We start from the raw sequence: 141,170 nt of genomic DNA, 5'->3' as shown, positions 1-141,170 counted from the left end.
GAGTCTTTCATAATCCAGAATGAGTGTTGAAATTCTGAAGGACAAAATAACTCTCAGTTATGGGTGCACAGCCTCGGTTTGGTGAAGTGGTATCTTTGGTTATCCCCATGCAACCTGAGCACCAATGTGAAACTGAGAAAAGAATTGGGGGGGGGAGGGAGAAGCAAGAGTGCATTACGAGAGTGACTCTGCAACAGAAAACTGCTTAATAATTCTGCTGATAAAGTGTGAGCCAGAGAAGAATTCATTTCCCTCTCCCAGAGCTCGGCTGGGGTGACAGGAGTTTAAAGAAGCGCAGCTCTTTCATAAGGGTAAGCAGGTATGTCCTTCAGTGCAGACAGACAACGGAAGTTTGAAAACACTAAAGTCACCCGGAGCTTTGCCACTGACTTTTGGGGGAGGCAGAATTTCACCCTGGGAGAAGATCTGCTGAGTAAGATACTGCCACTTGCACACGATTTCTCTTCAGAGTCAAATCACCTTTCAAGCGCATTTTTACTGCTTTTATTTGCTTGCTTCCACATGTCCAATTCAAAACTACTTCCTATCCACTTTTTCATTCTCCATATGTTCTTTTTTCCTAAAGGGGGAATTGGGCCTCAGAAAATAACAGCACACAATCATGTTATTGTTTGTAAAAGCATCAGTTTTCAACACTCTAAAATTATTACACATTTAATATTAAAAGCTGAAGAAATTAAATATGCATAATTTGTGTCTGAATGAACAAATTATTATTGAAAATAATGCTTGAAGAAGAAAACCAAAGATTTTCAGACATAACATGAATTTTAACTTGATTTTACAAAACCAATCAGGGTTTTAGTTTATGCATCATTCTGTTCCCTGCAATAATATGCTGTCTGTGCAATCAGGGATGATAAATGGTATATAATTGTAAACTTGATATTGGTTTTCAATATTGAATTCATCATTCTGTCCTCTTAACACATATTAAATACTTTAAAGAATTTATCTATTTGTTTGATTTATCTGTGATTTTTTTCCAATATGTAAAATTTATTAGTTTTCTAGTTTTTGAGAAACTAAGAGTAGACAACATCATTAATAATACTGAATAATAGCATTGGCCTCATTTATGCATGGCTCCCTTCTACCGACAGAAAGTGTCTAAATCAAATACAAACATACTAGTTGTAGGCAGCGTAGAAAATACAGTCTTAACTAGAGCCAGTTCTGCATATGTTTTGACTTCCCTGATCTATCCAAATAATGATGGCAAGAGTTTACTCTCATTTAGAAAGGTAACTCCTGCATTCATAGGACTTGCATTTCACTTTATGTCAGAATTGCTGACTAAGCTACCAAGTTTGGAGAAGTACAATACCTCAATCCAAAGGGTGAAAAAGCTTAGATATCCTTCAGAGTTTGGGTCCACTCCAGAGCATTAATTTACCTTTTTCCATATCATGGACCCATTCTCCCAAATATGAAGGTGCACTCAAATTGTCCCAGTACTCTTAATGAACAGGTAATGAAAAAAAAAAAAAAAAAAGAAAATATTAATCCTGCATAACACTACCAAAGTATACAGAAGCTATTAATCTAATTCAAATAGACACTAAGCATATAGGGCCTAATTCAATCGTGTCAATTGGTTTTTCCATTAACACAGCTTTTAATTCTGCTCCCCATACACAATATAAAGGGCGCTCAAAATGACTTAAGAACTGGCCGGTGACTAGGGGTTTTGTGTAAATCTTATCCTATGTGAGGTCAAATTCTGCTCTTAACCATGTGTGTATGACCATCATTCGTAGTAACCGCTATTTTTCTTAAGCAAGGCATCTGCACTGGACCGGGGCATGAAATTATTCTTTGTTTAGTATGATGTAAATTTAAAAATAAAAAAAAAAGGATTTGGTATGGCTGAAGAAAATAATTATGCAATGATGCAAATAGAAGAAATAGCATTCATTCAACTGAACTATGGCTGATTACTTCAGGGACAAATTTGGTCTAGTAACAAAAATTACAAAAGAAAGTCAGTTGTACGCAGCTATTACTCCTTTTATTATAAAGGAACTGGATAAAAGACCAGTCTGTCACAAAATTTACGAGCGGAATTCCCTGCTGCAGGATATCTGTGACAGCTTTGTCGTATAACAAGAACAACTATTTTGATGAATCAAAATAGCCTAAGCAGTTAAAATAGCTTAGGTATATTACAGTCTCCGAGCTTCATAGCATAAATGGTTTGCTATCCGGAGCAAAGAAAAACTCTTTCAGTGTGTAATTCTATACGAAGCATATCAGGATCCCCAAGTACATGCTGGCAACGAGAATGACATTCTGCCTTTATCTGAATCCCTGGTAAGTACTAGAGAAGGGTATCAAAATAGATTGACAATCACTTTACAACACCTACATTCTTATTAATGTTAATGAGAGTTATGCATATGAACTGAAAAGCAGAGAGGACCACAATGAAAAAAAAATATTAAAAGCAGCATATATAATGCATAATTAATAATAATGTCATATAGGTCAACAGCAACTATTGCTTTTCTAGTGAAAAGTCCTATGTGGAAAGCCTCGAAGACTAGATTTTTTTTTTTCTATCAAGAAAACACATACTGTAACTGAAGCAAGAAACCCATTGCTTCCAACCACATCTTTACCTTCTGTTTTTGAGACTTAAAGGGCAATTTATGCGTCAGGCTCCTGGGTGTCTACAGGACGTTCCTCTTAGTCCTGGCTGAGGCAGAGTCAAGGGTATGGGAGGAATGTAACTGATCCCCAACGTGACCCCACCAAACAGGCATCTACAGGTTTGCAACTGGGTTAAAAACTGCATAGCCTATTAGCAACCTCTTGAGTTCGTCCAATCATTCAGAGAGCCATTATTTAAAGACTATACACCTACATTTCCTTAAACTGAGGTTGGACCAAATTGGAAACCTGCTGGCACTGATGTAAAGCAGTAACACTGCAAGAGGTCGTCTTTGAAGAAATATAGTGATATTAAGCACCAGAATTTCTCCTTCACTGAAACCCAAAGGCTAGAACAGCCATAAGTAAGCACAGACGAAAAAAGGAGCATAGAATCAGCAGCTGAAGAAGAATGCTGATTCACTTAATCTGCCTACACCAATACAGCGAGGTCCCTCAAAGTTCTGCTCCTTCACACAGAAACCCAAGCGACTGCTCTCCCTCAGGAAATTCCCTTCTGGAGAAAGCTGACCAGAATTCCAAGTGATAGCAAACCAGATAGTAAAGTTAAAAGAGACTGAAGCAGATAGAAATTCATGTGGTTGGCACTCTGAAACAAGTCCATACGATATGTTCATTTATACCTTATTTACAAGTGCTTCTAAATACGCTGGGGCAAACATATCATTAAGCTTAGCCAGTTGCCTTCAAACAGTTGTCTCCAGATAGACATACTATTAAGGACAGAACTTAAATCTATATGAAATGTACTGTTACAGAAATTGGCATTATTTGGACACACTGTGGAACGCACATTGCTCTGTTATGTTTCTATCAAAAGAAATTTTGAGTTCACTGGTCTTGTATTCGGTGAGGAATGGGTTTTATTACAGAAAGAAGAGACAAGCTGAAAGAAGCTGTGAATTTATCTTTATGATAGATTTCTGCATGAATTTTTACCCGGAAGTTTCAGGAACTAGTTGAATGTGAACACTGAATATAAACATTCTCTTAACTGTATCCCTTTTCTATGATCATATTTATTTTTATCCATTATAGTTTATTTGCATAAAGGTAGCACCCAGAGTTCTTAATCAAGACCAGGACTTCATTTGATTCCCATATAGTCACAGTAACATACAACCTCAAAAAAATAGTACAAACAAGAGTGAAGGCAAAATGGAAGAAAAGTAACTGCCTACAGTTGCAATGACAAAGCAGGAAATAAAACCTGGGAGTTCTGATTCCTACTCCAAACTCTGCCAATGGGACTTGTGTATCTCAGTGCTGTGGTCTGCTATCTTCACCTTCAATGGGCTCAGCATGGGACTTTTGGAAAGAAGATAATCTGAATTTTTATCTGCTCTTGGATTTTTTCGTCACTGCCTTTATTCATCATTGCAGAGATGGGCAGCCTCCAGAGGTAGTCCATTCTGCATAAGACCTTATCCTGTTACAGTGAGATCTAAAGAGACACCTTCAGATTGATTGTAATGACTTTTGGACTGGACCACAGATTATTTTATGCCTCACTTTCCTACCTGCAAAAGTGGAAATAGCATTCCATGTGCTGATTAATATTAACTTCTGCACAGAACCTAGGTCTGTACTGCATAGGCTACACATATGAAAATGATAATGGACATTTTCAAATTTTGGAATTTCAAGTGCTCATTGACATTTTAAATGTAAAAAGAAAACAAGCAAATCCTAACAAAAATTCCCACAGTTCCAGTTCAGTTTTTAAAGAAAATCTAAAAAACTTGGCTGCAAATATTTCTTTTCATTTTTCATGCAGCTCAATAGGCATTCATAGAATTTAAAAAGTCAGGATCTGCCAGAAATTTATTCACAAAACGACAGCATGCCGCAATGCATTTATTTCTCTGTTTTGCCACTTTACAAGGGAAAAAAAATGTATTTCTAAGATATTTTTGGTAATGTATGACTAAGTAGCAAAATTAAAAGTAGGAAATTAATAACTACATGGCATTTCAATCCCATCAACTCTAATCAACATAAATCCATTCTAATTAAAACCTGCAAATCCTAAAGATACCAAAGAGATAGCCCTCTATTATAGGGAGATGGCAACAACAGGCACATTACATACAAATGGAAAGCATGGAAATCTCTGAAAGAGGCAAAGATGAAGCAGTACTAAAAGTATTCCTATATTTTTAGAATACCATTAGCCCCAGTAATCCCTAATTGGCAAAAACAAACATAAATTTTGTCCTTTAAAACTTAAAAAGCACTTTTACAAGCTAAATGAAGGATCTGAAGGAAGTGTACAACTTCACAGGCTGAAAAAGGTTACTAAGTTTATCACAATCATCAAACCAGAAATAGTACAGTGATGCAAAGCATGTTCTGATCAGCATGATGAATAACACACATCAGTTTAAGTGAAAATAATAGAAATTACATAATTGCACCAGAGCCTTTGTTTCAAAGTCAAAACATCTTAAGTCTGGAGTCTGTCTTTAGACTTGATTAAAAGCCCATGAACATTAACAAGAATCTTCGTGCTGACTCCCTCCCTTCAATCAATTCAGGAAGCTTCTCATTTCTCCTATATTCCATTTCAATCCTCCACTTACAATTGGCATCAGCGTTCCAGTACATAACTATGGATGTCAAATCTACCTGGTTCTGGTAAACTTTTCATGTTATACCGAGATCAATACTTCCCCTCTCTTACTCCTGCACTGTCAGGTAAAGAAAGGCATCCAAACTGAGCTTGGATGTATATTATTTGTACACATCTACAGCAGCAAATACTGATACTTTGGTGTTTTTAGGGGGAGAACGCACCTTCACCCAGCTCTAAATTCGCTCTTTAAAAAAAGGCTTCTTTTGTCTATTGGTGGTTTTTATCCACAACCAGCAGAGATTAAACAAATGCATTTGCTTGGCAGGCAGTGGTTGTCACCCTGCCAATTAGCTCAACAGGAAGCAAACGACCTGCTGACCTTCCTGGGCAAGCAGGCTCTCTGAGGCAAGCAAATGAGACTGTAGTAAGGGCTGTAGCTCAGGCAGTTGTTATTATCATATATCATCACAAACTTATTCTACCATTGCCCTGGAATTATGGCAAGAGTACAGAACCGCAGAAGTATAAAGCTGGAGGGAACCAAAGCCATCATTATGTCTAGTGGCTTCCAAACTGTAATCTGTGAAATCACAGCGAGCGTTGCCTTTTTTTTCCAACAAACACTGATACTAAGAGGGTCGGGTAGTCTGTAGAGAAGTCCTGAGAGCTGACAATGCTTTGCTAGACTAGAAAGCCTGGGAGTCACTCATGTGATTACTGCAGCAAGGAGCAAGTTACACCTAGACTACTCCTAACAGACATTTATTTAATTTGTTCTTACAAACTTCTAGTGAATGATATTCCACAATCTCTTTATGCAAACCGTGTTATACTTTAATACAATGATGATGTTCAAGAACATTTAATGTTAGTTGTAGTTTCCTTTTCAAAACTGCAAATTGTTGGGTTGGGGTTTTTTTTTTCCTTTTAAGGAAGTAGAAGAAAAATGGAACATCACATATATAAATGCTTGGACAGCATAATATTTAGAAAAGCAAGAAAATAAGATCGATCATTCTTCTTCATCCTAGCCTATTGTGATGTCCACTGGTACTAAATTAGTAAAATAACTACTCCCTCTACATTTTCCATGTGAAGCAACAGTTACAGTTAGGCTTTGCTTTAATATGGCACACTCTGGAAGCAGGATCTGGAAGAGCAAGAGGACTTTGGTGAATAATGAGGAAGGCAGCTTTAGTAAGGTTCCTCAGCTATGAACACGCAAACTCTTCAGGTGAAACTTTCATCGAAGTCTCCCCTGTATGTCATACCATTGGATCAAATAAACAGGAGAAGCTGAAAAGTAGACTGGGATAACAATGTGTTGGGACACAGAAAGATGCTTTAATAGATAAAAAGCTACAGTCTCTTTTAGAAAGGATTTTTCCACTTTGTATTCCTATTGTCTGAAATCAGGCCTGAATAGAAGAAGCTAACTTGATAAAATATAGGCAAAAAAAAAAAGCATCTAAGAAAATAATGGAAATGCTGTTATGGACTTTTGTGAGTATAAATAGTTTCAGAAATTAAACTGTCAAGCCCAGCATCTGAAACGCTGTAGAAATAAAGTCATTTTAATGGTCAGCCCGCTGCAACCACATAAACATTCTCTAGCTCCTTTCACAGCCTAGCATCTTGTAAATTTTTTTTTTTTAATCTGACTTATGGGGAGACATTAGTTGAAGACTCAAGGAGACAGAATCTAAGAGAAGCAGAAATGGATCAAAGGAAGATAAGGAACAGAAATCAACGGGAGATATTAAACTCCAAAAATGAAACTGAAGGAACAGGACATACCAGAAGGAAAAAAAAAAAAAAAAAAAAAAAGGAGGGGTGGCAAGATAAACTGGAAAATAACACACTGAACTCAATTTTAAGCAAAAATATTAGATTGAAATAATCCGACGTCCCTCCTTCTTCTTATATGCTTCTAAAGCATGTAAACTGTCATATCTGAAAAAGCGTTCACGTCACCTGACTCTAAATACAGAACTGTTCTGCCACAGAATTGGGTCTGCTCTTTTGCCTTCAGTTTGCATTAGCATAAAAACTTTCTCTTACCTGCAGCCACACTCGCTACTCCAACACATGGGACACCTCCTCACACCGGAGCTTTCCATTTCCTCAGTAGCACACATTGCATACTGGAATGTGGAATCAGGACTAGAGAAAGAGTGGAAAAAAGATCTAAACTAAGCATCAATATGAAAAATACAAAAGATCAGGCAGTCTCTCACTAGGTTAATAATGGTATTTGATGGGCATTCTCATGTCCTTCATGTCCCCAGAAAGTTCCACATCATTTCAGCTGCCACATAAAGTAGCTCCATTTCTAGAGCTAAACACAAAGTTTTCTGAATAGGATGCGTTGAAACGCTGTCTTATGACTGATGTATTTATAATATCTTCGGCAACCTGTGGCAGCCTCTTTACACCAGGAGAGCCAAATGATTCTGTTTGGACCATGCATAGCAGCAGCCACTTTTTTCCCTGTGACCTGCAAAGGGAGGACATGCAATGTGTGCGGCAATCTCTTTACATTGCCAGTTCTGCAGGTCTGGACTGAACTCTGGGTGGGAAGAAGGAAGATCATTATAGAGTGGGCAGTGCTGTACCTGAAAGAGTATTTGTGTCACCCATTTCTAAGCACAAAAGTCTTTCTCCTTGTTCACTAGAACAAAGCTAGGTCAGCCTACCTCCTTAACTTTAGATATCTACCTGAAGTCTTGAAGTTAAGTGATGTATCTTATAATAGCCATGGATTTTCCCTTTGGAGGTCATGGGGACAGCCAGAGGTGACAGACTGCCTGATTGTGCAACGCATACTGGTCTCCCCAGGGAAACCCTGTATCCTCGTCCAGACTATTTAACAGAAGAGTAAGCTACTGGTCCAAGGTTTAATTTCTTCCTCTGATACTATTTTTTGTATGTCGCTTTTTCTTAACTTTTTATTAGCCCATTTGATTATTTCCTCATTGTAATGGCAGCTCAATCTCTTTCAGAAACTTATAAAACATTATGTTACCTGCCTAATATCTTCATAAACCAGAATGAAATCTACTATTTACAGTCAAGGGTGATGAACCAAGAGAATGGATCTTTGGCTCAAATCCTGGCTGAGCCACTCAGTTGGCATGTGACCCCAGGCAAATAATTTGATCTTCCCTGCTTTAGTTCCAGCAGCTATAAATTTGGCTAAGACCTTTCTGAAAAGCACTAGCCTTTGACCTCAGCTTGCATGAGTAAATGCATCTCCAAAACCTCAGACTGAATGATGCAGCAAATTCTTTTTCAGTTATCTACTCCTAGAAACCATGTGGTTGCACACATAACTTTAAGTCTCCAGCATAATAGGGAATTATGACACATAAACGTTGCACTATTTAACTATAACACAAAGCTCATAGCCCATATTTTAACACTTTTTCTTCATTCAGAAATTACAGTAAGCAAAGAGTACTACTGTAGGCTCACATGCAAAGGCTATTGCAACTTGCTTTATTTTTTAAAAACAAAATAAAAAGAGCAACTACTTATTCTTTACCACTGGGCTTCAGATCAATTTTGTTTCTATATGTATATCGACCTGTAATGAAAATAATCCCCAAATGCCATGCACGAAAACAAAACCGCAAAAACATCTTTTCTCAATTTCATTTTAAGTCCATCCCTCCAGAAAGTTCTAGGAGGTAGCTTAACATATAATAATAGAGTAGCTAGGACTGCTTAGTCTTGAGAAGAGAAAGCTTAGGGGGGAATTTATCAGTGTGTATATACTCCCTCTGATGGGAGGCAGTAGAGACGACAGACCCAGACTCTTCTCAGTGGTGCCCAGTGACAGGATGAAAAGCAACGGGCAGAAACTGAAAAACAGGAAATTCCACTTAAAACTAAGAAAAAACTCTTTTATCATGAGGGTGGTCAGGCATGAAGAGGTTTCCAAGAGAGGTTGTGGAGCCGCCATCCTTGGAAATATCCAGAACCGAACTGGACATGGTCCTAGTTAACCTGCTCAATGCAGAGGGTCTAGAGACCTCCTGAGGCCCGTCCCACCCTCAACTATTCCATGATTCAGCTCACAGAGGGCCAGGCAACATAGTGAAGAGGACACTGGTATGCATCAAGCTGCAGAATCTGACACCTTAGCCACAGTTATCACCCCATCACATTGCTAACTATGACTCAGATGTGATCAGAGGAGGTGTCATACCATTTTGTGAAATATTAACAAGTAGTGCTTTGGCAGTTGTATCAAATGCTTGGGACTTAGAGGAGAGTTGCAGGTCATCTTTCTTTGACTTCAGTTAGACTTTGTGGATGAAAGCAGTGGAGAGAAAAGAACCTTATCTATATATATTCTGCTCCCATGAAAGCAAACAAAGAAAAAAAGTGCAACTTAGCATGTAGGAGCTCGGCATGAGTAGAAAATAATCAGCAGTTACTGCTATTTGCTGTCACTGTTGATGATCTAGATTCTTCCCGTCACTAGGTAGGTATTTTTGCTAAACAGGGAGTTCCAGAGGGACTACTGGAGTCCCTGAGGCTAGTATGAGCAAGGCCACTGGAAGCAATGTCTCAGCTTTTAGCAAGGGATGATGATCTGAGTTTCTTCAACTCCACCACATTTAAACTCAGGAGTTAGTAGTACCACAACAAATAAGCTTTTAACCAATTTGAAAAAGGAGCAGCCACGTGGTGAACACACTCTCACATAGCATCACTCTAACAGAACCATTTTTGCAATATCAAGAACAAATTTTGCATAATGACTGCAATATGAAGTCATAACAAAACTATCTAACATTTGTGATGAAAGCCTTAAGGACAATGACAAAGGCACCTATATCAATAAGACATTCAGCGGCAGCGTATACCCAGTAGAGTTGGGTAAATACTGCAATCCATTTCCCTTGGATATTCATTTGAATTTTTAAATGGATTTCTTTTGACTGTTCACATCCCTTTTGTGCTCACTTTCCATGAATAGCAAAAGAGCTTTAATAAGGGGAATAATAATGAAAAACACATTTTAATCTTGAACATTTGCCAAATGAAAACCTCAAATTGCACAATCAATGGTTAGCAGTACATATGTCATTTTATGACTTTTACACTAAATTCAAAATATTCACTGTTGGTCAGTTTTCACACACTTGCAGTAAGGAAACACAAATAATATCATTACATACAGAACTCAGCAGCATAGGTTAAAGTATTACTATATACAATTAAGTATACCTGGATTATTTGCTGGCTAAGACTTAGTTCTTGACAATAATTATGACAAAAGAATGTATTTTGAAATTTTGCATTTTTTTTTCTTTTTAAACAATTTTTTCTAAAAAATAGAGTAAACTGTTATTTACCCAGCCCTGCTAGGCAATATGATTTGCCAGAGGATAGAACAGTTATGGGTATAAAATCTTTCCTCACAGCCTTTTAGTGAGAAAAATATAAAGCACCTAAGATGCACAGCTCCAGACCAGAAATACAGTATAATATAGTTTCCTTTAGTTTCAATATACATCTCCGAGCTCTTAAGGAAAACCTTTTGTATCTCATTTGTAGAGCAAATCACAACAGCAGAGTTCCCCACAGGTCAACCCCATTTAATTTCTTATGATAGAAGCCTAAGAGGAAATTAAGCAGTTTTACCCAGAAACTTCTCCCTGTGATTCTGAAAAAGGTAAAAAAAGTCACCCTTGCAATTCTGTTTTCTATTTACTGTGGCATATAAATAAATAAACCTTGGAGCATTATATTGTGCAGCACTGACCCCAAACTTGAGCTAGATATACTACAGGGAGCAATCCCAATTTGGTAGTGGGTGGAAAAGGTGCCCTGTTAGGTCTTTCCATCTCTAACTGCCATTATCCTTTGAACCCATACAGGAGCTACTCCAGAGGCCGAGGCACCACGGAGCATCATTTCAATGTAAAGGCTCCAACCAAATCAAACGCATTTTGATGACAAAAAGATTGGTATGGTGGACTCCTCCTTTGATCTCTCTAAATTGTTTTCATAATTTCTAGTGTAATGAACATAAACATATCTTATGAAAGCAGAAATACTGGAATCCACCAAATTATTACCATCTGCAAATAAACCTAAAATTTCTTAATCAGCTAAAGCTTAACATTCTGATGATGTTAGTAGAAAGGCTCTTTTCCTTTAAATAATATTTGAACTCTCTCATCAGTAAATATAGTAAAAAACCTGGAATAAACAAAGTAAAGGTACAGAAAATAAGTGAAACAAAATAGTATACAACTTTGCAACTCAGTGATGTAGTAAACTTTTGAACCACATCCAAGGAGGAAAAGGGTGGTGGGAGGGAAATCAAATGCATACCACAGTAAAAATCAGGTATTGTGATAAATAAATTGCTTTTATGCTTCCAATAATTGTAAACATCATGTAGTTTCATATTTCTGCCACGCTTGAAGAGATCTGCAAGCTTCTTTTTTTTTTTTTTTTATTACAGAACAACATCAGTTTCTAGTTTATTTTGGAGAAAAAATTTGTCTAGTTATGTTATAAGCAACTCAGAGCAGTTTGTTCACAGAAGCTGAAAGGTTGAATTTTAGCCTATTAGACAACGGTAATGGAAGCAAAAGTTACCATTTCAACCCAAAATCAATTAAATAGTGTCTCCCAGTGGTAATAACTGGTATTGCAAGCTTAAAAGTAGTAAGATGGGACTAACTGAAATCCAGGGAGAAAATCAGAAGCCTAACAATGCACGAATACAAAATCATTTTCTTTTCAATAAAATAAAAAGAACATTATCATGTTCTTTGTAATGCTATATAAAATAATTTTAAAGGATAAATGGGATAATCCAGGTAATTATAGGCCTGTCAGTCAAAGTGCAATCCCAAGCAAAATAACAGAAAGTCTAATTAATATGGGATTTGACAAAAATAATTAAAGGAGGCTGATATCATTAATGCCAGTTGACACAGGATTACAGAAAATAGACCATAGACCTTGTTAAAATAACTTGATAACTATCTTTGATAAGACTATAGGTTTGTTGAGTAATTAAAAGCAATATTGCCACTACAATAAGAATTCTGCTAGGAATTTAAAGCTTTTGGAAAACTAGCTGTTTGTCAGCATATACACAGCTTTTTTGAAAGCTGCAAATCAGCATGGCATATACTAAATTGACTAAGAAAAGTTTAACTGCTAGGTCTTGTAATTAAATGTTATTTTCAGATTTCCTACTAGGGTCATTGTGGAGATATCTTTTGCATATTTTTGTGACTGGCACACCAGGCAGAGGACAGACTATGACCTAAATCACTTCATAAACTGGGTCCCAGCAAATAACATATATAGATATAAATGAAGTTAAAGTTTAAGCTTCAAGCAACAAAGCATGTAAGCCATGCTTATATATCAGGGATCCTGGCTAGGAAGTACTGACTCTTAAGAATATTTGAAAATAGTGATAGATGAATAACTGAACCTGAGCCCTCAGCACAATGCTAATATGAAGGAAAAAAAAAAAAAGTCTAAGATGCATATACAGAGAAGTAGAAAGATTTTTACATAGTATGTGTTTCAGTCCATGGTGCAGTTTTGAATTCTAGTATACACAGCACAATAAGGATTTTAAGCAATGGCATTTTCTTCAGAAATAAAACACAAAAAGATTGAAGAGTTGCAAAACACAAAAAACAAAGAGTTGGACCTGTTTAAGTTATCAAAGAAAAAGCAAAAGAGGTCACAAGGTGACAGCATAAAAGCAGAAGAGGAAAACAAATTTGACAGGAGAGAGCTTTCCAGTTCTACAAATACATCATGAAGCCAAAACCAAGTTAGCAAATTCAGACTAGAAATGAAGTCAATCTTTTCCAACAAAAACCATAATTAACCTTTGTACAACTCTTTTAATTAGAAAGAGATTTCCAACTGGGAATATTGCTGATAAACAGAATAATGTAAAAGCATGTGCTACATCAGTTAAACTGAGCCCCATTGGCAAGCTGACCATTCTGACCTAATGGAATAAAATTCCCAGACCTTCAGCTACGCCATCACCACGTTTCGTCACTCCTGCTAACAAATGCAGGGAGTTTTTTACATGCTTTCTCACAAACGAAGGCAAAGAATTCTACTTCAGAAATGCAGCTACATGCAACGGAGCCACAGATACTGATCTTGATTTTACATTCTTTCATTCAGAAAATACAAGCCGCTTCCCTTATCAGCTGCTTATCTCTGCTGCATGGTAGGAAGGGGACTAAATATCTAAAATTTAGACACTAAGTATTGGCATCCAGAGCAGAACTGGGTGAGAACTATGCGTTATACTTTTTTATGAGTGCAAGGAATGGCATATTAACCCTGAGAGCATTCTAGATGTGGGTACTATTTTTACAATATTTGGCTTTTACTGAGCCAGCAATCCAGGAGAAGGAACCTCCAAGAGAAAAGACAGAATTATTCAGTTTTGTATGAGTTAGAAGCAGATGCTGAACTGCCAGTTGCTTCAAAATAGCTTTAAGAATAGAAGAACCAACTTCAAAGATATGCCTTAAGATAATCAAATCTTCCATCCTCTACCTCAGTGATGGAGTTCTTGGAGAAAGAAAAAAAAAAGGGGGGGCCTTTTTCAAATGGAAAGATAGAATTTCTATTGATTCCACAACTGCGTGGATCCCAGACTAATATTCTGTCTCTTGTTTGTGTTACTCCATCTTTGTTTCTTCAGACAGCCTGTATCAAACCGCATAGCTTACATAACCTCATCTTTAGGCTGCCTACTGCCGAGTTGTTTATAAGCACAGTAGCCGATCAGAAGATAATTATCAGAAGACAAATTTCTATTTATTTTTCTGTCACCATCTTAAACTTGACTAATGAAGCCCAATTTAGCTATATAGCCCGCCTCACAACAGGAGGGAGGAGGGTATAATAACAGGCTTTACCAACGCAAGGAAGAAATCCCTTTGCAAGAAGAAAACGCAGTAGTTGCTTTGCCAGGGTGGCTGTATCAAAGATGTATCTGTGTGGTGCCAACTGACAAATACTGGTAAGCAGGTGAGCATTAAATGGTCAACAACATATCGCGCCTATATGCGAATACCTGCTTTTGCCTTGTACACATTCCATTTCCACATATAATGCCTAATAACCTACATAATAAACTTTCCCTTCTGCGTTCAAAATGAGTTTCTGAGGTCATACTGTTTTCAGGCATTTGTCAGATGAGGCAGGCTTCAAGCTTGGGCAACTTGAGCCAAAAGCTGGTATTCTCCAATGACCCAAAACATTTCTTTGCCAAAATATTGAGCAACCTCTATCAAAAGGTACTGCATTGAAATTCGGTACTGCATCTCCTGACACGTTTTTCCAAGCAGGGAGACCTCCTGAGAGGCTCACTCTTCCCAACATAGGCAAGAACAAACATGTAACTGAACTTTAAAGATACTTCTCTCACTCATTTAAAATAAAAGCTTCTCTAGCACTCACTGGCATTATCCAACGGAGCACTGTATGAAGTAAGGAATACTCTGTGAACAGAATATCTGTACTGCTTGCTTTCTGTTCCACCATGTTTTGTTTCTCAAGCACTTAATGAAGGAAAACTGCACAAAGAAATGTATGTCACATCATTCTGCAGCTGCACTGCACTCCGCCTTCATTCTTCAGCATTTAATGAGATCTTCTGATACTTAGAACATTTTTGCAGCTTTTATTTTAAAACAATTAAAGATGCTCTTGTTATCCTGTTAGTTTTGGCTCTCCCTGCACAAACTTCTTGCCACGTATAAAGCCAATTATGAGACAAGCATGAAAGTTTGTCTCTGATCTCATTGGGACAAACTCAGTTGTTATATAAAGTGTAAACAGTTCTCTTTGGCTTTAGGGTCTCAGCCTTTGACTTGCACTCATATGAGGGTGCCCTCCAAGAGAGGAAGGAAGGGAGGGAGGGAGGAAACTGAGAATTTAAAAATTTTTCTGACTAGGATATCAGAAGTAAGTATGCAGCTACTCAACAGTATCAGCAATTCATGAACTTAGCCCAAAGGTCTTACAATTCTCTCTGTGAAACAGTGAGCAAACAAGAGCAGTGCTCTCAGTCACTTTTATTTAATTAACCTTCATTTTACTGCAGTCATTGAATGACAGAGTAAGCACACTGGTCTGTGGTCTTCACTGTGTCAGCAACCAGCATCCGCTACGTTTCAGACTGAATTAAATATCTTGTCTGCCAAATGTTGCACTTCCCTTCCCCTTTCTATCACCACTGGTTATTTCATCTTTGTTCCTACTGAACAAGAGCTCCATCATTTTGGTCTCCATTTCCCCCTTCCTCTCACATCCTGCTTACATAATATGTCTAAAACCATCTTGACTACCAAAACCAAGTCTATACTTCGGTCGTCTCTCACTAAGTTATAACACCTCCTCCTCCTCATATGTTTGAGAACTTGGCTTCTGCAAATCAGTTCCTTACAGATGGTACTTCCATTTACTGGCACCAATTGGTTACTTAGAAGTATTAGTCATTGGAGATACAGATTTTGTAAAACATGTGAAAAATAAGAAAGTAGAATAAACAGGAACATACAGTGACATACTGCCTTGGCTCCTTCCCAGTCTTTTTTCCTCATAAAGACAAATACTAGATAGTTTGCACCAAGTATTTATGTTCAAGTGAGGTTATGATGTAGGCAATTAATTAATATTGAGAAAGTATTCATCCTTTTTTAATAGTCAAAATAACCATCCCCCAAATGCCATACTAACAGCATTGCAGCCTCATTTACAGAGCACTGACTCAGATCCAGAAACAACGCATTGGACTCATCACCTTCCACTGCTTTTCTGTTTGATCTTGAGCAAGACTTAACCTTTCAGTGCCTTTATCTTCCCCTCCATAAATGTGAAGAACAATATTGGTACCTACTGCAAATTAGCTGACATTAGGGCTTGCCTGCACTCCTCACACACCCTAGCCCCGTTTCCCACCTCGACTCACTGAGTGCTGGCAGGTGATTACACAAAACCAGATGATCTGACGAACAGACCTGGGATTTCTCCTGGAAGATGCCATGGAAGACCATGGAGGTTGACACACATGCATTTATGCAGGACTACAGCTTAGCACAGCAAGACAGCCTTGTTCTGTTCTTGTTCTTCCCTGGACCCTTTTCAATCCTCTAGTGCCTCCAACACCAAACCCCACATCACTGCCCTTGTAATAGGAAGCCTAAAAACAAACAGAAAAGCCCCGCATGTATCTTCACCATGACCACCCAACCTAACGCCACTGCAGCCTAACAGACTCTAACGGGTTCTTCTCATTTGCCTTCCACGGCCACCCCAGCTGTTTTTTCAGCACTTTCTCCACTGTACCCCAAACCTCTCGGTTTTCCCTCACTGAAAGGGAACGTGTTCTCTCTGCTCACCCAGCCGCACAAGCTAGGGCTCTCCCAGGGCTCAGAACCTGCCGATGGCCGGCCTCCCCCTCAGCCCCCACATGGCCCCATCTCCCTCAGAGCCTCCCCTCAGCTGCGGCCCCGGGTCCCTCAGCTCGCTCCCGCCTGTCCCAGAGCTGTGGCCCCAGCTCCCTCAGAGCCTCCCCTCAGCTGCGGTCCCCGTTCCCTCAGCTCGCTCCCGCCTGTCCCTCAGAGCCGCCCCTCAGCTCGCTCCCGCCTGTCCCTCAGAGCCGCCCCAGCTCCCTCAGAGTCTCCCCTCAGCTGCCGCCCGGGTTCCCTCAGCTCCCTCCCGCCTGTCCCTCAGAGCCGCCCCTCAGCTCGCTCCCGCCTGTCCCTCAGAGCCCCCCCTCAGCTCGCTCCCGCCCGTCCCTCAGCTGCCGCCCCAGCTCCCTCAGAGCCCCCCCTCAGCTGCCGCCCCGGCTCCCTCAGAGCCCCCCCTCAGCTGCCGCCCCGGCTCCCTCAGAGCCCCCCCTCAGCTGCCGCCCCGGCTCCCTCAGAGCCCCCCCTCAGCTGCCGCCCCGGCTCCCTCAGAGCCCCCCTCAGCTGCCCGCCCCGGCTCCCTCAGAGCCCCCCTCAGCTGCCCGCCCCGGCTCCCTCAGAGCTCCCTCAGCTGCCCGCCCCGGCTCCCTCAGAGCTCCCTCAGCTGCCGCCCCGGCTCCCTCAGAGTCCCCCTCCGCTGCCGCCCCGGCTCCCTCAGAGCCCCCCTCCGCTGCCCGCCCCGGCTCCCTCAGAGCTCCCTCAGCTGCCCGCCCCGGCTCCCTCAGAGTCCCCCTCCGCTGCCGCCCCGGCTCCCTCAGAGCCCCCCCTCCGCTGCCGCCCCGGCTCCCTCAGAGTCCCCCTCCGCTGCCGCCCCGGCTCCCTCAGAGCCCCCCCTCCGCTGCCGCCCCGGTTCCCTCAGAGTCTCCCCTCAGCTGCGGTCCCCGGTCCCCTCAGCTCCCTCCTGCCTGCCGCTCAGCTGCGGTCCCCGTTCCCTCAGCTCCCTCCCGCCTGTCCCCCAGAGCCGCCCCTCAGCTGCTGCCCTGGGTCCCTCAGCTCGCTCCCGCCTGTCCCTCAGCTGCCGCCCCGGTTCCCTCAGAGCCTCCCCTCCGCTGCCGCCCTGGTTCCCTCAGAGCCCCCCTCCGCTGCCGCCCCGGCTCCCTCAGAGCCCCCCTCAGCTGCCCGCCCCGGCTCCCTCAGAGCCCCCCCTCCGCTGCCCGCCCCGGCTCCCTCAGAGCCCCCCTCCGCTGCCCGCCCCGGCTCCCTCAGAGCCCCCCTCAGCTGCCCGCCCCGGCCCCTCGCCACGAGCCCGCTCTTTTCCCGCCCCTCCCCCGAGGCCCTGCCCCGTACGGCTGCACCGCCCCGCGCAGGCGCCCTGGGCCTGGCCGAGGGGCCGCGCGTCCCCGCCGTCGCCATGCTGCGCACGGAGAAGGTGCTGCAGCTGCGGGGGCAGCAGGGCCGCTCGGTGCGCGTCGTGCGGGAGCACTACCTGCGCCCCGACGTGCCGTGCCGCAGCGGCCTGTGCCGGGCCGCCTGCCCTCGCGGTGAGGGGGCTGCCGGCGGGAGCTGCGGGTCGGGGCTCCTGGGGGGAAGCGGCGGGGGGCGAGCCGGAGCGGAGGGCGGCTTGCCCCCGGGGGCGGCTGTGCCTCGGCCGGCGTAGGCCAGAGCTGGGCGCAGAGGGTGATCCGCGGGCGGGGGGCACCCGCGGGGCCGCGGCGGGCGGGGGGTGCCGGGGCGGGGAGGCCCGGCAGCGGGACGGGCGGTGACTGAGGGCAGCGGCGGCGGGAGGGAGCTGGGGAGCGGCGGGGGCCGCCGTGGGGTGCGGCCGGCGGAGGCTCGGCCCGGAGCCCGGCGCTGAACCGCCCCGTAGGAAGTCGTGGAAAAATCAAACGGCACCGAATCAAGGATAGAGCAAAAGCAGCCCTCCAAGCAACATCTTTCAGAAATAAACGAGGCGTTAAGAGAAAAAGGAATTGCGAAGTTGATTGTTGATTTAACGGTGGACGGTTTACAGGCAGTGAGAAAAGGCTAAAGGATAATGCAAGTTCCGTACTTCCCTTTTTTAAAAGATCTTTCAAAATGCATTACTTTCTGCAGGGTGGCGTTTAGATCATGAATTAAATTCTGTACGTACCTGTTACGTATCCTTACGGCGGGGCCAAGCCGCTACCTTGGAGCGATTGTAATTCTGCATCAGCAGTCATTCCTGTCAGGTACCTAGGTGTCGTCGCCGGTGTTAGATCTGGCCATGTCAGACAAGGGGGGGCTGCCAGCCTCTAGGATCTCCAGATTGGTTGTTGGCTTTGCCTCCTCTGCTGCTATCATGTGCATCGCAGATCATCGTGTGACCTTTGGTTGATATTTCAGGGGGGTTTGTTGTTAAACAGCACAATTTATGAGGTGCAAGAAACTCACTGGCAACTAACATAATAGCCAGCCTATTTAAATCGACCAAATTATTTGCTTACCTAAAAGAAAAGGTTCAGAATTTTAACTCTTTTTTTTTTTTTTTTTTTTTTTTTTTTTTCCCTTCTGAACAAACTGTAACTGATACAGACGCCACTTTTGGTTTCGGTGCCTGTTGCAGTTGAGGGCAGAAGGTAGTGTGGTATGTTACTGCTGTCTAGGATGTCAGGAGTAGTGATAGTTACTGCTCCCTAACGGATTGCGTTTGACTATGAATTCCTTAAGGATAAGTTACAGGCACATACCAGAAAAAAAGTCTTCCCTCTCCTGCCGTGCCTAACTTCCCCTCTTCTGGACTTAAATATACTGTAGAGGAGTGTCAGAATATGTCCCTTTGTAATTATGCTATGTAACTCAGAGGTGAGGTGAACATTTGTTTTCATTCCTGACTCTACACAGTGTGCTGAGCAAACTTATTTCATGCACTGTGAGAGAGACTGCCTGCATAAATCACATCTACAGATACTTGTAATGGTATGCTGTGCCTACTTAGAAGTTATTCTCATCTAGATGTATAAGTTAGGCAAGAATAGCTTAATATGGGCAGATCACATAAAGCTTCAAGTGACATTTCACTTTTAATGCTCTTCTGAATTACTAATAAATATTAGCTTTCTTGTATGCATTCTGCCATCATCCATTATGTGCCTTCAGTGTAAGATGTAGCCGTGTTACTGTACGCAGAATTGTGCTTACTGGATTCACACTTGTGGTGATCAGTTAATAGACAGATTGTCCCGTGTCAGCTTCTAAGAAATACATGAAAATAACCTGACTTGTCAAGATCTATATACTTTTATTATATATAATTTGCCCACACTACAGTAAATTCAGCAGTTCAGTATTTATAATATCATAAGGGATAAACAGGCATTGAGAGAAGATACAGTGGAGATCCCCCCCGCCTGAAAGTTTATTGGGTAATCTTTGAAATATCTAAAGCAATTAAACTCATTAATTTTGAGGTACATTTTAAGATGTCATCTGTGATGGGTTGGTTGTGGTATTTTGATCGTGTATTCCTAAGGGATTACAGCGATGATGGTTAATAGTTTAGATTGAAGACCATCTTCTCTTTGCAGTAGCGTTGCTCTTCTCCACGTGTACCCTTATCTGTATTCTTTTATGTAAAGATATAGAAAAAGAGCCTGCTGGAAATGGATAGTGTTGAACAGAATCTGTGGAAGCAGTGTAACAGAAGTACCCATAATTCTACACCCTTTGAAAATTCCATGAAAAGATTTTCTGTGGTAGATGTGTAGTCTCTTTTTTTCCATATGGAAGTAGGGAAAAAAGGACTGTTACCTGCACTCTTGAAGTTACATCCTTTTCATAATGAAAGTGGATCTTTTTCAGTCATTCAGGTAGAATTGGCACTAAATTTTGTCATCGGTGGATGTAAAAGGGTGCTGTCGCAAATTTTAGAGATTGTGCCACAGAATTGTACCATAATAGTCATAATTTTGTTTATCAGAAAAAGAGATTTATATACCTTTGAAGATACACAACTCTAATTTCCTGACATCTGGAAGTATTTTAAAGAAACCAGTATTGCAACTGAAAGTTTAAACTTTTAAACTCTGAATTATGTTTTAGATGGCAAATTGTTGTCAGACGATGTTACGCATTACGTTGTCCCTGACTGCAAGGTTGTTCAAGATTACCTTGAGATTCTCGAGTTTCCGGAGCTGAAAGGTATTATTTTCATGCAAACAGCGTGTCAAGCTGTGCAACATCAAAAAGGACGCAGGTACTTATCCTATAACAACTTATTTTTAATTTAGATTGAAGTAAAAATACTAACTTTGTAAAATGTATATCTAAGCACAGTACCCCAAAGTTAGCAAATGTCCTATGCTTAATTTGTTTTTAGGTCTTTCAGGTGTCCTATTGTAATTTTACAGAAGGGAAAGAACTGTGATCCTTTGTGATCCATGGACGTCAGTGCCTGTCGTAGTTTGCACTTGATAGGAGCGATATTAAACCTGTAGTATTATTAACTGATCAGATGGCTTGTGACAGGAGACTTTACAGTAACGATGTATCATGTGCCACAAGTAGATTATGGACATGGTTTTGGTTTGCTGTATTAAAGTCTGAGCACTTGTCTTTGGGGAGCAATTAATACTATTATGTGGTACGTACCTTACCAGACATTAACCTATATATTGCCATAGCAGGTAAGAGTGCCATTTGCTATCAAGGTCTTCCTGTATTTCTAAAGCACAAATGCCTTTGAAGAACTAGCTCTTGTCCCAGAAGTGACAAAATAAGTTCCTGAACACTGATGTTTTGTGGGGCTCACTGCAAAACAAGTATGTTTAAAAATCAGATGCATTCGTAATGGAAATTAGAAAAGCTTGCTTACAGATGATGTTTTAGGTTTTATCATCAATGGTGTAATTTAATGAATGCATTTCTTTGTGCATGACAGTACTTTTCCTTGAGTTTTTCAGCTGTATTTTCATCTGGAGTTAAAATAGCATTATCAAAAGAAAGCACAAGACTATGTTTATCTTTTTCATATTCCAGACAGTACAACAAGTTACGAAATCTAGTAAAGGATGCCCGTCATGACTGTATTGTGTTTGCTAATGAATTCCACCAGCATTCTTATTTGCCAAGACAGAAGGGAGAATCCATGGAGAAATGGCAGACCAGGTTTGTTTTAACTTACATAGTACCACACTGGACAGCATCGTGACATTGTATTTAGGAATATTAGCATGCATTGGGTATGTAAGAGTTCATACTCTTGCTCTGCTTGGCTCTGGAACAGTTCATAATAACTCAAAGTCTAGATTATCCTTTTGTGATTAAGAAAGTGTCAACATTGTTTTCTTAGGAAAATGGACAAAATGTACTCAATTAAATGCTAAAAAAAGCTGAATAATTTTAAAATTACACAGCCATTTTAAAGAATGCTTTAGCATAATAAATATATCATGCACACCTTATTGGACTGTTAGATGTAGTGTTTGATTGCCTACAAACACCGTAGCATTGGAGTCCTGGCAAGTTCCAACTTGCTTTTTGCAAAGTTTCACTCAGAGGAGCGATGTTATGTTGCAGCTAGGGCACAAGTAGATGTATTGGGGAGGAAACCTTTTGTTTTCCTCTGTTCTCTTGGTGTTTATGTGTGGCACATAAAAATTTTTGCAGATACCAGGTTTATGTAGCTTGGTGTATAGATCTCAAAAGTATGCGTGTTAAACCAAAATCTCGTTTCTATGAAGGCCTGCAAATGTCTTGCAAGTAGCAGATGAGCTATGCCAGAAATCTTATTTCAAACTTTGCTCTTCTAGGAGTATTTACAATGCAGCAGTCTGGTATCATAATCACTGCTTGGGTCAGATGCCAGTTGTTATGGTAACAGAAGACGAAGACGCTATCAGGCAGTATGGAAATGAAACAGAAGGAGTGTTTGTGATTTCCTTCAAGGTAACGTGCCAGAAAAATAGAAGGTTTCCTTTATGCTGCATCAAAATGATGAAGCAAGTACATTAAAGCCCTATGTATAGTGCAAATCATTTCAGACTTTATGTTTAAGAAAACTATGACACTAACTCATGTCTTCATTTATCAAAGAAAGCAAAGATGTCAGTCATGGGAATGTCATAAAAAATGGTGGCAGTGAGCAAACCAGAGGACTGAAAAGAAAAACAGCAGCTCTAAAGCTAGAGGTCATCTTTCTTATGAGGCCTTTTCATTGTTTTCCTTGTTTTTAAGGAATTTGGCATTGATGAAGAATGATCAGTCACCTCAGCCAGCTGTCTAAATCTGTACTGCAAGCAGTCCATAAACAGCTGTAGCCTAAATATCCATCAGCATTATTCTGCCAGTTTACACTAGCCTTGACTACTTAGGATACAGTGATGAATAAGAAGATAATTCATTCTTCATTTAGTTGTTGATCTCAGATACCGCTTGTATTCAGCGGGATACATGGATGGGCTGTTTATGTTTAGCTGTGAAAGGGTGTTGAGTAAAAACAGGACCAAACAGATGTACCTTAAAGCTGTAGAAAAATGAAGATGCTGGGTTTTTTTAATTGCTACGAGGCAATGGAAAGTGGCCCAAATGTAGCGTACAAAATCATATAAAAAGTGTAAAAATGATAGTGGGTTGTCAGTTTGATTTTTCTGCTGTGGCACTTTACAAGAAGTAAGTAGCCTGGATAGGGTATATTGGTAGTAAGTTTGTGAATCTCCAGTCTAGGATGCTATTTTAAGAGTCATGCCTCCTTTGTTGTATTTAGCAAATGAGTCAGGTTGAATCTGGAACAAATCTGTGGTGTTTAGAGCAGACACATCGTGACCGCTTGGAAGTGCTGTTTGAATATAGCGTATGAGACATTATGGGCTTTCCAAACGCATTATTAAAAGAACAGAGACCTCTAAAGTTTGTTTATATATGTGCATACAGAATTACTTGGATAACTTTTGGCCTGACTTAAAGGCTGCCCATGAACTCTTTGAGTCTATACTTCAAGCTCGGCGTGAACGGGAGAGTGAAAGCCAAGAAAACAATGGAAAAGAATATCCTGAGCACTTACCTATGGAAATATTGGAGGCTGGGATCAAATCTGGAAGATATATACAGGTAATTTGCTATATAGAGAGCATACACAGAACAATGCAGTCTTGTGCTTGGCCCTTTAGTTGCCTGAATTAGACTGATTAGATGAAGAAATATTGCTATAGTGGGAAGAAGGAAAGAAAGCAAAAAAGCAAGAGTAAGAGGATGGAAGGGATTAAGAGTCTCAAAATATTTTCCCTACTTCATCTTGTGAACACGTGGGGTTTTTTTTTCTCTTGGAGAAGTTAAAAAGAGAATTTGTTATTGAGGATCTTAAATTTGCTGTGGATTTTTCTTCAGGTTGTTATGTGCAATACCTGTAAATTGAGAAACCAGGTGTGATATGAAGCAGCTAGATCTCATTCTTAAATATAAATAATGCTGCACAAGGGCAGCATTTCTTACTTCATTTGCACAGAGATCTCTCAGTCAGTGAAATTAATTTACAGTTTTATGGCTGTTCAGGGCCTTAGTATGGATTGTTGGTGGAGAAGTGTCCTTCTGATAAAAATCATTTAAAGAATTAGAGGTAGTAATTTGTTCCTTTCTTGACAATTTCAGCAGCGAGGCGAGAACAGAATATGAACAGAAAGACTGAGGTTTTTCTTTCTTGTAGGAATAGCTCCAGATTCCATATTAGGGCAGACAGCAAAAGTAATCTTACGCTGCCTATGCTTTGAATAAAAGGACCTTTACCTTTATCTTAGAATTAAATTGAGCATTTAAAAGAACTTACCGTTCTTTTCCAGAAGTGAGTACTTAAAGTTCTGCATTGTACATTCTCCCCCTATAGAGAGAACAGTTGTGTTCAAAATAACCTATGTATCAATACAAACTACTGATTTATGTAAAAATAATTGTAAAACCTAAAATTTTATACTTTAACGTTGGCTATTTAGAGGTGTGAATGTTTCATTCTGTTTATCGGTTTGTTATTTTCTTTTAGGGTATGCTGAATGTCAATAAGCATAGAGCACAACTGGAAGCTTTTGTTCGACTTCAGGGATTTGGCAGCAAAGAAGCAGGTGAAAAGACAATGAGAGGATTTACTCAATGCCTTTTTGACACTGTCTGCGCTTTTTACATGAAGCCGTGTGTGTGTGTAGCTGTTCAGCTATTAAAAAAGGTGGAAGCTAAGGTACTCCAGTGCTTGGGTTATTTTCGTGGGCCAGAAAGGAGGCTGAAGATTAACCCCGAGGGTGGGCCTCATGAGAGAGCAATACCCTTTATGTCCTCCTTCCTCCTTCTTGGTACCTTTGGCCGTGTTTTGGACTCTTGTCCTACTAACAGGTTTCCCTAGACCTTTTCTGAAGTTGAATACTGATGCAAATTGTTATCTCTGTGCTTTGCTGTAACTTCATATAACCACTCATTTGACTGAAATAAGTGTTTGCATGGATGCTGGCAGGATTAGGAAGCTGGTCATTGTGAACGTAGTAGGAAAAATGCCGTTTGGATCAGATTGGAACACCAATATTGTCTTTCTGGTATGAGTTAGTAATAAATACCTTTGAAGGAACAGCCCATTATCCTTGGACAGATATATTGTCCCAGCTTTCAAGTATACTTTCAAATAATAAATACTTTTAAATGTTCCTGTGACAGACCCTGCAGTCAAACCAGTGTTCAATATACTGACCATTTTTTAAAAACATGTTTTATTCTGGACCCTGCCCAGAATCCTGTGGCAGTGGTTTCCACAATTTAACTGTGTTCTGTGTTTTTAAAGGGGCTGCCTAAGAACAATGAACTCGTCCTAGCCTATGCTGCTTTTTATCCAAGAGTTCACTTACAGAATTGCTTAATATCTCCTTTAAAAAAAAAAAAAGAGGAAAAGGTTTTAATTTTCTTGCAATATTAATTACTTGCCAGTAGTCCTTTTTGGAAGAAATCATATTGCAAATGTCATTTTCTGTTATTTCAGTAGAATGCTGCCAAAAGTGGAGTAATTTGAATTTTTTAGCAGTTTATAGTTCTATTTATTTTTATTTTACATTCAGAACTTCAAAGTGACATCCTTATTTATGGGGCCAGAGCTCGAAATCGCGCAATCCACGGTGATGTGGTAGCTGTTGAGTTACTACCTCTGCATGAATGGAAAGGAAGGACTGCTGCCCTTTGTGAAAATGAGACTGAGGATAAAGCACCTGCAGACCCCACTGGTGACCCTATGCCCACAGGTAAAGTAGATAGCGTGATACAACGTTTTGTTAAGACTACCTCACTTCCTTGGCCCAAGCTGTGTTGTACTCTTCATTATATAGTCCCTTCCCTCGGTATCTTTGATTCTCACATTTTATGCATCATAGTAAATTTGAAGTGATTATCCCAAATTAAAGCATTCTAACATACCCAACAAGAAGACCACTAGATTCCTTCTATATGTGACCCCCCCCTTTTTTTTCTTTCATTTCATTCTCAGAAATAACTGAATTACTGTAGTTATCATCCTAAAATACTGAGTTTCAATACTTTGCTACCCAAATGCATGCTGTCACTCTTCACAGCTCTACAAGAGACAAACTGCCATTCTAATACAGACCAATTTACCAGAGTGTGCACTCAAGTCCTCCACTGTCACTGTTGATTATACAGAAAGATAACGGCATCCTTTTAATTCCTTCATGATAAATGATGTTGAAGATGAAAAAAATTTTTGTTAGGTGAAGAAGTATCCAGCTCCCATTACAATGTGACACACCTATGTACCATGGGAACTTAGAGTCTTACTTGAAAATATTCCTCTGCAGGTATAGCTACATCTTAAAAGTTTGCTGAGGTCAGAGTTAAAAAGTTTTAGGAGGTTAATTCTCTTCCTGTAAGAAAATGCTGTTTGATTTTGATCTTTGCTATTAAAAACTTCCTGTATTTACTAGAATTGGCCACATTTCAGTAGTAGTGGGAATCTCTCTGAATAATTTATGTACTGTATCAATTGAAATCTATACAATGAGTTAGTCTCCACATAAGTAAAAGCTCGTTAAAATCTGGCTGTGCCAACATTAATTTATGAGAAATTTGTATTGTTGTCTGCATACCATATGTTGTTAGCAATTGTAATACAGATTTGTGGAAACATTAGTTCATATTACAAAGCAATGAATTTTCTATACCTCCTACATACTTGCTTTCATGTTCCTGTTTAACTCTTTAATGTGCAGCCAACAATGTTCCTTATTAAAAGGTAAAGTTGTTGGAATCATTCAAAAGAACTGGAGGGATTATGTGGTCACTTTCCCCTGTAAAGAAGAGAGCCAGTCCCAGGGCAGAAATGCTCAGAAGATCCTTGTTACGCCTTGGGACTACCGAATTCCCAAAATCCGGATCAGTACCCAGCAAGCTGAAGCATTACAGGTAATTTGACAGAAGTGTTTCTCTATTCTGTGTTCCTACAAAATTGTGCAGGTGTTATATGCTCTAATGATGTTTTCCTTGGCAAAAACACGGGTAAAAGCATTAATAAAGTTAAGTCTGTGAGAGTAGTTCCATTTCTGCCTTGAAGGAATGTGTTCAATTCCTGTCAAAGCCGCATCAGCTTCAGGTAATAAAGCTTATTTGAGTTCTGAATTTGGGCCACAGTCCAGGTACCCTGAGCATATATATACTACTTGCTTTGTTTTTTTCTGATAAATGAAAGGTCATAGTAGGGGTATAAACTGTAATAGCCCTTGTGGCTTTACTGGATCTATGACTATATATAACTTTGATGAAAGTAATACGGAGAGCTTTTCAACAAATTGATAATGAATTATTATGATTAGCCTGCCACTGCGGGAGACAGAAGAAACATGGGTTTGTTCATTCCTAGCTGCTTTTACCTTGTAATATTAAGTACTTCTTCACAGCCAAGAAGTAAATTCCAATTGTGTCTTTACTGGTATAAGAATATTTGCGTACATCTTGGTTTTACTTTTATTTTTTATACCTTAAGATAGAGATTCTCCACACGACAACCCCAAGTGGGTCTTTGCTCAGGAAAGAAATGTAATTCTCAGTATCTCTTTGTATGCTTCTCATTGTCGGTTTCTTTTTCCTTTCTATAAAGTTTTCAGAGTTGCTGGTCTCTTTGGATAGCATTGTTTGCCCCTGAAGGAGTATTTATATTGATTGCTTGTCAGGAGCAGAATTGCTGTTCTAACAGAATTGTCTTGCTGCAGGAGTACAGAGTTGTCGTGCGTATTGATTCTTGGGAATCAACTTCTGTATATCCAAATGGACACTTTGTGAGAGTTCTAGGAAGAATTGGAGATCTTGAGGGGGAAATTGCAGCTATTCTGGTGGAGAACAGCATCTGTGTTGCGCCTTTCTCAGAAATCCAGGTTAGTCTTTGTGATGAGATACATTGTTTTCTGTTGATTTCCAGGGTCTCGTTTCTGAAAGAGGGGGACCCTCTTACAGCTGAATGTCTTAGTTGCCAACAGGTTTTTGAAAGCTGAAAACCCTTTATAGGTTATTTTTCTGGAATGACTTTTGGATCAGTGGTTCTGTAGATACTATGAATTTTCAAGTCAAGAGTGATTTTAAGACAATATGTTTGCTATGAGAAGATTACAAACTCTTTGAGGCAATTTGAGGTAGACCTTTAAGATATTACTGTCCTTAATATGTGTTTATGGTACTGATCCTAAAGGCCCAGACCTACTGAAATCATTGTCTTGCATCCTTTTGTCTTCAATCAGGAGAGGAACCAGCTCTCATAGATAAGTATTTTGATTATACCTACAATTAATTGAAAGAAAAGAATGTAAAAAGCCAATATACACTGTTGATGTTTGCCAGAGCTACAATATCACCACAGTAATATCAGTTGTTAATAACATGCGTAGCGTTCTTTTCAATTCTGTTTCATACTTTCTGTGAAGTAAATGTAGTAGACTGACTTGGAAAGTGCAAGGAAAGAATTTGTCTAGGATGAAAAAGTACACAAAAAATTAATGGAGTAGAAAAGGAAAAGCTAATTAAATCTAATTTGTTGGCTTCTTTTTGTAGAAAAGATATAATTGTATGTTCATTCATAATGTTTTTATACAGATGAGTGAAATGCCCGTGAGTTCTTCAAAGAATCCATGGAAAGTGAATCCAGAGGAGGAAAAAAAACGTCTGGACTTGAGAGATACACACTTGATATTCAGCATTGACCCAAAAGGCTGCGAGGATGTGGACGACGCACTCTCCGTTAGAAGTCTGCCTAATGGGAATCTAGAGTTAGGTGTCCACATTGCAGATGTAACCCATTTTGTGGCAGCAAACTCTTACACTGATGTTGAGGCCAGAGCAAGGTAAATATTTTCTAAAAATTAGAAAATCTATGGAGCTTAGAAGTTTGTGATGCTACCCTAAGGAAACATTGAGAAACACTGAAAGGAAGGAAACATTCTTTCTTCTTTTGTGTCATGGGAACAGCTTATTAAAACTAACATATAACTAATGGTATTCTGCTTTTATTTGGATAAAATAGGTCTGCTGGGGGAGAAACTGTTTTCTGACCTACTGCTTCACCCTTCTACCATGAAATTGCTCTTTTCCACAAAGTTATGATTGAAGTTTATCTTTCCCTAATCACTGGTGTTTGCTTTTTAGTCTACTTTAACATTTGTGATTCAAAGTACTTACAGACCACTTGTTTGCATTCCAAGGGGGATGAATCTTCACACACAACATAGAACACCCAGAAAATGGAATTAAGTCTTACATGAATTTAATTCCAGAGGTATTTGGCAGGCTTATGTTTTAATAGTCAATCCTGTGTTTCAATATGCCAAATATTCCATTCTTTTTTTTTCTTTTATTGCCACTGTTTTGAACTTTTACTGCTGAATCACTTTTTTAAACGTATTCTTTGTAGATGCCAAGAAATGTAAACTGTGTAGCCAGCAGAGATGTTTGTTATAGCCATTAAATGACCTCTGCTTAGTTGAGCATATTTTGTACAGCCCTAGCTCCAGCCTTAATGGCAATTGAAGACACCGAGGAAGGCAAAATTAGGCTTGTGCTATACAAATAGTTATTTAAATAATTTATATATATAAAAATAGTGCATGGGTGTGTATTCTGTAAGAATACTCTTTAAAAATCATGCTATGTGTCTTGTTTTGCTGAAGCTATGCTTATACTGCAAACTGCTTGGGAGATACACACCAGTGAGTCCTTGTGAGAAGAACAGTAAATGTATTTTATTCCTCAGGGCAACAACTTATTACTTAGCAGATCGTCGTTATGACATGCTGCCCTCCGTCTTGAGTGCGGACGTATGCTCTCTTCTTAGTGGAGTTGATAGGTAAGATTTTGTGTAGTAACTGCTTATGCACTTGCTCTTTGAATTATTTGTTACTATTTGTAAGTGAAGTAGTAGGGAGTCACAAAAAGCTGAAATGCAGTATTATACTATCTCGTCCTCCAGTAATGTTTTCCATACCCTTAGCAATTTGCTTTGTATTTAAACAGCAACCTAAAGGTGAAGGCATCTTTGTTCTCACTTGCTTTCTCACATGGGTTTCGGTCCCATGGAATGGCCACGTATTTTACTATTGTCCTATTCCTCAAACGTGCCACTAATAGGATTAGTTGGCTGGCTGGCATGTGGGTATGCAGGGTGTAGGTATGTTCATTGTGGATGCATCTGACTAATAAAATAAAAATGAATAAAAATAACTATTGCAGTGTAGCTGTGCTTTAAAATAGATGTGGCCTTCTGTCTTAGGGGTACTCTGCCTCAACAGATGCTTCATAGTTGGTCCTCATTTATTAAGTTGTGATACACAAGACTGAAAGGCAAGTGCATGAATTAGTGGCTTTGCTGAGCACTGGTTTGTTTCATGAAGTAAAGGATGTTTTCAGTAAAAAAAACCACAAACAAACAATGAAACCTGTAAACTTTAACAGTTGGATGTGCTTGAAATGATAGTTTAAGTCGACCAGAACTATTTATAGAATTGTGATCTTATCTTTTAAGGTATGCTGTAAGTGTCTTGTGGGAACTAGAAAAAGAATCGTACGAAATGCTGCGAGTCTGCTACAACAAAACCATCATTCGCTCTGCATACAAGCTGGTTTACGAAGCAGCACAGGCTTTATTAGATGGAGACACAAGTGTTGTTGGTGATATCCCGGAGCTGAAAAACCTGGATGAAAGAACTAGACAGAAGCAGCTGGATGAACTGGTTTGGGCAATATCAAAACTCGCAGATATAGCACGACACGTCAGAGCTAAGCGGGACAGCTGTGGTGCCCTGGAACTAGAAGGGATAGAAATCCGAGTGCAACTGGATGATAAAAATAATATCCATGATCTCATCCCCAAGCAGCCACTGGAGGTGCATGAGACTGTAGCGGAATGTATGATTCTTGCCAACCACTGGGTGGCAAAAAAGATTTCAGAAAATTTTCCTCATCAGGCTTTGTTGCGTCAACACCCTCCACCACGACAGGAATTTTTTACTGAACTTCGAGAATGTGCCAGCGCCAAAGGTTTCACAATAGACACACGGTATCTTTTATTACTTACCTTAAGCGCTTTAGTTAAAGTTAAGCAATTAACTATTTAGCTATGTTATCGGCACAAAGCATTACAGTTCTCAGTGTCGATGCTAGTAGACACTGTATAGCAGTTCTTAAAAAAAAAAAGTTTACCATAACCTTTCTGTAAGCAGGAGATGATGTTCTAAAGAAGAGAGGCTGCCTGCATTCTGCTGGCTGGACTGAAAATGGCAGTATCTGAATAATTTTAGACGTATCCAAAAAGAATTTGTTCAGTTGGTAGGTAGTGGTTAAGCTCTGTAATAGCCTTGTTTGCACCGTATTTCCTGTAATAGTAATGTAAGAGAGTACTAGTTTAAATCAAGTTAATTCTGTGCAATATAGTCATTTTAAATGACTCAGAATAATTCAGAATTACTTTGTCAAGATACTATGAGAAGGCTGTGAGCTTCATCACATCGGGAGGCACCATTTCTAGACATCACAGGGTGTGAAGGCATGAGTCGTGCCTCCTTTTATTTGGATGTCACCTTGTCCCGCTTGTGCTCTCCTGTACAGAACCGGTTTTGGACCAGCTCGCTGTCTTTTCTGTACTGCATAGAAGTGGGGTTTGCTCCAGTCCTTCTTGGTTCTCCAGGTTGCAAAGACAGGCCTGCTGGTGAAAACTGCCATTTTTTCTAAACATTTTTCTAGAGAAGAGCTGTTACTAAACTGTGTTGGAAGTTTTAATATCATTCTACTTGTCGTTCATATTTTTGTATTAATAACGATTAATAAATTATGTGCTTTTGTATGCTCTTTTTAACTTTAGGCTACTATGATCAGGGATAGCATAATTTTCTTCAGAATCAACACTTTTTTGCCAGGTCTAACAAAGCATTGGCTGAGTCTCTGGATAAAGCAAATGACCCGTCGGATCCAATTGTAAATACACTGTTGCGATCTATGGCCACTCACGCGATGTCTAACGCGTTGTACTTCTCAACTGGCTCTTGTCCTGAGGAAGAGTTTCACCATTATGGTATCTTGTCGCTTTATTCTTTACGCTATTCCCATTATTATTTCTGACCTGTTGGGGGGGAGGCAGCTGATGGCTTTGATTGCTTATCACCGCTTCCTTTTATTTGTAGGACTGGCCTTAGAGAAGTACACTCATTTCACGTCTCCAATTAGAAGATACGCTGATATTGTTGTCCACAGACTCTTGATGGCAGCGACTCTACAGGAAACTAAAGGAGATGTTAAGGATTGTGTATTGAGTAATAAGGATCTTGAGGAATTGTGCAGACACATTAATAACAGAAACCGGGTAAGGTGGCCATCATGTGTGTCTCCGTACGTTTGTATGCTGCCCAACGGAATGGGATACCAGCCCTGACTACGGCTTTTGGGTACTATGACATAGTATCACTTCATTTTATTTATAATGCTTTGGGGTTTTTTACTTAAATACCAGTTTTCTTCTGAGAGTGGTAGTAAAAGTGACTTCATACTTCACCTGTACTACATATAGGATTTCCTTTTAGATGTAAGTTTTCTAGGGGACAGGTAATGGGAAGAAGAAACTATAAAAATCAAAGTTGAACAAGCTCATTGAAATACTTATTTAGGTTGTTTTGTCTTCTCTTTTTATGGGGGGTGCTTGCAGGCAGCCCAGCGTGCTCAGAAACAGTCTACTGAACTCTTCCAGTGCATGTACTTCAAAGACAAAACCCCAGAAACTGATGAGCGCTGCATAGCAGATGGTGTTATTTACTCAATTCGAACAAATGGCGTGCTTGTTTTTGTACCAAGGTGAGTTGATTAGAGCTTGGACTGAGCTTAAGAATAAGACTTCAGTGTTACTAGAATGCCGTGAGGGCACCTCTGGTCCTTGAGAAGGGAAGCGTTTATAGCGTGGCCTGGTGTTTACCGATGACTGCGTTTTAGATTTTTGTTCTAAATCAGCAGCAGTGCTTTTCTACGCATTGACTCTGAACAGGAGTTCCTATGAGGACATGGTAAGACTGTGCTGCACAGTATGGATTCATTTCAGAATATTAAAAGCAGCTGCTAGGGCAAAACAATGTCTGGAATATTTTTTCCCCCTTTTTTTTTTTTAACCACAGAAAGCAATTAGTTACTTAAAGAAAGGGCAGTTTTAAATTTCCAAATCCCAAAACCATGCATTCCTCTGTGCTCTTTTCCTTTGCTACAGACTGCAGTTTCTGCAGGCTGGGAGCACATTGTGAACAGCTACTCCTCGTAGGCAGCAGGGAAGCACGGAAGGATGTTTACACAATGCTGTTTATAGCAGTTGGGCTTTTGTAAGTGCCTGTATCTCAGCTCTGCCTCTGATTTATCCGAGTAGAAAGCAACTCTGCATGAAGCTAACTTTTTAACTTCTGAGCTTTTAAATCTGTATGTCAAAGTATACTAAATGTGTTCTGCTTATGTTGTAAATCAACTAGTGAGTGACATAAGAAGGCGCTAGTTGCCATAGAACTGGGGAGCAGTGCCCCTCCTAAGACTTGGCCAGCAATTCAAGCTGGGGGGAAGAGAGCTACCTTTCCTCTCCCTTACTGGCTCTGGACATTTTGGATTAGTTACTGAGCTTCATGTTTGTGCATTACTGGTAGCAACACTATCTACCTGGCTAGCTAACAGGTACAAGAAACATAGGCATAAGAACTCTCCTTAAAAAAAAAAACAAAAAAACCCAAAAAAAAAACCAACAAAAAAAACCCAAAACACCCAAACAAAACCCAGAAAACATTCTGCAGGCCTGTTAGGTCAAGCAAACCATTACATGAATAGCCTGGACTTCCATGAACACAGCCAGGGGCTGCTTGATCCTGAGACTGAGCTCAGAAACCAGCTCGAGGTAGGCCTGTTGTCTCCAGCGTTCCAGATGGCTTGGCTTGGCTGCGTGGCTGAGGAGCCAGAACCCGCCCAACCAAGAAAGGCTCCTTCCAGAGAAGCCGGTACAAATCCGCTGCTGGTCTTTAACTTCTTTTTAACAGAACTGTTTCCTCACCGTGCCATCTGGAATAACTTGTAATGCTGCTCTCCTTCCATTATCCGGCCATTCCAGGCTCCACCCAACACGTAAGATAATGGATCACTGACTATTTTACTTTTGCTTCGCTGCTTTTGAAATACTTCAGTCACTGTCTTCCTGCTGTTTTCGTAGACTCTAGGGGTTTCTTTGACAACACACGTCGGTGTCCCCGAAGCAGGATTATCAGGCTACAAGTGTTTGCCCCTTTATGTTGCTTTTATATAATCCTAGCAAGCCACCTGTCGGTTTCAAAATTAAGAGAACTGATCAGGGTGAATGTTGTTAGAACAGCTTCTGTCTGCTCATCTGCTTTTTTTTATAGATACGGAATCAAAGGTGCTGCATATATGAAAAACAAAGAAGGTTTAGTCATCTCTTGTCAAGGTGATAGGAGCTGTGAGTGGAAACCCGGATCACTTCATCGCTTTCAGAATAAAATTACTTCCACTACAACTACTGGCGAATCAGTTACATTAAGCCTTTTCGATCATATTACAGTGAGTATTTAATCTGAAGGAAGTAAAGGGAAACAGCACCATCAGAAATAAAATAATATGTATATTGCTTTTAAGGTGAAAATACTCGTGCAGACGTCCCGCTGCCATGCTGACACGATCAAGCTTGAAATAATCAGGAACGCACCGTACCAGACTTCAGACACAGAGGTTCCCCAGAAGAATTTTCATGTGGTGAAATCCGACTTGGTAAAAGAAGTCAGTCAGTCTGCAGAAGCAGCCCAGCGTGCCCAAGAAAAAGCAAGAGTTGAAGTAATTGATGCAGACTATCAGGAGTACTGCCAGACCAAGGGAGCAAGCTTGTACCAGCTGCTGGAGGAGATCAGGGACTTGGCACTATTGGATGTTTCAGCTGACATTAGAACTTGAACTGTGACCTAGCAACATCTGCTTGCTGATGTTCTGCTCCTGTTCGCTTTGTATGATTAAGGGTTTTTTTAAAAAGCAGTCTATTTAAATATTCAAGAGTCCTTTTAATAAGTAATGAAATGTCTATTTTAAATAAGAATTATTTTTATCTGGTTATGAACATGTATGAGTTTTTAAAAGATTTTATACATGATAAATCTCATCTTCCAGACTAAAGACAGTGTGGTGAATTCTTTTAACTATCATTCAAAAAGTTACTTTCCCATGTTGTCTGTAAATTAAGCTCTTAAAACCTAAGCACTTCCTACAGCTGTCGGCTATCTTCCACTATAGCTACAAGGATATAAAAAGCCAACTCCTTCACACTAATCCTGCACAGACACTCTTTGTGCAGCTGAGGGATTTCAATAAACATCTGGCATAAAGTAACACCTGTTGCCATGAACTTACTTCATCTGCTGTAAGTGCTGCTCTTGTCTTAATTCAGTTTCTAGAAAGTCAGTTTCTATTACGAACAACTGTCTACCCTGTGCTCAGTGATTCTTGTTCATTCCACAAAAGGAAAAGCTATTGTGCAAGAAAGAAAAACAAGACTGTAAGAAGAGGATGAAACGGCGCTTCCAGCCAGAGAGCAGAATCAGCCAAAGGAAGGTAACTGATTTGGTCAAAGGCAAAGCATGTTCCCCTACGGGGATGTACTTGTCTGTGAAGAGCTGTCTGATAGCACAAGGGATGTGGAAGTTTGGAGGGCCTGTAGTTTAACAGCCTCATACAACAGCTTCAGGTTTGACTTCTGAAATTTAATAGCTTCCATTTTATAAGACAAGATACAGGTACTTGATCAGCAAAGTTAAAAAAATCCAGGACACCTGTTCAGACATAGCTCTATCTGCTATTATGTGTACCCTCTATTTAAAAAAAACCCACCCAAACAACAACTTTAATAGGAGCTTCACCTGTCAATAGCCCAGTTAACTCAGTTTGATACAATCAATTGTAAACAAAATTCCAGGTAGGTCAAAAACCTCATTAGCATTTCCTAAAGAATGCTGGGGGAGGTGGAAAAGATGTCTCAAATGCAGATGAAGGACTTTGTTCTGCTTTCCGGTGTACGGATTTGCTCATCTGCAGTTTCAAGAGGAGTTCTGTCCAACTATACAGAAGTCATGGTGAAGCCTTCCATGAAGCTTCTGGAGTCAGAGTGCAGAGAGCCAGCAACCTTTCAGTAGAATGAGAATTAAGAAAGTCATTCAAACTATGGGGAACAGTTACTGCTTTTCGCCAGCCTGTTCCCATTCTATATCTCCATCTTCAGCTTCTGTAACAGCAGCCTTGGTTGCAGTAGCTTGAGTGTCGTCAATGAGGTCAGCGGGATCCTGAGCAACGGGGCTATTAAACTCCTCTTCTGAGTAACTAGCAGGGAGCTCTGTTGAAAAATAAAACCAGAACAATTTCCTACCATGAGAAAACACTGTTGCTGTGTGTCTGTCACCAGAATCACAGCCTGCAGGAAAGCCAACTCCAGAGAGCAAGCTGAGTTTCATTTCATCAAAGGCAAAGCTATCACAACTTGGCATGACAACTAGGGAGAGTAGTTCTGACTTAGCTTTGGAGGAGTCTAACTACAGGAACACAGTTTAACTTTGAGAGTTGCACATTTTGCTACTTTGTAGAAAAGCAATCACTACCACTTCCTTTAAGTGACTCAGCAGCTCAGTTGTACAAGCTTCTCAGGCTACCGACCTTAACATTAAGCACTGAAGTTACAGAGTTGATTACCGTTGTGTTGCAACTGGCTGTTACGCTGCATCTTTGCTTGCCTACGTTCCAAGGCCAGCTGCCTGTTCTTCTGGATACGCTGTTGTTGCTCTTCCGTGAGAGTTGTACCAGAGAGAGAATTGACTTCTACGTTTTCAGAGCAGGGACGTACATCTTCAGCAGCTGTAGCCAGTCCGTTGCTTTCCCCTCCGCCATCTGCTTAAAAATGAGGGGGTGCGAGCGGGAAGAGGGGTAGAAATCGACACTTTGAACCCAGAGATATCTACTGCTAAATATCTGTCAAGAGAACATTTTAAAAGCATTTCTATGTTCTACATTTTACAGTTGTATTGACAGCTGAAGATCATTCTGTAATTTAGTTTTAATGGGCAACTTTCTGCCTAGATCTACATACCTGCTATTCAAAGTATACAACAAATGCTTATCAGAGATCCCAAACACACAACGATAATAAATACCTGAACTTAGAGGCAGAGCTCTCTGTACTAAGTTAGCAATCATGAGCTCTGCTTGAAGGTTAAAAAGAGACAGTAAATTCAGGCAATCGTTACTGGAAGGCCAGATAATTTTCTTTCCACCCCTACTAATACGACGCTGTCCTTTGGGAAGCGGCAGGACTAGTCAAGGGAATGGGACGGGTTTGAACATAGGCATTGAACAGTCAGTTTTGAATTCAGTGTGCTACTATTATGGCATATTAACTCCTTTGCCAATGTTAACACATGCAAAACAGAGGCAGTCACACTCTTAGACAAACTTCACCCACCAACAGAGCAGCAGAGCACTCTTTCAAGAGTGCCTAAGGCCAAGTATGCTTGTGCCTCTGCACCACTTTAAGCCTGTGAACAGAGAAGTTAGCTGACAACAAGGTTTTGGTTTTTAATACAATACTCTAGCTACAGTTTTTATTTCAAAACTGTAAGATACCTACTCAAGTTTTTCAACTGGAGACTGACCAGTTGTAGTAGTACACTCGCTAACACGGTTCAAGAACAGATCAGCACCACATTTAAATACAGATGTAGAACAGATCAGCACCGCATTTAAATACAAATGTATGGAACCATCGCACAGAAAAATCTGATAACTCTACAGACACTGTCGGCAGGAACCATTTGCTTTACTGTTTGTGGCTGCTTATGGCTGCATTCCATTTCTAGCAAATGCAGCCAGCAGTGAAGACAGCCACACATCACTAACTGCCCAAAGGTTGTCGCCACAGGGGAGGCAAGGTTTTACCACAGGTTAGCTCATCCACCAGAACACCTTTCCCAAGCACTGGCTTGTCTGGAGGCCGAGGTTCACGTGAAGACAAACTGGACAAGGGGTAGATCATTGTTTCAAGAGAGACTCACAGTCAAAGGGTGAACACCTGCACAGGACCTTAGGAACATCTACGACATCCTCTCATTTCTGCTAATGAAGTTTCTTTCAAACTACCAGGTCAATTCTACTCCCTCTTTTTATTAACAAACAAACAAGTTTACTTCTAGTCTATCTAAAACCATCATCTGATTGGAAGAGACTCTTGAATTATCTACTTGTTAAGCAGCTGGATTTTTATATTGGAAGAAGAAATGCTCAATAGTAGCTACATGCCAAGAGTGACAAACAGACATAACAGTGCCCACAAGCATTAGTAAGTACTTTCCCTATAAAGGACACTACACCCTGACTGCACTGTGACAGCCTGTAGTATAAACAGTATAATAAGTCTTTGATTTCTGCATTAGTAAGATGCAAGAGCCTTTCAGACTGCCCGCTCATAAGAGTACGATACAAACCACTATGTTCACTTAGTAACTGCACTTTTGGGGTTTTTTTGGAAGAACATTTCTAACAGTGCTGGTATAATACCCATTTTCCATTTCCTTTCAGTGTACCACGCACTTACATTTATTTTTTTATACACACACACATATATATATGTAGCATTTGAGTCCAAGTACCAGTTCAGTTTTGTAATAGTAAGTCTCACAGAAGCTTGGTTTTAAAACAGAGGACCACTCAACGACTGCTTCTACATTAGAAAAACATATCATGATCATTAATTTCTGGTCAGTAGGAGGGGAAGTAAAGTAATTTTAACCACCGAACTACTGAACAAACAGCATAATGAGCATACCTTCATTACTTGTGAAGTCTTCATGTAAAATAGGAAGATCAAGTCTAATCCGCTTTAGGCAGGTCTGCAAAGTAGAGATTAAAAAACTGATATTTCACCTGTAACAAAATCTTTTGTGCAACATTGCTATGTTTTTAATACTACTCCCCATTTCTCTTTACACTTTATTACTCTGAAAAAAACACTCCTCTCGCTACACGTCTGTTTGACCCACAACTTCTAACACTGTGGATTGTTTTCCTAGTCCTTCATGTATCACCTAGCCAGATGAAGCAGCATTCTTCGTAAGTCTTCTTTTGCAGGTTCAAACATTAAAAACCCAACCCAACAAAACCCCCAAAACCAACCAGTTCCAGCACTCTTTAGCAAATTACTTTGCTTAAAGATGTCCTGAAGAAGTTGAAGCCAATTCTCTGAAGTACTAATTCAAATAAAGAAAGGTTATATCTAAATGTAAATTTAAATACTTCAGATACTGGAAAAAGCTTTTTTTTAAAAAGAGAGAAATTAATTTAAATAGCATTACACTCCTTAGCAGCACGCACAACTTAAGTCTTCTTTTGTTGCATAGCTGCTCTCCTAAACCTACCTCTTACACTATTGAGTACTGCATGAAAAGAAACCAACAGGAACAATACGTACCTGAACTTCCTTTTTATTTCCCAAAGACTCGACTCTGTCAATAAAATCCTCAAACTGCAATTTTGGAAACAGTCTATGAGCCCAGTGTTCCATGTGTCGTATGAGTGTCTTCAGGTCTTCTGCCTAGAGCATAAAACAAGATATCCAGCTAGTAAAAGTTGACGAAGTCAACAGAGGGAAACATCAGAGTCATATTTCTGAAAATATTAGCATCTGCAGCTTAAAAGTCTCTTGAAAATTTAAGTAATATGAATGCGTGGGTAGCCATTCCTCCCACAATCAAGTCTGTAAGTGCAATTTCAAGCTATCAGAAGAACAGTGATCTGAGTTCAGGAAAAGCATTTGCATATACTGTAAAACATCTGACAGGCTTCTGAGAAGTTGCCCTTAAGCAACCTAGGTCTGAACCCAGACTAAAAAAACCAAAAAACCAGTTCATAGAGGCACAGCTGGCATTGATTTTGGTTTGTTTTGACACACGGAAAAACATACATCTAAATAACCTTATCTAGTCAAGATTTTTGCTCAGATCAGTGGTATTGCCTAGTTCTTCAGTTCCAACTGCCTCCAGTAGTAAAGAGAAAATTTATACCATGAATGTTCTGCATAAACCAGAGATGCACAGGTATCCTTGCAGGCGTGCCAATAGGCTAATGATATTTAAAGAAAAATGAGCTTTGTATGTTTAAGTGTATCCAAAACAATGAGACAGTTTGTAGAGAAAATACTGCTTTCTCTTTGCTTAAGTGGTATGCCACACTTTTTTCAATAGTAAAAACTCTGGGATTGTACTGGGTTTGCGTGGCAAGGTTTTGGTAGCGGGGGGGCTACAGGGGTGGCTTCTGTGAGGAGCTGCTAGAAGCTTCCCCCATGTCTGACAGAGCCAACGCCAGCCGGCTCCAAGATGGACCCACCGCTGGCCAAGGCCAAGCCCATCAGCGACAGTGGTAGTGCCTCTGGGATAATGTATTTAAGAAGGGGAAAAAAAAAAAGTACAAAAACCACAGGGACACAAACTGCAGCTGGAGCGAGGAGTGAAAGTATGCGAGAGGTACGACTCTGCAGACACCAAGGCCAGTGCAGAAGGAGGGCAGGAGGTGCTCCAGGCGCGGAGCAGAGATTCCCCTGCACCCCTGGTGCAGCCCATGGCGAGGCAGCTGTGCCCCTGCACCCATGGAGGCCCACGGGGGAGCAGAGATCCACCTGCACCCAGGGAGGAGCCCACACCGGAGCAGGGGGATGTGCCTGGAGGGGGCTGTGACCCCGGGGGAAGCCCGCGCTGGAGCAGGCTCCTGGCAGGAGCTGTGGCCCCGTGGGGAGAGGAGCCCAGGCTGGAGCAGGTTTGCTGGCAGGGCTGGGGACCCCGCGGGGGACCCACGCTGGAGCAGGCTGCTCCTGAGGGGCTGCACCCCGTGGAGGGGACCCACGCTGGAGCAGTTGGGGAAGAGCTGCAGCCCGTGGGAAGGAGCCACACTGGAGCAGTTCCTGGAGGACTGTCTGCCATGGGAGGGACCCCACGCTGGAGCAGGGGAAGAGTGTGAGGAGTCCTCCCCTGAGGAGGAAGGAGCGGCAGAGACGACACGTGATGAACTGCACCGCTCAGGGGGAGGAGGGAGAGAAAATTGGGAATGAAGTTGAGCCCAGGAAGAAGGGAGGGGTGGAGGGAAGGTGTTTTAAGATTTAGTTTTTTATTTCTCATTATCCTACTCTGATTTGACTGGTAATAAATTAAACTGATTTTCCCCAAGTCAAGCCTGTTTTGCCTGTGACAGTAATTGCTGAGTGATCTCAGCTGGCTAATCAGAGTGTAGTATCAATTCTCCCCATATCAGATGGGCAGCAATCTTTCAAGCCTAGATTAACCTCCCAGGAAACAAAACAAAAGCTCACTATGTCTTACCTCATGCCCCTTACCCTTGAACTTTACATTGTCAAACATGTGTCTCAGGGCTGGAAGTCCTCTTTCTGAAATTAATCTGTTAATACGAAATAGGTGAAGTTATTTGAAACCCATGCTTTCTTTTTCTAATGAAAAACAAACAATAAAAAAACCCACAAACCACACAACCAACCTCACATTCCTTCAAATAGCCTACAGCTACAGAGCTCTATTTGAAACATGTACAGAATTAGAAATTGTTAAGAAGATGCACAAAATAAGACAAGTAGACAAAATAGGTCTGTAAGACCAAAGACTTGTTTGGAAAAATTACCCTACATATATTCCTAGTCCAAGGAGCTTTTTTATTTTCATTACATGGCAAGTCAGTTCTTGTATCGATATATGCCAAGTAAAACCAGTTAGATGCATGACCAGAGCATCCACCCGTCGTATCACTAACTTCATCAGTATATTTAAAACAGAAGAAACTGAAAGCTCAGATTCTTTCCATTGGTTATAAAGAACTTACACCAGTTCTACCGATAACAGCAAAGAAAATATTAAAATCCTTTTATACAGTTTATCCAGCTTGTACATAAGTCAGGTGTAAGCGTACTTTAAGTAGTACCTTACAGTCACCGGTATATTGAGGTTTTACTTTGAAGCACGCTTTTATTAAAGCAAGTCTACAGTACTATGTCTGAAGCAAAATAAAGAATATTCAGCTGGAAGAGTCCTATGTATGAATAATAAATATATCTTAAATTATTAGTCATGTACTAAGTCCCAAAGAGACTTCAAGAAAGTTAGGCTAGTAATAACATCACACAGGTAAGCAAGGAGTAAGAAGTTTGAGATAAAGTGCCTCTTGCACGCTATCATCTCCAAAACTCTTGCTCTTTGACTTGGCTATGAACAAGCAGGGATCACAGTAACCTTAAATCATTCCACCACAGCCATACACCAAATTCATCACAGAAAGAAATATTCTGTAAAAAAATTACCTCTGGGCATCTAGCTTAGGTGTTGGTCTTTTAACTGCTTTGCGTGTAGCCACAGCAGAATCCTTTGTTTGTGACTGCTGGTTTCCATCTAGTTCCAATAAAGAAAATAACATACTTTAAGTATAAATGCAGTTGACATCAACTAGAATTGCATCATGTACATTTTAAGGTTCTCCAAACAAAAATCTGCATGCTTCACCTTGCTTCTCCCACAAAACAGCTTGGAAATAAATCCGTCCCTTCAACTGTTCTAGCAAAGTAGGTTCCTTGAAAGGGAAATTTCCTAATTTTAGAACTTTTATATTGTATTTCTGATGAGAAATGTATTGAGAGTAGATGCTCCTTCTAAAAGTAAAGAAACTCAAATTATCAATCATTTATTATTTTTTGATAAATCAGTATTATTTGATTTTAAAATATTTGATAGGTGTGTCCCAAAATGTCCACTGATAGATCTGAAAGACAGACCTAAACCACCAGCATCACCTTCAAAAAACAGAGAAAGAGGTGATGTGCGACCACAATCAACGTGCCTTTTAAGAACCAAAGTCCATATACTTTTTGATTAGGGCCAGTATATATTTTTTGACTGCAACAGACAAGGCACCGCTGCCCACCTCATCTCAGAGCTAGCAATTAGTTATCACACCGATTTCTTGGTTTACTTGTTGTTACTTTGAACATCAGGAATTCAGAAGTTGTCCTCGATATGTGTATCAAGGAATTAAGTATATCCAAAATCCTATTTTCTAGTGAACAGACAGAACAGGGATCAATGAAGACATCTGTTTAACACCATAGGCAAATATGAGTAAAGTAAACAATAGCTAAAATAAAATCTTTATACTTTCTATTAGCTTTTTCACTACACAGTAAGATCTTTTCAAATACAAATAATTAAATTTTACTGTCCTGAAGCATCTTGGATTTTTCCCAGGTCACATGCTCTACAAAATCTACCAACATCTCCCTGGAATACTACATTCAACACTCTTACCGCTTCTGAAATCCAAGTCATAAAGGGTAACTACAGATCACCACTGTATAATGATCTTTGCCAACGTTTTGTCAGAAGAGCTTGGATTTTATACAGGTTCCTTTGTGTGCACGTTTTCATGGAATCTACAAAAATAAACTTCTCCCACAAGCTCGGAAGCACAGAATCAGTAACAATGTAAATTTGCGAATTGCTTTCTCATCTACACAAGACTCTTTTTACGCAGGAAACTCAAGGTTGTGAAGTACATCACCAATAATATTGATTTCACAGCACTTCATTGTCTATGCTGCAAAATGGGATCTTCAGGGGTCACAGGTATTCACCTCTGTTAGCTTGAGCCCATTCAACATCATCTCTTCCTGGCGAGGCAGGAGGTGGAAGAGGTGGGAACGTTTCATCTTCTGTATTCTCATAATCAGGAAGATCAAACAAGTTGTTCTCTAAAGGATCTATCATTGCCACAGATAACTTTTTTCCCCTCCTGCAGGAAATACCAAATGCATTTAAGGAGACGCAGCGAGAAGAAAAGGCTGCCATGAAAGCAGCTAAACATCAGTTGCACACAACGTCTAGAGCTGTTCCAGAAAAGGATTTGCCGAGCAGAAAGAACAGCATCATACAAATTAAGCAGCGCATCCCACACGGACGGGTGACACAACCCAGCCCCACCAGGCCGAGCAAAGCACGGGCTGGTCATGCTTCAACTCATCCGAGCGGCCTGGCAGTGGCAGGTGCGGCTCACCGCAACACCGCACAAATGGATTTCCACCCAAAGCGCTTGCACGCAGCTCTGTGCCACTCACCTCCTTGCGTGGCAAAGACAAGGGGCGTTGGGCGATAATTGCTGATTTACGGCTTACCCACCTAGAAACGCCGTCTGGAGGAGGAGTCCCCTTTTCCGGCTCCTTGAGCAAAGCTAGTTCCAGAGGCTTTAGCACAACCGGGTTTGGGGTGACCCGCTCTCACCACGGCTGCGTTCCCAAGACCTCAGGAACAGCTCTTTTTTAAGGAAAAGCTGTCTCCCGGACGGTTTTAGTAACGAGAGGACGCCCCGGGCAGCTCCGTCCCCACTGACCTTCGGAGGCGAGCTCCCCGCCCCCGGGCTGCGAGACTCCCGGAGCCGGAGGCTGAGGCAGCCGGGAGCGGGCCGTGCAGGAGCCCCCGAGGCTCGCCAGGGCCAGGCCTCCAGAGCCACGGCCCGCCGGGCGCCACGGAGGCCCCGCTCCCCTCACACGGCCGCGGCAGCCGAGGCGTGCAGGCGCTGCGGGGCGGGGGGGAGCCCCTCACACCGGCGGGGAGCGGGGCGAAGAGGGGCCCCTCGCCCGCCTTCTCAGGGCGGATGGGGCCGCGCCGCCTCCACCCGCTGCCCCGGCGAGCGGCGTCCGGCGGGCGGGCGAGCGGCAGCGGCGGGCTGGCGAGCCGCGCGCGGGGCAAGTGCCGCGAGAAGCGGGGCTCTCGCGAGCTGCCGGGCCCACCCGCCGCGGCTCCGTGCCAGGGCGCATGCGCGGCAGGGCGGTGGCGGCGCTTTTGGCGCCAAAAGGGCGTGGGCGGGCGCGGCGGCTGAGGCGGTGGCGGCTGAGGGGGCGGGGCTGAGGGGGCGGGGCTGAGGGGCGGGGCTGAGGGGGCGGTGGCTGAGGGGATGGCGGCTGAGGGGGCGGTGGCTGAGGCTGAGGCTGAGGCTGAGGCTGAGGGGGCGGTGGCTGAGGGGGCGGTGGCTGAGGCGATGGCGGCTGAGGGGGCGGTGGCTGAGGGGGCGGTGGCTGAGGCGGCGGCGGCTGAGGCGATGGCGGCTGAGAGGGCGGTGGCTGAGGCGATGGCGGCTGAGGCGGCGGCGGCTGAGGCTGAGGCGGGCTTCGCCGCGCCCCGGGGGCTGTGCCGAGTGTCGGCGTCGCCTCGTCGAGCAGAAGCTGCTGGGGACGAGGGTTTTACTCGAAGCATCTCAGGTGGCTGGGCCCCGCCATGCACCAGCCCCAGAAATGGGGTTTAAAGCAGCGTATCTGGAGCCCTCCCCGCTTTCCTGCCTCTGAGGAAGGCGCTTGCAGGATGGGTGCCGATCCCAGGCTCTTCTCCGTGCGGATGCCAGCTAGAGCCTTCTGGCAGTTCAAAACGGAGCGATTTGCAGTTGTCTAGGCTGTAATAAATACACCGAGCCCTGTGAGATTTGGCAGCCGTGTGTGTAAATGCCATTTAAGGACTTGAACTGCAGGCCGCAGAAGTGGGAGAAGCTCCGCGCTACGGTGCCCAGTGCTGTTGCATCCCAAAAATTCCGTTTTTGTATTTTTACAGGTCAGTCCGTAGACGTATATCTGACTTAAAGTACAGGCTCTTCATTTAAGCAAAATGAGAGAAATTAATGTCAAATATGAATACATTAAATGAATTGGGTTTCCCTTATTTCTCTATAAATTCGAATGTAATATAAAATGTTTCTGGTAATTTAATGTATTCCTTCTAATACAACAATCAACTGCAGTTATTTTCCAGTTAAGAAAAAATAAATGCATTATCCTTTAGTCAAAATGACTTTAACAGTTAATGTTCAAAACGTGTATTCCCAAATGCAGCAGCATCATCTTTTATAGTCAAGAGTATATTCAGTATAGGGAGAACGCATAAATGGATTTGTTAGCCCTGAATCCATTTATCTTAACTTTTTAGATATGGCCAGTTTCTTCAATTGACCGAGGCACATGAAGTATGAAAATAAACACAAAGATTTACTAATAATTATAGATCAAGTGCTGCTAATTTCCAGCTCAAAACACTGTAAAGACTTGTGTCCTATAAAATTACTGAAAATCAAATGTCTATATGATGAGCTCTTTGCATTGAAAATAATAGTCACTATGTTAAAAAATCTTTACAAAATGAATTTGGGTGTAGCCTGAATAGCTGATTCATAACTATTAGTGTAATACATCTTTTCACTTAAATGTTTTCTTTAACATCTAATGTTTTTTTGTCAGTGAAGTAATTGCATTTTAAATATTTAGCTAATGTCAACCTAACTTACTAGAGAGCTCAAGCTTTCAAAATTCCCTTAAGTTCCTGTATATTTTCTGCAAAATCAACCAGTAAGTAGAAAAGAAATAATGTTCTCTGAGAGCAAAGGCAGGAAGAAGGTAGTATTAATTTACATGGCTGGCCAGTCTCCATATACCCACGTCAACCGGTCTGCATGAGCAGAGCTCTGTCCTGTGTTTTGTCTTTGCCAGAACAGGTAGATAACAGAAACGAAAAAAAGTCCTGGAAAGGTATAAAAAACACTATACAAAGATTAAAGCAGAAGATCACTTACAATCTCTGCAGAGGACAGTGTTATAAAACCTACTATATTTATGCAACTTTGTTTAATCAATATTTTTGAAGAGTGTTTAATTAGAGACTAGACTTGATGACCGAGGTGGTTCTTCCCAGTCCTATATTCCTAATTAAATGAAAAGCATATGCTGGCAGGCATTGATTATTGTTTTTTCCTCAGGAAATGAATAACCAGCCACATGCTGATAAAATAATAAGTCAGGAAAAAAAAAACCGACGTAGTTTGCCTGTATTCTAGAAAACACTTCTGGTTTCTAGTTTAGCTGAAATGGAGATACTGCTTGTTTGTTTCTGTATTGAATAGTGTCATTTCATTAGAAAAACGGCAGCAAATTAGCACCTTATTTTATATTTCAGTCTCAATTCCTGTTTTATGTTACACATAATATATGGCAAAGAAAATCTGTAAAATGGATAATTGGCTACTTCTACATTTGAAGGGGTTTACTCCTATGGGAGTTACACTTGTTCTGCAAAATCCCTCTAAGTATAACGTTGGCAAAGCTGTTCATGCAGTAAACCCTAGGCAAAACTGGTACCATTGCAGCTGTGTTAGTGGGAGATCACATCTTAGGGATTTAGCAAATTTCAGCAATTTGTGATTTATACCCTGCTAATCTAATCTAAATTTTACATTATACAGTCATCTTAAACGTTAATTCCTAAGCTTTTAGTATATTACTAAATAGTTAAGCTTGTGACCTGATCCACAGTGTTCTTTTCAATCTCTGCTTGCAGAAAACAAGATGTGCAAGAAAGCTTGTGATTTCTGGCTGTTGGAAAGTCAGTTTGTTTGTCAGCCCCCTTCTAATAGTTTTTGATCCTGTTGGCCAATTTCAATCAAATTTGAATCAGGCTTTTTAAATTCCACTGCTTATGGTACTAATTAGTTCCTTAAATTGCTCTGTTAAACACTAAATAGATTAAGAAGTATTAAATGTTACAAATAAAATTTTGTGTGCACGTGTTTTGGCAGGAAAATATGCAGCTTTGTGTGGCAATCGAATTTTAAAAGTTGGGCTAATTTAGTGACGCAAATAATGTATCTAGTAATCACATTTTCCTTTTCATGCAAGAAACTAGATAAAATTCGCGTTTCCATGAGGGAAAAAAGTGGTAATGAAGACAAGCCTCTTTGATCCATTTCTTTTTACAGTGACATATTTCAGTTCTATTTTTCCAAGCAGTAGTGGAATCAATAAATCAGAAGAACACCCTGCCCAGAAGCCTTTTATAGCGATTACACTGCCTTGTATTTTTTTCTTTATCTTCCCCTCCGTGATTCATCTTCAGAAACAACTGTTCGTAAAGGAAAACGCAGTTCCTTCCACCGAGAACGTTCAAATTCCCAAAACACATGTTTTGTTTTAGCTGGGGAAATACGCTTCATTTTCAGTTGCAAATACACTGAAGTTAAATCTGTTTGTTTTACAGAAGTGCAAACCAACCTACAACAATCTTGAAACATTTTAGATGTGCTATATAATCATATAAAAGAAAACTGGTCATTCAGTATGCCTATATAGATCAGTGTGACAGCCACTATAAAAAAACAACAACAAACAACCCCAAATAAGGTGTCTTACGAAGCTGTGAGCAAAGCCCAGAGGCCACCCAGCTCTTGGGTCTCTCCAAGGTTCCAGGGGTGCGGTAATTCATAGAATCATAGAATCATAGAATGCTTTGGGTTGGAAGGGACCTTGAGAGATCATCGAGCCCAACCCCCCTGCAGTGAGCAGGGATTGAACTCGGCGATGGCAGCAGCAGTTACACAGAAATGATTCCTGCGGTGACACCAATCCATACACCCGAGACTTTGTTTCTATATTCAGTCAATTCAAAATACCTTCGTTTTCGTGCTATAGGTCGAAGGGACTTTAAAACTGATGAGTTCAAAGATTCCACGTGTTTGCAGTGCAAGTATGAAGCGCTCCAGAGGAGGGAGCCGTCTCTTAATAGCTGCAGTTGAGTGGAGGGAGCATGTCTTCGAAGGGAGAGCCTGTGAAAATGTTGAAGGCTAACTCTGAAACTCAGCTAACATCGTATCAGGCCAAGGTGTTTTTGTGAGCTGGCAAGTAGAGGACGCTTCACCCTAATCAGCAGAACAAACATTCGGTATGCTTTAACCAAGGACATCCCGGAGCAACTACACCGCGAAGGAGAACTGAGAAACTGGTAAAAGGGAACATCCTGCCGCAGAAGGCGCCGAAAAACTGGACGATTGCTGAAGCACGGTAACTGGGGGAGGGGTAAAAGTGGCAGGGAGAGATTGAGACCACCGACTCGATTTAGGAGCACAGGGATTTGCCCCCCCCCCCCCGCCCATAAGGAGCATGCGTGCTAATTTACATAGCAAGCGAGGCTAATCAGAATATAGTTGACCAATAGCAGATAGGATGGTAATTACTAACCAATCATCGTAAAAAGGCCAATTACTAACTGTGTCAGTTTTGTATATAAATAAGGCGCAGAAAGTCTGGTTTGGTGTGCTAGCTTTGTGGAATTACCACCTAGCACCCACCTCTGCACAGAAATGAAATAAAATCGGTCTCTCGACTCAATGTGTGGATTGGATTATTGCACATCGGGTCACGAACTCCCTTTGTGAGACAACAGCTTTGGTGACCCAGATGGGCCCCTCATTGCCTCGCCCAGTTCGACTCGCCGCTCCGGCCAAGGAGCAGGGGAACTGCGTGGATTCCAGCACGCACCGACCATTTGATCAGGGGCTCCAGTGGTTCTTGCTCTACAGCTGGGTGGTGAGCACCATGACGGTGCAACGCTGCAGAGATACCGATGTAAAAGAGCAGGGGCAATCGGTGAGTAGGAAATCTCTTTATCTGTTTCTGTATCTGTTTCTGGAATTGCTCTGCGTAAGTCGCTCCTGTGAGAGGACCGCAGCAGGAGCTTAGTCTCCACACGTAGAAGTGGAGGAAAGAAAAAGGGTAAAATATTCTTGTCCTAAGGCTAAGTGTGTGAAGTTCTGGTTCTGTAAAAATTTTCTGGAATTAAATATGGGTCTGGTATCCTCTACACCCCCTTGCTCTCCTTTGGGATGCATCCTGAAAAATTGGAATAAATTTGGAGGGGATCCCCTAACTAAAGAGAAGTGAAAAAAGTATTGTAAACAATGGTGGCCAATGTATAAGTTAGAGGATGAAGAAAAGTGGCCCCAGAATGGGTCATTGAATTATAATACCATTTTACAACTTATGTTATTTTGTCACCAGCTGGATAAATGGGATGAGGTGCCTTATGTTGATTTGTTCTTTACATTGTGAGATGATCATGCTACTAGAAGGAAGTGCAAGTTAAATGAAGGGGCGGGTAGTATCCTCGTGTTAGCAGAGAGTATTCGGGGAAAAAAGATGGAAGGGAAAGTGTGCTGGATGTGAAATTGGTAGAGGATGTCACGGGCGGGATGAGGAGGAGGAAGATGTACAGTTGGTGGCAAAATTGAAAAATGAAAGAGCTGAATCTGGGAATGAGGGTGTTCGAGAATCAGGTTTTAGTCCTGTTACAGATAGACCCAGGTCACACCAGCCAGCAATACAAGTCCCTTTGAGGCGAGCAGTAGGTCCAGATGGTTCACCAGTGTTTGTACATGTGCCCTTTTCGACATCAGATCTGTTGAACTGGAAGGAGTCTGTAGGCTCACATAGAGAAAACCCTGAAAAGATGTATAGATTAGGGCAAACAATTATGTTGAATCATAATCCTACATGGGGAGATGTTCAGATGTTATTGAATACTCTCTTTACCCCTGAAGAAAAGTGGTTGGTATTGGAAAAAGCACATGAAAAAAATGAAAGAATGCTAGAGACGACCCTGAGAGGTATATGCCAAAACGAGAGCCGGACTGGGATCCCAGCACCAGGGGAGGAAGAGCTATGATTAAGCAGTATCGACACAATTCATTTTGCATGGCATTTGGTATGGGGTCCCTAAACAAAAGACTTTTTCAAAACTTTATGGACTAAAGCAAGAAAGTGATGAAAATCCCTCAGCATTTTATGAACGGTTATGTGAAACAGCTAGGACATGGACGGATTTGAATCCTGAGGAAGATAGCAATAGGATGATGTTTGATATATTATTTACTGGGCAGTCAGCACCTGATAGTTGAAAGAAGTTGCAGAAGGTAGATAGTGTAGAAGATACAACAATTGCACAGTTAATCAGTATTGTATATAAGGTATATAATAACAGAGAAGTGGAAAAGTGTCCTGGTTTCGGCTGGGATAGAGTTAATTTTCTTCCTAGCAGCAGGCATAGTGCTGCGTTTTGGATTTAGTAGGAGAAGAATGTTGATAACATGCTGATGTTTTTAGTTGTTGCTGAGTACTGCTTATGCCAGTCAAGGACTTTTTCAGCTTCCCATGCTCTGCCAGGCGCACAAGAAACTGGGAGGGGGCACAGCCAGAATAGTTGATCCAAACTGACCAAAGGGCTATTCCATACCATATGACGTCATGCTCAGTATAGAAACTGGGGGGGGGTGGCCGGGGAGCAGCGATCGCTGCTCGGGAACTGTCTGGGTATCGGTCGGCGGGTGGTGAGCAATTGCATTGTGCATCACTTGCTTCGTGTATCATTATTATTATTATCATTATTATACTGTTACTATTAGCATTACTATTTTACTTTATTTCAATTATTAAACTGTTCTTATCTCAACCCAGGAGTGTTTCTCACTCTTACTCCTCCGATTCTCTCTCCCATCCCATCGGGGTAGGGGGAGTGAGCGAGCGGCTGCGTGGTACTTAGTTGCTGGCTGGGGCTAAACCACGACAAAAAGAAAGATAAACAGAGAAAAGCAAAAGGACAGGAGACTGCAAGGGAGTTTGTTAGCGGCAGCAATATTGAGTGCATCTCAGAAAGGAGGAGGGAGTTATCGAGAAGTGGCAAGAAGGGGGAGAGGTCGAGGATGTGTGCCCTGATCTCTGCATAGTGGTCATGAATTTCTGTATATGCCAGAATGCCCCCTTCCTCTCCTGGGGTGAGACATGTTGTGTAATTTAAGAGCACAGTTAACTTTCTCTGAACATTCTATTCAGCTGCATCTATCAAAAGAAACAGCATGGAAGGCTCAGTTGTGCTTATTGACTGAGAAGGGATTGAAAGAAGTGGAAATGCCAGAAGAGATCCTGGACGCTGTGATACCCCTGGGCTGGGCCACTAAGAAACCCGGATGAACCAAAAATGCTACACCGGTAAAAACTGAACTGAAACCAAGAACGTAACTGGTACGAAAGAAACAATGACCTATTAAATTAGAAGCCAGAACTGGGCTGGAACCTTTGATAAATACATTTATTCAGTACAGACTATTGCGAGAATGTCAGTCTGAATATAATACTCCAATCCTACCTGTATACAAAGTCAAACCAGGATTGCGCTAAAATCTTTAATTGTAGTAGTTCAGACCCAGAGGTGCCAAGGGTGTATCCGGTTGCTATGGCTTTAAGGTTAGGATGCATATGTAGGAATTATACTACCCCCTTGAATGATACTTGGTTGCGCTTGACTAATAATATTTGGAGCAACCTTGATTGTACTCAGATGACTGTTCCGGCCTTAGGATTCACAGTGTGGATAAGCAGTGAGGGGGAATATGTAACTCATCTTCCCCTCTTGGGAGAAAACAAGTACTGGAGTACTGGACCTTAGGGCTTTTGACTCTATGTCCCTTATGGAGAAAGTCCCCATTAAGTGGAACATTTGGGGGAAAAATAAAAAGATCAGCAGAAGACAATTGGCAACATCCAAGTACCGGAACTACAGTAGCATGGATATTTGGATCCATATTCACTCCTCAGATCGCTTCACTCCAAAATAGATTAGCCATTCATAATTTAACCTTACAGATTGAGACGTTAGCTAATGCAACACAGACTGGACTGTCAGATTTAAACTTCCAGTTACAAACCACCTCTAAAACAGCATTGCAAAATAGACTGGCTTTAGATTTCTTATTATTGCACAAACATGGAGTATGTGGATATCCGAATCTTTTAAACGATAGCTGTTGTGTCCATATCCCAAATGTAACTAAAGATTTGGACCAGCAACTAAATGATATTAAAAAAGTAGCAAAAGCAAGTAGGAAACTAAGAGCAGGGTTAGAAGGAGGCTGGTTAAACAAAATCCTGAATGGACTGGGATTCTCATTAATCAGATGGTTGGAGAGTTTTTCAAAGTATAATTTTTGTAGTAATAATACTGATCATTATTTGTATTGCTGATAATCGTTTAAAGAGAATACTGTTATGGTCAACTAAGGGACATTACATTATGTTAGCACGGGTACCTAGACGTAGGAAGCTCTTAGAAAGCCTCATAGTCTCAAAGGGGGGAATTGTTGAAGGCTAACTCTGAAACTCAGCTAACATCGTATCAGGCCAAGGTGTTTTTGTGAGCTGGCAAGTAGAGGACGCTTCACCCTAATCAGCAGAACAAACATTCGGTATGCTTTAACCAAGGACATCCCGGAGCAACTACACCGCGAAGGAGAACTGAGAAACTGATAAAAGGGAACATCCTGCCGCAGAAGGCGCCGAAAAACTGGACGATTGCTGAAGCACGGTAACTGGGGGAGGGGTAAAAGTGGCAGGGAGAGATTGAGACCACCGACTCGATTTAGGAGCACAGGGATTTGCCCCCCCGCCCCCCATAAGGAGCATGCGTGCTAATTTACATAGCAAGCGAGGCTAATTAGAATATAGTTGACCAATAGCAGATAGGATGGTAATTACTAACCAATCATCGTAAAAAGGCCAATTACTAACTGTGTCAGTTTTGTGTATAAATAAGGCGCAGAAAGTCTGGTTTGGTGTGCTAGCTTTGTGGAATTACCACCTAGCACCCACCTCTGCACAGAAATGAAATAAAATCGGTCTCTCGACTCAATGTGTGGATTGGATTATTGCACATCGGGTCACGAACTCCCTTTGTGAGACAACAAAAATAATAATTTAATCATTTCTACTTTAGACATGGGTAAGGTATTAGGAATGATATAGCATTTTTGCATAATATATAGGGAATTTTGTTCATAATTTCAGTTTCTATAAAAGCATTAATGACTACTTGATTAAAAGTATTGTTTTACTTTTGCAAACCACAGAAAACTAAAACACATGGAATTCAGAGTGGTTCTTTATACAAAGTATTTACAATATAATTTTTGTTACGGAATTTACTCTGCACTGTCAGCTGAGTCAACCAGTGCGTTAAACGCTTCTTTATTGCTGTGTTTCAAAAATACTGCATACCAAACCTCTGTTTTCAGTAGATATGTCCAGTCATTCGTTTGTGTAGGCTTTTTTTCTGATGGAGAAAACCAAACAATGTACAAGCAGAAAAATAATTCAAACTCTATATGAAAGTTCACAATTCACAAATAAAATTCTTCTTTGTTCAGTCCAAATATTTAAAAGAAAGTAAAAACTTCCTTGCGATAATCTTTTCAGAGAAAAAGAGGCCATACTTTGCCACATAGTAGAATAACTATAGTTGCATAACTTGTGTGGGCAATTACAGCATAGCGCAACGGCAATTATACGGGGTATATATAGTAATTGTGCATCCTATACTTGTCTAATATTCACATGTTCTCTGCAAAAGAGTTCAGCGTTCAGACAGAGGAGTCCTTGCGTTTCCCCACACACGGCTGTCTAAAGAGAACAACCACCTCAGCTGCAACCCAATGTCTTTTTCAGAAGAAAAGTCTGATTTTAGCATGGAAAGACTTGGTACTTCATGAGTTACTGTAAATGCTAGTCATTCAATTTTACTATAGCGCCTTCATCCTGTGGCAAAAAAGAAAGGTTAACATATAATTAAAAATTCTCAAATAACTATATAAATCCCCATTTCTTATATTTTAATTTGTGGCTGAATCAACTCATTGGAGTATAAAACCTGTCCACAGTTGTAAAGACGTTATTAAGTGATGCATTCATATGTCTGCACTGTATATGAAAAAGACCATATCGCTTCAACAGTTTGGGAATCTCAGCAAAAAAATGTGTTTTATGGAATGAGTGGTGAAGAGTATGTGACTGAGAACAGCTTCACAAGATGGAGGTCACTGCCTTTGCACTGAAACCACGGGCGCCGTGTTTGTCACAGGCACCGAATGCAGCAGGAGCTGGCGAGCAGTTCCCACTCCGCGCCTGGAGACACAAACGCCCTTCTGAAGCTACGGCTGGAGCAGCTGCCTGGCAAGGAAGAAAGGCATTTCTAGGCATTGATCTTTTTCTGCTCTCAGGCAAAAGACATAAAGCACAGAAGCGGAAGACCAGTTACAGTGGTCAGTGCTGGAACTGCCAAAGAAACGGATTTTTCACTCTCCCGCCCAGTATGAAGCCACTAACCGCCACCTTAGCACCTAGTCATTCCCCACTACTCTGGTTCTTGGCTCACGTGTGTCTGTGAGAGATTTCATTTACCACTTAAGCAAATTTATGAGTAACTGTAGAGTCTTTTCTTCTAGATGTGTCACATTTCTTGACAGAGCGCTGTACGGTACAAAAACTTACAGTAGCGATGGAAAGGATTCTTGTGTCAGAAAGCAGAAGAGATCTGCAGGCCCTTCTTAATGGATAGCTTCTCAGGGTACAGGCCTTAAAAGAGTGTTCATCTTACTTCTGCTGGATTCAGACCGTGAGAAATTCATCTCCCAAAGAAGCACAAACTTCACCAAACTTGTTTACAGCATCTCAGCAGTAGAGGCAGGATTGTATTGTCACTCTGTTCAGAAAAGTCAAATCCATGTAACTCCTTTTATTTCCCAAATCTTACCATATGATTAGCATAGGGATGTCCCAGTTTTCAGCACTGCACATGTGTAATACCCAGATTGGCTTTGTTGATCCAAACAGGGCCGTCGGGAGTACTCTAACATTCCATTTCCCCCCCTAAGATCTACAACTAAATAACAGGAATCTTTAAATCTGCATGTTCCCTCTTGGAAAGAGAACTGGTGTGGAGGAACAACTGCTACCGGCTGAAGAGACAGGATATATATTGCTGTTAAAGCAGCGTTGCCTGCCCCAGAAGAGACCACCGTCGGACCAGAGGGAGGACGTTCCGGTTGTACGTACCGAAGGGCGCCGCGCGCCGCTGGCCCGTGAGCCAGCCCCGGCTGTGACAGGCTGTAAGGGTTTCGGGCTGGCCGACCAGCGCCGTTCCAGCCGCCCAGGTCCAGCGCAGGACATGGCCGTCCCGCCTGTTGGCCACCGCTTCTCCAGCGGGGTCCCTCCGCTCCCACCGCCCTTGATGGCGAGGTGCAGGCGTCCTCTGGTACTGCGTGGCAGGCTGATTTTTCTAAAAATATCAGCGCTTTATAGACATGCGGAGGCAAGTGGGTGTTAAAGTGAGGCAGCGATCAGTTTAAATCCCAATGCGGCAGCTTTTTTCAGCAGCAAGGTGGGTTTTGGTCTCTGAAATTTTAACCTTATATTGGCGTTGGTGTTTTTCTCCCCAGAATTACCCGCATAAAAGAGGCGCTGTTCTTTCCATGGCGTGGGGCCACAGCCTTGCTCTCTGATAGTTCAGGACCTGCATGTTCAGGGCTTCTATGGCTAACCTTAAAACTGTTAAAGAAGCCGTGGGTTCGTAAAGTACCATCCCCATATACCACACCGATTTTTAAATTTATTTTATAAATCCTACTTAGCCATATGTTCTTGCTTTTGTATGCCAAGACACGACAGCTGCCGGAAACCAAAATTCTCTTGGTTATATTTTCAGGTTCACTAAAATAACGTAATTGCAAAAACCTAGAGAGCCCCGAAATCGTCGTGATGCGAGTCAGAACTTCACAGAAACGTGCACGCATAAATCCATCACCGCATTAACGACCGGCTCCGGCCGCCGCTCCCAGCTGCAGCAGCGTTTTAGCAGCAGCAGCGCGGGCGTTGCATGTTCGCACCCGTTTCACTATTTCTGTTTCACAGTCTTGGAACTGCAACCCTCAGTGTCCATTTTTAATTCCGGCGTTTACTCCGGGCAGAATTCCGCAGCCGTTAGCAGCCCAGCTGAGGCTCCCGTTTGCATCACGAATCCGGCGGCTTCCCCAGCGGGCTACGGCAGGGCTGCGCGCGGCGCTGCGCGGACTGCTGCGCGGACTGAACGCGGCCGCACCGCGCGCTCCTCTCGGCGGGCAGCGCCGCGTACCCTCCTTGCGAGCAGCTCTCATGACTCCCTGAGGGAATTCCCAAAAAGAAACCCCAAACCAACCCCAAAAAACTTTAAGTCATGAAGCTCAGGGGCCGAGCGGCGCCGGTACGCGGGGACACCCCCCCCCCCACCGCGGGTGAGGGCAGAGCGCAGTGCGGGCACGGCTTCGGCGCGGCTTCACCTCCCGCAGCGCGCATGCGCCTGCCCACCGCGCTTGCGCGCTGGGCGGGCCGGGGCGGTGGGCGCATGCGCAGTCCCGCAGAAGGGCACATTTTGAGCCCGGGCAGTTCCCCCCCCCGCCCCCCGTCGGGAGCTGCCGGGAGGGAGCTCGGCGCTGCTCCGCCGGGGGAGGCCGGCGCTGGGCGGGAGGGGCGGCGCGGCGCGGCGCGGCTGGGGTCTGGCGGCGGCGCAGGCACCTGCCTGCTGAGGAGCCTGCCCGCGGCGGCACCGGCGGCGAGGGGAGCCCCCGACTCGGCTCCGCCGCAGGAAGTCCCTCGAACCTGGCCGAAGCGGGGCCGGGGCTCCTCCGTCCCTTACCCTCCGCGCCGTCTGGGGGCCGAGATGCCGAAGAAGAAGCCCGGGCCGATCCAGCTCAACCCCGCTCCGGATGGCTCCGCCGTCAACGGGACCAGCTCTGCAGAGTGAGTGCAGCCGGCCGGCGGTGGCCGGGGCTCCGGCGGGGCTGCCCGCGCCCTGCGGCCGCCGGCCCGCGTCCCTGAGGGGCCGGGCGCGGCCGCCCTCCCCTCCCCTGCCCTCCCCTCCCCTCCCCTCCCGCCGCCCGCTCTGCTGCGGGCCGGCCCCGCCGCGCGGAACGGCGAGCGCGCGGAGCCCGGGCGGTGCGGGGGCACCCGCGCTGCTGCCGTCGGTCCTCCTGCCTTACACCGGCCCGGCCTGCTTTCCAGAAAAATCAGAATTATTGATTCCTGGGGCGGGGGGGGGGGGGCATGTCCCCTCGCGGTAGCTGCTAGGAGTCCTCTCAGCGGAGCAAGGGGATGGTGTCTTCGGCAATAAATTAACTTCTGTCAGACATGAAAGGTAAATAAGCCGGGGAAAAAAAAATAGAGGAAAACTTGTATAACTGTCTTCTCGTAGTCCGTCATGCTGTCTGCTGAATTTTTAGATTATATAATTAGCAAGTGCCGAATTACACATTTCCAGTAGCGTATTTGATAAATGTGGCTGTGGGAGAAATCATATTGAACATCCCGGTGGTGTAGAAAAGGCGTTTTGTTTTTCCTGCTCCTTGGCTTGAAGCCAAACTCACGCTAGTTTCAGCAAATCTGGTTTTTTCGGTAATGAGCGTGTAACGCTAGGCATGTCAGCGAGCGCCTTTCGAGAAAACGCTTCCGAGCTCTCCTGTGCGCCGCGCAAACATTACACTGTATAAATGCGCGGAAGGTAGGTCTAAGCTAATCAGGGGTACGCTTGGGGGAGGAATAAAAAAAAAAAAACAACCAACCAACACTGGATTACGTGTTGCCAGTGAAGCCTGTGCTGAGCTTACGGCTCTGGGTGGGCATGGTGGCTTCAGTTACACAGATGCAGTGCCAGCACCCTAAAGTAACGAAGCGTTATAAAAGGCTTTTCTTTGAGGCTACCAGCTCTGTCTTCACTGCTTAAGTTTTAGATTAAGGTGATGGACTAGCTCGGAACTGAGCCTCGAAACAAAGCTGCATCTTGGAAGAGCAGATTCCTGCCCCTGTATGGTCAGTTCGGTCTTCTCTCGGATATGTAAACCGAGCTCCGATATGCTTGTGGACCTCCCTGACCGAGGGTGCGCGAGGCAGAATCGCAGGGAGACGTACGAGTCTCGGGCTTTAAAGCCTTCTGCATGTATCGTTGTTGCCACATTTTCAGACAGGCTCAGATCTCATTTAACCACCCAAACATCTCAGGGGAAAAAAAAAAATCAGCATCTAACAGCTCCAGCTGTGACACTTCTAGCAAACTCTTTTGATGATTAACTGAGACATGAGCTGTTTAAAAACTATTCTTTGGCAGGAGTTACTGATTGCATCTAAGCATTATGATCTGGATGTTATGCAGTTTTTGTTCTGGACTGATGGGGGAAAATATTATTTTTATATTTGCCTGTATAGCACTTTCCAGTTGATTTTCTTCAAGGTAGTTGGGGATATGCTGATTTAGTTTTCAGGGATCCCTATTGCATATTAGTCTTGTTTTATAGAATAAATCTGCGATACCTATCCCTTGCTGGTTTTAGTACCTGAAGTTAATCACCAAACATGCAATATATTGAATATTGTATTTCTCCACTCAAGAAATGCCATTAATTTTATATTGCTTTTACATGTCTGATACTCATTTACTTGTTGGAAACCTTTGGAGACTTATGGGAGTGTTGACTGATGAACCATCCTGCTTCATTTTCTGGTTTGTGTGTTGGGATGTGTGTCTCCTAGACTTCTACTCTGTTAGATGTAAGACCTTATATCCAGCTTTTGCCAGGCTTAGAGATGTGTCAAGTATTTTTAAAAGTAGTAGCTTAGTGAAAGTAAATCCAGCAACCTGTTGTCCTGTAAACAGCCAGAATTAATTAATGGTGGAAATATCCCCTCATCCTGCTAATATTAAATATTCATTGTGAAAGATTTCAAATAGCAAAGAATAGTTGCATCACCATTTGGAAATATTTTTGGAATTAAACTGAAAACGGGGTGGTTTTTTTTTCCTTAATCTGTAAGATTGTTTCTTTTTTTTTCCTTTCCTGCTCTGTTCCCCACCCCTTTGGTTACTGCTTGAAATCAGTAGAGGTGTTTGTCAGCCTGTATACTTGTCAAACATTTCAAGTATGCTATGCATCTGTGGACTACCATATTAACACTTTCTAAAGCTCTGTCCTGGTATAATGGAATTTTGGCCGTGTGAGTCTCCAGTTACTCATTTGCTTCCACCATATAGAAACCTGTAGCTTGGCAAATGATCTTGGATGCTTCCCTGTTTGTTTTCAGAGAAGAGAACCTCTCAAGAGAAGGAATGAAAAGAGCTGAAATTACTTAGCTAAGTAAAATGAAGAGTCAGAGCGAGGTGGTATGGTTGCTGTCTGTAAATGCATGAAGGACCTAAACATCCAGCCGAAAGGAAGTTATTTATGGCGCAAAGGCAACGTTGGCACAAAAGCAAACGGATATAGATTGGCCGTCAGTAGTCGTACGCTGGAATTCAGAAGCTTTCTAGCCGTCAGAGGTGGAAGGTTCTGTAACATTCTGACGGGTATTTGACCCCCAGGATCTCTTGCTAGTTTTAAAATACTGAAGCTTCGTAATTTTAGGAATGAGTACATATGATACTTTGACTTCCTGGCAGAAAGGAAGGGGAAAGGGAGGAAATGAAGAAAGGAGAAGGGACTGGATGATTCAGGATGTCCTGCTTTCCATTCCTGTCTTGTCATCTGTCTTAATCCTTATTTGGTGATAGCAACTCATTGACTGGAGTAAGAAAAAGCTTACAGTGTGAGGTGTCTGGCTTTAAGAAGTAGGCATATGAGGCCTGATTCTCACTTACATTACTTTTTTTTTTTTTTTTTTTTTTGTACCCTGGCAAGGTACAAAAGGTACTGTAAAGGAGAATTAGGGTACTCGCAATTTAAGTATAAGTATACTGAATATTTTAATGAAAATTTCACAATGTTTTTCTCTGACAGCAGTTTTTGTTATTTGTAGCTCATTCCTTGCAGCGACTACTTTATTTGTACAGGATGTTGTGGTTCTCTCTGGGGCCTTCTAAATCCCTAGCTACCCTGCTGGACAATAGAGACAACTTCATAAAAGATTTTCTTACGCTGTGAGCTTCACTTCTGTTTTTGACACTTCCTGCTGAGAAGCAGTTACCCAGAGAGAGCTGAACCTGCGCTGCTGTTCTTGAGCTCCGTGTTGCTTCAGATCATCAGGATGAAACCAAGATGACATTGGCCAGCTGCAGGTTTAATTTCATTCTGGACAGTTGTACCTGTGCAGAGATTTTCCAGAGAAAACAGGGAAAAAGACCCCAAAGAAACGGACCTGAAAGACAATTAGTGAAAGGAGTACTTCTCTCTTGACTGAACGTGCAGGGATAGTTTACAGTCTTAATGGCCAAAAGAAAGAAGAACAAAATCTCCTCTTTCTGTTCCTTTCAAACTTCCGACTCCCTGTCCCTTTGAATATCTGACAGCTGTTACTCAATTTCTAGGTTTCTCTAAATGCAAGCTAGACCCAGAACATGCAGTAGAAGCTCTGCAAAGCAGCAGGAGGGTAGGTTTCAAGATAATGCCACTTTTGTATTACAGTAAGATTTCTGTTCACATGAAAAGAAAGTTACTTCATGTCATTCTTTAATTACATCTTTACAAAAAAAAGTAAGTGGAGGGAAAGGTCATATTTATAATGAGTAAGTTAATTTTCTATAAAATGCCGGTGAAGACAAGGTACAACTGGGTTTTAGCTTGCTGTAGGTAGTCCACTAAATGCCAGATAAGGCACGTATGGTGGCATGCGCAGACCATGCTGAAACACACGTTCCACTGACTTGTCTCAAATAGGATTTTATATTGAGGTACGTATCTTAGGTGTCTGCGTTGGTTGGTTGGTTTTCCCTGGCTGAAAACACAACATTAAACACACACCTACCTGTTCTCACATGGTAGAACAGGATAGGGGCACCTTATTGTTCCTCAGCTTTGGTCTCTGCTAATTTCTTTGACACATTAAGCCTTACTGTGGCTCATCACTGAACACCTGAACAGCTGATGCTATTAATACCTCAGGGGCATGCCAAATTCTTACTGATTTTTAACTGCTTTGGCTTCTTAGAATTGATATTTAATGAGATCCAAATAGATGCTTGATCATTTTTTAAAATTCAAACCAAATATCTGAACATGACTAAGTTACTTAAAGGGCTTTTGGCTGAAATGGTGCAAAATGCAGGAGTTTTATAGTTACAACCTTGTACTATACATTTTTAAAAAATCAGGGTTCTTTTTAATTCATCAAAACCTATTGTCTGTAAGTTAGACTGCATAATGAGTTTTGAAGTGTTCCACTAATCTCAGGAAAGTGCATTAAAATTTATGAGCTAAAATGCCCATGTCCAGAAGTATACATATAGGGGAAAAAAAAAAAAAATTAAACCTGTGCCTTGTGATTCTAAATTGTGTTTAATGAGATAGAATGTCTTGGCATATAATGTAGACTATATTCACAGCCTATTTTAAAAGTGCTTACTTGAGAAAGTGAAATAGTCAGTACAATATATTTTGTCATAGAGCACAGCAATCCAATGAGCCACCAAATGAGCATCGTAATTATTTTTTTAGTTCATTTGTTTGTCGTGAAAGAGGTTACTGCTGCAGTTAAGAATGTGTATTAATGTTTGTCACTGCTTAAAACTTCTAATTACAGAAGAGTCACTTTATGATTACTTTTCCTTCCAGATTACTTTCCAGTTGCATTTGGATGTCTGCAAAGCAACTGCTCTAAAGCCTTACTTTTTACCTTGACTGAGTAAATAAAGACAGCTTCCCTGTCTCCGGTATTATAACTCGAACCTTCCAGAAGTGCCTGGGTCTTCGATTGAATACAAAAATGAAAGCAAATTTTTTTGAGTGCCGCTGCCCTTTTTTGTATTGTATAAGCATTCACGTTGAAAAGGTGGTTGGGATTGAAATGTCTTTTTTTCTTTCATCTGTTTAAAGAATTCCAAAAGATACAAACTGCGTATGTGTGTTAGCAACAACTGGTATCTCCCAAATGGAGCCGAAGCTGTGATCCCTGCTCTGGGAAGAGAGGGCCAAGCAAATCTCAGATGTGACATAGCAAGGTATCATGTGAGGTAGAATGAGCAGCATAGGATTGTATTCTTGGTGAGGAGGACTAAGGACAGTATGAAAGAACACTTCTGTTTTGCGTTTAATTAGATAAAAACATAAAGGAAAGAGTAGAACGTGGAATTTGCGTCTTCCTTAATATACTGTAGAGAACTAGGTCTTTGAGAGGAGTTGAAGATACTGTCTATAGGTCTTTGCCACCTTAGGAACTGTATTTCTTTAAAGGACGTGGCCTGAAAGAAAGTCCAAGGACACCTGTGAGTGAAAGCAGGTCATCAGGCATGGGGCCGTGGTTAGTGGTGGTGCTTACACCCATGATGAGCAGTTCTGGGTTTTCTCTTTTTTTTTTTAAGTCTTAACTATAGCACATCTGTGCCTTAGAACTGTTCAAACCAAAGAGTAATTTCATACAAATGGATGACTGGCAAAATCCAGTCATAGGTTAAGAACTGCAGTATTAATTAGTCAGCTTTTTCTTGTTGCTTCTTGCTGTTTATTCTGTTTAAATTGCATTTAAGGTCATGTGTTTAAGGAGGCCCTCGAACAGCTGGCATGACCTCCGAGTACAGCTGCCTGTATTTGATAGTCAAAGAAGAATTTGGGAATTATGCAAAACTGGTTTGAACTTTATTTTGCAAATTGTAATACAAATTGAATAGTTGCTTACTATTGCATCTCGCAACTTTCATGTTTTTCAGTATCTTTCTGAAGGGAACTTCACTTTGGGCTTTGTAGGAGTAGAAAGGCAGATTGTCTCCTGTCATCTGTAGTGTGGGGTTTTTTTTGTTTTGAGTTGTTTTGTCTTTTAGTTTGCATTGTGCAATGGCCATGCATGAGGGGAGCAGCAGAACCAGTGGGCTGTTCCCCAGTAGACCATGTTCCAAGAGGATTTGTCCTCCATGGAGTAATTTTTTTTTGTCAGTTCTCTTGGCTGTGTCTTTAGATGAAATGGAAGGAAGATTTTCAGAGTTGTTAATGCTTGCTGGGTCACTTCTGCCTCTGTTCTGGGGTGACTTTTTTTTTCTTTGTTTTCAAAACCAAAAAGTCTCTGAGGAGGGGCAGCCCCTCTATGGAATTCCTTTGACTTCAGAGGAGCTTTGTGCGTGTGTGTAGTGTTCTGGAAGATTAGGTCCTGGAATTTTATGACTGTTCTGTCTGGATTGCAGTTGCATTCAATGTGTACATGAAATTACTGCAAACTTGTAAATATTTTTAAGAAAAAAATTTCAGAAACTTTTTTTTTGTCTCTTGCTAATGAAGGATTAACCATGCTTACAAATACGTGTGGTATGAGAGAATGCATTTTAGGCAGGCGATAATAAATGCTAGATAATTCCAAGAAGACTGTGAGCCTTTTGTTATTCACCAAAATCTTCCAAATTTAGATTAAAACGTACTCACTCGTAGCATTCTCTTTAAATGTGTATGAGCTTGTGCATAGTCCGTTGAATTAGAAATAGCTTTTTAATAGTGCTTAAGAAGCTAATAGAACACATGATCTGTTAGAATAGCGGAAAGTAAGAGCCTGCACCACCTTACTAACATTTTATATTATTTCTGGATGCATGTGCTGCTAACATTTACAGCTAAGTAAGCGTACCTAACTAGTACAGAAGCTAACGAGTGGCAAATTGACCTGTGCTGTTCTTACTTGATAGGCAGCTTTTAGTTTACAATTATGGATGTAGGAAAGACTTGAAGATGCTTAATACTGAGGTAACAGTAAATACCAAGTCTTGTTATGTACTTACACTTATGTTTAAGCGCAGTGACAGTAATGGAATCATCCTTTAGTTATTATGATGTTGTATTTGTTCAAAAAACATAGATCTGTTTAGGAGAGTTAAATAAAAACTGGGTGTCAAAATGAATGTTGCTGCATTCAATGAGATGAAGGTGAGGAAAGTGCAGGCTGTACATATGGATATATGGATCCAGGCACTTACCCTTTTCTGTCCCTTAGAGCACCAATTCTGTAGATGCTTACAGAGGGGTGATTTCACATTTAAGCATGCGCAAGATCCTGATCCTGCTGAAGTCCTCTCCTCTCTTTGCTGTGCCCGTGTCTTCCTGATGCTTTTCTTGTATGAACTCTTACAGCGAGTCAGATGTGCATGCCGATGGGACTGAGAACTTACCCACCAAAGCAGCCCAGTTTTCAGAGGGCTGTCCTCTTCTGCTTGCAGCAGCATTGGTGTAGCCACATGGTGAACTTAATCGGGGAAATAATCTGGCTGAAAATTTGCAGGTTTGTTTTTTTAGTTAATTTTTAAATGGGTCTGTTACCTGAATTGGTTACTTAGGAATGAATGGCTAAGGGCAGAATGAGGCAGAGCCACCTCCTTTGGCAGGAGCCCAGGCTTTGCAGGATTAAGTGGCAGTACTCTCAGAGCCTGAGAGATGCTGTTAAGAGATGATGAAATTCAGTAATTACAACAATTTGAGTAGCACATCTTTTAATTGAATAGTCTCAGGTCTGTGTCTCAAGAGGAACAGATTGCCTCTGAGACCTTCTGCTATTATCTAGTAGGCTTTTTAGAAGAAGGCTTTTTTTAAAAAAAAAATTGAAAGGGACTAGGTCAACCCAATATTTAGTTGAATTATTGATTTGGCATAACTACAGTGCTACTGATGTTAATCTGGGCAAACGGTCTTTGCTCTAGCACTGGCTTAAAAAAAAAGTGAAAATTGTGGAGAATTTACATGAGGCAGGAAATACATCAGCTGGTTATTTGGCTATTGACTATTTCAAGGTGTACAGGAGAAACATTCTGAAATGAACTGGGGAAGGGATTTTCTGTTATGTGTGGTAAACCTAGATGTTCCCTTTAAATTATAAAGTTCTAAATTTTCCAGTAGAAAAACTTGCCCCACTCCCCCCACCTTCTTGCCTGTGTTACCCTTTTTACAGCTGCATTTGTTCTCCCATCATTGCCCTGGGGATTGACTGGGCTTTATAAAGTGTACAGATTCTGCTGCCAAAACACAAAAATGTCTCTTTGAGGAAGCAGTGTTAGTTGGCAACATCAGTTTCCAGCTTGCTGAATTTTTGGGGAGTGGGTTCTTTCTTCCAAAGATTTTTTTTTTTAAAGGAAGCAATGGAATTTTTTGTTTTCCTGAAGACTTACTAATGTGTTGCTAGAAATTAGCAATTGGATGATTTCTGATTTGATATATGCTCAATATTACTTAGACAAAATCTTGATTATACTTTGGAACGGAAGTGCAAGGCTTTCTGCCAGTTAGTGCCCACAGGAATTGAACAACTGGGAAAGACTAATTCACTGCTCAGTATCTCTTTGCAAACATCTGTTGAGAAGCCGCTGTCATCCTGAGCCTTGTCTGAACAAGGGGAGAGCGAATTCCAGCAGAACTTCTACCTACTGACAGCGGAGGACATGGTCCATCGTCTCACAGGCATCCAGCAGAAGGAAGTACGCGGTGGTGTCCGTGACTGGGTGACACATGCAAAAGGAATAAGAATGGAAGCAGATGATTTTACTTTACAGTCCGAGAACTAGGACAGAGATATTCCAGCAGTGTGTGATTCTTTGGATGAACCAAGTATATCTCCTTAAAAATCTACTTACGGGTTTTTAAAACAAACCGTTGAAACTTCCTGGCGACTCTTCTTTCTTTCAGCATTTTTTACAACTCAGCATTGTTCTGTGCTTTTCTAGAACTTTTTTCAATGTGGTGGGAAGATGAGTCAGCAGACTTAATGTAGCAAATATAACAATCGCAGAATGCATTTTTTGGGGAAAAAATATTCTGTCTGGATATAGATATGTGTGTTTATATGTGAATATTTCTATATGTATTGGTAGGGTCTATACATATTTTAAGTAAAAATTACTAATTTCTTCCACTAAATGGCTGTACAGGCAAATGTTCTGTGCTTTGCAATCTGGCCATTTCAAATATAGGCAAAAATCTAAACCTTCCGTCCGTAGCTTTCTCTGAACCCAGTTATGGGGGAGTTTGTTTTTTATGTTTTCATCTGCACATTCTGGCAATTTTCTTTCCCCATCCCTGATGCCTTAACTGCAGCTTCTGGTGAAGTTTGTGCTTCTGTGCTCCTCGCTCAGCTCTTGCACAGAAAGCATCTCAACTCTAATCCTGGCTTTTTCATGGGTCTTGTAAACCAATACCGTAACTGCATCTTTTTTATTATTGTAGTGTATCTCAAAGGCTGTGTATCTACCGCATAAGGGAGTCGTGAAGATACTGTTACCAGTACTATAGCACATATTTATCCCTTGTTTTTATCACTAAATTTAACTCGGAGTTCAGAGACATAAAACAATGGAAAAGCAGGGCTTGTATAACAAGCTGACCTGTGTCAGCTGATGATCAGAATTTTATGACTTCTATTTATCCTCTCTGTGTTTTAAATATCTGATAAATAAGTTCCTTCGTCTGTCCATAAGGCAGTGTTGATTGCCCTGTGGTTCTTGTGCTGGTGCGTAGTGCTGGCTAGGAAAAATCAGTGGTAGGTGTGCAGACATTTGTGAAAGGGAGATCGAGAACTTAAGTTTTTTTGGTTCTGGAGAGTCATCTCTTGAATTTCTTAATTTGAGATGGCAAAGTTCCTTTGCGGCAAGCTTTGAATTCAACCAGTAAGTCCTGAGGAAGCCTTTTAATTGCGGGGGGGGCAGGGACCCAAACCCCGAACAAACCACCCGTTGCGTTGTTCAGCCACAGAACCGAAATATGTGCGAGGGGGCCTGGGCCGCGCTGGCAGCTGCCCCCCGGCTGAAGGGCTGCGAGGCCAGGCGGCGGCTGGGAGCAGCTGCACAAAAACCCCCGCAGAAGAGGCACCCAGGGCATGAATCTGCTCTCTGTGCCGCTGCTCGCCTCTGTGGCTTTGTCTCTGCGGTGAACTCGATCTTCAACTCGGACATGGTCCCTGGCACGTTTCGGCTTCTTTAAGAAAAAATAGTCTGAAATGTTTAATGGGATGGTGGTTAGGCTAAAGCAAAAGAGGGAGGAAGCTTACAGCAAAGATTCCTGCCCGACAGCTCAGCCTGTGAGGAGCTTTTGAAGTTAAGTTGGCCCACTGGTGGAGACTCGGCAGGAGACTTGCAGTTGTATTGCATATTTTCGTGTTCGACACACATGCCTTTCAGCTTTCGAAAAATGAGAATTCTTACATTGAACTAGTGTAGCAGGATACTTTTTTGGACAGAACGGTACCTTTCTAATAGTTTTGTTTTACATACCTTTTACTAAGAAATAGATTTTAATCAAATTGTCTGCCGCCTCTTCTTACTTGGCAATTTTTTTCTGGCAGTTATTAAACCTGAAAATATGCCTTGCCATGTCTGTTGCACCATGAAAGTGGAACGGTATTTTCAGATGTTAAAATTCATGCTAGAAATGAGCAGGTGTATGGGGCAATCATACATCACACCTGAAGGTCAGGGTGATTTATGAAGAACCTCTACCATGTTGCAAGAATTGAAAATAAGCAGGAATTGAAAACTAGTGTATTTTCCCAAAACAAGACTCCTTTGCACTTATAGCAAGTTTGGATCTTTTTGAGTTGTTGTTGTTTTAACTGGAAGTTTTATGAGGCTGCACTGGGGTTAGCCCAGACATAGAGCTACCTGTGCAATAAGCTATGAGACTACTGTAATTACTTTTATCTTCCATGTTATTCTGCGAACTGTTCTTGGTTAAAGGAAAAGTTAAATAAAAATTTGTCTTATTGCCCGGGTTTGGCACAGTCATGTGAAATAGTAGTCTGTCTTTTCAAAACTGCAGAATGTCTTCATGTTCCTAGGACTTTATTTCAGCTCCCTGATTGAGGTTGTTCATGGAAATTATGTAGTGAACTGCCTACTTTGTTCTCTAAATTGACAGTTGTGTAGGATTGGGGAAAGCATTACTGTCACCGTTCTGGAAAACAACCCCCAAGCCTGTATCCTCATGTGGCAGTGGATCTGAAAGTGAATGCACTTCTTTATGCTTTCACTCATACTAATTGTTCAGCTTGCAAAACTGATAGTAATAACTTTGAACAACTATTTGACAAATTACTGTTAAAGACTCTGTCAGCCTTTTTTCTCCTCTACCACATTTTTTGTCTTCTCTCTCTAAAGTAGACTGCAGGGTTGAGTACAGCTTTAATGTAGCCTTTAGAGTTGAGCATATGATTAACTTATCACTAATGTGAATTAAAAAGAAAAATTCTCAAGGATTTGGAGTATTATTAGTATGAATTAAGAATAAGGATTTATTTTCTGGTTTTGTTATGACATTATGTACTGGCAGGCTAAAGGCAGCATTTCTCTGCTCGTTACTGGTTCAAGGAGAGCAAGTATGCCCTAAAACATTAACGCATCTCTTCCAGGAATGCTTTCTTCAGTGCTGCGGTGGCTGCCCCCAAAAGCATGAACTGAGAAATCTGTTCTTGCCTTCTGCCTGTCTTTGTGTAGGGGGTGAGAGCACTCTGCAGAATCTGTTATTCCTCCCTGCCCGAGCTGCGCGTGGGAAATGCAGGTTTGCTCAGTATCCCCTAACTCACAAACACGTACCTACGGTGCCCACCTGTGTGCGATATGCACGTTTACAGTGGTTATAAATCGGGGGGGGTTGATGTTTAAAAAGAAAGTTTGTCTGGAAAAACCTGCAACCGGATCTTAAGGGAACAGTGTGATAGGCTCAAAAACCGGCTTGATAGCCGGGTGAAGGGATGGTATTTGTGACATACCTTGTCCGTCCGGGAGTTTGTGGATAAGACCGCGCGCATCTCTGGGAAGCAGAGAACAGAACGTTTAGTCCAGCAGTAACTAGAGGAGTTGCTGCGCACCTACTTTATTTTGTTGTTGTTGCCACCACCCAGTATTCTTTTTTCTAAGCATCCACTTTTGGCCATTGTCAGGAGGTGAGATACTGGCGAAGGTGAGACAATTCTGAAGGTCTTGGATGAGCTTCGGTGCAGGTGAGGTGGCATTGAGTCTGAAAAGCTCCCAGTATGTGATTCTCCTCAGAAAACCTCTCTCACCTCTGCGATATTCCACAAGCTGGCTGCAGAAGGGCTGGTTGTGGGTTCCCCCAGGATGTCCGATTGCAGATGTCTTCTGGCCTCTAAAATGGGCGTTTTGCAGAGTGTGAATGGGCAGCAATAGAGGTGAAGTTTCTCCGCACACATCGGAGGGCTGTTGTTTTGTGGGGAGGAGGGTGTGGTTGTGTGTATCTGGTAGGAGACTGTGCTCTGATTAAGTTCTGTTCTGCTTTCTTTTTAAGCTTTTGAGGTTGCACAAGTGCCGTGTGACTCGGAGGAAGACACTGCCCTGTCAGCATGCTTCCTTAACTACAAAAAGGAAGAAGTAATGTTGACTTAGTAGGAAGGACCCTACCTGATCAAGTGTGGGCAGAGATAATTTCCCCCTCTAGAGCACCTGGTGCTGCACTTGGAGAGGGGGGAAACAAACAACTCCCCCCAAAACTTGCCCTGGGTGTGGTTTGCTTTTAACTTTCCATTTAGTTGACAAGAGAGAGATCTTGTAGTAATTGCTTCTGATCAAGTGCAGTGGTTAAGACAGTACACTTTCTGCAGTGGTTTTGCCTGCTCGCTGTACAGCGTATTTATCCGTTTCTGCTAGCTGAGTAGGAGTGTATTTATTGATAGTCTTCTGTGAAATTACACTGTTTCTTTAACAAATGGAGAAAACAGCACTGACCTCCCTGTGGCTTCATCAGATGATCACATTATGAAAGCTGGATTCTTTCCCTAGTGCAGTATGTTTGGTATGTGCTTGGCTTTAAAACTGATAGCAATAAATTAAATGATAACCTATTGCTTTAGTCGCGCTTGGAACGGTGAAGCACTGAGGTGATTTGATGATTTCCTGCTTTGATGGAACTCTGGCAAAGCCGTAGTGCTTTGACAGTGAAAAAACAACTCCAAGACTGCAGCAGGTAATGGTGATGAATTTTAATAGGAATCTTTGTCTCTGAATAAAAGTTTTATATAAGATTAAGTAACTGCTAGTGCTCCTTCTGGAGGCAGACATTAGCACGCTAGCATGCTGCTGCTTTTAGCTACCAAAGCTTCCTTAACATTTTCATGGTGCCCTAGTGATGAACTGACTTAAGTATTCCCTCTCCTTATTTTGTATGTCTTGGTTTAGTTTCATTTGTAAAACTTCATATGCAATGATTTACTTGTCCACCTGTTTCTGTATGTGCTTTGCTCTGCAACGTGGCTGTGATGCTTTCACATGGGGGGGTCCAGGGAACAGTCCCAGTTACCCATCAGGGGACAGTATTCTTGCCGTAGTTCGAGTTCAGAACTGAAGCTACCCAAGTCCTGCCTCCTAGAAATACTGAGAGTAGATTACCAGCAACAACTTTGATGACACAAATACTCTTTTTAGTCTGTTTACATTTGAAATTAATTAATGTTTAGTGCTTCAAGCAAAGGACTAGAATGGAAAAAAAAAAAAAATCAATTCTGTCCTAATGCCTGTCATTCAATTATCATAAAACTAACTGGAGATGTTACTTATAGTTACATTCTGAATAGTAATTCTGACAACGCATTTATTGGGTTAATATTTTGCACAAGAAGTCTTCAGATTAATTTAATTTACAGTTAGAGGATTGGTCCTGAAAATTTCAACTGAGATCCAAGAACTTCATCGCTGTCATTGTCTTGCACGTCACTGCAAGTGATGAAGGTTTTACCATTAGAGCTTAGAACATTCTGGTGATTTTGCTGGTGGCTGCATTCTAGATGGAGAAACCAATGTGCTGAGATTCATGGGACCAATACTTTTCCATCTGAGAGCCCTTGGAATCTTCTGACTAGTGTTTGAGCAAGGACCCCAACAACAATTTCTACTTTCAAGCAAGGAAATGCCTGTGTTTTAAAGGAATGCCAAGTTTGAGCAATGTAAAACCAAACAAAAACCTTTATACAGATGAACATTAGATGAACATAGATGTGATAAATGCTATCCTAGCAAATTTTTTTGTTACTAAAGCATCAGCATGACTGAGCGTTTTGTTCATCACACTAGCATTTTGTCTGCTCCAAGTCATGTGCTCAAGCATCTCTGTTGTCTCCAAACCCAGAAAACCCCTTCTGCTTGAGAGAAGCTGAATAGTTGTTTTCTTCAAAACAGAGCAAGAAAAGCCTTGTTGCAACCTGTTTCTGTGTCTCTAGGTTTTTTTATTTTTGCAAATGAGCAGCCCTACCTTCTTCAGTAATCGCTAAAATGACAGCAAGTTCCTTCTCAAAACTTGTAAATAAAGATCACTGGTTGCTGTGGCTTACTGGACCAGATTTTTCAAAGTAAACTGAAATTTCTTGTTAAGGTCAGATTTTTGGGGGGAGAGTTTGGTTCTGTTTTGGCGTTAAGTCCATATGCAGACCAGAGAGAGCTAAAGGTGTTGCTGAGCTCCTCTGAAAATCTGGCCCTATATATCAAGAGGGCATTTAATATTGAAGTATTATGTTTAGGAGCTTGATATATTTGTATGTCAGAGATGTTTAACTTAACAGCAACAGTTTTGTTGAATTATTTGGATGTTCCTTCAGATTCTGTTGTGTGCTCTAAATTTTATTGGCTTCTTTTGAAAGAGAGATCCCTGTAGTGGATGCTGAGCTCTTGTCTATGTGATCTTGACTTATTTAAAGCAGCAATACAGAATAATGGGTCTGTCTCTGCAAAAGTTGCATCCAATAAAACTGCCTCATTGATTTAATATGCTTTGTAGGCCGTATTTTCTGGGCAGTCATGATTTTGATATAAGCACGGGGTAAAAGCAGGTAAAAGGCACTATGAAAAAATAATCCAGTGCTTAATTTGCTTTTTGTTTTGTGTTTTAGAAGTCAGATTTAAAAAATGTGTCTCTTTCTTAATGGTTCATCTTTAAAACCGAGCATGTAAGTCAGATTAACTTGAATGTTCCTATAAGTCATGCTTATTTACACAGGGAAATTTCTGATCATGGATGGTCTAGGGTATTTGTTGTATGATTATATTCCAGTATGATTATACTGGTATAAAGCATGGTACGAGGACAGAAATAAGAGTATGTTTCCCTTTGTAGGATAGCCTGAAAATGAAATATCTGCACCAGAATGAAATTACTTTTATATTAAGATAGAGACACTTACAGTAGTATAGCTACACTCAAACAAGTCCATTGAAATTCGCTATGTAAGACTGTTCTGGTTTTGAGCAGCACTCCCAGATTACATTTGCTCAGGGTGAGTGTTTTGTGAAACTTGCTCACAAGTGTTGTGTGGTACTTTTATGCTTGAACTGTTAAAATGTCAAAATAACAGACTGAACAGAACTCACCTTTCCATCAAAGGTCTCATTCTGTTTCCTCTATTTAGCTCTTCTAAGCATTATCACTTCCTAAGTTAGCAACTGCATCCTGTCTAACGTATTTAAGCTGATAAATGAAGTAGGAGTGCATCATTGCTTAAACTTTCAGAGGGATTGTGTAGTAAGGAAGAGCTGGGAATATTGATATTTTTATTTGCCTCAATTAAACCTTAGATACAGTCGAACCACGATTGTTATCCTGCCTGGAAATGCAGGCTATCTAAGGAATGAGTTGAGGGTTTCATCCTACAATTCTGTCTTTCCGTTGACTCTGGGGGTGGTTATTTGTTGTTGCTTCTTGGAGAATCAGCCTTGTATCTTCTCAACTGACCAGCACCTTACTGCGCATTCAGAGAATGTCTCTTTTTACAGCATCTTTTGAAAGTGGACATTTTATCAAGTGATGAATAGAAATAGTTTTCTTGATTATTGGTGCAATTTGATTTTTTTTCTTTTTATGGGAAGTGGTTTAGGCTCTGGAGCAGTAGATTCTGTTCCTCATGTTTTTCATCCTAGCGACACTGTATTCCCTGGCAACCTTGCATTAAATTTGGCTAAGCCAAACAGATACTTTGTGTTAAATATTTACTCCTGCAGCAACTTACTGTTGCAGTTGGAAGCGGGAAACTTTAAATGAGCTTTTAAGTTGTTACATTATTGGAATGAAGCGTTTGTATGGGATCTGAAGTGAAGTTATTAAAAAAGAATCTTCCTGGGAAACTGAACTTCTGTCTGTAGTCCCAAATGTAACTGCTGTTTAAAGTTTTGTAATTCTATTTTGTATTGCTTGATGATATTAGACCTAGGTTTCTAGTAGATGTGCCCTTAAACAAAAGAAAAAGTAAGCTTAAAACCTTTGGGCTGTTTCTTTTCCCTGGCTAAACTTTTTTTTTTTTTAAAAAAAAAAACCAAAACCAAAAACTGTCTCTCCAGTGGCCATGTTCTTAATGCATGTTTGTTTGGCTGTGCTTGATAACTTTATACTGATACCTAAGAAAGAAGCTTCTGAATGGATTATTAGTTACATAGTTATGTGAAAATCAGTAGATAAAACATTTAGACAAACTCTGTAGGAGATTACAACACAGTCCTTGGAAATGTGAAAGTAAAAATAGCGTGGAGTGATGTGCTGTGATTCATGAGATCTCTGATCATAACTGCTGAGTCATTAAGCCACTCCTGTAGGTAGCGAAACTTAACATGCATGAATTTGGACAGAACCTCAGAGATGGGGAAAGTGAGTATCATCTGTTTGTGTTTATGTCATTGTTTTATCTGGAATAAAATACTGTTTACTTAAATTGGAGTTCCAATAATACATGTGTCTCATGGGGATGACTGTACAAGTCTGGTCCTTCTAGATAACGTATATAGGTGCAAAAACGTAGTGGATTTAATCTCTGACCTCAGTGCTCTGTTGGTCTTCCTCTTGCAACACTGCTGGGTAAGCTCAAACAGCTTAATAATCATCTGTTCTTTCTCTGTTGTACAGGACAAATTTGGAAGCACTTCAGAAGAAGCTGGAAGAACTAGAGTTGGATGAACAGCAACGAAAGCGCCTTGAAGCTTTTCTTACCCAGAAACAAAAAGTTGGAGAGCTGAAGGATGATGACTTTGAGAAGATCAGTGAGCTGGGAGCAGGAAATGGTGGCGTGGTCTTCAAAGTGTCTCACAAGCCTTCTGGTCTCATAATGGCAAGAAAAGTGAGTGCCTCAAAAATAGGAACTTAGGGATGATTTTTATTGAGGTTGTCGTCTCTGGTGAAATACAGTGACTTTATTTAGAGAAATACATGGTGTTGACACACACAAAAAGACTCTTTATTGCCAACTTTCAGAGAAGTTGATACGTTTCAAAAAACAGGAAAGATTACACCTGCTTATCCTAAATTCCCCATTTTTTCAGAAATAGCGTCCCATGTGCTAGTAATGAAAGGATAGGCATTACTTCCCCCCCCCCCCCCCATTTTGACAAACACAATGTTTTCAGCTGGGTATATGTCTTTCAAAGAAAATGTGGTAGACTCACTAATGAATAGGAGGCCTAAAACAAGTTACTGAAAGGTACGAAGTAGGGAGAAGTGACAATATCCTGTATTCTGGGCCATAAGTTCAGAGGAATGGAAAAGAGATTACCTGTCCTAAGATCTTCCTTCACTGCAGACCAGAAAAGGGCCTCTGGATGATACTGGAAAAAATGAGAACTCAAAAGACTGAGAATGAGGGAATACACTGGAGTGCAGTGACATCCTGGTTTACAGTTTCATCATGGGGTGCAGGTGGCTTCTGTGCAAAAAAGGTACTTGTCCTTCTGGCGAGAGTATTCTTTCAGTGATTCAGCTTTATGCTTTACAACCAATAGCAGTTGTGACCTAGTTTGTAAGGGAACTGGGATTTTTTTTTTTTTTTAATGGAAATAGCTTGATGTTTTAATTCTCATTTTGTTTATGTGAGGAGCTTTCCCTTTTTCTCAATATCCCTGGGAACGAAATACAGTAAAGGAAATGCATCTCTGATACTGCCTGATTATTTCTGTTTGGGTACCTCATGCCTCTTCCTTCCAGGAGCGAAGTTCTTGCACAGGTGTCACTTGTTCCGAGGCAGCGTGTCAGGACGTATGCTGCTGTACTGCAGTGGGTGAGATGGCAGGCAGGCTACTGTGGTTCATGGGAAACATAACCTAGCTTCTGAGAAGGGTAAAACGCAGGTCGCGATCAAATCCCAGATCCCATTGTTACACTAGACTGAAAAATTCTGTTTTTTAAATAGAGAAGTTGAAAGATTTCAGGTATTTCTTTTTTCAAGAAGAGTATGCTGTCATCTTCAGCAAAACTAAAGGAAAATGTGCATGTACTGACTTTAAGAATAAACCATGCTCGGTACACTGACAGCTTGGAGAGAAGCAAAGAAAAATGCCCGCTTCTGGGGTGTGGGAATTATGAAATATACAAATCACTGAGGCTTTCTTGAACTAAATCAATTTAATTTTTTTACCTACTGTGGGTTTAACAGGAAATTTTGCCCCAATTCATTAATATTTGATGCAACCGAGACGTTGGCTGAACTGCAATTGTTCTTTCATATATTGACTAAAGTTTGATTTCCGTAATGTCCCTTAATGTTCCCTTTCACAAAAGACATACACTTCTTGTATTGCATGAGATAAACCGTCTAGTTTATGTAATCTCCCCTTTAGATTTAGATTCAGTTTGGGGAGTTTTTAAACTTGAGGTTCAGCTCATTCCTTCCACTAATGCTTTACAAACACCTGTGCAGGTATTTTTCAGCAGCTGCTTCTGAGTCAGTATGTCTTTGACACATTTCCTTTAGACATTTGTTCATGGCTGCTCTTCAACATAAAGAGCTTCAGTTTCTGAACTATCCATAAAAAACAGGTAAGTGAAGCAAATGTGCTGGAACAAAAAGTTTCCGAGAAGTATTTTGTGAAAAGAAGAGATGGAAATCCCACCTTTTCATGGGTGCTGATGTTTCAACTTTCTCATGCTGTACTGTAGTGTTTTCTTTCCTCTTTGCCACTAAGAAAGTAAGGATGGGTTATTTTACAGTTGAATCATAGAATAATTCTGGTTGAAAGGGGCCTCAGGAGGTCATGTAGTCCAACCTCCTGCTCAAAGCAGAGTCAGCTACGACATCAAAGCAGGCTGCTCAGAGCCTTATCCAGCTAGGTGTTGAAAACCTCTGAACAACCTGTTCCTTCTGAATGACACTTTGCCACTAAGAAAATAATAAGAGTGGATTATTTTACAGTTAATTCATCTAGAGATCAAGCCGGCTATTCGAAACCAGATCATTCGTGAGCTGCAAGTTCTACACGAGTGCAACTCTCCATACATAGTGGGCTTTTACGGAGCTTTTTACAGTGATGGAGAAATCAGTATTTGCATGGAACATATGGTAAGTACATATAAATCTGTCTTAGCCTGAAGTTATTAACAGACCATTAATCAAAACCTGAGTGTCAACAGGACTTACGTTAACAAAGTAGACCTTTTTGCATGAATAAACAATCAAATACTGTGTTTCGGATTTACTCTGCAAATCTGAGGCTGGGATTGTTTTATCCTCTTCTCCGGTATCTGCTCTTCTGTAAAAGTCTAAGCTGTACAAATGTAGCCTCCCAACTGCTTCTCCTTTATCTGTGGTCCTTTTTGTTTTGTTTTATTTAAAAAATATTTACCCAATTCTGCAACTTAGACAGTTGTTCTGATTTAGGTTTAGTTTGTTTTTTATGCAGAGTGGACCAGATCGCTGATGCTACGGCTGTGTAGTCCTTCGTAGCTATTGATGATGAGAATCTAGTTTATTCTTATTTAGATGAATCCATATTTTGCCTCCTTTTTTCAGATTTTACAGAAAATGCAAACATAACGAACAGTGCACAGGAAGTGAACAAGCCCAGAAGGATCTTATACAACATTTTTAATGCCAAAAATATTTTAAACTGTGTTTCATTTTAATAGAAAAGTACACATTCTTCTTGACATCTGTTTGCCTTTCTCTAACCATATGGAGCCAAACACTAAAAGTTAATTTTTCTGTAATTAAAGGTCAGTCAAATTTTTTGCCTCACTCGCTTAGTAGAGGATGTTTTTTACAATATGAAATACAGTAAATCTGAAGACCTTTTAATTTTTTTCCCTGAAAAAAACGTTTATTTGGAGAGAAACCTTATTTTTTCTGGAAAGTATATGTGATTGTTTTAATGCTTCTGTGGTCTTCTCCTACGGAAATTTTTAGAAGAAATCAATGGTTGCCTAGGAACGAGTGATCATGATCCAGTTTTTAAGCATGTGCTAGCCAAATAGAAGGTGTGCATACCCCAAAGTACAAATGACTATTGGAAATTATAAAGAAGTTAGTTTCTCAAAATTGAAAACAATAATGAAAAATAGGAAAATAGATGTTAAAAATGCCTGTCTGGGCGTTGCTTCAGAATACGTTATTAAATGTCGCAGATGTGCACATCTGCAATCGCTAAAAGAGCGTGTATGTTAACGCGTGCCAAAAGAGAGATGGTGGTGGTATATAATTACATGTAGAAATAAAAAGCCTAAAGAAACTCTATAATTTGTCAATGAGAAAATTAATAGGAGTGATCAGGGTTTGCAAGTTCCTAAGCAGGGAATGATACATCTGACAGTAGACATCTCTTTAATTTAAGAGAAGGCAGTATGAAATCTGGTGTTTCAGTGCTGAACCTGGTCTAATTCAGACGGGATACAAGATTTTACACAGAACAATTGATCAATAAGATATGAAATAGAGAAGGTGGATAATTTAAATTGTAGTCTTAATTAAGCCATTAAGCTGTTGGCTTAATGCAGATGATTAGGTGGAAGTTTTTGGTCTCCTTTTGGATAAAAGATTAGATGAGAATTTCCATTGTCTTTTTTGTACATATCTTTCTCTCAATTACTGCCAGTCAAAATTCTTATTTTTAACAGTGAGTTACAAAACGTAAGTATGAATATGAACAAAAAGTTGGAGGTGGAAAAGGCATGGAACTTGAAGATTTGCGTGTTTGGTATTTTTAGGTACATAAATTCAAAATCAGTGCATAACTTTGCTTAGCAGTAGGTATTTAACAGGCAAAAGGATTGGAGTGTGCTCCTGAAAGACAGTGAAGGTTGCAGCCAACGCTGCACAATTGAATTGTATTCAGCCCCTCCCAGGATTGGAGCTAGTCCTCAGGAAGCGGGGTGGGGGGGAAGTGTTTTTTTGGTATGAAATCTCTGTTAATATACTGGTGTCTCAGCAGAGACAGCTGTCCAGAAATGCAGACTGGTTATACAAGAGATTTATATAGACCTTTTTTTTTTCTGTTGGTGTATTTATAATCGTGTGGTGTATGTGGGTGTGTTTTTTACAAAAATACATGATCAAATAAGTATTTATATACTTTCCTTCTCATAAGAGTTTTAGATTTTAGTCCTCAAATAACAAAACTTTGCATTCTAGCTTTTCTTTTTGCATGTGTAAATGGTCATGAAAACTTCCAAAGGATAGGTTAAGGCAGAAGGCAATTACTTTCTCAAATTGGATTTTTCTCTTGAGTAAAAGATATCAAATGCTGATCCGGACAACAGGATATTGTTTTTTAATTTGAGAAATAACTTTCTAATTTCTTCTTTGATTGTGTGTTCTCTGTTCTAGAGAAGTCCGAACTTAGGCACAAGCCTATTGTTGAGTCGGTTGCTAAAAATAAATAGCACTTCTTACAGTTCTCCTTCTCTCCTTTAGCAGCAGTGGAATGTATTTGACTTTGCTGGGGAGGGTGTGTGCGCATGCATCCAATTTATTTAACCTAATAAGATTAACAAGACTCTTACTTACCACGAAACTTTAAAAATGTTTTTTTCCTATTTTGGCTCTTTGGGAGCTGTGCCAAATCAACCCTTCATCTTTGGAAGTTGACGGAGTCACCCTGGCTATGCAGAACCGAGAGGCCAACTTTCTCTGCAGGATCTCATGTGGGCGATGGGGGGAACAGGGCTCTGGGTTCAGTCATGATCATGGGGTGGCACGAGCACGCATTGTATTCAGGAAGGGAACTCTCTCCTTTCCCGTGTGATGAATTTTCATCCCTGTAATCAGGGTCATAAAATCATCCATGCTTCTTCAGTCCTCCTCACTCTGTCTTTGGAGTGGGAGAGAGCATCATGTGATGGCTGTGTCAAGAAAGAAATGGATGTTATTGCATTCGTCTGAAAGTTACAGGAATCTGTAAAATTCCTAATGTTTGGTCAACAGCTGTTTGTGGACAGTACTTCCTTAACAAGAACCAAACTCTGGAAATAGTAATATGGAAGATCATTGTGTGAAGTGTTTACTTGAGTGGATGTTGTTACTGGCCAAATGTTTGTTTAAAATAAGCATAAAACTGACTAATTCCTACTGAGGAATGATTTTTTTTTTTTTCAGATATGCACCATAACAATGTTAAATCAGACAAGAAAAGCAGCATTTTTTTTTCTTACCAAATTTAGGCTTCAGACTACAGTCCTGTTTAAAATGTTTTAGAGTAATTTGATTAAAACTTGACGATTCAAACATTTATTATTAGGATGGCGGCTCCTTGGATCAAGTACTGAAAAAGGCTGGAAGAATTCCAGAGCAGATACTGGGCAAAGTTAGCATTGCGGTAAGTGTGTTCATTGCTCTCAAAGACTGGAAGTGGGTGTGTTCGTGTCTCGGTGTGGTAATGCTGGATCCAGAAGCCGCCACTTCAGGACCGAAGGATGGGAGAGAGAAGTATTACCAGATTTTTAAGTGTGCTGCTTTCTTTTAAAAAGCAGTTTTTGTACATGTCCTTTGGTAGCTCAGGGCATTGGAATGAGTAACACGTTCTATTGTGTTTGCTTTGATTTTCTGCTTTTGTATCAGCTGATGCTTCTGGATAAGAACAGAATTAACATTTCATTAAAAAAATGTTAATGTTACCTTTTCATATCTGTTGTGCAACAAGCTGTGTATGCAAAATTTCCAGTAAGAGCTTGGCTGACTCCATTTGTCTAGTCTGAGCTGGAGGTACAAATTAAAACAAAATATTGATTTGCAGTGATTACATTTTAGGATTTCTGTTATATTGCATTCGGCTGGAATTGTTGTACAGACAAAGTGTGCAATTATCTCTTCTGTTTCATAAATTGAAAAGTTTTCTTTCATTTGTCTTCAGGTAATAAAAGGACTCACGTATCTGAGAGAAAAGCATAAAATAATGCACAGAGGTGAGATAAAATTTTGCATTGTAACTCTTCTTGACTATAACTTTTATTCAAGTTAAAATATGTAAATACGTGCTTTTTCTGTGATTGGTTCTTTATGGTTTGGTATGACTTTGGTTCAGAGGGTTTTTCTTGGGTAGTATAAGGCAAACTTTTTTTTAATCCAAATGTCTTACTATGACTATCCTATATCTTCAACTTCTGCTGTCTTACTGTGGTTTATCTGGGTTTATAATCCCTGCTAAAACGCAGTACGCTTGTATTTTATGTGCACACAGAATTTCTGTCTGTGTTTGAAGCTTCCTGCTGCCAGAGTATGTGCTAGAGCTGGGAATCTAACTTGAGACCAGAAGTACTCCCTTTGCAGTGAAGATAGGAATATGTTGAAGGACCAGAGTGATTCAATCTCTCTTTCCCTTAAATACCAAATAAGTCTTCCTGCATTCTGGGAAGAGAAGAACGCTTTTTCAACACAAAAAAGTACAGGATAAACTTGTAGGTAAACTCAGGTACAGAAGCAGAGGCTGCATTCTTGGGCAGTGCTGTGCACTGAAGGAGCTCTCAAACGTTTCTACCTGCAGCAGTGGCACTTGGGCCAAGTTAACTATCGCCTAGTGCAGCTGCAGTGAAGTACAGCCTGGCTAGTATCGCTGTGGGCAGCATCTTCCTTAGAAATGTCAGCAACGTGTATGGAGGTAAGCTCTTCATGCAGTTTCCATTCCTGTACTCAGCTGAGAGAGAAAGAGAAGCAGAAGACAGTTAAGATACCTGTGAATGGGTTTTTTAATGGCATAACCCTTTGTGAAGAAAACTATATTAGAAAGCATTGCCCCACTGCATTTATTTCTTCATTGCAACTACTAGTCATTTGATAGTAACAGATCTATTAAGTGTGACACTAAAATCTTTGGAGATATTTGCAATTAAAATCTCTGACCTAAAATTAATTTGACAGTTCAACACCCATTTCATTGCCATTAAAACTTTTAAGAGAAAGTCACTATTTCTACCAGCATGTCTTACATTCACATGCTATTTATAGACCTCTATCATGCAGAATTGCATCTTTTTTTATACTGAAACGATTTAAAAAACATGGTGAAGCTATGTAAAATGAGCGTCGCTTCTACACCTCTGGGGTCTTTAGTTACTTTATTGTAAAATAAATGCCCTGCCATATTTTCAGCTTATAGTTGGCCTTTTTAAAATCCAGGTCTTTCATTAATCTGTTGCATGTTCCATTAAACAAAAGTGACACTTGATATGGTGAAGTAATAAATTCCATTAGTCCTGACGTGAGTGTAAATTGAAGACTGGAGATGGAGCATTTTGTGGTTTTGTTTGAATGGCACTATTCACTGCAGTGATCATGCAATATGTGTAAACCATGCCAACTGTTCGGTGAGTTGTGTACCGTATGAGATCAGTCTTCAGATTATAAAAATATCTTCATCAGATGCTGATATGTGTCTGAGTTTACATTTGTTGGTTGGACCAAAAAGTAATTAGCAATCCTAGTTTATACAATCTGTTGTAGGATCACCTTACACATGAAGTAGACAGTGTTTATTACACATTTCTGTGGGGTGGTTTTTTTTTTTAAAAAAAACAATCAAATATAGCTCCCTTCTGGAGAAAGGAGGCTGGAGGTAGGCTCTGTAAAGACTTGTGATGGTAGCTGCAAAGTCACTTGTCTCTGTTCAGAACATAAGGGAGACTCCTGGGAAAGAGATCATTTTATTTTAGGGCATGCTGGAAGAGTGACTGTTGTTATCTTGTAGTTATTCAGCCACATATATTCAGCCACAGCAGTGGTTTGTTACCATGTTGTTTGCTTGGAGGTTTTTTTAGGTTGTTCTTGCTCAGCTGGGTGCTGAGACAGCAATTTTTTTTTTTTCCAGTTTTACAATCTGTAAATCTGATAAATCCAAAATAAAGCCCTTTGCATGTTGTTTAAGTGCAGTTTAACCTCACAGGATTGGCTCCATCAGAGATTATGCTTTAAGTGCATGGATGAACAAATGTTCCTCTTCCAATGTTAGTGGATTGAATGTGCCCTGCAGTTTAAAACTCCATGTACAAATTGTGATTTTTATTTTTTCAGCTCAGTTTTCAGGCTGTGTGCTCTGACATCAGGAATACATGACCTTGTACACTTTTTGCAGAAAGTCTCATTGAAATGTGTGACATCTGATAAAGTAGGAGCTAAAATGGCATTCTGGAAGTTGGTCATAGCTAGTGCTAGTAGCTAAAAGGAAAACCAGTGAGAACAGTGTTTCCATCTCTTGACTTATGGAGCTAAACTTGCTCATCTCTTGACATATGGAGCCAAACTTGCTGGCTCCTATCTTTGATACTGTCCACCAGCCTGTCTGTTTTACAGGTTGCCCTCTCTGCATTATTTGCAGACCTCTGTATGTAAGCTGGACCTCGTGTACAAGCTGGCACACTAGACTGAGCTGTTGCAGCTTAGCATCTTAGTCGAGGGGGCCCTGCTTCAGCTTCCTGCGTGTCAGATTTATGAGCAAGATGCTGTCCTGCAGCGTGAAGTTCTCTTCTGGAGGTTGTGATGCTCAGCTGTATGCTGGCTGTACTGTTGTGTGGTACTCCATGATTAAGGAGGGACTGCCAAGTGGGGAAAAAAATGTAACACATGAAAAGTATGTAGACTGAAGTGGTGTCAGTGGGGTTTAGTGTTGTCAGAACATGCTTAGATAATGCATGTCTGAATGTTAAACGTGGCTTCAAAATGCAAGAATACCACTGTAAATGTACTGACTTCTCTGCTATTTGACATAGTAGATGCTTGGCCTTTTTGTAATTACAAAAAAAAAAAAAGCCTCTTGCGTTATAATTTTACATTCTTTCTCAGGCTTTTTAAATTTCTTACGTGTTAAGAACTCTTGGAGTTGTATGGCCCTGGGTTAGGGATGCTGCCTAGTGAAGCCAAAATGAAGCCAGACTGTAGTATAAGAACAGCAATATGTTATACTGGGAAAACCCTTGTAGTGCAGGTGAAGCTTTTTCTGGCAGTTATGCTTTTCCAGACTGCCTCTTTCTTGAATCCCAGCTGAAATAAATAGTACTAGTAAAAGCATGTTTCTCCTGGTATAACTGGGTCAGCATTGTTTTGGTGACACAGCCATAATAATTGGAGATTTTTGTGGTTTACTTTCTCTAGCCCCTATAGTTTGCCCTCAGTGATTATCAAGCACTGCACTGACATAGTGTGACCAACACCTGACATGTACTGCTTGTAATCGCTCACCCTGTCCCTGGGGAAAAATGAGTGCAATTGGTGGGCTTGGTTTAGTAAGGTTTTTTGGTTTTGTGTTGTAGTGAGAGTGGGAGACTTAAAAATGAATAGCTGTCCTCACTAAACGTGAGTACATAGCAACATAAGGCCAAAAACATTTGTTCTTGAATCTAAAGAGAGCAAGGCTTGTGGTAAGTCCATTTTCAGGGAGGAATTTCTCCCATTACTATGTTTTATTACTTGTGTGTGACACGGCAGTATCAGCAAGTTTGTAATATTGACCTGGCCATTGAGATTACCAGGAAAAGTAGAAGTATGATGCTATAAAACATCTTCTAACAGTCAGATGCAAAATGTGAGTTTATATCTTTTTATTTAAAAAAGGAGCTGTTTCACGTCAAAATAGCCATATTGCCTACCCAGCAAATAAACACACCGTTCTCAGTATTTTTGGTTGGCGATTTTTTTAATGCAATGTAATGCTATAAAATAAGACTGAGGGGGGTAGGAATCTGTGTATGGGATCCCTCCTTTGAAACTAGTAGGCATCCAGCTTGTTTTTTGGTTTCTTGACTAGTCTTGCCCATTACTGTAGATTTTATAAATCAAGTGTTCATGTCACTGCTTTTGTTGCACTGTATGTAAATCTGGGGAAGAAAAACCAGTTTAAATCAAATTGTCAGGAGCTTCAGGTAGTGCTTTATCTGTCTAGCTTTTAGCATTCTAATGAACTGTTCGATATCTAAGTGCATACAGAGCAGTTTAAGAAGAAGTTTTTCTTGGGCTATGCAACCTCATCAAAATACTATTTTTAAGATAAGAGATAGAGTATTCTCTTTGGGTAGAGAGTGGTGAAGGTCTCTATTTTGGTGTAGTTGATGGCCGTTGAGGATGGTTAGCGCAACTGAGATTTTGGCAGTATTGTGGGGCAGTAAAATAAAGACTTACAACATCACCATAGGGCAAAAATTCACAGGAGTGTCTTCCAGGGTAAGGATTCCCCAGCATGGTAACAATTTTTCCATAATGATCAGCAGAAGCTAGCGTGCAGCATTCTGAATGCAAGAGGCTGCTGTTAAACAAATAATAATGCTGATCTGAAAGAAAAGAATAAAAAATAAATCAGCAAAACTTGTCAGTGATGCATTTGCTTGGATTGAGCAAGAAGTAATGATAGTCATAAAGGACTGCAAGACACCAAATGGAATATGGTAGCTGCTCAACATGAGGTTTGGCTTAAACGCTTCCACGCACAGATGTATCCTGGACTAACTGTGACCTCTGAGGAAAAGCGTTCGCTTCTCATTACAGACACCTCAAGAAAGAAGTCATTAGGGCTTACTGAGGAAAGAATGGAAAATACCGTCACTTTACAGACCATTAGCTCATCTGGCCCGCCATGCTTTGTTTTGGTCCTCTCTGAAAAGACATGATAGAAATTGCAAAACTTCTGAAAGACAAACTGGTGGGATATAAAGCAGGCACAGAAAAAGAAGGGGCAAGGAGCGTGGCTATGGTAGATATTTTCATAATATCTCCTATTCTGTTAAATAAAGAAACTTGTAACGGGGGAGTTTCTATAAAATGCTACTTCTATGGTCCTGTTTACCTTTGTGGTTAATACCAGAAGGTGCTGAATGACAAGGAAAGAAATGTCCTGTAACTAATTACAAAGTATATTGCTGCAGGTTATTAATACATACAAACTTTTTTGCAGTGTTTTGTCTCTGGATGAATAAAAATCCTGTAAGTTAATCAGAACGCAGTTTTAGCTGGCTTTGAGCACAGTCTGGAGTGTAATTCTCTCTGGAAAGTCTCCTCTTGCCTAGAAAGTGCTTTGTAAGATTTCTGAGCTCCAGGGTAGGAGGTACCACACAGCAGGGATGCTCTCAATGGTGTGTTCTAGCGTGTGAGTTCCGAGAGCATTCTCATGAGATCCTGCCTTGGGAAATGGAAGTTGATTGGAAGGTACCAATAATGTGCTGCTAGACAAATAGGTTCTCAAGTGTCTGGCTACTCAGTAACTTCTGTACAAAATAAATTCTTGCCTTGACAGTGTTATCACAATGTCCAGGGCCACCTTTCTTTCAGAATGAACTAGGTTTGTGCCTGTGGGGGAGAGCAGGGCTCAGGCAGAGGAGGCATACAGAGATTACAAGACATCCCGTGAATCCTGGAGACTTCTTTTTATTGACTGGCTCCCTTTTCAGTGTCATGTATCCATCCCTCTGGACTGGCTACGGACATCTCTAGAATTGTACAGCTCTGTTTCTGGGTTGTCCTGGATGATACAGGAAATGTCCTTTCATTTTCTTTAAAACTTAAATAGTTCACTTCTATAGCACACTTGATCTTCCTTTTTAGATCCGTCCGTTTCTTGCAAGTTACAGCATACATTTTGAAGGATGCCTTGGCATTTCTGTTCCATTTGGCAATACAAATCTCTGGTTTCCAGAGAAACTGCTTAAGTGCTCAGACACTCAAGTTAAAATAGCATAGCATGCTACATTTAGAGGGTTGGAAAGACAGCAGCCTTCCAAACATCACACTCTGATCACACTGGGCTTCTTGCGAGGAAAAGGAAAATGCTCAGGGAAAGGCAAGCTTTATATAAAACTCCAGTGAGGAGTCACGGTTTGCTGTGCTGTTGTCAGAAAGGTACAGTGGGATTATCCGCTAGAGAAACAAGGAAGGTAAAAGTTGAGTCTTCAAAAGAACAGGTGGATTGTAGAGCATGTAAGATGCTTGTACAGAGAATGTCGTTTGGTTCACTGACAGTGGAAGGCTAATGTTATTTTTTTGCCATTTAATTACGAACATGAAGTACTCATGTGCTGTAGAGATAAGCAAGGATTTATGTCTTTGTTCTGAACTAGTAGATGTGCATAGATAAGCAGTACAAATCTGAAGGCCGTATCTGTAACTTGCTCGGGCTCTGCAGTGCTTCTGGCATATCTTGCAAACATTGTTTTTTCCATCTCGCTTTGACGCAGAACTTCAGGTGCAGATTCCTGTGTAGCTGGGAGTATCTAATCTCTGCAGCCTGCTTTACTACACCAACATCTTCGGGGTTTGGTTTGGTTTGGTTTTTCCCCCTGCTGGAATTTTAAACTGATAGGTCAAGCTCCTAGACTGGATTCTTCCTTTTCATTGTGAAGTGTGCTTGTGGTGAGGTCTCTACAAGTAGTCAAAACTTGCACAAAGGAGGTAGAACTTGCAGAAGGTTCAGCTGTCTGCCCAGGCGGCCTCTAAAATCTCTTTTCTGAAGCCCTGCTGCGAGTTAACCAGTGTGTAACACTCTGTTTCCTGCTTGGTAAACAGCTCCACAAACTGGCCGGTACTGCTGCCGTGCTTACAGGAGGAAAATCTGGTGAGGAGGGCAATGGTTGTAAGCCAGTTACTTTCCTAGTGACGGGGAGTTAAAAGCATGCACAAAATGTGTGCCCATAATTCTTCCCCCTCCATAAGGAGGAAGACTGTACCTGGCAAAAGCAGCTGGGATCATCTCCGTTGTGGTAGAAGGAGGATGTACGCAGGCAGGACTTCCTCTGTGTCGAGACCAGGGAGTAGTTAGTGTTAGATCGCTGTGTGGATTTCCTGTGAATTGATGCTCGCTCCGAGAGGACAAGCTGTAGGCTCTGCAGCCTGTAGCTGAGCCTAGAAGAACTTGTGTATACACAAACCATCACAAAACACTGTTTCTGGTGTGCCTGGACAGTTTGTTACCTAGAAAGGTGATGTCAGGAACCAGAAAATCTAGCTACAAGTTCCAAAAGTAGATAACTTTATTCAAGCTTTGTTTTGTTCTTTAGAAGGGAACTGGGGGGAGAAACAGCTAAAAGACAGTTTTGTCTTCATTTCCAATCTCCATGGATCTTGTTGAGTGAGGCATAACTTTCTGCATGGAGATCTTTTTTCCAGTGATGAGGAGTCACATTGGTATCATCTTCCCAGTGACCTCCTGTTGACATCACAAACTAAGGTCAGTTCCTCAGTCACTGAAATGAAAGCTACCTGGAATATATTTGTGTTTAAAAGTGAAAAGCAAATGAAAATACGCTACAGACGATAGACTTCTGGATCTGCTCTTGAATAGAAGAGTCTAAAGTGAAATTCTCATAGGCTGTGCTGATAGCTTTCTTCAAAACCAATTTATAGTACTTTTTTTTTTTTTCTGTAGCATTACTTTGCAAATGTGAGCTGTTGGTTACTTATCTCAATAATGCATTGGTAATGACCAGCTAAGCAGCAAGACACAATAAAAAAACCTTCTTACAGCTATAAAAGAAATACTAAACAATAGTTCTCTGTACTTCGCATTCACAAATAGCTGTTACTAGTTGCTTAGCTACCAGTGACCCTTATTAAATTTCCATTTAGAAGAAGTGATGAATTCAAAATCATGAGGGGATTCTATCACAGGTAAACAATCGCAAAGTATTTTAAATGCAGCATTTCAATAATAGGATAATTATTTTTTCACAGCTTTTTTTAAAAAACAAAGCAAAAAAACCCCAAACAACAACAACCAAAGAAAAACAAGACCATCCACCCCCTCAAAAAAGCCCCCAAACAAAACCCGGAACAGCAAGAACATTCCAAGAACCGTTTTGCTATAGGAGGATTTATGCTTATGTACATGTGAAGGCTAAGTTACAGATGATGGTGTGACTGCCGTAGTTCATTGACCTTTGTAAAATAAATATGTAGGGCCTCTTTATTGATTATTTCTAGGCAAAAGAACATCATTAAAGAGGAGTTATGCTGATATATGCTTTCAAATTTATCTCAAATGTTAGTCATTGCAAGGAGGATGTAGATGCCCAAACTTAATATTTGGAAGCCAAGAAACAGGGTGAAATAAAAAATTAACAGTCTTTTTGCACTTGTAAGTTAAAAAATTTCTTTTTGTTTATCTGCATTTAAATACCCTGTGAAATGGGCCGGGGTAGGGAACCAAATCTCTTCTCTTGAGTGTTCCCAGAGAAGGGATAGAATTGTGTCATAGTTAGAAGGGAAGCAGAGGGAGATGCATGGTAATTCTCACCTTTCATGTTATTTTCGTTGTCAAATTTCCCATTTTATCTATTATAAATATAAATCATCCATTCATTTTTTTCCAGATGTTAAACCATCTAACATTTTGGTAAACTCTAGAGGTGAAATCAAGCTTTGTGATTTTGGTGTCAGTGGACAACTGATAGATTCTATGGCAAACTCGTTTGTTGGCACACGCTCCTACATGTCTGTAAGTACAGATTTTATAGCTTTGAGTTTACTGTACGTTATGGTAGAGTTATCACAATGCCAGTAATCAAACAAGAAACCAACTATTGCCATTACTACTGCTGTTCGTAGTTCAGCGCTTCCTGCATTCCAGGAATATTCCAGTATCGTATCAGACTGTGCATGGTGGGGAAAGAACCGTTGCAAGAAAAGCCAAGCAACTTGGAATATTTTATAACGCTACGAAAGAGATGCAATTGCGTCTACATTGCAGAATGCAATAGGTTAATGCATTTGGGTTTTGTATACATATACCTCCAAAAAAGGCCAGTGTTTATAATTTGCTTTCCTTATTAAGTGTGGTTCTCTTTCCACTCCAGCGTTTTGCTGCAGTGACTTATGTAGGCAAACTGCTGCCTTGCTAGCGATCCTGTTGTGACTGCTCCCGGGAACGCGACACGGCTGCAGCAACAAGAGAAAGCATAGGAGTGGCTAGTGCGGACAAGGCCGCGGCAGCTAATCTGAGACTATTTACAGGGTGTTCTTTACTCCTCTATATGAGGAATACCTTGAAGCTTGCTTTTCAGAGGAACTCTTTGCATTATGTGAAGGTCACAGTTAATGGAAATAACAGATCTCTGTTCTAATGTACTCGCCTTGTTCAGCGCACAACCAATTAACTCATACAATCGGTGTTCAGAGATTCTGCTGTAGGATTGAAACTGTGTGGGCTTGAACTTAAAAGAAAAAAGCATAATAATGCTGCTTCTGCTTAGCATGGGACCTGCATTTCAACATCAAAGACGGTATTTTCTTTTTTTTTTTTTTTTTTTTGTCATTTAATATTGGTAACATACTTGAAATAAAACTGGCTTATGTTCCCACATACATCTAGGGACTGTTGCTAATTAGCAAAAAAAAAAAAATTCACAGCTCCATCTCTTCTGGGCCCTTGACATACTACTGGCTTTCCCTTTTTCTTCTGGTAGAATAAATGAGAGCAAAGTGCTGTCTACCTTCAGTTTCCTTCAATTTATTGTTTCTGCCAGACTGAGATGATTTAGCTTTGCTCTCTGTCACCATATGTCACAGACCAAGTCATGATGGTGATTTTATTTATTCTTTTTGATAGTATCTGGAGTACCTTAAGTACCTTTTCTTGCAGTATCTTCCATAGCATACTTTTTCAAGTAACAGCTAGAGAATTGTTACATGCCAAACAACATCCTGTTCTACCCCATGAAGGTGTGTACAATCAACAACGCTTAACTTGAACATATTTTCTAGATTCTAATTATTTTTGTGTAACTGCTACCGTCTGTGTTTCCTGCTTTTTCTCATCCACTCACTTCTTCCTTTACACTTACATTTTATGAAAATCTACTGCATATCTTTGGTTTTGGGCACCTTTTCCATTGTCCAGCAATTGTGTTGTTTAACGGGTTGGCTTTGGAACTAGCTGAGGTGGGACACTGGAGAAAACTCAAATACAATCTCAGTAAATGTTACAAAACTAATTTAACAAAACTATCACCCATTACGGCAGAGGGAAGAGACTTTACAGTAATACTGCATTCTTATATTCTGTGCGCCTAAGTTTTAAATTATAGACGTTTTTCCATAATATGCATATAGTCAGGGAAGCATCTGCACCGTTTTTGTAAAATATGAACTTGATTTTTAAAAAGAGAACAGAAAAGCAAAGTGACCGTTTTCTTCAGTAAGTCTTAGTAAAAATGGATCCAAGGATGGTGTAGATTGATGTATTAAAAATAGCAGAAACCATCTTCAGCATTTAACGTAGCACTGATAAAGCAAGTGCAAAAACTAAGCAAAAAGAGTGAGTTAAGGACTAATCTTATGTTTTAGTTCTTTAGGCAGAAACAGAAGATGGGTACGCTGATCAGAACTGAGGATCTTTGGAGCAATCTGATTGGGATATCCAGATTTAATCATCATTCAGCTGACCAAAAGAATCCCATACCTAAATATCTTTCCAGTGTTCAAGTCTCCTAAGAACAGTACAAAATATATTTTTAGCTGAGTCTGTCTTACCTGCATACATTTTTGTAATACTTACATTAACATGTGTATATAATCTAGTCAGAACTTGTGTTTGTCCCTTTCTAGTTTGGTTTTTCCTGAGGAAAAAATTCACTTTGCATAATCAGGCCATAATGTGCAAGTGGTTAAGCTGGCAGAACACATGTCTGTCTTCCTATCTTGTATATATTTTTCAATCATTATACCTCCAGGAAAGGTCTGTGCCCTGCATAATAATTCAATTTGTGTGTTAGGTTTTATTATCATTTCGATGGATTATAGAGCTCAACAGCTTATTTAGACATTACTTGAATATAGATCTAAAACTACAGTGTGCATGTATATAACAGTCCTTGCATAAATGCATTTCTGCTGTAGGGAGCTATCAGAATGGTGTCAGCTGAGAAGTGTCACAAACCACAAGATTGTTCCTAGAGCACCAAGTCACTTTTGGACCTATATAGAATCAATAAAGTCACCTTCCCTCTCCTTCCCAAAGCAGAAAACCAGGAACAGCTGCTCAGGGAAACGAGGTGAATCTTTAGTTGCCCATGCTAGTTATGCTTTCTTGTTCTCTAATTATCCCATCATTATTAATAGTTGCAACATTTAGATGCCATGTTAAAGTTGTAAACCAGCAACATAACAGCATCACTTTTAAAGAGTCTGAAAGTTATTTGCAGTGGTGGTATACAATGTTTTTGGAACTTCTGGAACTCCAGATGAGAGATTTAAAGAAAAAGATCAGTAAGTCACTCATTGGAATGTATCATACGAATAAGTTGGGGTTTCAACTCATTTTATCCTCAAATAAATATCCTCAAAACCTCATTTTATCCAGGTTATTGCAGAAAGCAGGGTTTTTTTTTTTTTTTCCTTCTTGTTACAATACTGTCTCCTCTTCCCCCCTCACCCTCCCCCCCCCTTTTTTTTTTTTTGTAGCCGGAAAGACTACAGGGAACTCATTACTCGGTGCAGTCGGACATATGGAGCATGGGGCTGTCACTGGTAGAAATGGCTATTGGCAGATACCCAATTCCTCCTCCTGACTCGAAGGAGCTTGAATTAATGTTTGGCTGCCCAGTAGAGGGAGATTCCCCAGTCACCGAGACCTCGCCCAGGCAAAGAACGCCTGGTCGACCAGTGAGCTGTAAGTTAACAACAATCTCTTCAGTTCTTTCCTAATACCTTTTGCTGTCAGCTTAAAGGTCTTCCTTACCTGATACTGGTCTGCATAGTGTGGCTTTAAATTTTCAAAAAATCAGGATTGTGTTGGGCACCTGGCTCAGTCTTACTATGAGGAGGTATCTGAGTTTGAGAATCAAGGACCAGGGATCCTTTTGTTGATAACTGAGCTGTTCATGAGCACCGTTACGATCCCATTCTGTTGATGGGGTTCATCTCTCTAAGATGCAATGCTGATCAGAGCAGGTAGGACGATTCCCAGTGAAGTTAATGGTTTGGATCAGACCTGAAAACAATGTCTCCTTGCCTAAAAGTATGACCCTGTTGCTGTTTCACTTCTTTCCTATAAATCTACTGGATGCCACGTGAAAATAGAGGGGGTGCCTGTTAGCTTCTTAAAACACCTCTGCCACGGGAGGAGAGTAACACTGTATTTTTCCACTTTTACAATTTCTTCTTAGCCTATGGACCAGACAGCAGACCCCCAATGGCAATCTTTGAACTTCTTGATTACATTGTCAATGAGGTAATCAACTATTTGCACCTGTACTAATACAATTGTAAATTTTTAAAGCATTCCAGAATTTGAGGGGGTGTGGGGTTAGTGTTAGGATAAGCCAGGTCTTCTGATCTTTTATCGCTGCAATATGAGACATGCATACATCCTTGTTATGTGTGTTGGCTTGATTTTTTAAATTTATTCCCAGGAAAATTTTAGTTGAATTCTCTGTATCATTTAAGTAGGTTTATGGGTTTTCTAGCCTGGATCATGCAACCTGTTAGGACAGTTAATAGCAAACAGCACGATCAAGCATATACAAAACTGGGCGGTTTTTATTTAATTCGTTTTAGTCTTAAGAACAACCTCATTTATAATACTGTGTCTTTCAAATAACTAAGCTACAAGGCTAGTTACTAGAGATTGGTATTTTAGAATTGATAGCCAGTATTTTCACAAGTGCTGCTGAAACTCACATGACTCCACTGCTTGTGTCCTCCCAAACAAACAAACAAAAAAGGCATGTTCATGTTAGCTGTCATTTGTAACAGCTGCATAACTTAATTGTTCCAGGTGAATGAATTACACAAACAGGTGTCCCACCCACCTATTTAAAAAGCCCAGGTGGTGCCTAGGTCCCTGCAAAGACTAGCATTGCTTGTGCTGCTGTACATGCACGCATAAACCGCTGCTGTTCCTCGTCTGTGCGCGCGATTCTGCTCTCGCGTTACAAACCTATTTTGCATATTATGTAACACTTTAATATGCCAGCACTACCTCTTGGAGTAGAGTTAGCATTGGATTACTTAAGATACGATGGTCCTGCTCTTGTAGCATCCCCGAAGGGGTCAATTTAAGCTGAAAAGCTGCAGTAGTTGAGAATTTGGCAAGATGATCTGCTTGTGCTGCAGCAGAGGTGGCAGAAATCTTCAGCATGAGCTGCTGCATCCAACAAAGTCTGTACACCAGTGAGTAACTGAGAGCAGGCCACATCTCAGCTTTGTGCATACAAGTAACCCAGGTGTAAGTGCTTGTGGGACCCATGGTGTAAGAATGAAAACTTAACTCTGACCCTGTAGCAAATGTCATGGAGAACAAGACAGTACTGCGCAGGTTTATGTAGTACTACTTGTTTCTTTATGAGAATCCTTTTTAATTCAGAACCCGAACAAAACTCATTCCCTGGGACAGAATATTTTGATCAAAAGGATTATGGAACTAATGATGTGCAGGGCATCTTCCCTTCCCCAAACTGGAGATTAGTAGTGAGGAGAATAACACAGTGCTAATTACTGCCAGCTGCTCTGAGCCTTCTTTAATGACAGCTCAAGGTTGTGTTAACCCTGTTCAGGTGTGTATAGAGGGGAAAAAAAAGCACAACAAAAAACACCCCACCCCATAGAAACTCTCTGGCCTGATTTATTACTGAAACACCACCTAAAATCCAGCAGCTGTGAGAGTAATAACCAAAACTAGTCAGTAATAAACTCAGCACCTTTGCTTTTACAAACCATATGACGGCATGTCCTTCATTCGTATGCCTGGAAGCTGAAGTCTGCCTGGCGCTTGTGTCGGAGCTCAGCTTTGAAGGCAGGCCTGGGTAGCGCGAGCGCCTTACCGCTTTGCCCGGATAGAGGACATACAGTTGGCAGATCTCTGGGTAGGTTGTGCATTGCCATGTACTAGATATGCAGAATGACTGCTGATTTTTTTTGTTGTTGTTTTTTATTTTTTTTAGCCACCTCCAAAACTACCCAATGGTGTGTTTGGCTCTGAATTTCAAGATTTTGTTAACAAATGGTGAGTATTTTCTCTGCAGCTAAGTTGCGAAGGGACGCGTTTGGGATCAGCCCTGCTGTCTTACTGCATCGATAACTTGGCAATTAGAGACCCTATTTGTAGGTCACAGCAAATGTGGAGTAATTTCAATTAGCGTAACCCTCTTTCTCCAACCGTTAATGTGCCTAAAGCTCATTTTACAGGCACCAGCCTGACAGCATACGCATCCAAAGAGAACCCCAAAGCGGAGAGATGTTCCCCTCTTAAGACAGGACCTCTGCTTCTGTGTGCAACTTAGAGTAGCGCTTTCTCAGCACTGAAGACACCATAGTACTTACGGGCTCTGATCAGACAACACACTTCTAAAGGAGGATCCTCACTTTCAAGGGTAACCTTCACAGCATTCTGCAGTGACTGTTCTGTGTGATGCAGAAGTCTTGCAGGCTCCAGATGCTTTTTTCTTTCCGAGTGCTTCACTGAACTAACAACTTTATCACACCAGTCATTCTTCCATCTATTTACTTCTCCAGTTGCACTTCAGTGATACCTCCGCTGAGCCAGTATATTCAGTGCTAAGGGAGGCAGTTCATTACAGTTTGAAAAGCTAGTTTGTTTATTAAAAGCTACATTTACTTATTAAGAGCTACATATATTTATTTACTGTTTCCAAAAGGAAGAACAGTAACACAATAGCTGTACTTGATACTGAGCTTGAAAAGACTTAGGTAAAAGAAACTTGAGGGATAAAGCGGCTCGTATTGTGTGTTAAATGGGAATTTGATCTCTCCAGCTTGGTCTCCAGCTCACTCCAGCCCCCACTAAACAGTAGCAGGCAACTCAGGATTTCGTAGCTAAAACTAGACCTGTGAAACCTACAGAAGGGAGCTGCTTACAGACCCAGATCTGTGTGTGAGAGGCACAACATTACCTAATGCTTTTATCTGGAGTGGTATCTTGGGACCAAAGCAGTACACCAACATGATAGAACTTGATCTTTATTTTAAAAGATAATACCGTGTAACTTGTGTAACACTTTCTGTTTTCCTAGTTTAATTAAAAATCCTGCTGAGAGAGCCGATTTGAAGCAGCTGATGGTAAGTGAAAGTCCTTAACTTGAACTAAGAGCACTCTTCCATTCAGGCTGGGTTCCTCAGCTGACCTGAGGCCGGGATCAGAGCATATGGCCTTGAGTGCAGCTTCTGGCCCTGACACAAGCAGCTCCAGCAGTTTGGGCAGGGGGGGCTGCTTCTCTGATCCGCAGATCAAGGGGCCCGAGGCTCTCGCACAGTCCTAGAACAGGGACCATCAAGGAGACCAAAGCTGGTGGTTTTCGGAGTCTGTCATTTGATAATTACAATGAGTATATGACCTAATGCTATTAAATTAATTAGCAAAAGAATTCTCTTTCTTGAGTTTATTAGTCAATAATAATGTATATCGATTCTTACTTTTAAGAGGAAGAAGGAACAAAATTCCACATACTTTATGGACTAGTTAAATACACTTTTATCATCTTTTGTGAAACACAAAAGTTGCCGCTCTTTTTTTTTTATCAGCTTTGCCTTGCAAAATCTGTAGAACTACTAGACGCAAACAAATCTTGCAATTTTTTTTTTTCTGCATGAAATGATCTTTTTGGTTTTAGTGGATCTTTTCATGGCAGAAAATTCAAGTTTTCCCTTCTCTGATCCTGCTGTATAATAAGGGTGCAAAGTGCAATCAGACTCTTTTGATTACAAAAAGCCTTTCTGTGCACAGGCAGATATTTTCCAGAGTATTATCTCAAGTGGCTGAGTCACATCCTTATCGCATACTGTGGTGTAAGTATTCTGCAACAGGCACTGTGTAGGCAGTATTCCTCTGGAATTCGTTGCAATGTGTACGTTTCATATGCTGGTTATTTCAGTAATCCTGCAGAAAAGCTCTCCTGGTCACTTCATGTGGGTTGCCAAATTTTATAGCTAGCTTGAATACTGAAAGTAAACTGGATTTATTGTATTTCATGTTATCCAAAATTATTATTTAACAGATTGAGTGCTTGAATAATAGTATTCTTCTCCTTTGCTCAGATTCATGCTTTCATTAAGAGATCTGAAGCGGAGGAGGTGGATTTTGCGGGATGGCTTTGTTCAACCATAGGCCTTAACCAACCGAGTACGCCCACGCATGCTGCTGGAGTCTGAGTATGGAAGAGCAAACCCTGTACTGTACATCTGTTAACAACGATGCTATTTTGGTCCTATTTCCTCAGCTTGTACCTGTTCAAACATGTATTTCACCTCATAAGGAAGAATGTCTTTATAGCATGTGCCAAATGGTTTTAAATTTTGTCATAAACTAATTGGTATTGTATTACATTTGTTTACTGACCAAAACGTTAAGATGTTTAAGTTACAGTGCTTGCTGATTTTAAGTGATTATGGATATTCTTTCTTAATGAAAATATCACTGGGGGTGTTCACCCCCAGCTTGTTGGAACTTTATCGGGATTCTTTGTAAATTGTTGGTACTTCAATCATGCTTACCTAATCTCCCACGCAAAAAAAGGTTAGGGGTGCTCCAAAACTGTACCTGTCGAGCATGCTTTTGCTGCTGCCAAACTGTATCTGAAAGTTAGGCCTAATGGTTCCAATGTTGCTGTTGTTTAGAGATCTCTCTTTCCAGGTAAAGAAGGCAAGAGCTCTGCGTTTCTTGGAATGTACAGGGCAATAGTCTAATTGTAGACTTGTTCATATTTCTATATTTATTTTTAAAACATATCATCATACTTGGGTTTAGTGATGTACGTCTTTCTAATTGATTTTAAAAAGTTAGTTCTTGGAAGTGTCCTACAGAATCAAGACAAAGATCCAGGCAATTTCCTTTCTTTTAACCTAAAAATTCATGACAACCGTGTTAGTGTCTAAAGTGTATGAAGATCCTCTATTAGTTTGGTTTTTTTTTTCCTCTCAATGGATTTTTCTCAGCAATGGATTCTCTTAATAAATAGATTATCAAGTAACTTCTTGAAGGTTTTTTTTTAAACTCAAACTTAACCAAAGCTTTAATCCCAAGTCATTGCTGCATTATATAGTCTTTTTCTATATATTTTTCCACAACCGTGCAACATCCTGAGTTCCAAGAGGTACGAGATTGCATATGTAAGATGACAGCATGTGAAACCAGGCTGGAGTCAGTTGCCATGCAGTGGGTTAATCCCCTGTTTACCAGGTTTCTGTGGAACGTCTGAGGGAAGCCTGAGGTTTTGTCCGCATAGCACTCGCACAACTTGTACGGCACTGGGTGCTCCGTTGGGTGCTGTAACCCGCTGGGTGGGGTGCGACAGGCATTTTTCCGTGGGCAAACCAGCACTGGGGCATGGAAGATGGATGCTGTGATCCACCCAGCGGAGAGCAGACCTGCTTGCCTGCATCTGTCATTAACCAAGAGCCACTGTACTACACCCATCTCCAGCTTGCTTTTTTGTCTTAAGTTCAGCTTCTGTCAGTTGGCAAGCTCGTTGCTGCTCTGTACAACAGAACCAGAGGTGGTACACCACAAAGCAACGTTATAAAAAGTTTACCTCCTTGAAAGGATGTTTTGGGCACGGAAATGGCTTTAGCTCCTTCCCAAAAGGAATCCAAATCATTCTAGACATGAACTTCCACTTGGCCAACAGTATCGAGTATCGGGGAGAGGGATAGAGTAGCCCTCAGCCCATCAGCGCTAGGAAGTGGCTCATTGACACGTCCAAGGCTTCCTTCAGCTTCTCTTCACCTGAATGTGCCTGTTGGGTACTGCCAAGGCTGGGAAGCTTTTAATTTAAAATGTGTCCTGAGCTTTATATGTGAATTCTATGTTACACAGAAAAACACCAGTGCTTTTTCCTATTTGGTGAAACAAATACACAGTATGTGAACAGCAGATTTTTAGAGGTGGAAATGCTCTTTCACTTGTTTGCTGCACAGACAGCAGTCATTTGAAGAATGCAAGCATAGCTACATGTACTAGGACAGCAGGTAAAATACTTTACCGCAACATGCGCTAGAACTGGGCTATTTTAATCCAACAGCAAGGGAGGGACTCATTCACAGAAGGTAGCAGGCAGGAAGGGTATAAAGTATATCCACAAAAACTGCTCTCAAACACGCTGGGAACAAATACCATTTTTCAACAGCCCGAATTACCCTCTGGAGATGGAACCCAGGAAAGCGATCTGCCCCGAAGCAGAGCAGAGGCGGCAAGTGCTCCTGCTCTAAGGCAGGGACCAGGAGCCAGGTGAAGCGCCCTGACCGCGCTGAGCACTGCACCAGGCAAAGAAAGGAAGGCTGGCTGCTGAGCTCCTCGCCAACCAGCTCAGCACGCACGTACTGCCAAAGAATGACTGACGCTCCAAGTCTTAACATTTTCAGCTCGAACTTCTGGGTTTTTTTACCTGTGAGTCTTGGGAAAGCTTTCCCAAATCTCCTGCACGCACATTCTAAGCTCCTTCATTAAGACATCCAGGATTCTCAAAAACCAGTTTGTCTTTAGCACAGGATGAAGCTACGTTTACATTCCAACATGCGGTCTCTAGTGCTCCAACCCAAGCAAGAGCCAAATAAACAATCTCTTCTCAGACAGTGAGGTTGAATTGTGTGGTCTGACCACACCCAGGACAGGGGACACTTTTCCAAGTTCCTTTCCTGCTCTTAAAAGCAAACTTCAGAAGACTGTTTATTCTATTTCCCTCTGAGAGATGCCAGAGACAGCACCAGCACCTTTAGGCACTAGCTGTGCAGTGAACAACCCTGGCTGTAACCATTTCCCTAGTGAGACAGCTGACAAAGCGGCCGAGTTAGAGATTACTTTTAGTGGCTGTTTCTAAGCTGCTCAGCAGTTTGGGTTTCTGTGCTTTAGAACAAGTCTTCAAGAATTGAGAAAAAGCCAGCTGTACCACATGGCGCCTGCCCTCCACGAGGAGAAAGCGTGTACTGCCTAGCGGTACGCGAAGCGCTAGCTCATTACCGTAGCGTTAAAGGGATTGTGGAGGGGACTTCACTTTCCATTTTCTAACTTTTTTAAGCTCCTCTTACTCCTCCTTGCAGCTCACTTGAAAGCAGAAGGTGGACTTGCTTTGATTTATGAAGTTACTGTGAGGGGGAAAAAAGAAACCAATGCAAATTTAAAAGTATTAGTTCCTGATTACAAGTAACACAGACCAATTCTTACCGTACAATTTGTGGACAAATAAAAGGGTAATGGGCTGCTACTCTGAAAGAGCGAGAAGTAGAAAATACTTAAGAGTACCAGGTCCAGAGAGGCCACCGCGTTGCGGGGCTCAGAATGAGCTTGGCGGCGCAGCACCCGCCTCTCCCAGCGCAAGGACGCCTACGTCTCTGTCACGGTTACAGGGAGCGCGAGCCCAGCCTTCCCGGGAACTGAGAACATAGCAGCTGAACGCCTGGAGACGATCCTGGACACGCCTTTTCGCACCGCATGTCTTAAAATGCCCAGTTCAAACAAATGAGGTTATAATCTCAGAATTGGTTCAGCAGCCAGCCTCCATGGCCTGGTTTTATTTTTCAGCATCATGAAATAAGAACAGACAAATTATTGCTTTACAATAAATACACGTTAAATCGGTCTGACTTGATAAATGACTTCTCCCATCCACATATAAAGACGTAGTAAGCTACATTAGGTTTTAAATGTGGAACGGATTATGCTACATATTTGTGCAGCGAAAATTTCTTTCTTTTAACATCTAAGTCGAGGTGTGCCAAGCTTGTCGCATTCGTGTGTTCAAGTTGAGCTTCCCTAGACTCCCAAGAGCCTTGCATATCACACAGTTCATACACAGGACAAAAAGAAGAATCACTTGGTGAATTTTAGATGAATGAAGAAGAAATTCCTGAGCCTGTATTAAAAATCATCTCTGATTTTTTTTTTCACTCAAGAATCGGATTCCTCCTCCTCTTCCTCCTCCTCTTCTTCGTGATCTTGAAGACTTAGGTGTAATTGAGTTTGATTGATAGCAGCCTCGTTGTCCATCTGCCCCAGAGTCTGTCACAACAAAAGAGTTTATCTTGCTAATTATCAAAACCAGCAGCGAAACCGAGTACTTCTCAAGTTACTATTAAAACTGTGCAGTCACAGCGTCTTTTAGGAATCTGGTACTAGAACTGCTGGCTGCATGAGCCCGTCACGGTGACGAGCACCCGTTCTCCGTGGAAGAGTTTCAGCTGGTTCAGGCTGACCATACATTTAATAAAACGTTTGGAGGGTGTCTGTACCTCATCCCCTCAGTCAGTTGGCTAAACCAGCACGGCACAGTTAAGAGCATTAGACACAAATGCTTAATAACCGGCGAACCGAAGCTATGCCAATATAGAGCAGGTATTTCCCAGCCTCCCTGGCAACAACGTGCTGCTTTCAGGGATGGGAAAAGGCGAAACCCCGGAAACACAAACCAGCAAAAAAGCAGAGAGACTTTACAGCTGAGCCTTTCACTTAACGAGCAGCGTAAGGGAGGTCAACGCTAGGAACCCCAGATGAAAACCACCCACAGAAGCACCTGCAGCCACTCAAACCGCTGCTCGGCTCCACTCCCTGTCGCTCCTGCTCGCTCCCCGTGACGGGACAGCCAGACCCCAGGCAGGGACCCCCCCTTACTTTCTGAGCCTCCTCCGCGAGCGCGGCCGACGGGAGCGTTGCGTTCTCCTCTCGGGACCTGATCAGAGACTGAAGTGCCAGCTCCTCCACCTGCAAACGAGGGAACGCAGACGCCTTTGCAGTAATTACTTCTCGGACTCTATTACATATTTGAGATTTACTGAAAAGACGTTCGAATGATCGACGGCAGTAAGAGCAGCGCCTTTAAATGCCGTTTCACCGCTCCTCCCCGCCAGGCCGCAGCAGCACCCGGCCCCGCTCGGCGTTCGCCCCGCCAACAGCTCCAGCCCGGCGGCTGCGAGGCGCGGAGGCCGCCGCGGTCGAGCCGGGGCGGCGGGGGGGGGGGGGGGCAGCCCGCCGCTCTTCGCCTTACGGGCGGCGGTGGAAGCCAGGCGGGGCGGGCCCGGCCCCGCCGCTGCCCCCGCCCCGGCCCCGGCCCCGCCGCTGCCCCCGCCCCGGCCCCGGCCCCGGCCCCGGCCCCGCCGCTGCCCCCGCCCCGGCCCCGGCCCCGGCCCCGGCCCCCGCCCCGGCCCCGGCCCCGGCCCCGGCCCCGGCCCCGCCGCTGCCCCCGCCCCGGGCCCGGCCCCGCCGCTGCCCCCCGCCCCGGGCCCGGCCCCGCCGCTGCCCCCGCCCCGGCCCCGCCGCCGCGCGGCGCCCGCCGACCTTGAGGCGCGTGAGCTGCTCGTGCAGCGCCGCCCGCACCCGCAGCAGCGTCTCCTCCTCCCGGCGCAGCTCCTGCAGCCGGCTCAGCATCCTCCGCCCCGGCCCCGCGCGCCGCCCCGCCGGCGGGAAGCGGCCCGTTACAGCGCCCCCTGCCGCGCCGGCGGCCGCCAAGGCCGGGCCTCCGCCTCAAGTCACGCCGCCGCCATTTGCACGTTTCCGGGCAGCGGCTGCCACCGCGTGGCCGCCTGTCGTCAGGGCCCGGTGTCGTCACGACCGCCTGTCGTCAGGGCCCCAGGCGGGGCCCTTTCAAATGGGCAAAAGGTAAAGCCCAGCTCCAGGGGCTGTTACAGGCGGCGAAGCCCACCCCCCCTTCCTCCTCCACTTTCACGAATTTCCATTTTAAAACCCGCTCGCAAACGCCTCTCAGGGAAAAAGAAACCCCCACACGCATCGGGAAGATACTATTCCAATGGGATTTATTGGCTGCAAATCCTCGGTACTGCTCTCCCAACACGCGCACGAAGCGCTGCTGCACGGGGCTCACGCTTCCGCCTTGGCCTTCGCCGTCTTGGCTGCAGTCTCTGCCCTGGGCTCAGCCGGGGCCTTGGCCGCGAGCTTGGCCTTGGCCTTCGCTTTCTTCTCTTCCTTAAGTTTATGCTAAAAAAAAAAAAAAAAAAAAAAAAAAAGAAGACAAGAAGATCATCAGCACGTAACCTGAAGCACTAAAACCAACTGCGCCTGTTAGCAGCTTCCGCGCTCACTCACGTTTCGCTCATGGCGCAGAATGGTGTTGCGCCGCATGGTTTTGGCATACGGGTTCAACTTGATCATGATTCTCAGGTTCTTCAATGGATTCTTCTTCAGGACTCTACGGCGAATCTTCTTCCTGAGAAGAACAGGCATGTATCACCATCTCACTTCACAACTCAAGTTCTGCTACGTTTCCCCTGAAATCTGGGGAACCGTCTTTCCTGGTATTTGTACCCCGAAACTCAAGGAATCCCAGCCCTATCTGGCAGCCCAACGCGGGGAGATTTCTCATCTCCCTGCAAAGCCCTGCACTTGGCAATTTCTAATGAGGCCGCGCTTCGCATTCGTTAGATAGCAATTATTACTTTGGAGCACGCAGCGCCTTCTGGATTTCCTGGCTTCTCATGATTCTTCCGATGTCTGTATTGGTCATCTTATGCATTGGCAGGCTGTGAAAAAAACATTCATAGCGTAAGCTGGGTGACAAAAACACGGCTAGTTCAACCAAAACAGGCATTGAGGAAGAAAAAAATGCTAGTATTCATTTTCCACCTCCACAGGGAACCGCCCGTGCCACTACCGGGTCGTCCTCCCGAGCCCGCGTGGCCCCGTTCAGCGGTGCCCCGCGTCGGCTGCGCTTACTTGTAGTCGCTCTTCAGCGTCGCGGGTTTGCGCCAGGTGCCGTACAAATCATCCAGCTTGCGGAAGGCGCTCTCCGTCCAAATGCAGAAACGCCCGACGTGGCCGCCGGGAGCAAGCCTCAGCAGGTTCAGCTTGTTGACATCGAGAAGAGTAATTCCTGTAGAAAAACGGACAAACCAATCCCTTTTATTTACAATTAAAATCAAGGAATGCAAGCCTAAGAAATAAGCAGACGAGCAAGCACAGAGAAACAGATGTGGGCTTATTACTTTTTACACAACAGAGTTACATGTATGAAAATCTATTACATTTTTTAAAATAATCATCAGCCTTTTTCCAACAACAGGCTTGTCAGCCTCGTTTCCAACTGCTCCAAATGCAGTTTATGGTTGGTGACAGCTGTCAAATTTATCATAAATTTGTCATCCTCAACATCACCAAAACAGATTCTTAGAAAGAATGTATTAGCTACTTCAGCCAAAGTCAGAACTTCCACAAAATCATGCATTTCAGAAACACGGACCAATGAAGTGGAATCTCATCATTCTAGGCAGTCTCTGAACAAATGAGTAAGCGTGCCCCAAGTCAAAATTACCTGGGATATTCCGGAAAGCTCTAATGATACCATTGTCCTCATTGTAGATGATGCAGGGTCCCCTGCGCTGAATGCGACGGCGATTCCTCATTTTACCCTTTCCAGCCCGCATACGCTGGGAGGCATAAACCTATAGAAAAATGAAACTTGTAAATATTCGAAATAGTCCAAATCCCCTGAGTAAGACACAATAAAACTGCTTTAGTCAGAACTTCACAATCATCACTGCTTATCTGAAACACGGACCAGTGAGAAGTTCATCATTCTTGAGTCAAAAAAACCCAAGCAGCTATTAATGTTAAGCAACACCAAAATAAAGACAACTAAATACAGAGTAAAGCAGCACAGTAAGAAATTTACTTTGCTTCAACTCTTTTTACGGGTTCTTGTAGTTTTGTTACCAAGGAATTTCTAGCAGCATCAAATCAACACAGAACTATTTGGAATTCTTACTGTAACAATGGCAGTTGAATCACCTGGGTTTCGCTCGTAAGAACACACCTTAGCAACTCACCTTTTTGATGTCATTCCAAGCTTTCAGCTTCTTCAGAAGGAGAACAGCTTCCTTGGTTTTCTTGTAACTCTCAACTTTGTCCTCAACAACCAGAGGAAGTTCTGGAATCTCCTCAATGCGGTGCCCTAGTGAGGATTTGACAAGACACGGTTACCCGCTGATCTCAGCCGTACGCATTTCTCAAGTTTATTGCCTTGTGCATTCAGAAATGATACAAAATGATAAACAGTGGAAATTAAATTCATGATCTGATATTCAGGTGGAAATTAAATTCATGATCTGATATTCAGGCATAGTAGCTACAGTAGTAAAGCGTCCATGGAGCCTTGTGGGTCTGCCTCAGACAGTACTTTCCATACCTGAGTAAATATTAAGCAAGTCTTAGGCTTCCGTGAACAGCAATCAAACCGAACTGCCATGAGATTCAAAATGCAGTTTCAGTTTCCATAAACTGCACAGACAAGATTCGTGTCAGCAACGCACGCAAAAGCGCCTCAGCATCACCGAACTTCCAACACCGCATAACCGCCAAGTGCCTTCCCGACTTGTACGTTAACAAAAATACCCCCCTACAGAAGAACGGACTGCCTCTTAAAACTCTTCAGAATTTAGTTATCCACAATAAACATTTTGAGTAATCACACAGTAACTGGTACTGCTCAGGCAATGTGAAACGGCAGGCAAACATTTCCAGAGACAGAATTCCCACCTTTAGACATGACCAGTGCTGGAAGAGCGGATGCGGCCAGAGCGGAACAGATGGCATAACGCTTTTGAGTTATATTCACTCTACGGTGCCAGCGCCGCCAAGTCTTGGTTGGGGCAAACATGCGGCCTCCACGACACATCTATGCATCGACAGTTAAGAACAACCTTTTTGCAGCTTCTTTTTCTAGTGTGACTCCTTAATCCTTGCTCAGTGTTAATTGTTCGTCAACCATCTGTACCAGTACGCTGACAGCAGGCAACTGTCACTGAGCACAGAGTAAGACGCAAATTACGACATCATGGCAAGACGGTATGCATCACAAGATTCAAGATTCCCACTGCAGTGGGAAGACAAAAATCATCAGTGAAAGCTTCTGTTCATTAAAGCAAGTCTGAATTTGCATACAGAAGGTTCTAATCACATTACAAATTTCTCAAACTTGGTGGTCCAGATCACCACCATTACCTCAAGAAGTACAAGATTCCATTTCACATTTAGATACTTAAAAATAATTTTTCTGCTCGATGAGTTCAGCTTTACAGCCGATGCAAGCAGCAGCTATGAAAGGATACATTTCCAAAGGCACCCTGGCCGGAGCGGTGAGTTCCACCACCTCGTACTCGAGGAATACGAGCAACGGCTCTCCCGGTACCCCAAGATTCGGCACTGGTCTGATGACCTGAAACACAAAGATTTTAATTCAGATGGTGACAAAGCTGCAATATTCATAAGGTCACCAACAGGCAGAATTCGGGACCACCAATCAGAACTTCCACTGTTATCATGCGTTTCAGAAACACGGACCAATGAAGTGGAATCTCATCATTTCAGCAGAACAAATCCTGATCAGGCAAATTAACTCTTACTATATTAGAGACCTGCTTAGGTCGGAATCGAGCACATTAACATACTGATTTCTAAGCTTGATCCTTGATTTGGAGGTCTGAATCAGCACTGCTGTTCCTAGCGGGTTAAAATGTTTATGTGAAACACCATCAGAAATAAACTTGAAAATGCAGGTTCCTGGCACAAATTGCTTGGGAAGCAGCAGCTGTTTGCACATACTAGTTTCTGAAGCAGCTCTAGCAACTGCGTGTTTGCAGAGGTTTCTTCTTGGCAAATGCCTCGGGTAAGTCTCCCGTGATCAACACAGAACAGGGATTACAAAGCGCAGTTTTTCACGACAGTTTTCTGCCTGATACACTGTCAGATATTTTGTGGTTTTCTTGCAAAAAATACAGATTCCACTCGAGGACCTAGGCGCCACCATACTTTCAGTAATATACATTTCAGATAAGACCCCAGAGTACTCCAAGACTTTTACACCATCTTGCTGTTCTTCAGAATAATAATAAAAAAAAATTGTATTTCCTACAATTTAAAATGAGACTGTTAGTAACAGAACAGTTGCCTTGCCTTCTATACAGAATCCCACTGAACAGCTCTTCTCTTATTTCAATTCTAAATTTGTTTCAATTGTAGCCCACCTGTATTACAGTCAAAGATTAACACAAGTAGTTCTGTCCATTTGGTGGACAAGCCATACCTGCAAGTTCACTGACAGCGTAGGGCTGCCTGTTGTTCTTGCGCAAGTTGGTGTGAACGAAATTCACGACGTCAGGGCGAATGGGAGCCTTGAACACGGCAGGCAAGGTGACATTTTTGCCTGATGCTTCTCCCTTCTCAGAGTAGACAGATATTAACGGTCGAGCGCAAGCCTGAAAAAGAAAAAAAGCCTCTTAAGCACAAGTCAAGTAAATTGCTAGCGCTCAAATCCACCAAGTATTGCTCAGAATGAAGGGGTCTTCAGTTCAACAGTGCCAGCACGCTGACAGCAGGCAACTGTCACTGAACACTGGATAAGACGCAAATTACATCATCATAGCAATAATTTTCACTTAACATAGTGCTCCACAGCACAACCCACGTTCAGAAAACTATACCTGAGGTTTGAAATCCATCAGACTTCCAAGTCATTTGGGTAAAATTAATCTAGAATTGAATCTCTGGGCTCTTTAGTAACACCTTTAAACTGCTTCCAATCTACTATTAAAAAATCCTACATAAAACCCACCCGTGTTTATTCAGTTTACCAAAGGCCTGTTATTTAGGTTATGTCTAACAGTTGAAATGCTGTAACCAACTTCTCTGATACGATTCTAGAGCCTCTCAGTGCTACAAGCAAGCAAACTCAGCAACACAGTGAATTTTTTGTAAAGTCTGGGCCCTCTGAACAATCCCCGGTGCCTCAAAATCTGTGAGGTGAAAAATTCAACTGCTAGCAGCACCAGCTTCCTTTCAAAAAACTGAGACAATGTCAAACAATAGCTTGCTGGTCTGAACAGCACTTTTTAAAAAAGAATCTTCTAGCATTATACTGTACCTGTCATTAAATTAAGAGCTCACGGCAATAATACAGGTGAAGTATCCTCCTCCCCTTTCCCATCCACAATTCATTTCAGAGGTATTAAAAATACTACTAAGCTGAAAAAAAAAAATACTCAAAATAACCAACTAGTAGCAATGAAAGTACTATCTGTGCTTTTAACGCTGGTTACTAGCAAGGCACCGACTCCTGGAGTTACTGCAGAGACTCCAGCACAAGCACGGAACAAACTGGATCAGGGCGAAGGAACCAGATCACAGTCTGAATTGTATTAGCAAGAAAAGTTGTTCATTTGCTATCTGGTTTCAGACCAACGCCTCTTAAAGCCTGTTTCAGAATAGCAAGAAGAAAAAAAAAGGTTAAAAAAAAATTAAAAACGGGTGTTACAGAAACTGCTCTTCTAACTCAACGTGAGCTCAAAAGCTTCCGTGTGGCGTTGCTTTGGAGAAATACGTGGGAAAAATAAAAAAGCCCTGCCAGAAGGCGATGCGGGCCCCATCTCCCACGGTGCCTAAGGAAAGGCCGACTTCCAGCGCAACGAGCCCAGCTCTCGGCCGTGACCCGCTCCGGAGCCGGCCCCAGCCCCTCCGCAGCCCCCCCCGGCCCCTCGGCAGCCGGCCGGCCGGCCCGGCCTGCCCACACGGGCTCCACGCGGCAGGCCGAGCGCTGACGCCTCCAAAATGGCGGCCAGCCGGCCGCCCCACGCCTCCAGCCCTCGGGCTGCCCGCGGCACGGCTCTGCCCGATGGGCCTGGATCCCACCAGCCCCGACCCGCTTCTCGACCCGCTTCCCGCCCCGCATCCCCGGCCCCGCCGCCCCGGCCCGCCGCGGCCCGCTCCTCACCATGGTGGCGGCGGCGGAGCGTCTCGTGCTCCCGCCCGTCCCCGCCGCAGCCCCGACCGGAAAAGGAAGGACGCGTTACTCTCTCTTCGCTACGAGCGATGTCCTGCCGCACCCTGCCCGCCGCCTTCCGCCGCACCGGCCGGCCGGCTCCCGACCCCAGCCTCGGCCCGAGCTCCTTCGCGTACGCCGCGACCGGCGGTGCCGAGCCCTCTCCCTCCGGGCGCCACCGTCGCTCTCGGTCCCCTCCCAGAACAAGGGACTCTTTTCTGGCGGAGGGATTCGGCGTGACGAGTCATTCGCTCTCACAGAAATTATAACATTTTTGAGGGATTTTAATTTTTTTTTTTCTTTTTTTTAACGGGGAGGCTTGCGGAAAAATAAATATGACTAAAACCCACTGCTGGAGGGGGAAAGAATGAATTTTTTTGCCTTCGTTGGGCACAGCGCCCCGGATGTAGTGCCGGGGGCGGGCGAGGCGCGCGGTTCGGCTGTGGCGGGCGGCGATGGCGGCGGAGCGGCGGTGGCGGGCGGCTGCCGAGCTCTACGGCCGCCTCCTCCGGTGCGTCTCGGCCCGGCGCCTGCCTCGCTGCGGCGGAGACCGCTCCGCTGAGGGAGGCGGCTCGGCCGGGGAGGCTGGCTGGGGCTGGGGTGGGGGTGCCGAGTGCGGCCCCAGTTCGCGGGGAGGCTGCTGAGGCTCTGATTGTAGAGCTCTGTCGTTTTAGTTTGTGCAGTTAAACTTGCTGTTTATTGAGGAATACAGAGGTCAAAGAAAAAAAACTTCATGTACCTTAACGCTTTCTTTTTCTTTCAGAATATATGAAGAAGGAACGGCAGGTATCCCTGAACATCCCTACCTCTTTGAGGTAAATATGTAGTCTTTGAGGTAAATACAGCCACGTAACCTGATTCTGTATGTTTAAAACGTGCAGCCATTGATCAAGAGCTGAGATATGTGCGGGGATATCACGTAAAAAGAAATGTTTACCTCAGCAATACCTCTTTAGATCTGCCTCCACCTCAGGATGGAGCAGGAGACCCGGGTACCCAGAGTGCCGCCCTCGTTCATTCCTGCGTTCCCCCGATTTTTTGCACTGTTAACTGTTAACTTGTTTAAAATGATTGTAAGGACCAAGTACATGTGCGAGTTATGGGGTGGAGGTCGTGTGAAGTGCAAAGGGCAGCTGGTGCAGTGTGTGGCTGCTGGGAGGAGAGGAAAGAGCTGCTGCAGCAGCTGCCCTGAGGTAGTATTTTCATGAAGGTAATCCACATCTTCAAACTTGCAACTTCTGATGGCACGCTTTTTATCTAAGCACTTTTGTAGGGAATGGGGTATGTGTATGAAAATGGCAATTGCTTCAAATGGTTTTTGGAACATAGGGATGGCTGGAGAATGTCTAACGCTATTTAGTTGTCTTAAACTTGGGATTTATACAAGTTTGATAATAGTTTGCAGATAAAATCAGGTGGTTATTTAAAGATACAGCAATGTGAAAAACAGACTAGATGTGAAGAATCAAGCAATACTTCTCTGCGTGTATGCAAAAGCCTAAGTAAAGCGTGATATTTCTTTGTTCTTGAGAGCAGGCTTGAGTTATTTAACTTCTCCAAACAGTGTTTAGAGCTCTCATGAGACATTCAGAGAAGTGATCTATTGATATTTAATGTTACTTTAAATGAGTATTCTCCATCTCAAGGATATGCAGTGACTGCAGTCACTACCTGACAATGATCCCTCATATCTCAGATTATCTGAAGTTTTGTTCATTGAACAAGACTTCAGTTTCTCATAGAATCAAGCTTTTAGAGATTAGATTTTCTGTGTGGGTTAGTTGAAAGTTGTTGCCTTTTCACAGTTGATTTGATTTCACCTTTGGCATGCAGTAACTGTGTTCTGAAGTAAGAAAGCCTTAGATTCATGAATGGTTGCAACAGGGTTGGAAAACAGTTTGTGCAATTAGTTAATTTTGCAATTTCTGGTATAAAAAATTGCTGAAATGCAGCATTTATATGTAGGGTGTTAAAAAGTTTAATTTTTTTTTTTTTTTTCCAGACTGATGTAGAGATCTGTTTGATTGGTGGTAGTTGCAAAAGTCCCATTGAAAGATTTTGGAATGGAAACAATATGATATACATTTTACAGAAAGCAGTAAGTGCGTATTTTAGTTGTTAATTTTTTAAATGTAATCTAGACTTGAATTCCCATCAAATATTTTTACGTACCTTGCATTTTTTGACTTACCTGTGCATTTCTCTCAAAGCGACACAATGAAGAAAGTGACCCAACGGAAGAATCAAAACCAGATGATGCTGTTTATGCCTCTGAGCTTTTGCCAAAGGAGAGTTCTGAACCAGTGGCTCTTTCTGTCAGAAGAGCAAAGTAAGTGTCAAAGGTCTGCCTCCCCTTCTGATGTAATTTTCTTTTGCAACTTTTGTCTCCCTTCCTAATATTCAGAACCTGTATTTTTTCCAATCCCCCCACATTAAATTACTTGTTAGTTTAGTGAGGAGATATGACCATTTTTCATCCTGCAAAATGGCCTCCCCTGGCTAAAAGTACTCCTAACAAAGTAGCTAAAGTCAAGGTACTGGAAAAGCACTTGTGAGCTGTCCTGTTAGGTTAATGGGAGTGTCTGGGTGTAGGTGAGCAAAGAAAGCTTAGACTTCAATGCTTGTTTTTGTAAGGCTTCTGTTAAAAAGAAAAAAAAAAATTAAAGCATCTGTTTGCGGTCTTTGGCTGTTATTAAAATACCAAGGCATGGTACCAAAACATGGTGACTAGTTTGCTTAACTAACTTATCCTTTTAACATGCTTAAAATGTAAAATTCAATTATGGTTTCAGAATCTTTAGTCTAAATTAAAACACTATATTAAATATATTCTCATTTATGATATCTTACTTCCTTCTTTGTGACTTCATTGTTCTACCTGTAAAAAGAGGATTGTAGTACTGCATTCTTTTTGTAAAACGATTTCATGTCTGCTAACGAAGCGTGATAGATAGGAGTTAAGTTTTACATAAGGGATAGATTCAGCTATACTTGTTGGCATCTTATTTTTTTCTCCTGTTCATATCTCTAGGCAGTTGATTTCCTTATATACAATGGTACAAAATCCAAACATGACCCACTTGAAGATAAATGAACTGGTTGTGCTTCCTCCCCTCTGGATAAGGTGTGACGGTTGTGATCCTGAACATACTTGCTGGCTTGGAGCTGAGCCTCTCAAAGCTGGAAAGAAAATCACAGGAATCAATTTTTATATGGTTACATGTAATGGTAAGGTTTAAGGTTACACATAAAATTAAATGAGGAAGGCTTAAAAATGTGGGAATATTGATGCAGGGGTGCTATCTTTGTCCTTTGTGGGATGTTGGCTTGGTACTGCTCTATATTCCTCGTTTTAAAAAACAAGAGGGGAAAAAAAACCAAGAGAGAAAAGAAAAGATGCTTTTAACCCATGCTGTATGGGAGAAATAACTTGCGCGCCTACCTTCACTCAGGTCCAATAACTTAGCCAACTGAAATTGCTACCATTCAACTTCTTGCACAAGCACTGACACTTACTAAACATTTATATGTCAACACCAGCCCTTATTCTCAGTAGGACAAATGAAGGAAGAATGCCTGCTTTCTGAAGAACAACACAAGTTGTACTTGACCAAATGGAGCATTTGAGAATTAATTTTAAGTGCCAAATTTGAATTGTTCTTTTGATTCTTACTTTTTTCCTTTCCTAGGTCCTACAGCTGACAAAGCCTGTTTTGCAAACCTGGAAGAGCTCAAAATGGCCCATAAAATGAAACATCATTCATCTATTGTAGGTGTTTATGGTCTGTCATGACTCCAATCTAAGTTTAAAAACTCTGGTTTTTGATTTACGATACTGGTTTTGGGAAGCTTTATAGATTCTATTTAGAGTCTCATCTTAGTGTGATTCTATAGTATAATAGTCTCTTTTGAAGTACCGTTTCAGCTCCCTATGTTGTAATGCATTTGTCTGATGTTAGACCTGTTTGTGTGTGTGTGAAATGCTTTTAAAATGTTTTGCATGAGTACAAAACAATCAATGTTGTGGTGGTTTTGTTGTTTGGGTTTTTTTTAAATCTGTTCATTCTAGGTGATGACAAAAGGATTTGCTCAGTATGAACTTATTAGAGCTGCTGCAATAGAGGACACAATTGTAGAATCTGAAAGCAATATATACGTTGATATTACGTGGAACAGTGTAGATAAGATTCTGGAGACGCCCCCGCTAATTTCAGCTGCCACACTGGTAAGTCAAGAAGGAAAAAGCAAACCAACCTAAACTCTTTCCACGGCTTACATCATGAGTAGTGTAAAGGAGAGGAAATAAGTTTGACTCGACATTTGTGTTTATTATTCTTTATGTAAGCAACACAATGCGTTCATAATCTAAATTATAAATTATGCTAATACGCATTTCACTAATGAAAATTTTAGGAGAGTTGATTTCTAAAGTTTGAAACTGACGTAAACTTCTGGAACTTTCAGAATATTACGCTGGAGTCTGGGGACCCCAGAAGCCCTGTATATCAGCTGTATAGAGAACTGCAGTTTCTCCTTGTAAGTATGAGTGAGAAATTCCAATTTCAGATTTACACGGAATGGTGATTTTATGTCTTAATAATTTACTTTATTTAAAACTTCATAAAGTGTTTCAAAAGTGACTTAAAACTTTTAGTTGAGAATAAACTTTGAGTTCAGTTTTAGGAACCTTGAATACAAAGAGGACAAATCATGAACACGAAAGCCAGGAAATTCAAGACATTTCTAAATTCATGGTTAGCTGTACAGAGAAACGTGTGTGATTCTTGGAGAAGTTAACTACAGTTTTAAGTATGACGTATGCAGAACCTCAAACAAGAACTGATTGTGTTGTTTTGGTTTTTATGCTGCCTTTAGGCTTTGGCTGAAGGTTTGAAGACGGGTGTGACGGAGTGGCCCGAGCCCTTAGAGTCTGAATCAGCTGTTGAACTGGTCCAGGAATTTCTGACTGGTAATTGCTGCTTGTTACATGGGGAGAGAGGGATGTTGTGTTTCACAGAAGTAAAAGGAAATTCCACATACAATTTTTAAAGTATTACAATTAAAGATGTTAATTTCTGTGCTATAACCACCTGTATGAAGTAGTTAAATAGGTTAGTACATCTCTGTCATTTTTCTTTGTCATAATATCTTGTATGAAAATAACAATTGTTGCTTTATAAAATGACACAGTTATGTTTAAAAAGCAATTGAGAGAGTTCTGGATGCATCTTTCAAGTTTTCTGACATGGACATGAACTTCTAAACCTGCTAAGTGTCCCTTTGGTGATGGAAAACAATACTTTGATGACATCTTAAAAAGCATCCAAAATTACTGATTCCTTCTGAAAACTGTTGTGAACAATGTGTGTCTTGTCAGAAGTTTAAGATATTAGAAAACAAATCTAAAAAGAGAATCAGATGTTGGAATGCACCAAGAGATTTTCAAATGTAACTGTAAATTCTTTTAGTATGTAGATAAACCTTGGAGGAACGGACAAAAACTCTCTCTGACAAATGCATGTGGAAAAAAACCAGAGACACTAGATCACCTGCTACCCCTTACTGCTTCATCACTGAATCTTAACAAGTTAATGCTCAGTTAACAGAATGTAGTAAGGGTATATGGGGAAAATGTATGGCTTATACTAAAAAATACTAACATGATTTTTTCAGACTGTATGCTTACCCAGTAGAAACAATTTTAAAATAGATAAATTTTGTTTATTAGCCATCCAGTCAGTCTGTTAATTTGTTAATTTGTCCGTTTGTTAATTCTGATGTGCCCAGGGATTTATACAGTTGGTTTCATCATACTTTTTTCATAGTGGTGAAATTTATTTTTCTCCTCTACTAGATTTAAAGAGGAAACTGGATGGATATTGTATATCTGGAAACAGTGGTGAAACAGAGGTATATGCAGTTTCCTACCAATTACCTTGTCATCTTGTCTCCCTTATAACTGTAGTTATTTCAGATTTTGACTGTCTTGTATATTATTTTTGTATGTATGTAAATACGTAGATAAAAAGAAGTAATGAAAGATAGATATTTTTCTGTTTCTGCTGTCTAAAAACAATGGTAGAAGGCCTTACAGGCAAAATTAGGAATTCCATAGCTATCCTCTAGTAGAAAGTCCACTGTAATTTTTACCTTCAGAAAACCTCACTCTCTTTTTTTATTCTAAATGGTCTACCAGTGTCCATTATACATATATTTTGTATAACTTAGTGGCATGAAGATATTTTGATTTGCTTCTTTCCTTTCCTTTTTCACTACCAAAAGCTTGCAAATTGAACAACTGCAATCTCACTCCATTGTTTTAACCATCGTCTCTCATCTCCTGAAGCTACCAGTCTCCTGATGTCCTATTTTCTTTCAGGAACTTTGACCTTTGTGCCATTGTGTTCTATCACTAATTTGCTTTTCTTGCCTAATGTAATGATTTCGGACCAATTTAATGGTTTCAGTTGGATATCTGTCCTATTTATCTAGAGGTTTATGATATTCTAAAGCAATGGACAAATTCAAATTATAAAAAAGCCTTCAGTTATATTGAGGTTTTTTTTCCCTTTCAGTCTACAAGGAAAGGTTTGGGTCTTTTTCCTATTGAGAGAGAGGTTGCATTTTGTTCATGAGCTGAAAATACAATGATTTCTGTATTAGCTAAACCAGGAATATTCAGGATCAGAACAGGAAAATTGCTCTGAGCATACACATATGTATTAATTTTGGCCTCTCAGGGCACTGCTAGGTCTACATACAGTTACTTAATTGTGAGTTCAGTGTAGCATAGGTCATATTCTGAGTCAGTGCTTGCTGGACTCTGTTTTGCTATTTACCAATGCTCCGTGCATTGTGCCGTTGGAAGGCGAAAAGGACCATCTTGAGCTGAGCAGCTGGTCCTTACTAGACAGTCTGGTTGAGCTTTACTCAGCTAAAAAGTCCTTCTTTTGATAGTAGGCTTCACTTCCCACTCCAAAGCTAGCAATTATCCAGTGTGATAATTCTGAAAAGAATTAGTCTCACTTTTAAATAAAAGTATGCTTCCAAATTACTGTGCAGTAGTAGTTTCTGTGCAGTAGTTTCCCTGGAAAAGGGGAAAGATTAGCGACACAACCAATTTTGATCTCTGGAGACTTTTCAAATTCATAAGGTCTTTGAATCTTAGGCATACTTTTTTACTTAAGACAAACAAACTCTTTCAGAAAATCAAATGTGACACTGCTGCAGTGGACAGTTCAATAAAATCAATCTTCAGTGAGCGAGGAGACCTGGATTTTGCTGAACAATTATGGTGCAAAATGAGAAGTAAGTGTATTGTGGTATTTTACCCCATCTGTTTTCCTTTTAATTCTGTTCTCTGTATCTACTATACTGTCTTGCTTTCTGAGTGAAATGAATACAAAATTCTCTGAGTTTTAAGGACTGATAAGCTCTTCAGAAAATTGTTAGCAACAGGGTTTTTCTAAAAGAGCTAATTTTAGGTATGATAATACTGTTTTACAACATATAAAGGTAGACCAACATCTAGCAGGAGATAGTATATTTCATTTTATTTGATTATAAAAGGTACTGAACAATCGGTAGTACTCATCTGCTCTAAAACTGAAAACTTCATCTATAAAATTTTTGTCTTTCTAGATCTGAAGGACAATTTTTAAGTTGATAAAGCTGCATACAAACTGTCATTCTTGTAATACCACTCTCAGTCCTTCAATAAAATGCAGTTTTATTTACATATTACTATTTTTTTCAGATTACTAATTAACTTGTTGAACTGTTCCAGAGATACAACAACTCCTTTCTGTTTGAGGGATGGAGTATGTAACTTCTAAACCCCTTTCATTCCTATTCATGCAACCACTGTTGTTTGAATCGAAACTAGATAGCTAAAAGGTACTGTGACGACTGCAGTGTATCCCGCTTAAGGGCAGTGTCAGCTGCACAATGTGTGGAGGCTTGTTTCTTGCTTAGGAAGCAGTTAGTTGGAGTCATAGATACTAATAGTTCATATTCTAGGTAGATGCTGTTCAGTTAAATGTATAAAACGTGTTCAGCTGCAATGTGTGTAGAGAGAATGTAGCCAAAATGTGTTATGTGATGATTTGCTTCTGCCTTGTGCTGTTTTCTAACAGTCGTATGCAGTTCAGTGGTCTCTTCTAATCGTCATTTCTTTAGAGTAACCCTTTTTAAAGTCATGATATGACAAACTTAACAAAAAGCAGTGCAATCTGTCATTTCAGCTGTCGTTCTTTAAATGAGGCGTTTCGTTCCTGCACGTATGTGTTGGCCTATTGTTATTGACTTAACAGCTGGAGAGTGAGCCGGGATTGATAAATAAAATATTGCATCTTTTTTTCCTAAGGTGTCAGTTCCTATCAGGAGTTGATAGAGTGTTTCACACTGATCATAAAGTCCTTGGAACGTGGTGAGATACAGCCATGGGTACGTATTTGTATTTCACAATAAATTTTATAATTTTGAGTTGTTTGAAGTAGAATATAGTTCTTGTTGCTTAACTGCTCCTCCTTTCTGTATTGTTTTTCAGTTACTTTCACATGTCACAGTTTGCCTCTGTTTCCATGCTATTGTACTTCTAAACAATGTTTATGATGTTTTGTACACAGTTGCATCACAAGAAAACTTTTCTAATTTTTAGATTCATCAAGGGAGTAGCAGTTTGCTAAGTAAATTGGTTCAGCAGTCTTATCATGGAAAGATAGAGGTCGTTTCCCTCAGTGGCATCACTCCAATTCAAATGCTCTTGGAGATTGGTTTGGATAAGATGAAGAAGGATTACGTCAGTTTTTTCATAGGTAAGCCTAATATCTGTTAACATGATTAGAAATTCAAGATAAAAGGTACTCCATGCGCGAAATAATAACTTTTTTGCTAACCTTGGTCTCACTTCTGCTCCCATCTGCTGAAGTGCTGTCTCCAGCCTCCTTAGTAATTGTACTTTTCAGTTGCATATGGTTTCAAAATTTAAAAAATTAATTTTTTCAAAATAAATAAAGCTTGCATAACCATGTATTTCTTTTTCAAATTGAAAAAACCTTTAGGTTGAACTTCAAGTAAAAGAAATACCAGATTTATATAATTGTGGACTGTTTTGTTTTCATATCTGTTTGTTGTAGGTGTGCTCTTGCTTTCTTTTCCTTTATGGTCTACATGGGTTAAAAGGAAATCGGGCACGGGTATTTATATGTAATAGCTGTGTTTGTACAGTCTGTAGTATTTAGAAAGATATTTTTAATTACTTATATATATATATATAAAAAATACCGGCAACAAAAGTGGGAAGATTTTTGTAAAGTAAATTTTTTTTCTTGAAAACATTGTGGCTTTGTTTTCAGTATTATAGCTTTATTTTTTTTTTCTGAATCTGTGGGATGGGGCTTGTGTTTTACCCTTGTTGTTACCCACTTCCTTTTCCTTCATCTCTTCATTTCTTCATTTCTTTTTTGCTTTGTCATCCTGTTTTTGTTCTTTGTTTGATTTGCTTTTGTATTTTCACTATCTGTAAACCTGTACATCCCAAGGAGGATGGCTGTTTCAAAGTATGTGGTAGGTTTCTTCATTGTGCAGCCTTGGTGGTAAATAAGATAATGCCTCTATCATGCCACTTTACAGGGTTTTTCTTGTTTTGAATGAGTAATCATGTCAATAAATAACATTGCAGTCCTAGTGACTTTGTGCCTTTCTTTGGTACAATTCCCTGTTTGATTACCTGAATGTTGCATATATTTCGTCTGACACTACATAGTAAATTTTAATTTTCTACCCCCCCCCCCCCCCCCCTTCATTTTGCAGGCCAGGAACTTGCAACATTAACCTACTTGGTGAGATGCTTTTTTTTCTTTTTCTTTTTCTTTTTCTTTTTTTTTTTAAAACTCTGAAAGCAGTATGAAGTAGAGCACACTTAGCTGATGGTGGGATGCAGGTCATATCATTCCTATAAAGCTGAGAAACTGAATTGCAAATTATGAGGATGGGACAATACACTGCAGAAATGTCAGTATGTTGTTTCCTTATTCATATATGAATTCCTAGGTATCTGATAGGGGTCATTGTCAGGCAGGACAGTGAACCTTTGTTCATACTCTGATAGCGTGGAACTTTGTTCTGAGTCTGCTGGGCCATTCTTAAAATTTTGGCTTCTCAAAAGAAGCAGGAAAATTATTTTAGTATACTGAGGATGTGTTGTGTAGATGTCTGTAGAAATTGAGTGTCCAGTTAAGAGCGGAACCTGTTTGCTGTTCCAGGATTACTTCATTTCCACATCAGTAGATTTACAAGAACAAGTTCATCGTGTTCAAAAGCTTCACCATATGCTGGAAATAATGGTCAGCTGTACAGTCTTACTTCAGTTTAAACACGAGAACCTCTTCCCTTTGACACAGTAATTATTTCATTTTTACTTGCTCTTTAAATGACAATAAAAAACAGAGTCTCTTCGACAGTTGTAAAGAAATTCTCTTTAAAAAAAAAAGCAACCCTCCTTAATGTTGGTGATTATGAGACTGCAGAAGTAGCAGTTGGATCTTCCTGTTAAATTTTGGGTTGTGACTAAAATTGGAAAACAAAGGAAATAATAAAATCTGAGAGTACAGTTAATTTTGCACAAGGTTTAAGTGGTGTTGGACAAGCATTTCTCCAAAGAAAGTTAGTAACTAGTTGATTCTTGTTGTAGAATTTGCATGAAGTATTATAAGGAAAACCCTCTAAATGAGAAGCATGTGTTTCAACTGCCAATCAGACCAGCACTTGTCAAGAAGTTCTATCAAAAGTAAGAGAAACTTCAGCCTTTGCAGCATTAAAATTCAGGTGTGACTGAACATCTGACTGAATTTTGACATTTCTTGATTATTCTGTCAGTGACCACCCAGAAATATGGAAGGTGGACATAAGTAGCGGGCATGGACAGAAGGAGGTTAAAACAACATGGCAAGTTAGCACTAATCCTCCAGTTGAACATAAGACGTCAAACAATACAGGTAAGGAATATTTGTGGTGACATGAAGTAATGAAAGTACACATTTCAAATTCAGTTTTTATACTGGGTTCAGTGGATCTGAACTTTTTCTTACCTGTATCTTCAGCAAAAGCCAAACTATGTTTTGTCTTTTAATAAAAGGGTGAGATGGTATTTATAGAATGTAAAAGATTTGCACAAAGTGGTGACTTTCTGCCTTCTCACCTTTGCAGAATTAATGTTTTTAGAGTTAAAATGACAGAACAGTTCCAAATATGACATGACTGTTAAATATTCTACACAATATTTTATCCCCTATTTCTAAAATCTTTGCTAGTGTATCAGAGAATGGGTTTGAAGAGAAATGCACCTGTTATTGAATACTGGCCTCTAGTCAGAGAAGCAAGCAGGTGCTAAGGAGGGAAGACATGCTTTGCTGCAATCAAATGTAGAACAAGTTAAAAAAGTGTGAGGATGGGGAAGAATTGAGCATATAGACCGGTATAGAAATAATTTGCCTTTTTGGGGTGGGGTTTGGTAAAGGGTAGCGCTTTGGTAAAGCTTTCCTGCCATTCTCAATTTTTGTCATGAAGTGCTCCTTTCAGTAAAACTGAAGTTTTGAAACCAGTTCTTGAAGCTGCTACAGGAGCTAATCTCTACAGTTTCTCTTTCTAAGAATAGTGTCTAATCACGTCTTTTTCTTTTGTCTATGCAGGTCTCTTTTCCGATTCCACAGTTAATGGAAGCACTGAAGAAAGAATGTATTTTATTACAATGGCTAAGTGCAGTCAGGTGCATTTCACATAAATGCGTGTTACCCTACAGGCAGGCACTTGAAAGGTACCGTAAAGAGGAAAGTTCAGTATTACCTGTGTCCCAACAGTATATTTAGAAACACTCTGTGCTTTGAAGAGCAGTACATCTTACTGAGCTATTTGCTTTGGTATGCTTAAAGTGTGACATACGCGGCCATAATTAATCTGTATGTATCTAATTTGTTTATAAATGTTGTGCAATTATGAATGTACAGTATAATTATTTTGAAAATATAGAAGATATTTTTGTTCGTATATTTACAGGCATTCAATAAAGTTCTGCACTTTGGGGTTTTAAATTTTATTTTTATTCATTAAGAATGCAATCAGACACTGTTCAAAGTGTGAATTATCTTAGCCCAACAAAACAAGCAATATCATCATGTTTTCCTGGTGTCAAGTGACTTTTCATCATCCAGATATATTTGGAAAGCTGTTCATCCAGGGCATTGTGAACTTCTGATGGTCTGGTTTTCTTTGTCCCTGTATTTATATTTTGGAGTATTCTTGGGTATACTTCTCTGTCCTCTTGAAATTCATTTTTTTCCCCTCAATGCAGTGTGAATTATTTTAACAGTGTTGTCTTGTGTACTTTTGCATAATTTTCTGAAAAAAATGTTCAGTATAATTGGCTGGGCATAATCATTTAAACCTGTTGGGATTAATTCCTGACAGTTGCGTGTGTTCTTACGATGATTAGATAGTGTGTGTAATGTTTTGGTAGTGTAACTTTAAACAGTTATATAGTGTAGTATATGCTGATTAACTAATTTGAGACAGAAACGTTTTGCATAAAAGAAACTATTCACTACTGATAAATAAGAATAAGAAAAACTCCAATATTCGTGCTTTTTAAAAATGTATTTCTTATCCCTTTCCTAATACTGCATCTTAATAACTATCAGTTTAATAGTTAAAGCCTTTGAAAAGAAGCTAAGAACAAGGTTGTTTCTTGGATTTATGTACTGCTGCTCTGCATTCAGTATATGCATGTGCAGCATTGAAACTATAGTGCAAGCCGAATAGGAAACTTGTTTGTTGCTTTGCTTTAGAGGAATAATTTCAAGCACAACAGAAGGACAAATATAGCCAGATGGCCATATTCTGGAACAAATTTTTTATAATCATGTACTCAACTTGTTCCTACCTGCAGGAGAAGTCAATTTGAGGTGGCATAGTACATTCTGGAAGTGCTTGGATTTCTTAGATTACACATAGAAATGTGTATTATATTATAAAGTTGTATGAGGTAAACCTAGTTCCCTGTAAACAAAACTAATGAGATAAGAGTCCTTGGTTTAACCCTGACTCAGCAGTTGTCATCTTTGATTAGTCACTTCAAATTCTTCTCCACACGTAATAGTAAGGCATATATTATCCTAACTTTTAGAAATTAATAATAAGTTAATGTTTAAGCAGTGCTCTTGGAATATTTATATCCTTTTTCATTTTAAAATTATGTGTCCGTCTCTCTTCAAATAGCAGTTAAATGCTAATTAAAAGTCTATTGATGAACAGACTGAAATCAGAATTTGCAGACAGCTTTTAATCACTTGAAATTTGTACTGGCAAGACTTGAATCACTTAAATCTTAGCTAACTATTTTTCTGGTGAACAAAATGTGCAGTAGATTCCAAAATAATGAGAAACATAAAATCTGCTACTTAAAATTAGTGGAAAGTAATGCAGAAAGAAAGTGTACTTTGGGTTTTGATTAAAAAAATTTAAATTGTGTTTTGGGAATTGACTAGAAAAAACAATAAGCGCTAGGTGGATAGGTAAAGTAATATTTCTTTATCTTTACAGTGGTATAAAAAGAGGCATCTGTGGTAAACTTTAACCAATATAATAAAACCATTGCATTTTATTTATTATGCAAAATGAAGATGTGTGTGAGCAGACAATTTTATTTGTGATTTCGAAGGTAGAATATTAGTAGGACAATACTGATGAGTATGCAGAGTGTGAAAACTGCAGGAAGAACAATCTCTCTCATCATTTCCATGCGAGTAATCAGGGAATCTAAAATTTGAGAAATGAGTAATATGTAAGAAGTTTAATCTTCTGGATTATACTAATTGTTAACTTAGAGTTAACGTAGATTAAGGATTTTTTTTTTTTTTAACATTTATGGCTAAAATTATTTTGTTAAATGTTGACATTGGCATAAACAGCACACAAAACAAACAAAATTTCTTAAGTCTGCAAAAGCTGGGGCAAATGCATGACAGTTTTCCCTCTCTTTTTTTTCTTTCTAAGGTAAATTTTTGAAGAAGTCAGTGCTCAAAGGGCTGCAAAAAATGTGCTTACTATGAATTCGCTTCAGTGCATTAGCAGTGTTCTACCGTTCCTTTGATTCTTTTTTTTTTTTATTTGAGCCTCCCCCCTCCCAAGGCAAGAGTAGAAAAGAAAATTGTCAAAGAGAAATCCTTGGGAAGCACTTTAGCCTTTTTATGATTGTTTTGCAGCTCTTTGAAAAATGACATGGGTTTTATTTTGTAGAATTTTGCTCCACAGATAAGCCTCAAAACGTTCAGTAAACAGTTAATTCGCATAGAACATATCAGTCAGCAGTTGAGGCTAAGGAGGATAAACCTAGGATGACTGCTTTGATGTTTTCTGCTATGTGGAATTTCTCTCATCCTTCTTATGAGACTTTATAATACTTATTTCATCTTTCTTAAAAGTTTCAGAAATCCACTGCGGCGCACTGTTCTCCTAGTTCAGGAATTATGAAAGGTCCTGAATTACATTGGGAAGGTCTTAAGTGAGGTGGCTTAGCCTGGCACTGTGGAAACTGCAGGCAAAGTCTGCTGTATTTATGCATTCTTGAGCAGCTGCTGTAAGTTGTGCTGTTGTTAGCTTTGCTACCAGGAGTATGAAAGAGCGGAAATGAGCTTAACGCTACCGTAGGTTAGTACTTAGCCCATTTTTTAAATAGTTTTGTTTTATGTAGAAGTCAAACAGTTTAGAGATTTTTCTGTCTGCATGGTTGTCTTGATTTCTCTGGTTTTGTTTTATGTTTGAAAGAGCATTTAGCACTTTTCATTATTATTATACTGTCATCTCTAGCCTTAATTTTAAATAGTAACTCTTACAGTTTGTGTATTCCACTAACATCCAAAGTTGATCTGTTTAGGTACAGTGATTTTAGTTGGAGGGAGTAAATAAAGACATTTTTCTTCAGAGGCTTGTTGTATTTGAAAGCTGTTGTGCTTTCAGGGAGAAAATTCCTTTTAGGATCCGCTAACAGTAGTATTCACAGAGAAATTTAAAATCTGAAAGTTACATAATATGCTTTTATAAAACAAAACAAAAGATACATAATTACCTGTAGCAAGGAGTTGGTGTGTGGTAGAACAAGTGTCCATGGCCGCCTGATACCAATTTTCCACCTGAGGAGGTTGACATGCAGCAGTTCTATTAGACTGTAATGTTCAAGTCTCATTCACAGCAGCTTCTTTGTCCCTGAACATTTGTCCGCTACAATTGACTTGGAACTATTTTGCTCTGTCAACACAATTTTCTGAAAGTTTCTTTGTATCTTTGTGACTTTTATTGCAATATATTTCTTAAAATTTTATTAAACAATTAACTATAAAAAGCACATAATATATTCCATATTGTTTTCCAATAAGATATCACATATGTGTAATTTTCTGCCTAGAAGTCTGACAGAGCACTAGTAACGTGATTTAAAATTTTTTTTTGCATCAGTAAGTCCAATCAGAGTTTGTGAAATGCTCTAGAAACAGTAATTGAGGTAGCTTCCACTTTCTCTGTCCCTGGAGGCCCATGTATTTAGCACATCCCTAATTTACAGAATCAAAGTGTCAAATTTCATGTATCGTATTCATGCAAGTTGTTTCATGAAATTCAATGTGATATTTGCCCATATATTGAAGAAAAAAGAATAAAGACATCACCTCTCTTGGATTTGGGAATCCATTTGCACTGACAATCTTTTTATAATAGTCAACAGATGCCTTTGGGTATCGTGGTTTGTTCTTGTTTTTAAAATCAATGTGATAGAATCCAAATCTTTCAGAGAAGCCTTTGTTCCATTCAAATTTATCCAGCAGTGACCAGGCAGTATAACCTTTGACATTAACACCATCATTTAGAGCTGTAAACAGAATACAAATTATTCCGTTAAGCTTGTTGCCTGTGTTTCTCGTCCTTCAAATAGGGTTCTGTAGGTATTTTGCTTTACACCAGGAAGAGATGGGGAAGGGGGGAGGAGGAGGAGGAGGACAGAAAAGTGGCAAAGTATAAAGTAATTTAGATTCTTTGAAAATGTTATCTTTAGCTTAGAGGTACTAAAGCTCTGTAAGAACGGTAATTAGGTGCAATTTCTCCTTTCTAAAAGTGGAAACTGATGATCTATTACAGTATTAAATCTCATGTAGGTTATTGTATTTATTAGCATCAGTACATTTGGCTAGGTTGTCATTTTTGTGAAAATTTATTAGTCTAGTTTGCTGTCCATTTTGATCTGTGAATATTTATTTCTCTATGATGTAAATTGCAGGAGTAAAAAATAATCAGGAGGTGAAAACACTCAAAAAGCTTATGCACTAAAAAGATGTTTTTAAAGTTACCTTTCAGTATTTCATTAATATATCCTTTCAGATACTCTATGCGCCATTCATCACACAGTTGAGTACACTGTACCTTTTCAGAAACTCCATTTTCTGTCACATAAATGAGAGGGTTCCCATACTGTGTCTGCAAACAAAGATATGTTTGGACCGGTTCATGTAAACAAAATAATCTCATTTTGACAGAACATGAGATTCTTAGTAAAATGCATTAAAAACAATTTTCTAGATTTACTTACAGTTACCTTTAGTAAGAAAAATGTGTACCTAGGAATTTAACTACGTTTTTTATTTTAAAATTAATGAATTCTGTAGTTTTCTGAACTGAAATTAAGGTGGTGTTTTCGGCAAAGAACCTTCCCAAATATATAGGTGAAACTGTTGCAAATCTAAAATAGCTTAAGTGCAGCTCCTGCAGCTTCTGCATGTAGCCAGACATCTTGTTCACTTCCTTTTAAATATTTACTCTGTAATCACCTTGATGAAGTTGAGTAATCTTCTGAATCCCCAAGGCACAGAATATAACCATTTAGGTCCTGGAGCTGGCCATTTTGGGTCCACCAGTTCAGCCAAGTCACGGTCAGTGTGGTAACTGGACACTTGTAGGAAGGGAAGGCTCTTCTGTATAACATAACGAGTAGTAAAATGACCTATTCCCAGGAAATCTGATGTGCCTTTAATATAGGTTTTCTCTTGCACTGAGAAAGTTGGTAATCTTGATGTCCCCAGGCCCTGCTGGGCACTCTTCCTACCTATCAAAACAATTACAGGAAACACTTCTGAGGAGCATGGAAATTTGTTTTCTTTACCTCACCAACAACAAACACAGCTTTCCTGAACTTAGTGTAGAGCACAGTTTAGTTTGCCTTTTTTTAAGATGAAAAAATCTTTCATCCTTTTGGTTTGGAGAAGTAAGTTGGGTACAGTACATGGAGAAGATGGTTAATTAAAATGTTTTTTTTTTTTCCAAAGAGCATGATAAATGTCAACAGAATGCTTGGAAACATAACATGACAAGAACAGAAGTGCCTTGCTGCTGGGTACATTGCCTAACTACTTCATTTTGTGAAAAAAATATAATGGAACCCTGTAGAAATGCAAGCTTTAGTGATGGAAAAACTGCTGGTTCTTTGTCATCAGGTGGAAAATCCAGAAAAATATTTAACAACTCCCTATCTTGGTTAGGCCACTAAAAATGGGCTATGCCTGGCAATTGAGGTGGTTGCTTCCTTTCCAGTTTGGAGTACTCAGATGTGCAACTGTCGGGCTCAACAGCAGCTCAACTTCATGGTTCTGGTATGTCCCCCAAACTGCAAGGAGCTGTGTCTAGCCCAGGGGCCATTTGTTGCTTAGCCTTGGCTCACCTGTGTCCTCAAACTGTATGTTGGTCAGGGGCTATTCCATTGCAATATGCTGTGGAGCATGTAATTTATTCATGTTACAGTTGGTTACTGGGGCTTACCTACATAATTCTTCATAATTTCTGGATAGTCTCCTCTGTAAATCGGATTTGCAAACCATCCCAAATGAAACTGTATGTATCTTTCAGCAGCGTCTCTGTCTGTTTGGCTATGTGGATCAACAGGTTCACCCCAGCCACTAGTTAGGGAAATTCCAACCATACCTTAAAACACAAATTGACAATTCTGCAGTCTATGCATAATCTTTAAGCCCTTAATATAAATAGAAGCATAATTACAGAATGAATGCTTATTACCTTGCTGCTCGCTACGCCATGTATTATTGTAAGAGTGCCATACCTTCGCATGAGTCTGTAAAAAAAAAAAAAAAAAAAAGGCATACACACATTTTAATCTGTTATGCCATAGTCAGTAAAGCTAGTGAAGATCAAGAGCAGTTTTCGCACTAAAGTGCGTCTGAAAACATCACATAATTTTTTATGTATATTGTGGAGGCTTTTGTTTCATATAGGATGTCAAAAAAGCACTTATGCAAGATTCCTTCCCTAAATTCCAGGAGGTCCCCGTGAAGGTATATACGCAGCATTCAGTATAGTGTTCTGTCCAGCATCTCCGGTCTTTGGATGTCTTTGCCTAAGTTATTCAGGCAAGTGAAAGTTTATTTTTATGAGAGCTAGCCTTACTGAAGTCACTTGCAAAATTCAAGTTCATTTCAACCGCTCAGGATTTTACTCCTTGTTTCTAGAGTAACCTGGATGTTTTCCCATTCGACCAGTTTGAAACATACTGTAAAAGAGACGCTTAAATTATAAGGAAAAATTTAAGTTGTTGCAACAGTGTCATTTCGTGCTACACTTGAGTATGCATTAGTGGTTTAACATCAGGTGATGATTTTGATAGGGTAGTTGGAAATGACATCGTTGCAAAGCTATCTGTTTAAAGAGCAGAATCAAAACCACTTAGTCTGCTAAAAAGTCTTAATTTACACTTAATTTAAAGCACGATTTTAGTTTTACTTTAATTATATGGTGCGCTGCTTTGTATGCTCCGCATCCACCGAGCTTCAGTCCTGGTGCATGTTCTCCTGTTTCATAACCCTTTTCAGCAACTGCCTACAAATACATAGAGTTAGTTATTTTTTGAACAGCAGAACTAATGAATTTGCTACCGTCCTATGGACTTAGATCGTGTGCTCTTCTGCATGGGCTGTGTCCCTCTCCATCTCTTCTCTCCAGTCCCCTTTTTCTGTCCCCTCCCGTTGGCTCCCATCTACTGCCCCACTGCTTGGCTGGTAATAGGCTGTGGCTTGTTGGAGAAAATGTGTCAGTGACTACTCACCAGCTTGCTGTTGTCCATTGAAATGCATGAAAGGCAGGTTATAAACTACCTTTCTGAGTTCTGTGCCTCTCTTCTCCAGCTGATCATTTTTCAAAACTTCACCAGAATTTCTTATCTTGAAACCCTGCCCTTGTGCAGAATTTGGCCACTGGGATTTTTGGGCACAAAGATTAATGGTGTAAGTCTCTCCCTCTTCCTCTCCAGTTTTTAACCTACTTTCCTGTAGTTCACTTCCACAGAATTTTGGGAACAGAACTGTGTAATGGGAGTAATTGGAAGGAAAGCATTGGTAACTTACCCAAGGATTACTAAAAGTAATCCAGTGTTTCACACGATCGCCAAACTTCTCGAAACACAGGTTTGCATAATCATTGAAATAATTTATCATGCTTATATTTTGCCAGCCACCATACTTTTCTTGGAGAACCTTCATAAATAAGAATTTCAAGAACCAATAATGTTATTTAAAGTTCAGCTGCCCGTTAACAAATACTTTCATTTATATTTCAGTAGCTCAGAAGGAGGCTTTTCAAAACTTCAATGTGTATAAACTACATTGTATATAAAATGCAAATGAATAGAAAATAATTATAAGCACACTTAAAAGCATGCAGGCATCTTTGAACATTTTTCTAAAGTACACGTAGTCCTTAAACTTAGAAGTCAATTTCCTATCAGAAGCATTTATATTAGACATTTCACTAACTTAAATATTGCCTGACCTGTGGAAGATCCCAGTGGTAGAGGCTCACAATAGGGATAATGTTGTTTTCCAGAAGACTATTAATTGTATCATTGTAGAACTGTATTCCCTTCTCATTCAATTGCTCTGCTGATGAAACGCACAGACAAGAAATTACCTGGACTGTTTTTCAAATAACTGGAAGAACAGAAATCTAAAAACTTTAACCAAGGAATTTTACATTACAGTGATGGGCTTACTGTAATGGATGTCTAATGGTTAAACCCTGTTCTGCAGACAAAGAAACAGAAATCTCTTTAACAGTAATGTTAAACATCTGTGGTATACTCAGGAGTAAAATTACTTGCCTACTAATACTGGTAAGAATCTAGTGAAATTGTTATGCTTACTTTTGATGCCAGTAGGCATAATCCGAGGCCATGAGATAGAGAATAGATAGTGATTAACTTTCAGCTCCTTCAGTAACTGAATGTCATCCTGTGAAAAGAAAATCCAGTTAACATAACTCATGTCTGAGCAAAGTAACTCTTCAGTTATCCATCTGTCTTCAATAGTACTGAATGCAGAAAATCTATAGAAGAATTGAACAAAAGAGGATTCCATCAGTTATTTTCTGCATTTGCTCTGAGATGATGGTGGCTCTTTCTACTTGCATACTTCCTTTGTCACCATTTTTTTTTTCCTTGACTCTGCAAAGAAGTCTTATAATGTGTTGTGTTAACAACCATGGAAGCTGAATGGATTCACCATCAAATAGAGGGTGGAAAAAATGAGCTGAGGTATTCTGCAACACAGTTATATTTATGTCAGAATTTGTAATGTGCATGTTTTAAAAAATAATATAAGCCTGTAAATCTTGACCTCAAACATTTCAGCTTAGGTACAAAATAATGATTGCACAGGCTTTCATTTATTGTGCCATACTGGAGTTAGCACAAAAAATAAATTCAGTATAAATACATGTTCTTATTCTAAGAAATCATACATGAAATTAGAAATTGATGGTATATGAGCCAATGCAAAGAGAATTCTGATGATGAAAACAAATAGAGGAAGAGTGTTTTTATACAGAGGACCATGTAACTGAACACATACAAAGAAATTTTAGAAAGTATCTCAAAATACAAGCCTACAGTAGTGAGTAAATGTTGAAATACTATCATTCATGCCTGAATCCTCTCTGAAAAATAGGTTCTGTGATCATCGTGTCAATCTATTCTGATGCAACAGCCCAGTGAGCCTCAGAGTTCCAACCTCTCTGTGGGTTTTTATAAGGTGTTCTTTCAAGCTTTTACTTGTTTGAGAGAGATCAAATGAAATCTGCTTTTTCCCATTTTTGAATAGTAAGGCATAATTAGTTTCTTTCCTCTTAGTTCGTGCTGAGGCCTCTGGTTCTCCCTTGGATTTCATATATGTGGAAAAACCTCAGTGGAATATAACTTCTATCAAATTAGTTGGAATTCCAATTATGTAATATTGGCTTATCGCAACCATTTGGCTCCCTCTTGCTGTGTGTCTGTCTTTCCTGTAGGGCAGTAACTGAATTGAGTTGCATTGATTATTTATTTGTTATCCATCCAAAAAATGGAAAACAAGCAGAGTGAATTTTAAAACATCTGATAATTTTATTATTCTTAAATACATAGAAAACCTTTAAAGCTGCTCAAACACAAAAAAATGTTAATTTTATTCAAAGCTCATATGCATTCTTTGTTGTTGTTATAACTAAGCATTTTGACTGCCACAACATTTGGAGTATTTCTTTGGATACAAAAATCACTGAAAAACAGGCGTATTTGGGGAATACTGTGGTATTAATGGTTCTATGAGATCATCAGGAAAGAAGATTCTACTGAACTAATTGAAAAGATCAGCCTTCGGCTTCCTAAGTTGAATGTGACCCTAGAGCAACCAAAGCATTTCATCTTTGCTGTTATTTCAAGATCAGTATCATGAAATGGCTCCAGAATGTTTCTAGAAGGATAGTTCCTCTTTAACGATACCTTAACTTTGTAGTAGCCGTCACACGCCGAATCTCCTGTTTCATTTCTAAACACTTTTCCTTTCTTGTGAGTAAAAGCATCCCAGATACTTGGTCCTCTCCCATCCTTGTTCCAGGCGCCTTCAGTCTGGTACGCGGAGCTTCCAACACCCCATAAAAACCCTAAAGGTAAAAAGGAGTGAGTTATGATTTAAACACTTTCCTGCAAAACTGGTCTTCATACTGAATTTTCATATGAGAAGGTAATTGATGCACCTTCACGGCTGCATAGCTTGGTGTGAAATGTGCATGATTGCATGCCTAGTGAACAAGAGGCCAACATTTTCTATGTGAAACTGTATCGGTGCATAAAAAGGGACTGAAAATGTGGTATGGACTAAAGGTATCCTTTTCTGATGCACTGAAAAAGGAATCTAATTCTTTCATATAGTAAACCTTACTACTATTATTTTACAGTGATGAGGTAGTGCATTGATAGCATGGCAGAAATATCTTACTGTAAGAAAAAAAATTAGGTTCCCACATAATTTCTGCCTGCTAGTTGTTATGGGTTTTTTAGCAATTACAAGTTTAGCTGTTGTTCCCTAAAATATAAAGAAAGATTCTGGCTTGTTTTGCTAGTATTATACAAAAGGACCTGACTAATCAGTGCTTATATCTTTTTAGTTTTGATTTTGGTTGAATAAAATGTGTGTGTATCAATATACATTGAAGAAGGGACAAGGTTTCATAAAGCAGTACTGAAGAGTGAATTAGATAATCCTAAACAGCTCGAAACAAACCCAACACAATTATTTCACTCAGGTTCCTTTCTTATGTTAGCGGCATAAGAATGGATATTTTTAGTTTATAATTCTTCATTAATTGTAGATAATTTATGAAAAAGGAGAAGAGTTCTCAGGTGTGATTTGTTATACTGTGCATCTTATTCAACATAGGCAGGAAAGGGAGATCTGGATATGAAATATTAATCTATTAGCATTTACTCTCAGTTTACTCTTTTAAGTGATTATATGAAGTGCAGGGTTATGGGAATCCTTATATTTCCAGTGCTAGGTGCAGAAGATGGTATTAAGTATGCATTCTGCAAGAGCCTGATTTTTTGTTTCTGCCATTTCCCTGGCAGGACAAGGAAAACCTTTTGGTATCTTTCTTGTGCGAACAGACACGTGGATCTAGAGCATCATAAAACCCACAATCAACTGTAGTTCAAAAGTACCAGCTGGAAAAGTGCCGTAATAGAAAGAGCCTGGATTATTCTTTGTCCACTGGAAATCCTCAGCTGTATTCAGCCGTATTACCGGCACAAGCATGTACCATATTCTCAAAATGTAAGTCTTCAAAGCTGTTAATTTCATCACTGCAAAGTGTTCTCTGCAAGTTCCCACCTGATAAAATAGAAAAGCATTGTCAGGTATTGCTGCTTTACAAAGTAGGCTTAGGGTGATCAAAAGGGAAAAGCTTATTTTTTCTGCTGAATTGGTACAATTTTCATTGAAGGCTAAAAGCAGTGCTCGGGCTAAGTGGAAGATGCAGTTAAGCTTCTGGCAGGGTGACAAAAATGAGAGAGGAATGAAGTGCAAAGTTATAACTATTAGAAGCGCTCCCTGCACATTTTCTATAATGTTACTTATCTTTACTATATTCTAAAAATCTCTTTGTTGGTAGCTATTCAAACTGTCCCACCAGTGTCAGTAACTAAAACCCTGCAAACAGTGATTGTGAGCAGGAGCAAGAAATAAAAGTGATTACGCTGTTAGCATCTTACCACCTAAATATATAATGGAAACAAACCTTGTGGAAGTTGAAAAGGAAAATTAATACTTGCAATTGTTGCAGTTTTAATAATTGCAGCTTTTATCTTGCTTTTGTCCCTTTTATCCAGTTCCAGCATCAATTAAAATGCTACTGTGTACGCACTACATTTTTAACTGCTAAATCAGGTTAAACTATTGGTGGGATGACCGATTTTAACCATTTTAAATAAAGTTTCATAAGGGCTTAGTAGACCAGCACTATTTTCCCCAAATTTATACAGTTCCCAAAGGATCTGTTTTACATTCCTGAGCCTCTATTGGTGAATTTGAAGATGGGATTAGAAAGTGAAGTAGAACAAATATCTTAGTAAAAATAATCATATTTTGCATTGGAGCATTGTATAAAAAGTAAATACATCTGGAGCTTTGAAAAGCAAACTGGGATTGGACATGTACGCAAAGCCAATCAATTGGACTGCTTATGTGAGACAGAGCATTTAACAGCGTTAGGGGTCCCAAAAGCAGGTAAATGAAGGGCTGAAAATACCACGTCCTTGCCTGCCTGTACAAAGCCAGCCTTGCTGCAGTCTTTCTGCAACGTGCAGGAAGGGAGCTGCATTTTACACAGCATCTCTTCTCATCAGCTCCTCTCGCGCAGCCCTGGGGCAAGTGAGAGGATGAGGGTGGAAAAACCACCTTCAGAATCAGGCGGCCCATGGCGAGCCCGCTGTGTGCTCCTTCACCTTCTCTCTTAGGAGACGCCAGTAACAGGAGAGGCTGGCTAAACAGAACCAAGCAACAGTTTATTTCTGACTGGCTTTTTACCATGATTTTGTAGCGTCTGTCTCCTGCATGTAAAAATTTAGGGCCTGCGCCAAAGCCTGGTGGGAATCTTTGCATTGACTTCCCTGGACTGTAGGTCGAGCCTCGAGTGATGTGTGATGCCAGAGCCAAACAGCCTGTGCAATACCTGTGTCGCTTGCAGATTGGTTCCTGACCAAAATGAAACAACAAGTTTGGCTAAAACCAAAAGGCGAAGGAACCACTTTTCAGAATATGTAACAAATGTATGACCTCAGAGACCTCTCGTTCTTCTGCGCTTATTAGAGCATTCCATATCTCCTAATTAACGCAGGAACTGCATAGCTGGTTTGGGAAAATGTATCCACTTCAACATCAAAGGCCTTTAGCCTTGGATTAGAAGAATCTTCACCTCTGCGTTTCTAATGTGATCATTTAGATTGCAAGAGAAAAAGAGAGCAGACTACAACCATTTAAAAAATCTCAGGGTCTCAATACTCTAGAAGTATTTTTATTTTGAATATAAAAGGTGGCAAACACATGTGATTTTAATTTAGACATTGACAGTCAAATCTAGCTCTTCAGCCTAGTCAATAAGTTAGTTTCAATTTAACATTACCCTTCATATTCTTGTTAGTGATGACTGATGCTCATGTGAAAAGAAGCAAGGAGCACAGCAAATGTGTTCTGCGAGTTATATCATGGGTTTCTGTAGCTGAGGCGTTAACCCTATGGGAATAGGACTATGCTTTTGTAGGGGTGCTGATATTTCTGTTCCAAAGTTAGAGCATAGCTTTAATAACATTTTAGGGTGTTTCTTATGGTTTTAGACATTTGTAACTATCTGACTCCTATTTTGGGTAACTCATTTGGAGCTAGGAATAACAGCTGAATCAAAATCAGTACATTTTTTCACTCTTTGGCCTGATAACTGTATTAGAAATCATTTCAGTACTTCAATAACTGCTGAAGCACAAGAAACACATTTCTAAACAAACGTGATTTTACAACACCCTGTGTTGAAGAAAATAGTCTTATTTTATGCATCGTTCATTGTGGAATATTCTATCAATTAATTTTCTTTTCAAATGAATACATGCTTTTTGGAACTCTTCATTGCTCTGTTTTTCTGGCACATACCTTTACAAATACAGTAGAAGAAACAGCTATTCGAATAGTGCAAAAAAGGTTCATCAAGTTTAGACTGTAAGGCTGGTACTGTAAAACACCCTTTGACTCTCTTGTTCTCTAGCAGCTATATTACCTTCTACCCTAATTATAGGTTAAGTCATTTTAATTTCCCCCCATTTCTGGCTTACCTGGTGTTCTTCGCAATGGATGTGTCCCAACTGGGAGATTCCTCTGAACTGCCAGAAATTTACCAGGGCATTCAGAATAAATTTACGTTCATGGAATAATTGCACAGAATTAATGCAACTGTCACAGAAACTCGGGAGAAACATCTAGTTGAAAACAGCATTTTGTTCACTTACAGCCAAAACAAAAAAGAACAATCCTTTTGTATTCACAGTCGATGCTGCAGGAAAAGGTTTAGCTTAACTGTACGAATCTTTTCGCAATGAGGTATTTTCCTTTGTAAGCAAAATTAGCTTTGCGAGTGACCTATACATAATTGCATATATAATTGCATACATAATTGCACTCGCTCTTGAATAGGGTATTTGTAGACATTTTTCTCTTTGTGCAAATGTCTGTATCCTAGATGGTATTTGGCAGGGAGATCTCACTGGGAGATTTTGTGAGGCCAAGCGTTTTGTTTTTACATGGCATAATTTTGAATCAGATATTCAGGATGCAGTCTTGAAAAATAATATGCTTTTTCTTTTCTCTTGTTTCTAGAGGAATTCCTTATGGTGATGTCTTTGTGGAAAAAACAACTCTCCCAGTCGTGGAGGTCAGCTGCTCAGCTTGAGCTATAGCTGTTCATTCTTTTAGTCCTCTGAGTTATCATTCAGTCCCCCCTCATAGGTAGTATGCATTGAAAAGACTATGAAACAAGCAAACCCATTGCTAGGGCTTGCTGGGCTGAAAACATGTGGGCTTAGACATTGCTGCTCACCTGGCTTTCAGGAACGAAAAGCCTTTTCTCTGCTGAGAGAGAAGGGGATGACCCTCCCAAGAGTAGCAGTGAAGATAACTACTGCTCCTGTGCGGGAGGCCGGAGGTAGGACAGAGATGCTGCAGAGGGAGGCTCTGGACAACACTGATGCAAAAAGATGTGTGAACCCTTCACCCATCCACCCTAAGGAAGGGGGTCTGTCAGCAAAGGGAGGCTTGTAGAGGAAGCAGAAAAAGCACCAGCTCTGTTGGCTGTAGGTAGTTGGGTGAATTTTCTCTCTGCTGCAGGGCACCCACTTAGCTGCCTGACACTTGGGCTTTCTGCGGGTGGGTGACTCATGACCGTGGAACCTGCTCTCCTGTGCCTTTGAAGCGATACAGTTTGTAAGCAAATTCCCATTTATTTATTTAGCTACTTGTTTTTTTTTTTTTTTTTTTAGAGCTGTGCTGGTGCCCTCTCGTGGTCAATTTCATGAAAGAGCATTAACGTTAAAAATGTTGCCTGGTAGCATAAAATAAGTAACAACATTGTAGTTCATATACTGCCTCTGATCTCAGGAGTGAAAAAGTGCGTTGAAACTATAGAGGGAATATCGTCAGGAGCTCCTTGTTCATCTATGCAGGTCTCTTACTACGCTTGCTTGACCTCCTGCTCATCAGGATGGACCGTTTTCAAGCATGGAGGAGATCTTTGCAAATCAACCAGCTCATGCACTTTGTGATTTATGATGCACATAAAGGGCAGTATTGTATACTTAGGTCAGCCTACTGCAGATGAGTTTGGTGCTTAAGGCACATTTTTAAGTACTTGCTATAGGTTTGGCATGCTTTATCTCCTGCAGAACTGTGTAGGGCAGCGTTCAAGAGTCACTGCAGTGCTGTATGATGCTAGAGTTGTTGTGATGATTAAGGGTGTGCATTAGTCATTCCTTGTTAAATCACAATTGCACCTAAAAAACACACCAAAAACAAAGGCTTTGGTGTGCCAGGAGAGAGAATATGGCTATTCAGAGAACCAACAGTGGAAGCAAAGACAGATCACCCCTCTTTACAGAGGAGAAGCTGAGGCCCAGGGAGATGGGACAGAAATTGCCCAGGGAGTTTGTGTCAAGCTAGGAACTGAACTCAGATCTCTTGGCTCTCTGCCCAGTGCCATACGTACAAGCCAGTCTGCTGCTTTAGGGACCAGCTCATGCATCACTAAAATCATTTGGTGAATTGTCACTGACTTCAGTGGTCAGAAGGAGCAAGCCCTTGGTGTGCATGAAAACAGGATTCTTTCAAACTACATTTAACACGGGCTGCTAGAAACATGATACTGTTCCACTCTGTAAGTTGTGCTTACATGGGTTTTCTTCTCTTAATGCAATCTTTTTCTGTGATGTTGTTTCCCAGTTTCCTGCATAAAAGCCCAACTTTACCAAAAAAAAAAAAAAAAGAAAAGTCATGAGATATTTGCATTGCTACAGCTTGGTAATTTCTAGCAGCAGTTTTTAAACTGTGCCAGAAACACATCAAGGCTATAAAATCTCTTATTTTCTTTCCTTGGTAAAAAGAATGTTAAAAAAAATGTACTCGGTGGAGTCCATCCAAAATTGCCCAATGACTGCAGTAAAATAACCTGGAAAGTAGGTTATGCAACTGGCTTACTACGGTGGGTTGTGAAGTCAGGGGAAAGTCACGACTGACTCTCAGTTTACAGCTTATCTGCTGTTCACTTGTCTACAGCCTGGAGTGGATCTTCATCCATAAATGATGTAGATATTTATGTATTGTCTTGCTGCGGAATACTATGTGACCGTATCACAAAAACTTTGGCACAAAACCCACTACCTTAAACGAATTGATACTTATCCTCCCACTTTAGTTTCTATCTATGCTATACTTTGTGTTGCAAAACCTCTTATCTCCAGATAGACAACCAAAGATGGAGTCACCCCTAATAGCAGATACCGTAAAACTGGTATTTATTTGATTTTTGCTTTTAGCCCTTATGTTTTGCCTAGGCTGATGAAAAAGTAGAAGCTGTCTTTCCTAATTCCCTGGCAGCTGTTCAGACAACTAGACCAAATCATCCTCATACAATTATAACCTATCTCCCCAGCTTCCTGATTCTTCATTCTTCCGAGGTACACTCCCTTTCCAACCTTGAATAGGCCTTTTCTGTCTCAGAGAGAAAAATCCTTTCTTATTATACAGTGACCAGAAAAACATGTAATTTTTCCAGTGTGTGGTCTACTGCAACTACCCTGAGATATTGGAGATTTTTCAAAATCAAAACAAAACCCACTTACAATTGTTCTTGGAACAAGAACACTTGTATAACTGTACTTGTATTTTTCTGGGTTACAAAATTACTTTCATTGCATTATGTTAGCTGTTTTTGGAAACTTTTTGTCTAACACTCAACTGTACTAATGGCCTGGACTTGCTTTTCAGAGAAAAACAGAAAATTGGAAGTAGTTGAAATGAAGATGCCTTGCTTTACAATCAGTCATGTTTCTTTGACTTGAAGCAGTTGGGGGAATATAGTTGTTAACAGAGAAGGTGTTCGGAACTGTTTCTTATGACCGAGTGAATTCTAAAGGCAGAAAGGAGTGTTTGGAAATGTGGGAGATGCATTTTATTGCCTATAAAAAGAGATCAAGGACACTGAAGACTCATTCTGCTCTAAAAAGCCTGGTTTAGAACTTGCATGTATACACCAGGGTTGCCCAGTAACTTTCAAATAAAGATTGCCATGCTTAGAGCCATTTTTATTTTTTACATAAATGCTTTTAGCCAGACTGATGTGGTCATGTTTGCACAGCTCTGCCCTTTACCCAATAAACTCTGGTGGACCTGACCTTGTTTTATGCCTTTTCCCCAGCTCTTGATGCCATCAGCCGCCCTGGTCTGCTGACAAGCCTGCCTTCCCTTGGAGCACCGAGAGGCTCGGCACCCCTTCCGGGGCATCTGGGATGCAATGCACTGAATAACATTGCGTGGCACCATTAGCAGAATTTTACCATGCAACTGTTTGGTACCCAGTTTGACAGAGGTACCTCTGCTGGCCTCCCCCTGTGGGAGGATACCAAACTTCTTGTATCCTGGGAAATCTGCGGGCAGCTTCTGAAGACAGTTTCCATCTTAAGAAAACCTCCAGAAATCTGGAAGATCTTGTGTTTGCACCACGATCCCTGAGATGAGATCACGATAGGTAACTCTGAAACTTACACCATATTTACTTAGCAGTTCCTATACTACTATGAAAGCTAGTGCTATCGTATTTTATGCCCATTGAGCACACTGAAGAGCTGTTATCACTAATCACTGGTTTTACTGGATTAATTTTTGGAAAAACTAAAATATTTGAGAATCTGCCATCTCTGTTTTGCAAAGAAAGATTGTAAAGATTGGCAAGGATAGGGTAAATCTGCAGAATCTATTCTAGTTGTACTAAAAGCTCAAAGTTTAAAGTTGTCATTTTCAAATAAGCTCCTAAATTGTACATTCTTAACAGTGTTTCTTGGTGCATGCAGAGAGGTGGAGACACTTCCCCCTTTTGTGGAATGCTGTTCTCCCAAACGGTCAAGACTCACGAGACTTTGTACTGATATAGTCAAAGGTGCATATTGGATTTTGAATGCCCAAGCTCAGTGGATGGTTGAAAATACCAGCCATGATATCTAATAAATGACAGATGTTATAGATACTCCTGGGTGCAATGAAGAAGGTCACAGAAGTTTGCTTCTAAAAATCAATTTTAATTTATCTTTTCCTGCTGACAGCTTCATGCTAAGGGTTGGCCTCCATTTGATGTGAACACTGAGAAGCTGCTGCAGGCTACCACTGATTGGAATTTACTTGTATTAGTCTAATTGCATGCTCTACCATCATCTGTTTGCAATCACAAAGAGGAAGCTTCTGAAGCTTGGGAATGAGAGAAAATGAAGTGTCTTGACAACTACAAAACATCGAGAATGCTTTTGGAGGTTTTCCCATCACTGTTTGTGAGTATGAACAAAAAGGCACAGCTATATTTTTTTTCCACATCCTTCTTTACACTGCACCCATAACATAAATACATATAATGACTAGGAATAGTGATAATTAATGAAGGTCCCCAAACACTGTAAATTGATAATGAGTAAGAGTTCATGGATTGTTTTGGAAGGGGTTGAATTAGTTCATTATTGAATTAGTTGAATTAGCTCATTACTAAAATCATACAATGGTTCTTTCTGTAGGTATTCAACTTGGCTTATGAAACATTCAAATTCAGGGCTTCTGGCTGTCCAATTTAACTACCAGTTTTAAAGCACACCCCTCGGGCATTTTGTCTGTACTGCTACCCGAGAAGGTATGACATTAGTCCTTTTCTCATGCAGCAGGCAGACACAAATTGTCAGGAAATGGACAGGTAAAGCACCTTGATAACTAAAGACAGACTAGTTTTGCTTCTGTTCTGGTCTAGAGGTTTGGGCTGGGGAGACGAGAGCCTTGCAGAGCTTTAGCTGTGCTCCAGCAAGAGGCAGCATTGCACAGCACTGGAGGAGCCTGGGGAGTGCCAGGCTGACCCCGGGCTTGCTTCCTCAGCCCCTTCACCTGTGAAATGGTTGCAATGCTGATCACCGCCCGCTCTGCAGACCACCTTGAAAAATGCTAGTGAAAAGTGCCGCACAGGGTACCAGTGAGTTGGAAATCTGATCTTTATGGTTACTACTAGTTACTAACAGTACTATAGTTACTAAGAGTAGTTCAGCGGTAGGGATCTGTCTCTTTCTGCCTGGCCAGTACATGTGGAGAAGAGCAGCAAAGGCATGCAGAAGGTACTCTGCAGCTTCAGGATAGCTGTCGATGGGACTGGAGTGTCAGCTCTGCGAGGGAAAGGAAGACTTTACTCACACGAGCACGGCCTGAGAGAACTGCTTTCTAAACTGCCAGGCTCCTTATTTCCTAGGTAAACTTTTAAACTTCATGGGGAAAGTGTGAAGATGAACCAGGATAATCTCAATTCTTGTACAGCTGGGGTGAGCTCTTATAGTGACAGTTGTTTGGTGGCATGGCCTGGTACTTCTTGTAGCTTATTTATTAAAACGAACAAAAAACCAGCAAAAAAAGCAATGGCTTTTACTTTTGCCTTTTCAGGGATAAATTTCAGAGATGAGGCCTTACTAGTACTCATTAGCAACTTCTACTCAAGTAGAATACCAGGTGATGCCAATGGAGATTTAATGTATTCTTAAAGTGAAATATCTGCCCCAATGCTTTGCTGTATCACAGCACCCTTGTTGTTTTGGGGGTTGATCCAAAGCTGACTAAGTCGGTAGAAATTCTAGCTAATTACAGCACGGCTTAGATGAGGTTCTGAGAGCCCTTCTGAGAGCACTTTGTGATGTGAAGGGTTAAAATTTCAGGAGCCTTTTTTTCAATTTTAGGCAGTGAAAAAGGGAATAATGGAAATAATTCATTGAAACATTGCTATGAATCAAAGAATGCATTTATTAAATAAAAAAAAAAAAACAAACCAACCCAACCCTGAGCTGAGATTGAATACAAGCGCAGAAAAACAAGAGGAGGTGTAACTAGAAGCTTTATAAGATTCCCATCTTAAGCGTGACCAGATGTCGCAGCCCTGACTCTCCAGTCCCATCGACAGCTATCCTGAAGCTGCAGAGTACCTTTTGCATCCCTTTGCTGCTCTTCTCCACGTGTACTGGCCAGGCAGAAACAGACAGATCCCTACCGCTGAACTAGTATTAGTAACCATAGTACTATTAGTAACTAGTAGTAACCATCTTACTTGGCAGTAAGATGATTATAATTTGTACCTTCTATACTATCTGTGGCAACTGTTACATCACCATAGCTTCCTAAGGCACAAAGTTGAAGTAACATTGACTTCTGTTTCCCAGTGTATGA

At 40.9% G+C, this 141,170-nt stretch overlaps 7 protein-coding genes and 6 non-coding genes across 15 annotated transcripts; 3 read left to right on the top strand and 10 right to left on the bottom strand.

Moving 5' to 3' along the window:
• Positions 1–20,783: 20,783 nt before the first annotated feature.
• DIS3L (DIS3 like exosome 3'-5' exoribonuclease) lies at positions 20,784–35,200 on the top strand. Of its 2 annotated transcripts, XM_009492078.2 has the most exons (16): positions 20,784–20,917; positions 21,700–21,828; positions 22,473–22,608; positions 23,593–23,769; positions 24,692–24,770; positions 25,746–25,925; positions 26,930–27,099; positions 27,903–28,064; positions 28,777–29,024; positions 29,930–30,022; positions 30,698–31,231; positions 32,088–32,242; positions 32,352–32,530; positions 32,870–33,015; positions 34,584–34,758; positions 34,834–35,200. In XM_009492078.2, exons 1-16 carry the CDS (start codon positions 20,874–20,876, stop codon positions 35,143–35,145), a joined length of 2,919 nt encoding a protein of 972 aa, XP_009490353.1. In that variant the 5' UTR covers positions 20,784–20,873; the 3' UTR covers positions 35,146–35,200. The 2 variants fall into 2 exon arrangements, with proteins under 2 accessions (XP_009490353.1, XP_075569846.1); XM_075713731.1 differs by lacking the exon at positions 21,700–21,828.
• A 763-nt stretch (positions 35,201–35,963) lies between these two features.
• On the bottom strand, positions 35,964–44,048 carry TIPIN (TIMELESS interacting protein). The gene is made up of 7 exons (XM_009492079.2): positions 43,901–44,048; positions 42,578–42,665; positions 41,592–41,667; positions 39,692–39,814; positions 39,050–39,113; positions 36,925–37,119; positions 35,964–36,571 (listed from the first exon to the last, which is right to left on the bottom strand). The coding sequence occupies exons 1-7, from the start codon at positions 44,031–44,033 to the stop codon at positions 36,414–36,416; spliced, it is 837 nt and encodes a 278-aa protein (XP_009490354.1). The 5' UTR covers positions 44,034–44,048; the 3' UTR covers positions 35,964–36,413.
• LOC142594033 (small Cajal body-specific RNA 14) lies at positions 37,977–38,113 on the bottom strand. The gene has a single exon (XR_012831235.1).
• Positions 44,049–57,644: 13,596 nt separating the features above from the next.
• On the top strand, positions 57,645–97,947 carry MAP2K1 (mitogen-activated protein kinase kinase 1). The gene is made up of 11 exons (XM_075713703.1): positions 57,645–57,724; positions 74,752–74,962; positions 77,027–77,173; positions 80,343–80,420; positions 80,955–81,006; positions 89,383–89,507; positions 92,471–92,678; positions 93,175–93,239; positions 94,951–95,012; positions 96,040–96,085; positions 97,061–97,947. The coding sequence occupies exons 1-11, from the start codon at positions 57,645–57,647 to the stop codon at positions 97,172–97,174; spliced, it is 1,188 nt and encodes a 395-aa protein (XP_075569818.1). The 3' UTR covers positions 97,175–97,947.
• A 2,580-nt stretch (positions 97,948–100,527) lies between these two features.
• On the bottom strand, positions 100,528–102,377 carry SNAPC5 (small nuclear RNA activating complex polypeptide 5). Of its 2 annotated transcripts, XM_075714462.1 has the most exons (3): positions 102,288–102,377; positions 101,625–101,714; positions 100,528–101,015 (listed from the first exon to the last, which is right to left on the bottom strand). In XM_075714462.1, exons 1-3 carry the CDS (start codon positions 102,375–102,377, stop codon positions 100,905–100,907), a joined length of 291 nt encoding a protein of 96 aa, XP_075570577.1. In that variant the 3' UTR covers positions 100,528–100,904. The 2 variants fall into 2 exon arrangements, with proteins under 2 accessions (XP_075570577.1, XP_075570579.1); XM_075714464.1 differs by lacking the exon at positions 101,625–101,714.
• Positions 102,378–102,760: 383 nt separating this feature from the next.
• Positions 102,761–108,798, bottom strand: RPL4 (ribosomal protein L4). The gene is made up of 10 exons (XM_075713863.1): positions 108,727–108,798; positions 107,044–107,215; positions 106,070–106,176; positions 105,498–105,636; positions 104,789–104,913; positions 104,275–104,404; positions 103,680–103,836; positions 103,403–103,486; positions 103,053–103,173; positions 102,761–102,944 (listed from the first exon to the last, which is right to left on the bottom strand). The coding sequence occupies exons 1-10, from the start codon at positions 108,727–108,729 to the stop codon at positions 102,828–102,830; spliced, it is 1,155 nt and encodes a 384-aa protein (XP_075569978.1). The 5' UTR covers positions 108,730–108,798; the 3' UTR covers positions 102,761–102,827.
• LOC142594022 (small nucleolar RNA SNORD18) lies at positions 104,159–104,229 on the bottom strand. The gene has a single exon (XR_012831224.1). It is a non-coding gene; the product is annotated as a small nucleolar RNA SNORD18 (small nucleolar RNA).
• LOC142594023 (small nucleolar RNA SNORD18) lies at positions 104,476–104,543 on the bottom strand. Its single transcript, XR_012831225.1, has one exon. It is a non-coding gene; the product is annotated as a small nucleolar RNA SNORD18 (small nucleolar RNA).
• Positions 105,702–105,801, bottom strand: LOC142594024 (small nucleolar RNA SNORD16). The gene has a single exon (XR_012831226.1). It is a non-coding gene; the product is annotated as a small nucleolar RNA SNORD16 (small nucleolar RNA).
• LOC142594037 (small nucleolar RNA SNORD18) lies at positions 106,257–106,328 on the bottom strand. The gene has a single exon (XR_012831239.1). It is a non-coding gene; the product is annotated as a small nucleolar RNA SNORD18 (small nucleolar RNA).
• On the bottom strand, positions 107,284–107,384 carry LOC142594025 (small nucleolar RNA SNORD16). Its single transcript, XR_012831227.1, has one exon. It is a non-coding gene; the product is annotated as a small nucleolar RNA SNORD16 (small nucleolar RNA).
• A 1,978-nt stretch (positions 108,799–110,776) lies between the features above and the next one.
• ZWILCH (zwilch kinetochore protein) lies at positions 110,777–120,756 on the top strand. The gene is made up of 16 exons (XM_075713915.1): positions 110,777–110,872; positions 110,985–111,103; positions 111,806–112,002; positions 112,464–112,543; positions 112,844–112,999; positions 113,239–113,310; positions 113,650–113,743; positions 114,629–114,684; positions 115,980–116,082; positions 117,140–117,219; positions 117,434–117,590; positions 118,588–118,616; positions 119,040–119,176; positions 119,468–119,563; positions 119,653–119,771; positions 120,465–120,756. Exons 1-16 carry the CDS (start codon positions 110,849–110,851, stop codon positions 120,554–120,556), a joined length of 1,611 nt encoding a protein of 536 aa, XP_075570030.1. The 5' UTR covers positions 110,777–110,848; the 3' UTR covers positions 120,557–120,756.
• A 1,714-nt stretch (positions 120,757–122,470) lies between these two features.
• LCTL (lactase like) lies at positions 122,471–131,942 on the bottom strand. The gene is made up of 13 exons (XM_009488903.2): positions 131,849–131,942; positions 130,631–130,791; positions 129,017–129,104; positions 128,647–128,753; positions 128,223–128,351; positions 127,603–127,698; positions 126,883–126,937; positions 126,628–126,789; positions 125,643–125,917; positions 125,166–125,292; positions 124,491–124,690; positions 123,896–123,959; positions 122,471–122,586 (listed from the first exon to the last, which is right to left on the bottom strand). The coding sequence occupies exons 1-13, from the start codon at positions 131,940–131,942 to the stop codon at positions 122,471–122,473; spliced, it is 1,674 nt and encodes a 557-aa protein (XP_009487178.2).
• Positions 131,943–141,170: the final 9,228 nt, after the last annotated feature.

Source organism: Pelecanus crispus, chromosome 7 (genome assembly GCF_030463565.1).
Source record: "Pelecanus crispus isolate bPelCri1 chromosome 7, bPelCri1.pri, whole genome shotgun sequence".
NCBI classification, from domain to species: Eukaryota; Metazoa; Chordata; class Aves; order Pelecaniformes; family Pelecanidae; genus Pelecanus; species Pelecanus crispus.
Note: the sequence above shows the minus strand (reverse complement) of the source record. Positions and strands in the feature narration are given on the sequence as shown.

Excerpts from the sequence above, each read along its gene's own strand:
- DIS3L (XM_009492078.2), top strand. The coding sequence starts at position 20,874 with ATGCAAACAGCGTGTCAAGCTGTGCAACATCAAAAAGGACGCAG. Across the intron at positions 21,829-22,472 it reads ATGGAGAAATGGCAGACCAG|GAGTATTTACAATGCAGCAG; the intron begins GTTTGTTTTAAC and ends TTGCTCTTCTAG. Across the intron at positions 29,025-29,929 it reads GATGTTGAGGCCAGAGCAAG|GGCAACAACTTATTACTTAG; the intron begins GTAAATATTTTC and ends TTTATTCCTCAG.
- TIPIN (XM_009492079.2), bottom strand. The coding sequence starts at position 44,033 with ATGATAGATCCTTTAGAGAACAACTTGTTTGATCTTCCTGATTATGAG. Across the intron at positions 42,666-43,900 it reads ATGGGCTCAAGCTAACAGAG|ATGGAAACCAGCAGTCACAA; the intron begins GTGAATACCTGT and ends TATTGGAACTAG. Across the intron at positions 36,572-36,924 it reads CAGCCAGTTGCAACACAACG|AGCTCCCTGCTAGTTACTCA; the intron begins GTAATCAACTCT and ends ATTTTTCAACAG.
- MAP2K1 (XM_075713703.1), top strand. The coding sequence starts at position 57,645 with ATGCCGAAGAAGAAGCCCGGGCCGATCCAGCTCAACCCCGCTCCGGAT. Across the intron at positions 57,725-74,751 it reads AACGGGACCAGCTCTGCAGA|GACAAATTTGGAAGCACTTC; the intron begins GTGAGTGCAGCC and ends TCTGTTGTACAG. Across the intron at positions 92,679-93,174 it reads GCCTGGTCGACCAGTGAGCT|CCTATGGACCAGACAGCAGA; the intron begins GTAAGTTAACAA and ends ATTTCTTCTTAG.
- SNAPC5 (XM_075714462.1), bottom strand. The coding sequence starts at position 102,377 with ATGCTGAGCCGGCTGCAGGAGCTGCGCCGGGAGGAGGAGACGCTGCTG. Across the intron at positions 101,715-102,287 it reads AGCAGCTCACGCGCCTCAAG|GTGGAGGAGCTGGCACTTCA; the intron begins GTCGGCGGGCGC and ends CCTCGTTTGCAG. Across the intron at positions 101,016-101,624 it reads TCGCGGAGGAGGCTCAGAAA|ACTCTGGGGCAGATGGACAA; the intron begins GTAAGGGGGGGT and ends TTGTTGTGACAG.
- RPL4 (XM_075713863.1), bottom strand. Across the intron at positions 106,177-107,043 it reads CGCTGTCAGTGAACTTGCAG|GTCATCAGACCAGTGCCGAA; the intron begins GTATGGCTTGTC and ends TTTGTGTTTCAG. Across the intron at positions 104,914-105,497 it reads AGCACTGGTCATGTCTAAAG|GGCACCGCATTGAGGAGATT; the intron begins GTGGGAATTCTG and ends AATCCTCACTAG.
- ZWILCH (XM_075713915.1), top strand. The coding sequence starts at position 110,849 with ATGATATACATTTTACAGAAAGCA. Across the intron at positions 113,744-114,628 it reads GGTCCAGGAATTTCTGACTG|ATTTAAAGAGGAAACTGGAT; the intron begins GTAATTGCTGCT and ends CTCCTCTACTAG. Across the intron at positions 116,083-117,139 it reads ATTATGGTGCAAAATGAGAA|GTGTCAGTTCCTATCAGGAG; the intron begins GTAAGTGTATTG and ends TTTTTTCCTAAG.
- LCTL (XM_009488903.2), bottom strand. The coding sequence starts at position 131,942 with ATGCTTGTGCCGGTAATACGGCTGAATACAGCTGAGGATTTCCAGTGG. Across the intron at positions 128,754-129,016 it reads TATGCCTACTGGCATCAAAA|AGCAATTGAATGAGAAGGGA; the intron begins GTAAGCATAACA and ends TTTCATCAGCAG. Across the intron at positions 126,790-126,882 it reads ATGGCGTAGCGAGCAGCAAG|GTATGGTTGGAATTTCCCTA; the intron begins GTAATAAGCATT and ends TTGTGTTTTAAG.